General features: G+C 44.0%; 12 protein-coding genes across 20 annotated transcripts; 7 read left to right on the top strand and 5 right to left on the bottom strand.

The window, feature by feature from the left end:
- Window positions 1-18,373: 18,373 nt before the first annotated feature.
- On the top strand, window positions 18,374-19,006 carry LOC6612598. Its single transcript, XM_002037067.2, has 2 exons — window positions 18,374-18,501; window positions 18,560-19,006. The coding sequence occupies exons 1-2, from the start codon at window positions 18,444-18,446 to the stop codon at window positions 18,745-18,747; spliced, it is 246 nt and encodes an 81-aa protein (XP_002037103.1). The 5' UTR covers window positions 18,374-18,443; the 3' UTR covers window positions 18,748-19,006.
- A 6,909-nt stretch (window positions 19,007-25,915) lies between these two features.
- LOC6612597 lies at window positions 25,916-27,104 on the top strand. The gene is made up of 3 exons (XM_002037066.2): window positions 25,916-25,958; window positions 26,016-26,408; window positions 26,472-27,104. The coding sequence occupies exons 1-3, from the start codon at window positions 25,916-25,918 to the stop codon at window positions 27,074-27,076; spliced, it is 1,041 nt and encodes a 346-aa protein (XP_002037102.1). The 3' UTR covers window positions 27,077-27,104.
- A 1,627-nt stretch (window positions 27,105-28,731) lies between these two features.
- Window positions 28,732-30,062, top strand: LOC6612596. The gene is made up of 3 exons (XM_002037065.2): window positions 28,732-28,879; window positions 28,994-29,389; window positions 29,452-30,062. Exons 1-3 carry the CDS (start codon window positions 28,831-28,833, stop codon window positions 30,060-30,062), a joined length of 1,056 nt encoding a protein of 351 aa, XP_002037101.1. The 5' UTR covers window positions 28,732-28,830.
- Window positions 30,063-31,119: 1,057 nt separating this feature from the next.
- LOC6612594 lies at window positions 31,120-33,787 on the bottom strand. Its single transcript, XM_002037063.2, has 4 exons — window positions 33,739-33,787; window positions 32,788-33,662; window positions 32,433-32,727; window positions 31,120-32,373 (listed from the first exon to the last, which is right to left on the bottom strand). The coding sequence occupies exons 2-4, from the start codon at window positions 33,264-33,266 to the stop codon at window positions 31,120-31,122; spliced, it is 2,028 nt and encodes a 675-aa protein (XP_002037099.2). The 5' UTR covers window positions 33,267-33,662; window positions 33,739-33,787.
- A 268-nt stretch (window positions 33,788-34,055) lies between these two features.
- On the bottom strand, window positions 34,056-34,808 carry LOC6612593. Its single transcript, XM_002037062.2, has 2 exons — window positions 34,431-34,808; window positions 34,056-34,370 (listed from the first exon to the last, which is right to left on the bottom strand). The coding sequence occupies exons 1-2, from the start codon at window positions 34,806-34,808 to the stop codon at window positions 34,212-34,214; spliced, it is 537 nt and encodes a 178-aa protein (XP_002037098.2). The 3' UTR covers window positions 34,056-34,211.
- A 582-nt stretch (window positions 34,809-35,390) lies between these two features.
- On the top strand, window positions 35,391-78,714 carry LOC6618781 (ankyrin repeat domain-containing protein 50). Its single transcript, XM_032721360.1, has 6 exons — window positions 35,391-36,117; window positions 70,489-76,052; window positions 76,135-76,445; window positions 76,509-76,692; window positions 76,753-77,008; window positions 77,076-78,714. Exons 2-6 carry the CDS (start codon window positions 70,631-70,633, stop codon window positions 77,257-77,259), a joined length of 6,357 nt encoding a protein of 2,118 aa, XP_032577251.1. The 5' UTR covers window positions 35,391-36,117; window positions 70,489-70,630; the 3' UTR covers window positions 77,260-78,714.
- Window positions 39,727-54,081, top strand: LOC116801480. The gene is made up of 2 exons (XM_032721361.1): window positions 39,727-44,666; window positions 53,766-54,081. Exons 1-2 carry the CDS (start codon window positions 39,797-39,799, stop codon window positions 54,035-54,037), a joined length of 5,142 nt encoding a protein of 1,713 aa, XP_032577252.1. The 5' UTR covers window positions 39,727-39,796; the 3' UTR covers window positions 54,038-54,081.
- On the bottom strand, window positions 45,938-52,350 carry LOC116801481. Its single transcript, XM_032721362.1, has 2 exons — window positions 47,409-52,350; window positions 45,938-46,280 (listed from the first exon to the last, which is right to left on the bottom strand). Exons 1-2 carry the CDS (start codon window positions 52,276-52,278, stop codon window positions 46,039-46,041), a joined length of 5,112 nt encoding a protein of 1,703 aa, XP_032577253.1. The 5' UTR covers window positions 52,279-52,350; the 3' UTR covers window positions 45,938-46,038.
- LOC6618780 (protein C12orf4 homolog) lies at window positions 78,285-80,575 on the bottom strand. The gene is made up of 3 exons (XM_032721364.1): window positions 80,294-80,575; window positions 78,938-80,237; window positions 78,285-78,878 (listed from the first exon to the last, which is right to left on the bottom strand). The coding sequence occupies exons 1-3, from the start codon at window positions 80,478-80,480 to the stop codon at window positions 78,758-78,760; spliced, it is 1,608 nt and encodes a 535-aa protein (XP_032577255.1). The 5' UTR covers window positions 80,481-80,575; the 3' UTR covers window positions 78,285-78,757.
- A 430-nt stretch (window positions 80,576-81,005) lies between these two features.
- Window positions 81,006-86,569, bottom strand: LOC6618772 (heterogeneous nuclear ribonucleoprotein A1). 9 transcript variants are annotated; one of them, XM_032721369.1, is made up of 6 exons: window positions 86,398-86,567; window positions 85,453-85,942; window positions 83,700-83,875; window positions 83,329-83,635; window positions 82,955-83,045; window positions 81,006-81,191 (listed from the first exon to the last, which is right to left on the bottom strand). In XM_032721369.1, the coding sequence occupies exons 1-5, from the start codon at window positions 86,443-86,445 to the stop codon at window positions 82,972-82,974; spliced, it is 1,095 nt and encodes a 364-aa protein (XP_032577260.1). In that variant the 5' UTR covers window positions 86,446-86,567; the 3' UTR covers window positions 81,006-81,191; window positions 82,955-82,971. The 9 variants fall into 9 exon arrangements, with proteins under 9 accessions (XP_032577260.1, XP_032577256.1, XP_032577258.1 ...); XM_032721368.1 differs by lacking the exon at window positions 81,006-81,191 and adding an exon at window positions 82,558-82,593; XM_032721371.1 differs by lacking the exon at window positions 81,006-81,191 and adding an exon at window positions 82,558-82,593 and having other exon boundaries at window positions 85,453-85,930.
- Window positions 86,570-87,121: 552 nt separating this feature from the next.
- LOC6618771 (zinc finger protein 330 homolog) lies at window positions 87,122-88,349 on the top strand. Its single transcript, XM_002042993.2, has 2 exons — window positions 87,122-87,676; window positions 87,770-88,349. Exons 1-2 carry the CDS (start codon window positions 87,185-87,187, stop codon window positions 88,223-88,225), a joined length of 948 nt encoding a protein of 315 aa, XP_002043029.1. The 5' UTR covers window positions 87,122-87,184; the 3' UTR covers window positions 88,226-88,349.
- Window positions 88,350-101,037: 12,688 nt separating this feature from the next.
- On the top strand, window positions 101,038-105,284 carry LOC6618769 (protein fork head). Its single transcript, XM_002042991.2, is given in 1 exon segment — window positions 101,038-105,284. A coding segment is annotated over 1 exon segment (2,064 nt). The 5' UTR covers window positions 101,038-101,727; the 3' UTR covers window positions 103,792-105,284.
- Window positions 105,285-120,667: the final 15,383 nt, after the last annotated feature.

Raw genomic sequence — 120,667 nt, 5'->3', positions numbered from 1 at the left:
GTCACATTTATTTCGATACGATTTATATACATATTTCATCATACTGTACAAGTTTATTTTGTGCAATTACATTTTTCTGCATACTTTTTGGGTACATACCAAAGATATCAATGATTCAAGTTGATTTTTAAACGCCTGATTAGGCTCGCTGTGATAATAGTTAGAGTATGCATTAGAGTAATTTAATTACATAGTCATAACAAAAACCTCATAATAAGATGGCATACTGCTTCTTTATTAACTGACTGTTATTAGCTTTACATCATTAACTGAGACCCAGAGCTTTGTACATGTGTATATAGAGCACGGTTTCTGCAGCATCGCCAAGCAAACTGTTGGCCACTTTCCACTGCATGACTGCTCCGAGTCAGAGGATCGGGCAAACTCATCGCAGCACGCCCGCATAAACATGACCTGATTGATGTTGGTTTTAGTTGGCCATTTATTTGTTATTTGCACGCCACATGGCAGTCAGAGTCTCTCTGCTGGCAGGACGCAGGACGAAGGACCCGGGAGCCAGGACCAAGCCGATACCGATGGCAGTAGGGGCCTAATGGATGAGAAGCTGGCTGGCCTGGTACATCTTTAAAGTGCACTCTCGGCTTTAAGTGGAGTGGCTAAATGCTGCACATTCAATTTGTCACATGCCAGGGTGCCGCATATTTGGACGAAATATTTTCGAATGTGTCAGAAATTTTACAGGGAGCTGTGGGGGAATCCCTCCCCATTGCGAACATGAATTATGCTTATCCACGTGTTAGGCACAATGGCCAGCCGACCTTCCTGGCGGCATTGCCACAACCTAATATTAATTTGCTGATTTATGGGCGCCCAGGCCACAGCGGCGAGGCAACTATAAATTTTAATGAAAATTTAATAAATGCGTCGGACAGAGGGACTTTTTTGTTCGGCATTGTTAGCAGGGCGCATTAAAGCCATAATGTGTGTGATGGGTGATGGGGTTGCGGCTTTAAGTGGCGAAAATTTCAATATCTGACGCAGCAACAATAACAAGTCATTAAAAATACAAAACACATACACGCGATACTATGGATTAGAGCAGAATGTTGCGAAAAAACCCACCTAAAACCGACCCCCCAGAAAGGAAACCTCTTCAGAATAGCCGCAAAAACAAACTGGCAGGCCGGCGAACCGAACTCCGAGCTCCAAACTACGAATCCACTGGCAGAGAGAGGATCCTGGGACTCACAGACGGTCGATACAAAATAGTTAAATATTTTATGCCACTGCTATTTTACGCTTGTAAATCAGAGTCCAAGCCGCAGTCAGACATTCAGACATGCAGACACTCAGCCAGTTAGACAGACGGACCGTGTTTGGTTCAAGCTGGGCAAAACCAAAATGTTGCCATCGGAAGTAAGCTGAACTAGTTGGCCTCTGCCAACCTGGCAGACCGCTTTTGCATATGTCTCCGGGATTGGAATAGGGATTTGGATGTGGAGAGGGAGTGTGTCTGCCTTCCTGGCCTCCTGGAGCTCAGACCTGTTTAATATTAAAATCAAATTCCTCGAGATAAATCTCATTTTGGCAGGACCAAACAAATATTTGCCCGGCTGTGTGGCATGCAACATTAAGTTATTTACCGATCGAATGCAGCAGCCAGTAGTTGAAGTAAGATGCGCAGTAATAATGCGATAAACGCTTGTCCATGGAATGCAGCAAATTAACAGTCATAAATTATATTAATTGCATTGCCATCCGGTTAATAATTTAGCAAACATTTCAGCTTTAGCACATGCCAATGTGTCTCAGGTGTCGAAAGGCATACAATTCAATCTGCACTTGGTAGGTGGCCAGGAAAAACATGCCTCCGGCTGACTCAGAGCCTCGTCCTGGAACAAGCCAAACACCACTTGGTCCGTTCTCTTTTTTCGTGTACCTGTAAGGATAACCCCTCCACAGCTTCTTTGTTTTTAGGTAAAACGGCAAAACAATACTGGCTGACAGCAAGTTTGTAATGGATATCGATATTTTTCAGATAGTTCGGGGTGAGGATGCTACGCCTCCGGTTCCATCAAAGCAGCAGCTATCCGGACCGACAGTCGGTACAGTTGGTTCTTCGTGCTGGCTTGGAGCGATTTTAACAAACAAATCAATTTATTTGCCAGATTACAATTTACGTGACTCCGTTACAAATTGCTTTATTTATTTAGCACAACACAATGAATACAACAGGCGCAGGCGGAGTTGGTGGCTGGTGTAGTGAAAGTCTAGTCTGGACTGAAACAAAATGTTGCCGGGCAAATACATCAATTAGACACACAGAAGCCGACTAATGCAATGACTAATTGAGTACACGATATGCCCACATGCAACGCGGGCTAATCTGGAATTCGAGCGAAGCCCTAAGGTTCTTGTTTCGGCCTGAAATCGTGAACTAATCCTTTACACAACACGGTCCAATGAAAATCACTTTTCATGACTGCACCAAATCGCATTCCAAAGTATTAATTAATCTGTGACAAATAGAATCTTTCGCAAATGGATAACATTTTATGACAATTTCACAGCGGATCTGCTATTTTAAGTTGTCATTTACCCGTGGGCTAAAAACCCCAAAATCAATGAGCGTTGCGCCACAAACAAACGCCAACCATCTATGAATTCCAATTCATCAAGTCCAGCACAACAATTATGAAGTGGTCGGTGGACGATGGATGGTGGATAGGAACACAAAGGGATTGAGCGGAGGCGGGATAAATAATGGAAAATAAAGAGAATCGATCTCATTACTTAGCAACGGCCGGGAGCACAAAGCCGGTTGAAGTGGCTGCAAGTTTAATAACAGCAATGCTCAAAACATAAGCCACAAAGGCGGAAATCTCATAGAAATGTCCAGCGAAGGCAAACAGAACAAAAGTCTGCACAAAAACCCTTGACCGAACCCGAAAGCAGAACTCAATCAGGCATAAAACATTAAAAGCTCCCCAAGTAGCACGAAAGAAATGGCACAGCAATCGCTCGAAAGAAAAGGAAATCTGGCAAGCTGAAAGGTGGAGCTGGAGGTGGAGGTGGAGGTCCTGACCCCCATCTTGGCCAGAAAATAGCTGAGGAGGCGGAAAACTGTAGTAGAGGAAACGGAAACAGTGCAAGTTAAAGTTTGCAGCGAACGGACTCCATCTTTGAATTAGTGAATTTCCGGTGGCAGCAACTGTAGCATCTAAAAATGTTTTTAATTCTCTTTCTATTTGTCTTTTTCGTTTTTATTTTTGTTGTTTCTGTCCATCTGCAATCTCGGTTGCAACAATTGCAAAGGGAAAATGCTCTATCTATCTGCTGGTCATTTGTGTGCTTTCAGTTTTAGTTTTTGTTTCACTGGACAGCGGGATAGATGGATGAATTTTTTCCATTTTCACAAGCCACGCCTGGCTCAAAGGAATGCAGGACTTGGCTTTGACTGCCATAAGCCGCGTTCTCCAGCCGGCAAATATGGAATCCCGATGGCCGAGCCAAGTGAATGCCGTCAGCCACAGTTGGTTTTCACCCAGTTCCAAAAACCAACATGAAAGCCCTCGGCCACAGAGGCTATCAACATGCTGGCCCGCAAATCGATTAACTTTGGCTTCTTAATTAACATCTTTTGTGGTCCGTGGGTCCATGGGTGAGCTCCCGACATGTTGCTTGAATAATTACGTGCGACAAGCCGCAACATGTTAATCCCCACGTCAACACAGCCTCTCTGTCCGTGGTGATGGTCGATTCGATTCCATATGCATTATCATTTAACTGCTTATCAAGTATGGATGTCCATATATGTGTGTATAGGGAGGATTGGAGATTGCGGTCTCATGTCACTGGCCATAATAACAATAATAATAATACGCACTTCCACAACCTGGCGTGCAATCAGCGGATGCGCCTTAATGTATGCAATGATTGATATTACTGCCAAATTAGGGCATGTCGTTGGGCATTAGTTGATATGTATTGGTATTAGTATCGGCATTCGCATCGACACCGGGATTGCAGAGCCCAAATTGTTTGCGTTGAATAATGCATTAAATTAAATGGCCGAGACTGCAAAGCAAACAGCTGCCAGGTAAGAGCAACTTCTGTGGCACACAGATCCATTCCGATCCGAGAAAAATGCCGCACACACAAAGACACACAGATACAGAGCGTAAATGCAGTTGCAATGGCAAAAACCGACGACCAAAAACCAAACCGAAGCAACCCAAAAGCCGAAACGCACAGGCAAACCCGCAAATTGCATACAAATGAAGCAATTTGCACTTGAGGCTGCCTGCCTTCCAGGCGAAATCAATTTTCAATTAAGAATTGCATATTTTTGTACACATTTATATAGGTGTGCTGATTTTCCCCTATACAACATACACATATATATTTGTGGGGTGTGTTTGTAAACGCGATTGCACTTACACACACCTTAAAGCGTGACTGGTGAGGCTGCCGCGCTGGTTTAATTGGAAAATCAAATTAAATTTCGACACTTAAGCACATTACGTATACGCCACGTTGGCCGCACATAAAACTTCCCTCTCGCTGTCTGCGCAAGTTAAGGCATTTTTAACAGCTCCCGAGAAACTGAGCTCAGTTCGGGCTGGGCTCCCAAACCATTCGCATCGCCACTTTCGTACTCCCCACTTTTAGCCATCGGCTGTTGCTCCTCTAAAAGCTTTGCCCCATTTGCAACAACAACTAAAATGGCAAGAAGAACAACAGTTACAATAATGGCAAACCCAGGAGATAAAAAGATAATATCCATTTGTCTGTTTGTTCGTTGTTTGCAACAGCAGCAGCGGCAGCAGCAACAACAACAATCGGAAGAGCTACAAAAGTGGAAGCAGCAACATTTTAAGCGGATTTCGCTCTGCTGGCTGTCAACTTTCGGTCAGGATCGACCGCTTCTCGTCCATTTTAATTGATTTGCATGGAACATTTTGGCTGGGCAGATGGATTTTGGCGGTGGGTGTGGCCATGTGGCTATGTGGCTGTGCGGATCTGTGGCCATTGGTTTTTAGTTTGCGATAGCTGCACATTTTCGCTGATTCAAATTAGAAACAGAGCAGAAAGTTAGACTCCGCCCGGGACAATGTTTAAATCGAACCGCCCATCGATGCGTAACGCGAACAAACTCTAATTGGAATGGATCGGCCGGAAGGAATGCTAATGTGCCACATAACTAACAGTGGAAGGGGCATGTACAAACGTATCGCATATACTCGTATGTAAGCTGGGCAAACACATTTGTCATCCGATGTCATGGCTTTATTATAATGTCATCATGGCTGGCATTAAAATCGAACATCATCATCTATTTTGAACGTTTTTATTATTTCTGTTCAATCTGCTCATTCAGTGCGACAACGAGGACGAGAGCGGCGGCGAAATAAAAATCCACATCGTTAAAAATTTGCGCAACGCCACCGACATATTGGCTAAAGTATTTCATCAAATTGAATTCAATCACGTGCCAATGATCAATCGATACTGTCAACGCAAAATACAATGCCAACGGAGCCATGAATGAAGCATCGCCTAACTGGATTCGAGCCCTCAGTTCAGTTCAGTTCGGTTCGTTTCGACTTGCCTTTACTCTAGCAGCTAGAGCTGATTGAATGACTTTTGACATTAGTGCACAATGTCGTTAATCAAAATGCTTTCGACTCGAGCCCAATCCGAGTGCGAGTATCCAGCAGCCAGAGTCCTGAGTCCTCGCCCTGAATCCGGATTCCTAAATCCCGAATCCCGGGTCCCACATCCACCCGGCTGGCAGGCTAATGCCTGGCATGTGTCGAATGTCAATGGTTGGGTTGTTTCAGCCACAATGGCATGGAGCTATGCGACCTATGACCAAATCGGGCTACCTACAAACCAGCCCTACCCTAACAACAACACACCACCCACCCTAATTCAATGAGTTGGCTTACACAGACAGACAGCAGTGGTATTATGACATGCCAGGGAATTCCATTTAGCGACCTTGAAGTGATTTTTGGCCAGCCAAATGTTTTGGGCCACTTCATTGAAATCGCCTTCCCAAGCCCTCTGCCTGTCTGTCTGTCCTTTTGTCTGCCGGGCGTGCGTGCTACAAAGTTAATTCTGGCACAATAAAAATCTGTTTTATGACGCCGAGTGTGTGCCTGCTCATTAAGCATCTTCCGCTGGCAAACAGCTGTGAATGTGTGAGTGGGGCGCGAAAAGGGGGGTTTTTGGGGGGCCATAAGCGCACTCTTATGTAAATGTAGCCAGGCACGAACTGGCGGGGATCCTACTGCTGTTTATTTCCTGTGCACTCAAAGAAAACCATTCTATTTGCGAATATACTTTAACCATTTTCAATTAATATAAATTCTTAAAAGAAATATGTTTTGAAATATATACTAAAATAGTCTAATCATTGTGCAAGCATTTACTTACTATTAAGGGACCCCAAAGAGTATGCAATTCTTTTTGCAAACTCATATACAAAGGTCTGATAGTCAAACTCCAGACCATTATCATAATATATAACATGTCTCTCGGACTTTTATTTTCTTTTGGCCTTTTTATAACTCATTTTTCTGAGTGCATGTTGGTGCGCTTGTCTGCTGTCTGCACGTTCTGCGTGGTGCATGCATTTCGTAGTAATTGTGTAAACAACCTCGCACACACGCTTATACATTAGACTCTCCTCGGTTGCCATATGCCAGCCCCCCGCCCCAACAAAGCCCCTTTTGCCGCTCCTTTACCCCCCTTGTTGTTGCGACTCCTTAGTCAAACGCATAATTATGTCACGTAAGTTTAGAGCAGTTAACTGTGATGTTGCAATTTAGTAGCAATTCACGCTCAAGTTTGCAAAGAGAGTCTCGACTCGAGTCGAGTCGAGTAGAGTCGCATTGCCTCGCCTCGCCTTGCCACGCCAGCAGCAACGACCCGCAAGTGGCCTTTAGTGTTTTACGGTTGACAGGCTGTCAGCTTGTCCTGGCTCTGTGTCCTGCATCCTGGCCGGCTGGAGGTCGAGTTAATATGACAGAGCCTTGTTTGCCGGTCAGCGGGAAGAGCGCTCATACGCCCCATTGGCCGGTCGACTTTTCCAGCCATTTTAATTGAGCTGAAAATCACTTAACCTACTTACCGCTAAAACACCCAAGCCAAAGAACTAAGGCGAGATTCAGCACAAAAATAAAAGGAAAAACGGTCGAAAGTGTGCCAAGCATAAGTACACACCCAAAAGCCGGTTGAACGGAGTCCCAACATCCATTATTGCGGTCATTATGCAGCTGGAAAAGGTGAGTGGACTGGCAACATGTGTGCCCCGTCTGTGGCCGAGTTCATGAAGTCGCACTCATTTGGTTAGATAAGTGAGTAGAGTGAGTTCCTCCCAGCTGTTAATGGATTAGCGGGGTCGGAAAATCAGATTGGATGCGAGATTTAATAGGTTGCAGTCGAGGAACAATGGGAAAAATAAAACAGATTGGTAAAATAAAATAAGTCGAGCTTATTTTTGTTTGTTTAGCCTTTAAGATAAAATAAATAATATTTATGACTTTTAAATATTTCGTTAAGGAGTATATTTAAATTTATTCAAATTTTTGCATTGTGCTTTGCTCAAGAAATTACCCACTCACCCAGTTTAAGATGCATTTGTGCATGCACAAAGGAAAAAAAAATCCAAATGCTGAATGGACAGGAATGAGAGCTTTTCCTGCCGAATGTCTGCATGTCCCACGTTGTTTTCTATGCCATCTTTTTAGCCGGCTGCAATAAAACATGCTGAACTATTTTGCATTTATTGCTGCAGTAGCTGGCAAGTCCTTTTGTCGTGAATAATTTATGAAAACCTAGCGAAAATAGATGCACATTGTTTAGCCGGCCCAGCCCGGCATTGTCTCACTTAGCTCGCTAATAGCTCAAAAATTCAGCTGCGAGTGCTGCGCGGATCTCAAAGCTTTGTGCCAGAATGAAAAATTGAAAGTTTCTCCTGCCAAACTGCAGCTAATTTCATCTGCAAGTGGAACTGCAGCACGTCTGCAGATAGATGCAAATGCTTATCGCGAAAAAGTTGAGCCAAGTATTCCATTGTGTCTTTGTGATCCGAATTTGGAACAGGACTCCAAGCTGCTAAAGCATTTAAAACTACAGTTTGGGGGAGGGATGGAAAACCCACAGATGGGGCAAATTTTCGGAAAACTGCTCCAGGGCGACGACTTCTATGGCAAAGTTTGGTAACTGTTTGTCGGATTAAACAAGCTAGATTCCTTCTTTTTGGTAGAAGCTCGCAAGCGAGATAAAGGCCACTTATGAAGCATACATAACATAAACCCCGGGCCACAAGTTGATGTAAGCAAAAAGCCAACAAGAGTATTAGAAATGACTGGGATCGGGCGATTGACCAAATGTTTTACCACTCTTGCGGAGAGTGCCAATTAAATTCAAAACGATTGCCAGTCCCGTAATAATTCCGTCAATGAATTATGACAACAAATTGGTAGTTGGGAGCCCAAGAAAAACGACTCGTGGCACATGGCACATAAATTCGGGCCCAAATTATATGGCAAGTGTAAATAGAAGGGGCGTTCTCGGGGGCTGAACTCAAATTTATGAGCGCCACTCAAGCGGCTTTCAAAGGGTTTTCCTTTTCGGCCCAGAAGTTAAACAACTCGGCAGGAAGGCAAGTCGATCCAGGAAGAAGGATGTGTGCCACGCCTCTCTCAGGGCAGGGTGCGGGGAAGGGGGGAGGTGGCGGAAATCCGCAAATGTGCAAGTTAAATATTGAAAAGTATTTGTTGATTGTACGCAGTAAACGAACATTTTATTGTATTCAGGGCGCACTCAAAGCTGAAGCAAAAGGCAAAGCCCCAAAAAGTCGATTGGCATCCGGGAAAGGGGAGCTGGACTCGGAGCTCGAGTTCGAAAGCAGATTACCAAATCGTAGCAATGCCCCAGAGGCGCCGATGCTAAAAGGTAATGCACACACGTGTAGCTGCCACAGGAACAAAGAACACCCAGAAACAAGGACATCAGGGCTCGGACTACGGACTAAGGACATTCGACAATGATGTGAAGACCTGCCTGCCTGCCAGCCTGCCTTCTTCTAATCGAATTTAAATATTCAAATGCTCTGAGAACTGGACAGAGAATCCGAAATGGAATGGCAGAAATTTTTGTAATTTGGCTTGCTTAGTGCCGATGCAGAAGCCGAGATATGCATATGAAAAATACACAAACCGATTGCATTTCATTTGCATCCAGCATTCATTTGCATTCGCATTGTTTGCCGCAAGAAAGCTGCTACTGCAAATAAATGACAACGCTCCCGATCCGGAGTCCTGGAAACTGCACTCCGCTAGCACACAAGTCCTGTCAAATGTGAAATATAAATTTGTGCGTGCCATCCAGCTGCGCCTCGAGTAATTTGTCAGATTTGTTTGACATTTCTGGGGTTTCGTGTGATTACTTTGAATGCGCGCGTAACTTTGCCAAAAACCCATGTAAGTCTAATGAGAACAGCTGCACACATTTCGCTGCAATGAACTTCGGCCAAGTAGTTATTTGCAATTGCACACAAAGATAAATATGAAAATAGAATGTGTGCCATCAAACATATTTTAGACACACTGGGTAATTCAAAATCTCGAATAATTGCTCGTCAATTAAAATATTATTCTGCTAATAATGGCATCAAATATTTTATCCTATCAAATAACCTTAAGTGGCAAAATAAAAGCTCATCAATTCAAATGTCATTTTGGTAAAATATAGCCTCTAAGTAACGGCAATATTTTGATGAATTGGCATATTATGACCTTTAGTCAATTTAGAGAGCATATATATATATATATTTTTTTTTTACCATACACATTTCCTACTATTTTAAACGCAAGTGTATATTTGCAAAAATGATTCCGCTTCGATGAAATCAACCAGCAAATCTGCTGAATGCATTTTTAAAATACAGAATGTTTTATTCTGTGGGCGAAATAAATTGCAACAGCAACCGAAAGCCTTTTATAATTCTATCAAATTGAAATGCTGGCATTTTAATTGCTTACAAAAAATGTGCTTCGTTTTTATTAAAATTTTAAAACGGAATCTATAATTTGGAGCCCGGCCTGCCGAGTTTTTGGTTTATTTTCCTTTCGGCCAGCATAAAAGTGGGCTTTTAATTCAACCTTCAGCTGAATGACTGCCGCAAATCAGGAGATGACAGCATGTGGCATGTTGAGTGTCACACTTTTCCACTGACACATTGCACTGAAGGCAGGAGGCAGATCTCAACCGGATCCGCAGATTATCAATGCCAACCAGGAAGAGGCAACTCAAAACTCCAGCTGTTGACAGATCGGGAACGGGAAAACTTTGCAGAGATAAGCTGCCATTGCAGGGATAAACTTTCATGGCATAATTATCGCTATCTTCCGATTTTAGGGCCACTTAAAAGCGTCGTTTTGCCAATCAAAGTGAATTGAATTCGGCTGCCGGCGCGGGAACATTAAACTCAACTGAAAAGTGAAGCGCCGAATGAAGCCAAGGCAGCCAAGATAATCTGATGGCGGTCTTTTCTGCTTTTCAGCGACGATAGCAATTACCCAGTAGCCATTTCCATTGGCAGTTGGGACACGTGTTCGCCGATTAAACGATATCGCCGCGGAGCATAAAGTATGCTAAAGTTGTTACCCAACATCGATTGGCCTGCTACATTGTCTGTCTGCCGCGTAGATGCTGCGTTTTGTCGGCGCGTTTTTCGGTGAGTATTTTATGGGCACGTGGCGTATGCGCAATATTGCCCACTATATCAACTGGAAAAATATTTAGTGCATTCAACAGCAGGCAGCAGCAACAAATGGCAGGCCATATATACTGGGTTCTCTTTCGAGGAGAAAGAAATATCAGGAAAAAATATAGTGCACTGAGCAGTGTGCGGGTGCAAAATGGAAAAATGCCACCGACAATTTACCCCTCATTTTGCAATTCCCGGCGCCTTTAATGCAGTTTACAGCGCTCATGGCAGAAGTTTCATTAACTTGGCGCTGTACAGTTCCTGGGAAAATAAGCCAGACGAGCCAGAAACAGCCATCGAAGTTTGCTGGAACAAAGAGCCTTGTCTAACCAATCAACTGTGGCTAACTTTTGGCCACAGAACTTGAATTACAACGTGGCAGGGGAGACGCTGGCCCCGGGCAATGCGACACGAAGAGCCAAGAAATGGAGAGAAAAGTCGAGAAATCGGGGGGAAAATCGGGGGGTTGGCTGCAAAAAAAAAAGCAGAAGAAATAGTCAACTGGCAGACACAAATGAGAAATCAAATAAATACTCAATCGAGCGTAAAGCATTCAAAGCGACAGCGTGCCAAAGAGCAGCGGCAACAAATGGGCCATGCCATGTCGGGTTAAGCCCATTCGAATGGGAATGCCAGTGGGTTAAGTGGGGGCCACTATACACCAGACCGGGTGGGGTTAAGCATACGCCCTGTAGTGCGGTTCACCTTGGAAACGTGTGCATTCGCACAAACTGCTAAGCGCATCAATCGAGGAATCAAGGCCCCCTTTATACCGCCCACCTCCCACAAAACGCTTATGCAATTGTTTCCCATTTCCGTTTACGACACAATACAAAGCATCTCAAGTGTTTATAGGAAGTCGAAACTTTCTGCGCTGCAGAACGTGATCGGGGTTTGTAATTTTTAAACAGTCTGCAGCATTTCGCCGAGATTTACGAGCCCGCTAGAAATTAAGCCACTGAGCAGTTGCGAAGCAGCTTAACTAGCCCGGGGCAATGGGACACGCAGGACTCGTATCCTGGGGGTACTTTAACTAATTTCCAATAAACAGCTCGAAAGTTTTTTGCGATGCGCGTGCAAAACAGCGCAGAAAATTGGTCAGCATTCGTCCCTTATGTTTTTTGTTCGTGTATTTTTTTGTTTGGGGCACAACAAGAGTATCCACTTATACACATGCCTTCGTGTGGGTGAGTATCTGTGCTCGGTGGCGCGTGTGTTTGCGTGCTTGAAATTCATTTAGAGGATTTATATGAAAGCATTGTCTTGCATATTTAATATAATTTACAATACGAAATGGCAACTGCTCCTCAGCTCATCCAGATCCCGGTTCCCGGATCCCAGGATCTCCAGCAAGACATGCGGCATGGGGACATTGTGGGGCATGGCTTACAATTTATTATACTAAACGTCAATTTGGTATATATCGACAATCGACTTTGCGCCGACAAACAGCAAACAGCTCCTTCTGCTTTTCAACCGTTCCGCCATATCGTGTATGCAAATGATCCGAAGACCCATACGATACCCTGCGTTTTGAGGGGTAGTATGTACTTCATATGCGTTTTGGTGAGTCCACTGCAGTTCGTCATAATGGTATATACCCCAATAGAAAAGTATAGATTTTTCTATTACCTTATTATAGTTAATTATTTCTATCTCATGAATTGAATTGAATTGGAAGTCTATATGCCTTAGGCTCGATCCTAAATTGCCTGCTTGCCTTTACTAAGTATTCCCCTGTCGGCGCCCATCTCCTTATGCATTAACTTATATATACAGGCGGTATATGTGGGTTTTAAACCAACGGCTTATCTGCTTGTTTACAGCACAACAATTTTTTTCGCATGTTTATTTTGCAAACAAGGCGACGCCGAGCAAAATCGGCGGCAAATTTCATTTGGCACTTGTTGAACCTTGGCTTATGACATCGCACGCATATGGCTCCGGCTGGGCCAATTAACGATTCGCCTTTTATAAATTATTCAAGTGAAATTGAAACGCCACTTACACCAAACCAATTCGGGAGCTTGAGCTCGACAAATTAATTAGGGGCCAATGGTATTTATAGGTTGGCTAATGACACGTCACGCATACGACAGGGGGGCCCGAGACAAGTTACTTATCCGCCCCGTGCATATGATGCGGTTGTTAATTAAACGCGGCTAACGGGGACACAATTAAACCTCGTTAAGCAATGGTCGCCAATCGAGGAACTGTGACTGTGCCATTGATTACTTGTCAGCCAGCTAGCCAGCCAGCCAGGATGGCCATAATTGCCAGAAGCTACGTCAGAGTCCTGGCAAATCGACACAACTGACAGTGGCAGAAAGTTTTTCGGGGGAAATCATTAATTTATAAGTGCGACCAGAACTCTCTCTATCTAACTCCGATGCAAAACCAATGAAAAGTGGAAACTTTTGCAATTTGCCCAATGCATTTTTGCAGCCCACCCCAAATCCGGGAGCCGAAACTCGACGCTGTGGCGTTTTCGAACAATTGATCTCGATTCGCATCTTAATTCATTACTTAATAGAGTCAACGTCAGACTGACTTGCTGCCTGCCTGCCTGCCTGGTTGGCGGTTAGGGAGCAAAGTTTGCTTTGGTTTCGGCTTTCGTTGATTACATTTGAGATGCATGGCCAATGCAAATGGGGGAGCAGGAAACAGTAGGGGACCCAGGAACTTGGGATCCCAAAAACAGCGAAGCTGGAGAGCTGGAGAGCTACAGAGCTGAGAATCGGGAACAGGACGTGGATAACTTTGCATTGTGTCATTTGCATGCGGTTCTGTTGTATGCAAATTGCGAGTAATTGGTGTGAAACGTCTGCAATGAACGTGACCCCTGCTCAGCAGACACCCAGGCGTCCCGAGAGTCCTCGCAAAGGATTCCTCCTGCGAGGAGCCAAGCGATATGCATTCATTATTTATAAGCAAAATATCATAAAACTTAACAAGAGAACGAACAGCCAGCGGGTGGCCCAACTATTGGGGTTAGTGCCAGCATTTTGTCACGTGTCCTGAATGAAATCAGTTCATCCCGCCGGGGAACTTGTAAGTAAGTTGTATGTAATTGTAACTGCAGCTGGGAAGATGGATTGTTGCTCAACAACATCCGAAAGTGCAAGGGTGTTTCTAAATCTGAATCTGAATCTGCGCTTGGCCCACGGGCCACGCTGAACTAATAAACTACATAGTTTACGCATTAAGTCCTGGCATGATTTCCTGGTAAACGCTCGAGAGCAAACCGCTGAGTGGCAAAAGGCAACTGAACTGTCGTTGTCCTAGTAATCGGATTTCAAAGCCGCGAAACCCGAACCACAGAGAGGATGACCAGGGATGGAGAGAGAGCTTTCGCCTGTTCTAAACCAGCGAAGAGAACTTAAGTATCAACCCCTAAGAGCGATTCCTACGATATTCGCTTCTAAGGACACAAGGGAGAGTCCTTCCTTATGCATGCATGTAAAATGTAAAACCGAAATTGTTATTTGTGCAGGCCGCTTGTTTAGGCTACATGCAACTACTGAAACTGCAACAACAGCAATGACAGCCATGCTCAACACGACTGCGAATTGTTGAACAAGCCTTGCAATTTCCATTTACCCAGCCAAGTTTCGCATTAACCGAACGCTTGAGCTAATTGACTAGACAGCCAAACTGCAGTTGTTACAATTTACCCGTGTACCTGTTTTGGCGAGGCCCATTTTTTCCCCCGGCTAATTAGACGGGCAAACAGCACAGGGGCGTTCCGAGTGGGCATATAAATTACGCCATCAACCCAATAAGTTTACACCTATCGAGAGTTCGTAATAGATTGCATTGCAAATTTGAGGTGCACGGCTGCCAATTCAAAAATTATTTACGCACACACGCACTCACCCCAAAAAGCCAATGCTGCGTATACGCATTATATATATATTGGGAGCATTCAGTTTCAGCATCTGTAGGAAATATCTGTGTGCCACCCCAAGTTAATTAATGTGCGGTCAGCATAGGTTTTTGTGGCTTCCAGCTACTAGGAGCCAAGGATCCAAGGAGCAGGCATTCAGATCCTCCTGATATTTATGTAGCCTGATGTTTTGCATTATTGTGGCCAAACATTGGGCCGTTGTTGAGGCGTCCGGAGAAGGAAATGTATGCGGCCAGTGCATATCATTTAATAAGAATTTTAATGCAGAGGGAGAATGCACATTGCATATTGCGTATTGCATATTGCTGCAGGAAATTGAATTCCAGCCCCATTTCATGATGAATTTATGTTGTGTGGTTAAATTAAATAAGACATTAAGTGCTGCATTATGACCGAGCTGAGTGCATTCCGTTCCATCTGGCTGGGCCGGCAATCAGTTGGCTCGAGAATTAAGAGCCATGCGGCTTGGACTATGCCAAATAACTTGCCAAGAACTGTTGCCACACCATTCTGGGCCCTTCAATTTTAATTAGTATTCCGAGAAGCTAGCAGGCCGGAGGACTTCTTCTTCTTATCCCGGTCCCACTTACGTCCACCGCCAGGTAATTAACAATAACAACTACGACACTCCGGCGACACAAAGCCGCCAACCGAAAACATGACATAACAACAAGCCGCCGAGCTTATTTGCCTGGCAATGGTCAGCCGGTTGAATTAGCACTGGGCTCTTGGGCCCGGGTGGCTAATTAAAATGTATTGCTTTGTTGTTTTGTTTTGAATACAATCCGGTGGGATGAATTAAGTCCTGCTTTTAAAGACTCACCCTCAGAGGAGTGGGCGATATGATGTGGAGCAACATCAACAGCATCATTATTCAAGGAGTAGACGTTTGGCAAAAGTTCGCTGGAAGCGCTAACGATCTGCCAATGTCGAGCTGTAGCTTCAGCTTTAGCTTCAGCTGAAACTGATGCGAAATCGAGCCGAACCGAACCGAGTTGAGCTGAGTTGCGACCATGCACCATTAACGATAACATCATCAAAGAAAATCCTTTACAACCATGTGTCACGTCAGAACGTAACCACCCACCCACTCCCCCTTCGAAGGACACGTACTCACACACACACACATACATACACACGCTGGGAGAGGCGCAATAGAAGCCTACGCTTCCTGTCACAGGACAAAACGCACAGCAGCAAATTGGCAGCAACGACAGCAATTGCTACAAAAGGGACGACCATCCGAGTATGCCCGCATCCGAGTATCCCGATGAGTCCCTAGCATCCCCCAGCTTGCCCCACATTCCCCACATCCCGGCCTTCCAACATCCGAGCGTCCTTCGGCGCCGGAGACGCACGTCGCCAAAGCTCAACTGCACACACATCAAAAATAAACCATCAGGCGAAGGCTGGGAAAAACCGACAACAAAAAACGACGACATATCAACATTAGTCAATGTCGTGTAAGGGAGTACCCGTGTCTAGGCCACCCAATCCCCCAGTCGTTCCATCTCCACCCGCTGTACTCGGTAAGCATCGAGTAAAGGGTATACTGTATTCGGGTGCATTAAGAAATTTGCTTAAAAAGAATACAATTCATATTAGATTTTACCATTAACCTCTAGATATTGTATTTGATTATACCCATTATTGGTTTTTAAATTCCTATTTTTGGTTTTTCCATGTCAGATGCATATAACTGCCCAACTCCTAAGGGTATGTCACAGTCGTTCCATAAACTATATTATTTTTTCTTTGTTTTTTTTTTTCGGGTGGTTTGGGCTGTGCGGGTGTTTTGAATAATTGAGCTTCGCTCCGCTTGTGGATTTTGTAAAGTATGAAAAATATGCGTGTCTTCCTTAGAGTCGCGCCATGGGCCTAATGAAGTGCTCAGCCCCCAAAGGGCTGCACCGCCTGTCCCGCCCCTTTGGGCCAATAATTAAAACGTGTCGGGCGATTCCTCTCAGCTTACACGACTCTTCCGTTCCGTTTATCAATTTTTTGCCATTTTTTACCCCTTTGCTGCCACACGAGGCGGCATCGAGGTGTCATCGAGGTGGCATCGTTATGGCACTCCTGCTGTCTCCAATTCAAGCTGCCTGCTGGTGCGAATGGTTCGACTGGATCGAGTGGCCGAGATAGAGATGGAGATGGAGATGGAGATGGAGCTGCATTTGCACGAGCTTGTCATTTATCAGTGGCTCTGCTGCGTCTGCTCTTGAATTTCAATGCAGCTTATACAATTTGCCCGACTTTGCATAAAAGAAAACGCCTGCCTGATGCCATCATCGAAACATTTTTAGAGCCCTGCTTATGTGTGTTCCAAGTGGCGATGTTTGCTAAGTCGTGGATATTTTTGGAGCACGCACCGCACTCTCGATTGGCAGGCAATGGATTGAAAGCTGGAGGAGCTACTTCCCCAATCCGCTGGCTCTATATTGACTTGCACATTGTGGCGCTTTGCGGTATTGCGTGGTGCATGCGAAATGCCTGCAAGACAATTCGCCGAAAGAAGCGTCAGTGCCAGAAAAGCCAGGAAATGATGGAACAAAACACAAAAACAATTTTCACTTGCGGTTCGTCTTTGAGCGCATTTCAATTTTCAGTTGTGCTTCTTATTCGCACCACTTTTTGGGCTCCTTGAATCACTTGTGCATCGTCTTTGGCATACCATTCCACAAAATAAGGTATTTCTTTAAGAGTATTTCTTGAGATAGAAACTTAGACAATATATTTCTAGTTTTATTTTTTTGTGAAACACTTGTTCTTTTATTTCCAACGAATAACGCACCAAAAAAGTTTCATTGAAATTGGGCGTTTCTCTTGTTTTTACTTTTGTGCTCACCAATTTTTGTTGCAGCTTTGTTAGGACACCACCCGTTCATTTCAAGACATGCAATTGCTTATTAAGAGTCCTGCGGACCAAGCGGCGTATGCGTAACGTAGACAAGAGAATGTGACACGTAACAGGTGATTTGACCTAGCCAAGCAAAGGCAGACAATGGCAAAAAACTGATAACGATAACTTTATCCCAAGATCTTTTGACATGAGCAAACAAATAACGAAGAAAGCACGCAACAGCCAAAGGAGCAAGGAATGGCAGTGGAATGGAATGGAAATGCAGAGGAAAAAAACTTGGAAAAATACAAAGTGCTGTCATTCATTGTGTACAGCTATTTGCCAAGGCAAGGCAGTTCCACTGACATTCTCCTGTCCCCCACCTTCCCCCACGTTTTGTTTTCCTTGGCCGCCCCGCAAGGACATATGCGTATGTCTGCGTTTGTGGATGTGTCCAAGTCCAAGTCTTTGTGCGTGTGACGTTTTATCTCTGTCACTAAATTGACACTTTAGTTAATGGATTTTGTGTGTGTGAGTGTGCCACTTTTGTGGCGCTTACTTTTTATCTGCGCTTCTTGGATTTGGATTCCTGCCACTGTTGCTCCTTAACATATCAGACCCAGGAGCCAGCAAACACAAACAGGACACGCACTTGCCCGAAACGCTCGTTCGCAAGTGTAAGTGTAAGTACTTTGAATAATAAGAATGCTCACTTTGATGGATGCGCAACAAATCTCTTTAGATTTATCAGCGGAACGATGACAACGCTGCGGATGGGTAATATGTTGTGTACACCGCGTCGAAGGCGTCATGATCCCCATAACAATTGAGGGATTATTCACGTGCTCGTGAACGTTCAAAGCAAACGATTTACCAAGACTTTCGTGTCAAACAGTGTATAGAAGTGTATAAACGTTAGCAAAGGCTCTGTGTCTCGATTTCGGTCAAACAAAATGCCCCGTCGAGTACTGGAAACCTACGGATTTGAACCAGCCAAGCAGCCATGTCTTCGTGAGTCCTTTCACATACTTGCAAACTATGAAGAGTACAACTTATGTACCGCATACAGGCAAGTCAAAATTGGAACCCAAAAGTAAATGCTGCGCTGCCATCAAGAAACAGCCGAAGGAGCAACCTGTTGAGCAGAAGAACCCGCTGCACTTCCTCCACCAGAATACCGATGGGGAACTCGTCGTGCATTGGACTCGTATTAGTGGAAGTACTCAGTCTCCCATCAAGTTGTTGCCTCCTTGGTAGTTGTGTGTATCGCTCATAAGTATTCTGTTTACCATGCTCTCTCGGAATCATGGTCGTATTAACAAAAGTATTGATAATATTTGCAAGTCCAAAATTAAAAACAAAAGCATAGATTTTTAATTTTCACCTACCTGGTCAGTAATACACAACCATTTTGATATTTAGCTGATCAGCAGTCTTAGGTTAGCTAAGCTGTGGCTTGCTCTATGTTTAGCAAAAATAAATATGTTTGTTACCTTTCGGGAACACTTAAATATAAATATAATCAAAACTTTTCCAAAATTGTCATAAAGCTGCCCTTAAGTATTATTTTTGATTGCTAAGCTCCTTTGAAGGCTCTCGGCATGCAGCTTATTTTCAGGATTTTCCAGTTTTTCGAGTGGGAAAAACAAGGAAGAAGACTCCGCTTAAAGTTAAAAAAAGTGAAATACTTAATACCTTCGGCTTATGTGCGGAATTTCGATTCGACCTGGGCCGCGTGCGATAAATACACATGTGTATATCTGTCACACTGTGTCAAGTTTTAAATCGGCTTTCGGGTCGGCCAGCAGCTTCAATTTGACGCAATAATTTATATGTGATTTGGTCGCATTGCGGCGGGTTGTCAGGACGCAGTGCGTCCGGGGCGCAGTTCGGTGGGGGATTTGTAAGTTCTGTTGACAAAATAAGCAAAATAATATATTACAAAAGTTGTGGCACGCGCTTCCGCCGGGATTTGGTTAATCGAATATGCACACAGTGGGATAGGCTTCGAACCGCTCCAATCACTTTTCCCAACCGACCACGACGCATCATCATCATCATCACCAACGTGTGCTGGTCCTTGACAGATTAATTGGCCAAGTGCTCGGGAAAGTTGAGAAGCTCCTTTGGCCGCATTAAATAAATATATGGGCATGTGCTTTATGCAGCACCCAGGTGTTCTCCAAACTGGCCAAAGCCGAAGTGGTAAACTTTCCTCTGAATGTGCCAGCACATGCAAGTTGCCAGTTGCCAGTTGCCAGTGGTGCGCTGCTAGTTGCAACATGCCCATGCAACCGCCACCCACCACTTGGGCGCTGGGCGCGAACTTGGCCCAGCAAACTTTTCCTGTTCGCTTCCGGATTGCTTTAAAGCGACTCTATTTATGCAACTGCCAGACTAGCCACTCACACTTGAAAAAATATAGTTTAAACTTTGGAGGAAGCTGCTACCTTGTGGCCAATGTTATGGGAACTTGAAGGGAAGTCCTTGATTTGACGTAGAACTTTCTCTAATCAGAAGTAATTAGAATACTGATGATACATATTGTACATCGAAATGATATTTAAAATTGAAATAAATATTATTCAGATTTTTTTGGAGTGCAGATTGCTTCCCGAATACGGACCCTTGGTGACCGGGTGCTCATTATGCCCATTGCCGAGGGTATCGCGCTAAGTGGCTCCTGCATTGGGAATGGAAACTAAATGAATGGCCGCTTGAAATGCCTTGAAGCCCAAAGGATTAAATGCTCGCTGCACACACAAAGGCGACGGATTGTGCCACCGCATTGTAAAAACAACTCATTTATCATAAGCGTGCTGCAGTGGGGATGACGATGGTGGTGCTGATGAAGTAGTGGGCTCCTAGGGGCGGGGCAGCGGGATTTCGAGAGCGGACTGGAGCTTACGACAAAAGTAACTGACAACTGCAGATGAAATGTTGAAAGCGCGAACTGAACACACAGCGCAACAATTAATTGTCTCCGCATTCATTTGCCCTTCGCCAAGATGCCAGATGCTATTCTATGGAGGGGAGCTGGAGGGGCTGACGCGATGGGGTCAAGGGGCAGGTGGGCGGGGCGGTCACTTGGTCACGGGTGCGGCAGCAAGTTGGTCCGCGCGGCACGCAATAATCGGCCGGCATTTGCCCTTAATTAATGGTTGAGCGCAAAGTAATAAACGATATTTAAACAGAAATTGCTTTGTTTTTTCTGCTCTGCTTTTGTAATTGAAAGCAGACGGAATTCATATTTTATGTGGCTGTCATAAAACTTTAACAACTATTTTGCCAGCACAAATAAAAACAAACTGAAAACAACAACGTTCCTTTTAATTAACTCAAAACCTTGAGCATGCGATAAAGGCATTGGCCAATAATTACCCTCCCTTAATTAAAATATTTATTATTAAATTAGATAGGGGACAGCAAAAAACTTACCCGATCCAAGCGAAGATAATTCATTTTAATGATGACAGACGCCGACTCAGGGGTCCGTGCGTGTCAGGACAAAAGGCAAGAAAACTAGGACCAAGGATGGGTCCCAGGTGATCGGCTAAAATATAAGAAAAGTGTGGGAAAATGGTGCCTTACTAAGCTTTGAGGCCATAGTATTTTTATGGATTTTTAAATTAATTTCATTCCATTGAGAGATACCCCATTTGGACACCCATCAATCAGCAGACAAGTTAACCCATCGCATCATTTAATTCAGAAATCCAGCTCTTTTCGGCTTGCCACAACATGACCAATCACTTTTACCAGCCACCGCGATCTAATTAATTTGTTGCAAAATAATTTATTAATTAGCATGTCAGTGTCAGAGATTTTTGGACACGGCTTATCATTAAACAAAGGCGAAGCCGGCAGCAGATGGTGGGTGGCGGTGGGATTCCACCGAGAATAGGCACCGGTAAATAGGCAATTAATCTGGCTCAACTGCGGACAGGTGTGTGCGCGAAAAAGCTGCATAGGAAAGCCGGAAAAACGGGCCGGACCGGACCGGTCCGGCCATGTTTCTCTTTCGCCGGACATCGAGGAAGAAAGGACGAGCAAACTGGCGGAGCCAAGTGCGACACAGATGGAGGACAGCCAGCGGGAAATTGAACGAGCAATTATTTATTAATTTAACAGACACGCAATGCACATGGAGTTATCTCGATTCGATTCCTGACATCCGCACCGATTGCCGGCAATTCGAGTTTTCGCAGCGCAGTCGAATGTCAGGCGAGGATGCGGATTCAGATGCAGATTCACAAGCAGTTTCACATGCAATTGCAGTTGCAATCGCAGTCGCTGTCGCAGTGGAGTGCGTGTGTGGCCATTAAGCATTTATGATGTGCATGTCAGCGTCGGGATTCCAGATTCCTGATTCCAGCTCCTGGCAGGACTTGCAGAACTGATTTCCCATGGCGACCTTTCGTGCGCAGGACTTTCCGGCTGGTCGGCTTTAATTCGACCAGCCAGGCTGGCTTAAGAATCATGAGACAATTAATCAATTGCCTTGATAAGTTGCCCTTAATTGGGCAGCTCTCGACGTATCAAGTGATTGCTGACAGCCATTCTCGGGCACATCCTCTTAGAAATTGTATTTAAAAGTAGTCTGCTTTTGGGAATTTAATATAAAACCAACGCTGTATTTTCGGGGCTCAGCTTCTGGCTTTGGTCTCCTTTTCCACATCGCCTGAAGGGCTTGGCATTTTGGCTAGGTTTTAGCAAATTGCAGGGAGGCATTTGCCCCAAGCCGAATTCAACCGAAACCAAAATGAAAACTAAAACGTCGCATTTTCCACTCACATCTGCAGCACTGCATTCAAGTCTCTGGGTCAGCAATTTGCAAAGTTTCTGGCAAGTGAAAATGAAAGCCCTCAGTGTCTGTGCATTGGCGGTGAGTGTGAGTGGGGGGATTTTGCAACGGAAGTGGGTAAATAGTGCAAGGAGGAAATGTACAAATAAATATTTGCAAATGAAAATGAACAAGGAAATGCAAGCGCCATGTGGCAGCGACAAGCGCTAAAACGTTTTCTATATGTGGGCAAGTGTCCGCAACGATAATAAATGCGCCTCCTTGGCCACACAAAAATTTGCAGCAACCCTGATCCAGAAATAGCTCAAAGAAAATTCGTTGGAAAATTCGTGAATTGTTTTACTACAGAACAATGGGCAGGAAATGACGTTTGTGAAAATACACAAAATATTTTTCTCCCGTAGAGCGAAAATATCAAGGCTATGTGTGCTCGCCCGAGTTTGTGGAGTATTTGGATACCTTAAAATTCTATTGATCATTATATTAAAAAGCTTTTCTACCATAAAAGCATGAAAAGTAAAGTCCCATGGGACGCAATCATTCAGAAATGAATAAGCCTGGGCCCAAATCATGATTGAAAATTTAATGCGCAACTTTAAAGCCAAAGATTATCGCCAGTGAATCAAATTAATTCGAGTGCAGGAATTCCAGATAAAAGAGGAGCGAAATATGTAAAGGCAAAAATGCTAACCAACTGAATTATTTTCAAATCATTCTAGGCAAAAGCAATTTGCATCTCAATTGGTGCTCAAAAATCGAGGGGCGACGGCACGAAGGATCTGATGGGAATGGCAATCGAAATGGGTGTGTGCGGCATGGGCATGGGTATGGGTGAAAAAATGTTGCCACAAAGCGGCAATCAGTAACAGTTATAGCGGAAAATAGCTATAATATGAATAGGGCTGATATGAATATCTAGCCCAAAACAGGCAGAAAATTGCAAAAGTGCCTAAAAAGAATCCACAGAATAGGGGCTGCACACATGACTGAAATTAAAATAGCAACAGCAACAGCCGAGCTGATGAGCAGAAGGATATTTGCGGGGCGGCGGGAGCCGAGGTCCTCCGGCAAGTCCTTCGTCCCCGGCAACCGCACAAAAGCAATTTCGATCAGGCACAAAGATAAGGAGCGGATTTGAGCAGAGAGAGAGAGAATGAGAGCCAACGCAGCACATCAGTTACAAAAATGTAGGCTACCCCCTGAAAAACACCCTCGAACATCCTGAAAACCAGACCCACACCTCAACAAAGGACCCGTGGAAGCAAAGCAGATAAAGACGAGCCGAAAAAACGAACAAGCTTGAAGGGCCGGAGTATAAAGCACACAAGGAAGCGCTGCAGGATTCGTGGTTTAGGCCTCTTTTTTGCCCCTTCTTTGCGGCTGCTGTAGGTGCGCTAAAATTATGCAAATCATCGTAATACTTTCCCGGCGCAAAGCAAAGCGGAAGGAAATTGTGTAAAAGCGGCAAGAAGGCTATATGTGCTGCTGCCTTGTCTGTCTGCTGCTTTTGGCAGCCTTTTTGGCAGGCTACAAAGCAAATAATTGCCCCAGAAATTGGGGCCATGCAAACTGTAATGTAATGGAGCCGTTTCGCTTTGAACGTCGTCGCATGTGAAGCCCTAATGATGATATTTCCCGAAAAGAACTCTGAATCAAATAAAGCGCCTGTGTGTTCGGCTGGTGGAAAACAGTAAAATGAAGTGAAATACTTGGAAAGTGTTTGCTCAGGCGACCACAGTCAATGGTGGAAAGCTTAAAGACTCTTGGCCCATAAAAGAGTTTAAGCTGCCGCCCAGCCAAGCATAAAGTGCACACCCCTCTCGCCAGGACTCAGCCCAGCCGCCAGCATCCTTGGTTTCCGCTTCCTGTGGTTTGGTCGAAAAATTTAATAAACGTCAAGCTGAGTGGCAAAGAAGAACGAGGGTCCAAACATTGCACCTGCCGCTGACCGCATTCGGGAATGTTAGTGAAAAGGTGGCACGCCGAAATGCATACTTGTATGGCCGTACACCCGTACGTATACGTATTGTCCACACGAAGCAGCGGCGGCGAGTATGCAATATAGCGTATACGCCCCGTGACACTTTTGGGACAGCTAGCAGCCTTGATCCCCGTGATATCACGGAAACTTCATAAGTCTCTCGCACACGCACACGCCCAAGACCCATCTCTGATTTATGGTCTTTAACTTGGTTAACTTGCCATCGCTCATATGTCCTCGTGGTCTTATAATTGCACTTCTAAACATGAGCCATTTATAAATCTTAGACTTGCTAAACTTTTCCCATTTCCCCAATAATTTCGCGCAACATTAACGAGCTTATTAATCGTTGCCCCCTTATAGTCAGAAACATCAAGCACGTCGCTCGCTCGATTCGGGACACAGGACTCTGATCCTGGGCTGAAGGACGCGTGAAATTGTCACACACAACCACATTTATGTGGGGTTGGGGTTGAGGTCACGGAATTTTATTGCTCCCCCGGTTGGGTGGATGCCTTTTTTGAATAGCGCGACACATTAACTTAATAATTTAGTGGGTGTCGAGTGGGCTGTTATAAATATTTATAAGAGCCGCCCTGAGTGGGCCGTCGATGGCAGGACTAGATCTGCTGCTAAGAGCTACTCCAAACTATCCCATCCGTGCAGAGATTCCCTGGATTCTCAGGCTCAATTGCGCGTAAAAGTCAAATGTCTGTGCCTTTCGCCCAAAATGCTTTCTTGGCACTTGGCAGATTCCAATACACACATGTAAAGTTTGCACGTCCCGGCATACACACACGTATAGGTATCCCATATACATGGCTCTCTAAGTCGACGTTATATATGCGCATGTATTAGTTTTGGCCGCCATTTCTGCATGCCGTACAAACGGAAAAGCTTACAGTCGTTAAGGGATTTATCAGGCAAATATAAATTTATGAAATATTCGCAAGGATGTGCGAGATGCCCGTCTATGGTGGCTACTGCTATTGCACCTTTCCGCAAACAAACCAGAAAATCACACCGTTTTGGCCTGGTTATAGCTACAGCTATAGCTCCAGCCATGCAGCCATATAGATGAGGCAACAAACACAATCTCGGCCACAACACGAGTTGTTGTTGCCTACTGGAATCAATGCTAAACCAAACCAAACCGAACCAAACCGAACTAATGTTATTTGTGGAACAAACAACGATAATGAAATCATGGGGCGCTGGGTAAATGGATAGTGATTCGGTTGGTTCTGGTCAGGTTGTGGCATCGGGCCAATATCTAATTTCATTTACTCTGCCAGGCACATTTGCAATCGTCAAATGGCAGCATATGCACACAAAAGTTGACAATATCCGCATGAGGCCCCCGGCTTAAACATTACCTGGGGAGCCTGATCTGGAAGTAATTAAGCCACCCAGGTGATAATGTAGGCCACACTTTTTCACCTTTAATTTGTTACCCAGTTTAACCAATAATGATGTAATAATATAATTAATTCTGGATCGCTCGTGCAAGTCGATGCAAACAATAAAATTCGAGAATGAATTGCACATATTTTTGAAACAGTTGTGCACACACTTCTCCGATTTCCGAACAATATAAATAGACCTGCAAGCGATTAACTGCCGAGTTGAATCTTTCGGATATGTTGCGAATTCTACTTCTGCTGCTGGCATTCTGTGCCTTGGGTAATAAATAAAAATATGTTCTCGCCAATTGCTGGATGTAAAGTTTATATTCTTAAGCACATGGACAGTGCCGATTCACCAGGGCTCAAGTGGAAGGGACCAACCGCATCTTTATGGTGCGTGGTCGGAACCGCCAGCTGTCCCTGAAGCGAACTGCCAGTTCGGCGGTTGGAGAAACCCTGCAGATGTGGTGCAATCCCCGGGACATAGTGGCCACCACCTGCCAGGCGGGAAGGGTTCCAGCCTTCCGACCACCCCTGCCCATGACCTGCCGTGCTGCTCCGGCGGCCATCACCACACCGGTCCAGGATCGCAGCTGTCCGGCCACCATGTACCGGGTGGGCTACAACGTGGGCAACAACCAGTTCCTGGAGCTCTATCGCGCCTGCTTCGATACGAGAGCTGTGAGGGCTATCTTCGTGGAACACCGAGTGTATGGAAAGCCCTTCTGTAAGTATATATATGTAAGTGTAAGATACATCTCAATTTTTCATATTTGTATCAAATTTTTAGATATCACCCGACCCTGTGTCCAGTTCAGTTCTGATGGGGTGATCAGTGGTGCGGATGAGGCTAGCTATACGGTCCGAAATATCCACGGCACCTTTAGGAGGTTGTTTGGCAACAACCAGAACTATATACCGAACAACCGCGATGTGATCATCAATCGCGGACATCTGGCCGCCTCGGCTGACTTCTTCTTTGGTGACCAATTGTGCGCCACCTTCAAGTATGTGAATGCAGTGCCGCAGTTCAGGAGCATCAACGATGGCAACTGGGAGACCATCGAGCGATTCGTTCGCAATTCGGTGACCGGAAACAACTTTGTGAATGTGCGCACCGGGGCCAGGGGTGTACTCTCGCTGCCATCGGCCAGTGGACCCAAGAATGTCTTCCTAAGTGGCAACAGGAACCCGGTGCCCCAGTGGATGTACAAGATAGTGCGGAACGCCAACAACCAGCCCATCGTGGCCTTCCTCACCCTGAACAACATCTACGCCCGCCAACGTCCAGCTGCTCCCAACTTTTGTCAGCCCGTGAATTGCCCAGTGGCATTGGCCAACACGGCACAGGCTGGCTTTTCGTTCTGCTGCAACCCCGCCACTTTCAGGCCCTAATTGGGTGTCTTTCTCAATACAAAAAACCTTTGAGCCTTACAAATATGAGTCATTTTATTACTATGATCTTTATGCTGGCTGGGTTTTTAATATAACATAACATTCAAACATGGTAAACTTGCGATAATTTAAACTGAAATTAAAAGTATATTATTTCGGCTTCAGGTCGCAAATCAATTTTCATTTTCATAAATCGTAAATGCTTGCGTGGCAGTTTAAAACGCGTGCGAACACTTCGAATTCATGGCTCATTCGGAATGGACTCGAGACGTCAGTTTTAATGGTCATTCAGCGGCTTCTCATAAATTTATCCCCCCGGGCCGCCACTGCCACTGCCGCCCGCTTTTCTCCCATTTAAATTCAAGCTGCGATTGTGGCGAAGGGCAAACGCTTTTCAATGCGTGCGAGTGCAATAAAGGCAGGCGGCCATGGCAATTGCTTGGCCGGGGGTTGCGCCTAAAAGTAGACATTAAATAAATTATTCAGCAGGGCATGGCTGTTTGTGTCTGTGCGGCTTTTAAATACGCACGCCTGCGAAATTGTTTTGTGCGTGTGCTGCCGGAATGGAGCTGATGGATATCCTGGGTGGATAATGGAGCCGCGAGGCCGGGGGGCCGGGGACACTGGGAGCTCATAAAAGTGCAGAATAAATTTAGCAACCCGGACATGCGTTCAACTGGGCTCTCATAAAACCTAACGGTTGTAATTGTGCTGTAAACACGCAACTCAATGGCGTTGTGAATGGGCTGAGCACTTGCACCACCCAACATGCCGGGCACCCACATTCTGACCATTTCTATGCATCCTTTCTGCACTGCGGCACAATTTAATTTATGCCCCGTTTTGTGGCCGGCTTGTTGATTTTGCTGCCCCTTTTACTTTTATTTATATTTTTATTGACCATTACAATTCTACACAAGCATGGGGGCAGAGTTCCTCACACCAACCGCACGATTTGAGTCACAAATTTTATATGGCATAATTCGGTTCGCCCCTGTGAGCATGCATTAAAAGTGCCCAAATAGCGCCAAATTGCTCGTAAGCAGCGGAAATTGCGTTACGCCCACTTCAAATCCAGACGGACGGAAATCAGACAAAAGCCTAGCATACTTTACCCAGCATTAACCATTTCGCAACATGGCCATTAAAACACATAGCCACTTAGACAACTCCCAAACATTTGGGCACAGAAAGCATTTCAATGACCAGACAACAACTGACAGACGAATAAAACACGGCCATTATGCAGCCTCTGTCTGGCATGGATTTTGTAAAAGTTGAACCTTGCTTTCGGCCACAAAAATCTATGGAAATCACTGGCTAACTAACCACAACACCTCTTCCCAGGAAAGTGCCATCAAATTCCCAATAAAACACCTATCCATATGCACCACTAATGGCCAACTATGCTTAGCCATGCATAAACTCTATATATTTCCTTCTAAGCCAGTTCCTGTTACTGAATAGCTTTCGAAAATAAATTTCATCGGCAGTCAGGAAAAATATGCACCAATTACCACGCATTTTCCAAGTGGAAAATGTGCCTGAGTGCAGAGCCGTCCAGAATAGTGAAAAGTAATAAAATCGCTTTTTCATGTATGCCTATGGCCAAGTATGCCTATGGCCAAAAATAGTCTGTTGTCTGAATGCAGACACGTGCCCACGAGCCTGGCCAGAACAAAGGGCCAGGCCAGAAAAGCCGGCCTAAACGGTATATAAGCACCAGTGGCTCAACTCATTGATCAACAAGCACGATGGAAGTGAAACAACTGCTCCTAATCATAGCCATTGGACTGGGATTGGGTGAGAAAACATAGATATAAACCACTTATAACCTGGTGATCCTAAATGAAATTAACATTAATAAGGAATCCTACCCTAATGCAGCAAATAACTAACTTGCCTTTCCCATTCCAGCGCTCCTGTCCCATGCGGACTGCCCGCTCTCCAGAGCAATGATCGAGGGCACAAATAGGATCTTTACGAACCGCAATGCCGCCGGCCAGTACGAGCTGAAGCGTCTGCAGAGGGTCCGCACCAACGAGGTGCTCCACATGATCTGCCAGCCTAACGACATTGTGCAGACGACCTGTCAGCGGACGCACAACAACTTCAGCAGGCCATTCCCAATGCGCTGCCAAAGACCACTGGCTGCCTCGGCCACGGCAGTTACAGATACCTCCTGTCCAGCTACCATGTACTCCGTGGGCTATACCATCAACAATCGGCGTTTGGAGCTCTACCGCGCCTGCTACGATCGCAATGGAGTTCGGGCCAGGTTCACTACCCACTCCGTTTACCACAAGACCTTCTGTAAGTTCCTCCTTCTGATTGTTAGCATAGAATTCAATGGGTTTGTTTCCCCCACGTTGCAGTTCCTCAACGACCATGTGTGGATTTCTCCAGGGACGGCGTGCTCAGCGAGGCCGATACCCAAAGCTTCCTGCCTCGCAACATTTACCGTGCATTCCGCACCATCTTCGGCAATAACCAGAGGTATATTCCCAACGAACGCGATGTGATCATCAATCGGGGACATCTGACCCCATCGGGAGACTACCTCTATGGAGACCAGATGTGCGCCACCTTCAAGTACGTCAATGTGGCACCCATGTTTAAGAGCATCAACGATCGCAATTGGGAGACCATCGAGCGGTGGATTCGAACTCGCATAAGTGCTGGCGGATCCCTGAGGATCAAGACCGGGACTAATGGTGATCTGCTCCTTCCTGACAATCGGAGACGCCAGCGTCGCATTATCCTGGGCGCCGGCACCAAGAACATAATGCCCCTGTGGCTCTACAAGGTGGTCCGCACCTCCTCCAATGCACCGCACAGTGTTTTTATCACCCTGAACAACATCTTCGCCAGAACTCGACCTCCGGCTCCAGCTTTCTGCACCAGCATCACCTGCCCCATGGCCCTGGAGAGTGTGGCAGCTGCTGGATGGACTTACTGTTGCAATGCCACCACTTTCGCCCTTTAAATCCACGCGCCATAACAATAAATATATCTCATATCAGCAAAACAAAGCGGCGCTTTAATGTATTCCAGTGACTTTTTGTCACTTAAGAGAGACCTTTGCTTTCAATTTTGATTTTACCAGGTCCTTATCATTTTTCCACTGAGTCACGTAAGCTTAGCCCCATCACATGATGAAATCCTGCTTAAAGATTGCCCCGACGAACGGTTTCAAGTGCGGAATCTTATTTTATTATTCCCTGCTGCACCTAAGATTCAATTTTAGATAGGTTTTTATGAGTGCTGCTGACAAAATGCAAGCCACATAAAGTTCATTGGATGCAGCTGGAAAGCTCGCAGGAAAAGGAAGGGCGACTCCTTTGTTATTAAACGTGCGCTTGTAAACAACCCACGCGATGATAAGCGCAGATAAGTCCGACTGAAAGGAGCAGAAACAGAGGTGAGCTCGGATGGCTTCCACCTTTCCATCCGCCCTTTGAACCTAGAAAAAGCCCACGGCAAGGTACCCATGCCGCTTATCACCGATGACCCGTGAGGCGCCTTGATGAATGTCTGGATTCTTTAGAGCTAGATTTATAGGAAAAGCTCTAGCATGAGCACTTTGGATTGGTCAGGTCTAATCTCGATCTCCAGTTCCAGCTGAGAAGATGATCACGCTGAAGTATCTGTATCTGTGTTTCTGCGAGTAAATTTTGTAGATGCAATCACTAGTTACGATTACCTTCAGTTCTAGCTACTGCAAACAAAAGAAAAATAAACAATATTTCTGTTATTTCGATTCGAAACTAATAAGAAAAAACTACGCAATCCGATCATCGAACATTCTCAGAGTTAATTTACAATTAATTTATAATTTTAATTTTTAATATATAGAAAAATCTATAAATAAAATTGGAATACGTTGTCTGATCTATTGGGGAACTTACCAATTATCGTAAATCTTGTTTCACCGAGTAACATGATTAAAAAAAGATATCCCTAAAATGCAGTCAATGATGTAATCATTAAACCTATTATGCAAGTAAAGGAGGATAAATATAGATAAATATATATACAACATTTTAATCATCTTTGATATCACACGTGCAAATGCAATACATCTTGTCGGTTTTATCTTTTACACACGTGGAATCATCTTCATAGCTGTCCAACCGACTAATGCTAGGTACATCCACCTCCACGGAATCTGTAACATTATTGAAGATAACGGTGGCTCGAAAGTCGGCGGAGTTCTGCTTCACCTTGAACATGGTGCGATAGGTGCCCACCTCCACACGGTGCTCATCGTCGTGGAAGTTCTGGTCTAGCTCGACTTTCATCTCTGTCGAGTGAATATAGCTGAGCGTGAGTTCCGAGCAAATCTCACTAAGATTCCTGCCGGCCAGATACTCGTTGATCCGACCGATCACCTTGGGGGCAATGCTCTTCGCCCATTGCGTATCCAGTCTTTTATAAGGCACACAGGTGCAGAAGTGCTCTGGTATTCCGGCATCCTCACACGACCTCGTCTCATCTACGGGATAAAATAGGGATTGGCACTTGGGACAGTCGGCCGCCTTGGGCAATATTTGACCATCTGGAGTGCCGCCCAGTTCGATGATGTGTTTCAGGGTGTTGTGCAGATCGTAGTTGGATGTAAGCCGATTCCGATTCAGCTCAAGGACCCTGGCGTATTCCGGATACTGAGCCCGGAACCAAGGCGGCAAATAGATAAACATAGAGGGAAGACGCTCTTCTAGAAATCCACTGGGCAGGGACATGATTCTGCCATAGCGTGAGCCATGATCCGAGAGGAACACCATAATACTCTGGTCGAACACACCATCGGCCTCGAAGTCCAGAAGGTACTTAAGCACATAGTCCTCCATTTTCGAGGGCATCTGGAAGCTGTCGTGGCTGAAACTGTTTGACCAGAACAGACCCCAAATGGGTCGCTCATACACGAAACGGTTGGCAAAATTTCTGGCCATGTCGTAGACGTAACTGCTCGTGATCCGCCGGCCGATGCAGTACCTCATCGAGCAGTCACTGCATTTCCAGGTGTTCAGGCCCGATTCAACGGCCTTCTGAAAGGGCCTTAAGTAGAAGTCGGTAGGCTGCTCCAGGAAGCCCGGTTTCAGGTAGTTGAATGTATTCATGCCAGTCTCATCCTCAGCATAGGCTGTGAGGTAGCTGGCATTCCGGAAGTAGTGCCATATAAAAGGGGTCCTATCTAGACATCCATCTTCGTGCCAGTTGCACACCCTCTCAATGGCCGACTCAGGATTGTAGCCTGTCAAAATGGCCAACAGATTGGGGAAGGTGTTGTCGCCTATCTACACATGATATAATCCATATTTAGTCCTCGGCTATAAATCCCGCTTTCTTTACCCACCTTGTTGTATCCTTGCTGCTCGAACCACCCGTCCCTCGTTAGGAACTTATAGACCTTCGGCATAGTTCTACGCAAATTGATCCGCGAAAGGCTGTCTATGCCGAACATAAGGACACTTGGCTTCCTTTTGGACGGTTCCAGCGAGAGTCCTTCGGGTGGTGGCCTATATTGGATGAGGTTATAAGCATCGCTCTGCAAAATGTCCGACTCGTTGCCGAGACGATGGCAGGCCAAGATCAGGCCCTGAACATGGAGCGGCACCTCGTAGTTCTGAGTGAAGTATTTTCGCTCCACTCTGAAAAGTATGAAATTAATAGGGAGTTGGTCATAAGAAACATATCAAGCCAGATATTACTTATCATAACTGTCGTGCTCACGGATCCGCGTTATCTCCTGATAATAGCAATTGTACTCCCCCCGATGGGAGTTGAGAATAATGGAGGCCAACGACTCATTGATGAAGAGCATATATCGCTGCCGACTGATGTCAAAGATCGGAGTAACCAGTGCGGTTTCGTTGGAGCAGGTCTCAAAGTGCTCGGGCTGGAAAATGGCCATTGCATCTGAGGTGAAGGGATCAACATAGGGGATCTTGCACTTGACGGACTCCACAAAATATGCGGGTCGGACTTCGTCCTGCACTTTTCGATCTTCTTCAGCAGGAAGGAAGTCGGAATTGGAGTCATCCGATCCTGTGACTTCTAAAGCTTTGGGCTTTTCCGATAATTTCTTATATTTAGTGTTTGCATTTTGGGTTTTAATGCCGAGTATTACGATTATTGCAATTAGGCAGAAGCAGAGCCATTTATGAATTGGTCGCATTAGGGTTATCATGACTGTTTAGCCAGCGATAGTTACTCACAAACTGTTCAGACCAGCCGGAATGTCTTGCCATTTAGATAGCTTCCTCCATCACCACAGTGTAGATGCTCTTATCGCTTTACCGTTAAGCAAAGTAAGTTGTTTCATTGTTTTTAAAAATAAAACTTTTAATTTCCGGAAATATTCATTTAGTTAATGCTGTAGTCGAGTTCGCCGACTATTCCCGTTACTCTGCTAGGAAAAGTAAGAACGCAAAATTTCATTTTGCGGAGCCCATCGAAAAGACTGAAGCAACGACGGTATGTTGAGCTTTTTAGTCGCATTCGGAAACTCCGTCCCGATGCACCGATGATTCTCCTGCTAAGCAAGTTCCACGCCAATTTCGTATGGTAGTTAAACCGTGACCTTCTGTTAATAAGAGATATGTACAAAATAAGTGTGCCGACGTAATCCCTGCACCTATTTTCTATTTTTTCCTATTTACTTTTATCACTGGAGGATGTAGGCTCGACTGCACTTCTATGACGCCTGGATGTGACGCCGAGACACAACTGGCGGTAACCCCAAGTTGATCGAGTGTGGATCGTCAGATAAAGCTGACGAGAACCTATGGTGAGAATAATGCCCCCACATCTTCCACAACAAACTCACTCCTAGATGGCGACACCATGCCTACGACACTCGGCCAACTACAAGCGAATATATTTAATATTTTACACTATCTTAACTACGATCTCAGAACACAAGAACTTTGTAATTTAAACGATGTGGTTTTGTACAAATTTTTACATTCACTGCTTGAATTAAAGCGGCTTGAATTTAATTTTACACCTTGTTAGTCAAATGGATTGTGTCATTGCTAAAACGGGAAACATTGGGAAAATTTGGTTTGACTGTAAACACATATACAAAAAATTAATATTACGAATATAGCTAGCACTAAATTTAATACAAAATCTACAATTTGTCAACATTAATGTCCAAATAAGAAAAAACAGTCGCCCTCCAAGCGTTGTTAGCCATAATTTTTGTTACGAACATGTAGTTACCCCTGGGAATTGGAACAATTGAGAACATCTTGTCATCCAAAACGAAATCCTTGAGTATGATGTCGTGCTGTGAGATAGAAAAATTAGAAGAAAACCATTGAAGGAAAATTTTCGAAACGTAACTTACGTTGAACGGACAAGAGTGATTAGCATTGCTGAAGGGCCGTAGTGCCCCATAAAAGTAGAAGAATACATTTGACGGATTCGGATGCTTTATGATGTGGCAAAAATCCACGGTAGTATTAAATAGAAATGGATGGTAGCCGGACAATCTTTTCCACACACTGAAATTGACATGTACCGCCTTCACTGGTATCTTCTTTACTTTATAGTAAACGTTAGCTCCAATAATTCCCCGACCCAGGACCTTCAATCGACACTCTTTTATTTCACCAAAGGATTTATCCTGATTCTCGCACTTTATGTTTGTGTGTCGAGTTGTGGGTATTCCGTGTACCAGAGCACCGAAAACCCACATCATAGCAACTATAAGTGGGATGTTCATATCGTTGAAGTTCACAATGTACTAATTACAAAAATAGCTGTCGCGACTATTTAAATCTATAATCAAAAATCAATTAGTATTGCTAGCTTGGTTGTAAGCTTTGTACATCAGGCGATCTAAACGGTGTTTAATTTTTAAATTCCGTTTTAAATTAACCAAATATTTTGTCTTTGATAAGATCTTTAATGTTTTTTAACAAAGAGAAGCAAGATCTATAAGATTCAAAATAACATAACTTAACTTTTTCAAAAAACAGCGAATAAAACCACCTTAGCCGCGTTGCCCTTCGCCTAGCGGAGTTCGACCAACCATAAAGCACTGTTTGCTCAGGAGACTATTTATAATATTATCGCAACCCGGGCTAGTTATATTTTTCTTTTCATTTATCGAGTATATAGGAACATATATTAAATCCAAATAAAGAATTGTGACATCTTGCTTAGTGGCCCAGTGTAAACGGTTATCGATAGCTCGCGGTAGTGTGAATACGCTGCGAACGCGTTTGTGAGCTCGTGAGAATATCTGGATTTTTTAGGGCATTCAGTTGCGCATTTGGGGGATTTTCGTATTAACTGCAGCAAACACCCTGCGCGTTTCGATTCGATTGGTTCTTGAAATGGTAAAATGCGGCTGGGCCGTCGAAAAAATTGAGAAAAATAAATCGCGTCGAGTGTGGGACGCGAACGGAATAGCCGTGAAAATACCGAGTTAAATGTGTGTGATCGAAACTTTCCTCCGAAAAGGATCTACAATCGAAACGGAAGGGAAAACGCAGCGCAAGACATCCTTGCCCACGCAGGATAGCTGTGTGAAGAAGACGCGACGATTGGTCAAGAGGGAGGGGGGAGCACAAACAGGATAAGCAGTGGCAGAAGAAGAAGCAGAAGGCGGAGCCGCATCTGCCGCAGTCAAAACAAGAGAGGAAGTGCAACAAAAGCGAGATAAAAGTGCATTCAGCTGGGGGAAATGTGAAATGTGAACGATGTTGCAACGTCGCGCTGCTTGCATCGCCAAGTAAAAGCAGAGTCAGAAGCACAAGCAGAAGAAAAGCAAAACCAAAGCAAAGCCAGAACAAACAAAATACACAAAGTGAGAGAGGAGAGAAAGAGAGCGGGAGTGTTTGGTGTATCTGTGTGCAGTGCGTTCGCGTGTGCGCTTGTGTGTGCGTGTTACTTTGCTCACAACAAATTATCGTTTAATTTGCTTCGATTTTGGACCAACAACAAGCAGTGCGAAAGGGGATGTCCTTTCCACCACCACCACTATTACCACCCCCTGCTCCCTAAGGTCATAGGCCACCAGCCAGGAGGTGAGTAAATCAAGTTGTTTAAATTTTGTTACCCAAAACTGTTTCGGACCTAACGATAACAAACTGATGAGTTGACCTCGCTGCACGCCGCGTAGGAAACGAATGCCAAATTTAACCAAAATAATAAAACACGTTTGCCAACGCCAGCAGCGGCGACAACAACAGCAACAACCCATGTCCAATTAAAGTTGCAGTAGGGAAAAAAAGAATGAAAAAAAACCGGCATGCCGGCTGCTGGAATTCAGAACTACTCAAAGTTAAACGAGCCAAGTAACAGCAGAAACAACAAAAACCGCACACCAGCTACAGTGGAACCTCGCAAAGAAGGGCAAAAAACAGTCGTCTTAAAACTTAAGATTTTATCCAATAGATACACCTTCGCATTTGAAGATACATCCTGAGATTAGTATATATCTAGAAAAACAATTTGGTTTTCAAGAAACATTAGTAAAGAAAATTGTTTTAAAATATGTAATTGGGTAATCCATATTGGGAAATTATTTCTCAGTTCTCAACTTAGTTTAGTCAGATTATTTCTTACTTTATCTCAAAACAGCTCGGGTTACAAAGGTACCACTGTACAAAGGGTACACAAGTCGCGTGAGTGTTGGTGCTCCTTTGTGGGTGTGCGTGTGTTTTGGTTAGCAATACTACACCAACTCGCGGCGCACTTTAAATATTTTGCCCAACTACACAGAGAATTGTGCTTGGGCTGCGGTTTTTTCTGCGCCGCCAACTTTTTGAAATGAAAATAATCATAATCAAGGGCTGGGCGCAGAAGTGGGAGGCTTTCAACAATGCTACACCCACTCGAATCCTGCAGCACTACCCCCTCCCCATTCTCTACACACTTACTTGATTTTTTTTCTCTGGAAAGCCAGAATGTATGAATGAGTTAATCAGAGAGAGCAGAGGCAAAGCGCCAAAAGGCAACAGTCAGTAGACGCATCGTCTGCCCAGTTCACTGGCTGCCATCGCCATCATCAGCAAACAACCAAACAACACACAAAACGCAAAAAACAATTGCTCTAAAGTTTCACTAGAATCTGCAATGAATCAGAAGGGAAAACCAGGAAGAGGGGCCAGCTGAATGTGCTGGCTATAAACTGTAAAAGTAATACCCTATTTCAGTTCGGAGTTATACATTCATATAATTTATTACAGTATTCTAAAGATAAAACAGTATAACAGATGATTGTAATAAAAGCTAGAATAGAAAGTACCAAAGCCAACAAATTAGAAACAGGTAGTATTATATTGCATAAGCTCATGCCTAGAGTACGTTCCAGCTAAGTGACCCATTCGGTTCGGAGTGTATCAAATGCCATGACAAAGATCCCGACGATGAGTCTGCTGTAAATTGCGATGGCATTCTGCGCTTAACGGGTTTTTTGTTTGTTACATTTTTCGACATTTGCGCCATTGACGTAATTGTTAGACCCGGCCCAGACACACAACTCAACTGAACCGTCAGCAGTCCGTCTGACACCGCCACTCCAGAGATCCCGAGCTGCAGAATAACCATTCCCAGAGTTCCCAGCTCCATGGCCATTTGAATACCCACTCCCATTTCCATTTGGAACCGTCGCTCCCGTCTGCGCCTTTTTCAAGCTCAAGAGCAAAGTCGGCTTTGCCTTGGTCTTTTCATGAATTTGCATTTGCGGCGTCCGGGAAAATGCTCGTATTTTCAGCGGGTATTTTTCATAATTTTCTGCTCGCGCTCTCCGATTTTTCCAGCACATTTTCCCTTTTGGCTCGCCCGGGCCGGCACACGGTTCGTTGCACTTTTGTCAAGCTTTTGGCAACGTTTTCGGCTGTATTTTCGTGTTATTGTCGGAATCGCATAGAAGAAATGAATGGTCTGATAAATACTGGATGCCTAGTAAACCCAGCAGACCAAACAGCGCACCAAACCGCCGCTGACTGCCAATTTGGGCGGACCACGAGCAATTAAAATTTAATTTGCCCAAAAACTCGAGCACATAAACCGCAGTATTAAAATTTAACAACTCAGCAGGTCCTGCGGCCAAACTGCCTACTGACTGGGGCCCACTTTAGAGCCCAACACTTTGGATCCCAGATCCCAGCACAAATTAATTGAATTGAGACACATTTGCGAGTGGCCGCAGAAAAAAAAATTATTTCGGGAACGATTCTTGTGGGCGGCGTTGGCACATCAAATACATTTATAATTTTATTAGGCGACTTTTTCCCATTCAGCAGAATGACGGGGAAATGGAAGGTCCTTGGCAGTTAATGTTCCGAACTCACGCACTCCATGACAAGCGCAGAGGATACACTGAGAACAATATTGGAAATGGCTTTCCTTTACAATATTTATTTGTTATTGCAAGTTTCTTAAATGCCCCCTTATCTTGGGTCTTCAAGTTTCAATCACAAACAACTTTGTAAAGGATACTGTTCACACATGAACACGAATATATTTAAAGACTTACAATTTTGGGCTCCGTTCATATCTTATGTAAATGAATCGAGAGCGATAAATTATATTTAGGATTTTGTTATCTAAGGCGACATGGGTGCATTGCTCAAAAACATGTGCACACCACATGAGTCAGTCACTTGAGATCGTTCCCCGCCTCCTAAAATAGTCCCTTAGTGGGAGACCACAGATAAGGTCCTCGCCGCTCAAGATAGGCAGATGTGCCCGAGCGTGGGACCTCGATAAGGCAGGGACTATTTACTTAGGCCTCTGCGTAGGCCATTTACTTTAAGATGCGATTCTCATGTCACCTATTTAAACCGAAGATATTTCCAAATAAAAGCAGTTTCTTACAAAAACTCAACGAGTAAAGTCTTCTTATTTGGGATTTTACATTTGGTCAATCGAGCCTTTAATCGACTCTGCAGTTTCCCCCTACCAAAGGTAAGGAACTCAGAGAAAGGCCAGCTCCTTTAAGCATCTTACAGCTAAAGGTAGCAAAAATAAGTGACTCTTGTTTCCCCCTACCAAAGGTAAGGAACAGAGTATAAATATAAAAAGCAAAAAGATACAAAAGAATCTTTTATGTTTTAAAACAAGCACCTTATAGTCTATAGCTAAAGGTTGCTTTGTGTACCATTATAAATTGTGGTAAGGCGTGCTTGAGGCCATACATCAGCAATTGTGAAATTAAAAAGTGCATAACAAAAGTGCCTTATAAATGCTCTAATAGCATTAAATCAGCTCATAAATAGAGTGCAGTGTATATGCCATAAGAGCATAAATTAAATAAAAAGTGCCTGAAAACAGTGCCTTATAAATGCTCTAATAGCATTAAATCAGCTCATAAATAGAGTGCAGTGTATATGCCAAAAGAGCATAAATGCCGAAATAAATGGCTAAAAAACAAAAAAATCTGACTGGACTACAAAAATAATAAAACGTGCCAAAAAAAAAAAAAAAAAAAAAAAAAAAAAAAAAAAAAAAAAAAAATCATCTTTAAACATCAAAGGAGCCTCTACCAGCAGCAGAAGCAGCAACAACAGCAGCAGCAGAAGCAGCAACAGCAGTAGCAACAGCAGCAACAACAGCAGCAACAGCAGCAGCAACAACAACGACATCAGCTAAGTCAAAACAAGAATTTTCTGTTTATCCAAACACACATATATATATAAATACATATAAAATACATATACACGTACTATATATATTAAGAAATTACAAAAAATTTTCAAAATGATGTCAGAAAAGACTATTCAATTCCTTAAGAAGCAGTCCGAAATTATTTTGGAAATTAGAAAGTTGGAAGTAAAACCAACATTAACAGATGTAGAAATTCTAAAATTAAATGAGCTTCAAAAATGTTTCATTGCTAATCATAGCAATTTGTTAAAGATCGGCGTTGTCGATCATGAATATTTTAACGCGAAGCAGTATGATTTAATAATGATGGTGTTAGAAAAAATTAAAAATAAAAATGAAAAAATTAAGGGCGAGTCGGTAGAAAACACTTTCCCTAAATCAAACACTGTCCCTAAATCAAACCCTCCCCCTACATTAAACCTTGAAATGTGTGGTCACCCTGAAAAAGAGGGTATAGCACAAAACAACGCTTTAAAAGTAGAGCAGGCATTTCGAAATAATGTTGGCCAATTTCGAGTATATCTAGAAGATACGTCTAAACTAATAGACAGTAGTCCAGATTTCCTTAAAATAAGGAAAAATAAAATTGAATTTTTATGGCATAAAATAGATAACCTGATTGAACAGGTGAATAGTCATTTTGAGAGCTCGCTATTCGAAGAAGAAATTAGCGAACTTGAATTTGACAAACAAAATATTCTTACAGCCATTAATAGTCGACTCAGTGGCACAATAAATAAAGCTGAAATGTCGACGGTTGTTAAGGCGGAGGAGTTACCAACCCTGCCTAAAATACAGATTCCCACTTTCTTTGGTGATTCCAAAGAATGGGATCTTTTTAATGAACTCTTTACAGAGCTCATACATGTGAGAGAGGATCTCAGTCCTTCTCTCAAATTTAATTATCTAAAGTCAGCATTAAAAGGAGAAGCCAGAAATATGGTTACTCATTTACTGCTCGGCTCTGGAGAAAATTATGAAGCCACTTGGGAGTTTTTGACCAAGCGATATGAGAATAAAAGAAACATATTCTCAGATCATATGAATAGGCTTATGGATATGCCAAATTTAAATTTAGAATCCAATAAGCAAATAAAGACATTTATTGACACGATTAACGAGTCAATTTATATTATAAAATTAAAGGCACAATTACCAGAAGATGTGGATGCAATTTTCGCTCACATAATTCTTCGGAAATTCAATAAAGAATCACTCAATTTATATGAAAGCCATGTTAAAAAGACAAAAGAAATACAGGCACTTTCTGATGTCATGGACTTTTTAGAGCAAAGGCTCAATTCTATATCATCATTCTCACAGGAAGTAAAACCTGTAAAGAAAATGATTAATAATAACAAGAATAAAAATTATAGTGACAATTGTGCATATTGCAAACTACCAGGGCATTATTTAATTCAATGCCATAAATTTAAAATAATGAATCCAGCAGAACGGTCTGACTGGGTAAGAAAAAATGGGATTTGCCTAAGATGTCTGAGGCATCCGTTTGGTAAAAAATGTATAAGCGAGCAGCTTTGTTCGACTTGTCGTAAACCTCACCACACGTTACTTCACTTTGCAGGTCATAATCCAGAAAAAGTGAATACGTGTAGAACAACAGGTCAAGCCTTGTTGGCCACGGCCTTGATTCAAGTAAAGTCGAGGTATGGAGGCTTTGAACAATTAAGAGCATTGATTGATAGTGGCGCTCAAAGCACAATTATTTCAGAAGAGTCTGCACAGATTCTAAAATTGAAAAAATTTCGGTCTCATACTGAAATAAGTGGAGTATCTTCCACAGGAACGTGCATCTCCAAGCACAAAGCGGTTATTTCGATAAGAAATTCTCCGAAAAATTTAGAAATTGAAGCAATTATTCTCCCAAAACTTATGAAGGCACTTCCAGTCAACACGATTAATGTTGATCAGAAAAAATGGAAGAACTTTAGATTAGCCGACCCCGATTTTAATAAACCGGGTCGCATTGATCTAATCATTGGAGCAGACGTATATACTCACATTCTGCAAAATGGAGTTATAAAAATAGACGGTCTCCTTGGGCAAAAAACTGATTTCGGGTGGATAGTTTCTGGATGTAAAAAATCCAAAGGAAAAGAAACCATTGTAGCCACAACAATAGAAATAAAAGAGTTAGATCGCTACTGGGAAGTGGAAGAAGAAGAAAAAGATGATATCGAGTCTGAAATCTGTGAAAATAAATTTATCAAAACGACAAAAAAAGATTCAGATGGGCGATACATTGTGTCAATTCCATTCAAGGAGGATGTCACCTTAGGAGATTCAAAGAAACAAGCGATAGCTCGTTACATGAATCTGGAGAAAAAACTAAAAAGAAATGAAAAACTTAAGGTTGACTACACTAAATTCATGAATGAATACATGGATTTAGGACACATGATTGAAGTGAGTGATGAAGGCAAATATTTTTTACCGCACCAGGCAGTGATTAGAGATTCAAGCCTTACGACCAAATTGAGAGTAGTTTTTGATGCTTCAGCAAAAACTACGAATAACAAAAGTTTGAACGACATAATGTGGGTTGGGCCACGAGTTCAAAAAGATATTTTTGACATTATTATTAAATGGAGAAAATGGGAATTTGTTGTTTCGGCAGACATTGAAAAGATGTACCGACAAATTAAAATAGATAATGATGATCAAAAATATCAATATATTTTATGGAGAAATTCTCCAAAAGAAAAAATTAAAACATATAAATTAACCACAGTCACTTACGGAACTGCATCTGCACCATATTTGGCTACCAGGGTTCTGGTAGATATTGCAGATAAATGTAAAAACCAAGTTATTAGTGCAATAATTAGGAATGATTTCTATATGGATGACCTAATGACTGGAGCTGATTCGGTAGAAGAAGCTAATAAATTAATAACATTAATTCTCCATGAATTGCAGAAAGTTGGATTCAACTTAAGGAAATGGATTTCCAACAATTCCAAAATATTAACCACTGTGGAGGACACAGGGGACAATAAGGTTCTCAATATTATCGAAAATGAATGTGTTAAAACTTTAGGACTAAAATGGGAACCTCAAAATGATTTATTTAAGTTCAGCGTAAATTGTAATGATGAATCAAAAAATATAAATAAGCGCGTTGTGTTATCAACGCTAGCAAAAATATTTGATCCGTTAGGATGGTTGGCACCAGTCACGGTTTCAGGAAAACTTTTTATTCAAAAACTTTGGATAAATAAAAGTGAATGGGATCAGGAATTATCCATAGAAGATAAAAATTATTGGGAAAAATATAAAGAAAATTTATTATTGTTAGAGAATATTCGAATCCCAAGGTGGATTAATTCAAACAGTTCTTCAGTCATTCAGATTCACGGATTTGCGGACGCCTCCGAAAAAGCATATGCTGCAGTAGTCTATGCTAAAGTAGGACCTCATGTTAATATAATAGCTAGCAAAAGTAGAGTCAACCCTATAAAAAATAGGAAGACAATTCCCAAACTCGAGCTGTGTGCAGCTCACCTGCTTAGTGAATTAATCCAAAGACTAAAAGGATCAATTGACAATATAATGGAGATCTATGCTTGGAGTGATTCCACGATTACCTTAGCATGGATTAACAGTGGTCAAAGTAAGATCAAATTTATAAAAAGAAGAACGGATGACATTCGGAAATTAAAAAATACTGAATGGAATCATGTTAAGTCAGAGGATAATCCAGCAGATTTAGCATCCAGGGGAGTGGATTCTAACCAGTTGATCAACTGTGATTTTTGGTGGAAAGGTCCGAAATGGCTAGCAGACCCAAAAGAACTTTGGCCTCGGCAGCAGTCTGTAGAAGAACCTGTCTTAATAAATACGGTATTAAATGACAAAATAGATGATCCTATTTACGAATTAATAGAAAGGTATTCCAGTATAGAAAAACTTATACGTATAATAGCATACATAAATAGATTCGTGCAGATGAAAACAAGAAATAAAGCCTATTCATCAATTATTTCAGTAAAGGAGATAAGAATAGCGGAAACAGTTGTTATTAAGAAACAACAAGAATACCAGTTTAGGCAAGAGATAAAGTGCCTTAAAATCAAAAAGGAAATCAAGACAAATAATAAAATATTGTCATTGAATCCATTTTTGGACAAGGATGGGGTTCTAAGAGTTGGAGGAAGATTGCAAAATTCCAATGCAGAATTTAATGTTAAACATCCAATCATTTTAGAAAAATGCCACCTAACAAGCTTATTAATAAAAAATGCTCATAAGGAAACATTGCATGGAGGGATAAACCTAATGCGAAACTATATCCAAAGAAAGTATTGGATTTTCGGGTTGAAAAATTCGTTGAAAAAGTATTTAAGAGAATGTGTAACGTGTGCAAGGTATAAACAAAATACAGCTCAGCAAATAATGGGTAACTTGCCAAAATATAGAGTGACGATGACATTCCCGTTTCTTAATACTGGAATAGATTACGCAGGTCCTTATTATGTTAAATGTTCAAAAAATCGTGGCCAAAAAACATTTAAAGGATACGTTGCTGTATTCGTTTGCATGGCCACCAAAGCCATACACTTAGAAATGGTAAGCGATCTAACTTCAGACGCATTTTTAGCAGCACTCAGAAGATTTATTGCTAGACGGGGAAAATGTTCCAATATCTATTCAGACAACGGAACAAATTTTGTAGGAGCTGCAAGAAAATTAGATCAAGAGTTATTTAATGCAATACAAGAAAATATAACGATTGCAGCGCAGCTTGAAAAGGACAGGATTGATTGGCATTTTATTCCCCCGGCAGGACCTCACTTCGGAGGTATTTGGGAAGCTGGAGTTAAGTCAATGAAATACCATTTAAAGCGTATAATCGGCGACACTATTTTGACTTACGAAGAAATGTCAACTCTTTTATGTCAAATAGAAGCATGCTTAAATTCAAGGCCATTATACACTATAGTTAGTGAGAAGGACCAACAAGAAGTTTTAACACCAGGTCATTTTTTAATTGGAAGACCACCTTTAGAAATAGTCGAACCAATGGAAGATGAAAAAATCGGAAATTTGGATAGGTGGAGACTTATCCAAAAAATGAAGAAAGATTTCTGGGTTAAGTGGAAAAGTGAATATTTGCATACGCTCCAGCAAAGGAATAAATGGAAAAAGGAAATTCCTAATATAGAAGAAGGGCAAATAGTTTTATTGAAGGATGAGAATTGTCATCCTGCAAGATGGCCTTTAGGAAAGGTGGAAAAGGTGCATAAGGGGAATGATGATAAGGTCCGAGTGGCTAAAGTAAAGATGCAGGAAGGATATATCACTAGACCCATTACTAAAATTTGTCCCTTGGAAGGAATAAAGTCTGTTGACAAAAATGAGGCTGACCAAGAGCCAAAAAGACGAACTAGAGCGACATCGGGAATGTCCAAGATCGGAATCATTATGGCAATTAAATAAGAGAATATGCAAAGGAAGTTGGCCCTGGAATTCAGCGAATGATAATGCATGTGAGATTCAGCCTCTAAAGCCAGATAAAGCGGCGAACTGCATCTATAAAACAGTAGTTGTAAAATCCCAAATAAGAAGACTTTACTCGTTGAGTTTTTGTAAGAAACTGATTTTATTTGGAAATATCTTCGGTTTAAATAGGTGACATGAGAATCGCATCTTAAAGTAAATGGCCTACGCAGAAGCCTAAGTAAATAGTCCCCGCCTTATCGAGGTCCCACGCTCGGGCACATCTGCCTATCTTGAGCGGCGAGGACCTTATCTGTGGTCTCCCACTAAGGGACTATTTTAGGAGGCGGGGAACGATCTCAAGTGACTGACTCATGTGGTGTGCACATGTTTTTGAGCAATGCACCCATGTCGCCTTAGATAACAAAATCCTAAATATAATTTATCGCTCTCGATTCATTTACATAAGATATGAACGGAGCCCAAAATTGTAAGTCTTTAAATATATTCGTGTTCATGTGTGAACATTCTGCCAAAGGGCCAGCAAAGCTGAGATGTACATTAGTATATTAGTTGCATTTATAACAGTAGTGGACTGTATTTATTTGATATATGTTCATTTATTTTGCAACTAAGATTTCAATGGGCCTAGTTTTTCTGGCTTTTAATTTTATTGGATTACAATTATGGTTTATATTATTTTTAATTCAACAATTTGTACTCAATTAACTTATTTTAAACATTTTGCTTTTTCTATGTAGAAGTACATTTTCTATTAAACAACGATATAGTGGACTGTATATTTTTATTTGTTATATTATTTTATTGTTTATTTACTATTGATATTTATAGTACTGGCAACGGACCTGCAAAGGTTATTGCTTGCATTCTTTGTTGCACAGCACATTCCGTATGAAATATATTATTAATACTATCATTAGTATTAAAGCAATAATTAATCCAGCATGTCCGGAAATATGATGGAAATGTAAATCTTTCAATTTTTGATGGTTCTCTTTCATAAATTTAATTTCATTATTCAATCGTTCAAATTCCTCAGTATGATTTAATATTGATAGTTTCAGCGGATCCCAAATAATCTTCGGCACTTCACTAACTTCTCCTATATAAGGTGTTGATAATAATTCTTCACTTTCGGACTGAATGTTATGGTGGGCAACTAGAATTTTATCGTCGGTTCTTGCCGTACAATATGGCGCAATGCTTAAAACTCCTTGCTGAGGCAAATCAAACAATTCAATTTGAGAGCCAGTACATTGCAGACGGACTTTTGAATTCGCAGGAACCTTACCTGAGAATATTTGTATTTAGCCTACCGTGATTAATATCAATCAACAGGCTTATAATGCCTGCTTGAATTTTTTCGCCTTCTTCAATCAATGAGTGTAGCTGTTTCGTAATCATAAAGAATTTTTATTGATTCCTTATAAACATAATAATTTTCTTTAAGAACTTCTGTCATGTTCTCAATTCTTATTTGCATACTTCTAAAATTGGAGTTAACATCTTCTGTTGTTCTCTTTAATAGATTAGAAGTTGAATCAACCACAGATGTTTGTTTTTGAATTAGTTTATCAAGGTTGTTCTGGTTATCTAACAAATTCTTCATATTTTCTTCTAATTGCTCTCTATCATCTTCATCCATTATACCAAATAAAATATGATACAAGGAACCCATAAATTCGAAAGGAGCACGCTTGCTTCTAGATCTAGACTGCATCATAAACAATTTATTGTTTTCTTCAAGTTCCGATCTTGGACATTCCCGATGTCGCTCTAGTTCGTCTTTTTGGCTCTTGGTCAGCCTCATTTTTGTCAACAGACTTTATTCCTTCCAAGGGACAAATTTTAGTAATGGGTCTAGTGATATATCCTTCCTGCATCTTTACTTTAGCCACTCGGACCTTGTCATCATTCCCCTTATGCACCTTTTCCACCTTTCCTAAAGGCCATCTTGCAGGATGACAATTCTCATCCTTTAATAAAACTATTTGCCCTTCTTCTATATTAGGAATTTCCTTTTTCCATTTATTCCTTTGCTGGAGCGTATGCAAATATTCACTTTTCCACTTAACCCAGAAATCTTTCTTCATTTTTTGGATAAGTCTCCACCTATCCAAATTTCCGATTTTTTCATCTTCCATTGGTTCGACTATTTCTAAAGGTGGTCTTCCAATTAAAAAATGACCTGGTGTTAAAACTTCTTGTTGGTCCTTCTCACTAACTATAGTGTATAATGGCCTTGAATTTAAGCATGCTTCTATTTGACATAAAAGAGTTGACATTTCTTCGTAAGTCAAAATAGTGTCGCCGATTATACGCTTTAAATGGTATTTCATTGACTTAACTCCAGCTTCCCAAATACCTCCGAAGTGAGGTCCTGCCGGGGGAATAAAATGCCAATCAATCCTGTCCTTTTCAAGCTGCGCTGCAATCGTTATATTTTCTTGTATTGCATTAAATAACTCTTGATCTAATTTTCTTGCAGCTCCTACAAAATTTGTTCCGTTGTCTGAATAGATATTGGAACATTTTCCCCGTCTAGCAATAAATCTTCTGAGTGCTGCTAAAAATGCGTCTGAAGTTAGATCGCTTACCATTTCTAAGTGTATGGCTTTGGTGGCCATGCAAACGAATACAGCAACGTATCCTTTAAATGTTTTTTGGCCACGATTTTTTGAACATTTAACATAATAAGGACCTGCGTAATCTATTCCAGTATTAAGAAACGGGAATGTCATCGTCACTCTATATTTTGGCAAGTTACCCATTATTTGCTGAGCTGTATTTTGTTTATACCTTGCACACGTTACACATTCTCTTAAATACTTTTTCAACGAATTTTTCAACCCGAAAATCCAATACTTTCTTTGGATATAGTTTCGCATTAGGTTTATCCCTCCATGCAATGTTTCCTTATGAGCATTTTTTATTAATAAGCTTGTTAGGTGGCATTTTTCTAAAATGATTGGATGTTTAACATTAAATTCTGCATTGGAATTTTGCAATCTTCCTCCAACTCTTAGAACCCCATCCTTGTCCAAAAATGGATTCAATGACAATATTTTATTATTTGTCTTGATTTCCTTTTTGATTTTAAGGCACCTTATCTCTTGCCTAAACTGGTATTCTTGTTGTTTCTTAATAACAACTGTTTCCGCTATTCTTATCTCCTTTACTGAAATAATTGATGAATAGGCTTTATTTCTTGTTTTCATCTGCACGAATCTATTTATGTATGCTATTATACGTATAAGTTTTTCTATACTGGAATACCTTTCTATTAATTCGTAAATAGGATCATCTATTTTGTCATTTAATACCGTATTTATTAAGACAGGTTCTTCTACAGACTGCTGCCGAGGCCAAAGTTCTTTTGGGTCTGCTAGCCATTTCGGACCTTTCCACCAAAAATCACAGTTGATCAACTGGTTAGAATCCACTCCCCTGGATGCTAAATCTGCTGGATTATCCTCTGACTTAACATGATTCCATTCAGTATTTTTTAATTTCCGAATGTCATCCGTTCTTCTTCTTATAAATTTGATCTTACTTTGACCACTGTTAATCCATGCTAAGGTAATCGTGGAATCACTCCAAGCATAGATCTCCATTATATTGTCAATTGATCCTTTTAGTCTTTGGATTAATTCACTAAGCAGGTGAGCTGCACACAGCTCGAGTTTGGGAATTGTCTTCCTATTTTTTATAGGGTTGACTCTACTTTTGCTAGCTATTATATTAACATGAGGTCCTACTTTAGCATAGACTACTGCAGCATATGCTTTTTCGGAGGCGTCCGCAAATCCGTGAATCTGAATGACTGAAGAACTGTTTGAATTAATCCACCTTGGGATTCGAATATTCTCTAACAATAATAAATTTTCTTTATATTTTTCCCAATAATTTTTATCTTCTATGGATAATTCCTGATCCCATTCACTTTTATTTATCCAAAGTTTTTGAATAAAAAGTTTTCCTGAAACCGTGACTGGTGCCAACCATCCTAACGGATCAAATATTTTTGCTAGCGTTGATAACACAACGCGCTTATTTATATTTTTTGATTCATCATTACAATTTACGCTGAACTTAAATAAATCATTTTGAGGTTCCCATTTTAGTCCTAAAGTTTTAACACATTCATTTTCGATAATATTGAGAACCTTATTGTCCCCTGTGTCCTCCACAGTGGTTAATATTTTGGAATTGTTGGAAATCCATTTCCTTAAGTTGAATCCAACTTTCTGCAATTCATGGAGAATTAATGTTATTAATTTATTAGCTTCTTCTACCGAATCAGCTCCAGTCATTAGGTCATCCATATAGAAATCATTCCTAATTATTGCACTAATAACTTGGTTTTTACATTTATCTGCAATATCTACCAGAACCCTGGTAGCCAAATATGGTGCAGATGCAGTTCCGTAAGTGACTGTGGTTAATTTATATGTTTTAATTTTTTCTTTTGGAGAATTTCTCCATAAAATATATTGATATTTTTGATCATCATTATCTATTTTAATTTGTCGGTACATCTTTTCAATGTCTGCCGAAACAACAAATTCCCATTTTCTCCATTTAATAATAATGTCAAAAATATCTTTTTGAACTCGTGGCCCAACCCACATTATGTCGTTCAAACTTTTGTTATTCGTAGTTTTTGCTGAAGCATCAAAAACTACTCTCAATTTGGTCGTAAGGCTTGAATCTCTAATCACTGCCTGGTGCGGTAAAAAATATTTGCCTTCATCACTCACTTCAATCATGTGTCCTAAATCCATGTATTCATTCATGAATTTAGTGTAGTCAACCTTAAGTTTTTCATTTCTTTTTAGTTTTTTCTCCAGATTCATGTAACGAGCTATCGCTTGTTTCTTTGAATCTCCTAAGGTGACATCCTCCTTGAATGGAATTGACACAATGTATCGCCCATCTGAATCTTTTTTTGTCGTTTTGATAAATTTATTTTCACAGATTTCAGACTCGATATCATCTTTTTCTTCTTCTTCCACTTCCCAGTAGCGATCTAACTCTTTTATTTCTATTGTTGTGGCTACAATGGTTTCTTTTCCTTTGGATTTTTTACATCCAGAAACTATCCACCCGAAATCAGTTTTTTGCCCAAGGAGACCGTCTATTTTTATAACTCCATTTTGCAGAATGTGAGTATATACGTCTGCTCCAATGATTAGATCAATGCGACCCGGTTTATTAAAATCGGGGTCGGCTAATTTAAAGTTCTTCCATTTTTTCTGATCAACATTAATCGTGTTGACTGGAAGTGCCTTCATAAGTTTTGGGAGAATAATTGCTTCAATTTCTAAATTTTTCGGAGAATTTCTTATCGAAATAACCGCTTTGTGCTTGGAGATGCACGTTCCTGTGGAAGATACTCCACTTATTTCAGTATGAGACCGAAATTTTTTCAATTTTAGAATCTGTGCAGACTCTTCTGAAATAATTGTGCTTTGAGAGCCACTATCAATCAATGCTCTTAATTGTTCAAAGCCTCCATACCTCGACTTTACTTGAATCAAGGCCGTGGCCAACAAGGCTTGACCTGTTGTTCTACACGTATTCACTTTTTCTGGATTATGACCTGCAAAGTGAAGTAACGTGTGGTGAGGTTTACGACAAGTCGAACAAAGCTGCTCGCTTATACATTTTTTACCAAACGGATGCCTCAGACATCTTTGGCAAATCCCATTTTTTCTTACCCAGTCAGACCGTTCTGCTGGATTCATTATTTTAAATTTATGGCATTGAATTAAATAATGCCCTGGTAGTTTGCAATATGCACAATTGTCACTATAATTTTTATTCTTGTTATTATTAATCATTTTCTTTACAGGTTTTACTTCCTGTGAGAATGATGATATAGAATTGAGCCTTTGCTCTAAAAAGTCCATGACATCAGAAAGTGCCTGTATTTCTTTTGTCTTTTTAACATGGCTTTCATATAAATTGAGTGATTCTTTATTGAATTTCCGAAGAATTATGTGAGCGAAAATTGCATCCACATCTTCTGGTAATTGTGCCTTTAATTTTATAATATAAATTGACTCGTTAATCGTGTCAATAAATGTCTTTATTTGCTTATTGGATTCTAAATTTAAATTTGGCATATCCATAAGCCTATTCATATGATCTGAGAATATGTTTCTTTTATTCTCATATCGCTTGGTCAAAAACTCCCAAGTGGCTTCATAATTTTCTCCAGAGCCGAGCAGTAAATGAGTAACCACATTTCTGGCTTCTCCTTTTAATGCTGACTTTAGATAATTAAATTTGAGAGAAGGACTGAGATCCTCTCTCACATGTATGAGCTCTGTAAAGAGTTCATTAAAAAGATCCCATTCTTTGGAATCACCAAAGAAAGTGGGAATCTGTATTTTAGGCAGGGTTGGTAACTCCTCCGCCTTAACAACCGTCGACATTTCAGCTTTATTTATTGTGCCACTGAGTCGACTATTAATGGCTGTAAGAATATTTTGTTTGTCAAATTCAAGTTCGCTAATTTCTTCTTCGAATAGCGAGCTCTCAAAATGACTATTCACCTGTTCAATCAGGTTATTTATTTTATGCCATAAAAATTCAATTTTATTTTTCCTTATTTTAAGGAAATCTGGACTACTGTCTATTAGTTTAGACGTATCTTCTAGATATACTCGAAATTGGCCAACATTATTTCGAAATGCCTGCTCTACTTTTAAAGCGTTGTTTTGTGCTATACCCTCTTTTTCAGGGTGACCACACATTTCAAGGTTTAATGTAGGGGGAGGGTTTGATTTAGGGACAGTGTTTGATTTAGGGAAAGTGTTTTCTACCGACTCGCCCTTAATTTTTTCATTTTTATTTTTAATTTTTTCTAACACCATCATTATTAAATCATACTGCTTCGCGTTAAAATATTCATGATCGACAACGCCGATCTTTAACAAATTGCTATGATTAGCAATGAAACATTTTTGAAGCTCATTTAATTTTAGAATTTCTACATCTGTTAATGTTGGTTTTACTTCCAACTTTCTAATTTCCAAAATAATTTCGGACTGCTTCTTAAGGAATTGAATAGTCTTTTCTGACATCATTTTGAAAATTTTTTGTAATTTCTTAATATATATAGTACGTGTATATGTATTTTATATGTATTTATATATATATGTGTGTTTGGATAAACAGAAAATTCTTGTTTTGACTTAGCTGATGTCGTTGTTGTTGCTGCTGCTGTTGCTGCTGTTGTTGCTGCTGTTGCTACTGCTGTTGCTGCTTCTGCTGCTGCTGTTGTTGCTGCTTCTGCTGCTGGTAGAGGCTCCTTTGATGTTTAAAGATGATTTTTTTTTTATTTGGCACGTTTTATTATTTTTGTAGTCCAGTCAGATTTTTTGTTTTTTAGCCATTTATTTCGGCATTTATGCTCTTTTGGCATATACACTGCACTCTATTTATGAGCTGATTTAATGCTATTAGAGCATTTATAAGGCACTGTTTTCAGGCACTTTTTATTTAATTTATGCTCTTATGGCATATACACTGCACTCTATTTATGAGCTGATTTAATGCTATTAGAGCATTTATAAGGCACTTTTGTTATGCACTTTTTAATTTCACAATTGCTGATGTATGGCCTCAAGCACGCCTTACCACAATTTATAATGGTACACAAAGCAACCTTTAGCTATAGACTATAAGGTGCTTGTTTTAAAACATAAAAGATTCTTTTGTATCTTTTTGCTTTTTATATTTATACTCTGTTCCTTACCTTTGGTAGGGGGAAACAAGAGTCACTTATTTTTGCTACCTTTAGCTGTAAGATGCTTAAAGGAGCTGGCCTTTCTCTGAGTTCCTTACCTTTGGTAGGGGGAAACTGCAGAGTCGATTAAAGGCTCGATTGACCAAATGTAAAATCCCAAATAAGAAGACTTTACTCGTTGAGTTTTTGTAAGAAACTGCTTTTATTTGGAAATATCTTCGGTTTAAATAGGTGACATGAGAATCGCATCTTAAAGTAAATGGCCTACGCAGAGACCTAAGTAAATAGTCCCCGCCTTATCGAGGTCCCACGCTCGGGCACATCTGCCTATCTTGAGCGGCGAGGACCTTATCTGTGGTCTCCCACTAAGGGACTATTTTAGGAGGCGGGGAACGATCTCAAGTGACTGACTCATGTAGTGTGCACTTAAATTACATGTTTTTGAGCAATGCACCCATGTCGCCTTAGATAACAAAATCCTAAATATAATTTATCGCTCTCGATTCATTTACATAAGATATGAACGGAGCCCAAAATTGTAAGTCTTTAAATATATTCGTGTTCATGTGTGAACAGTAGTCGACTCTAAAAGTTACTGGGTAGAGTTAGAAAAGAAAAGTAGTTGGTTGTTTAAGGTTCCTGCGAATTCAAAAGTCCGTCTGCAATGTACTGGCTCTCAAATTGAATTGTTTGATTTGCCTCAGCAAGGAGTTTTAAGCATTGCGCCATATTGTACGGCAAGAACCGACGATAAAATTCTAGTTGCCCACCATAACATTCAGTCCGAAAGTGAAGAATTATTATCAACACCTTATATAGGAGAAGTTAGTGAAGTGCCGAAGATTATTTGGGATCCGCTGAAACTATCAATATTAAATCATACTGAGGAATTTGAACGATTGAATAATGAAATTAAATTTATGAAAGAGAACCATCAAAAATTGAAAGATTTACATTTCCATCATATTTCCGGACATGCTGGTTTAATTATTGCTTTAATACTAATGATAGTATTAATAATATATTTCATACGGAAATGTGCTGTGCAACAAAGAATGCAAGCAATAACCCTTGCAGGTCCGTTGCCAGTACTATAAATATCAATAGTAAATAAACAATAAAATAATATAACAAATAAAAATATACAGTCCACTATATCGTTATTTAATAGAAAATGTACTTCTACATAGAAAAAGCAAAATGTTTAAAATAAGTTAATTGAGTACAAATTGTTGAATTAAAAATAATATAAACCATAATTGTAATCCAATAAAATTAAAAGCCAGAAAAACTAGGCCCATTGAAATCTTAGTTGCAAAATAAATGAACATATATCAAATAAATACAGTCCACTACTGTTATAAATGCAACTAATATACTAATGTACATCTCAGCTTTGCTGGCCCTTTGGCAGAATGTTCACACATGAACACGAATATATTTAAAGACTTACAATTTTGGGCTCCGTTCATATCTTATGTAAATGAATCGAGAGCGATAAATTATATTTAGGATTTTGTTATCTAAGGCGACATGGGTGCATTGCTCAAAAACATGTGCACACCACATGAGTCAGTCACTTGAGATCGTTCCCCGCCTCCTAAAATAGTCCCTTAGTGGGAGACCACAGATAAGGTCCTCGCCGCTCAAGATAGGCAGATGTGCCCGAGCGTGGGACCTCGATAAGGCAGGGACTATTTACTTAGGCCTCTGCGTAGGCCATTTACTTTAAGATGCGATTCTCATGTCACCTATTTAAACCGAAGATATTTCCAAATAAAAGCAGTTTCTTACAAAAACTCAACGAGTAAAGTCTTCTTATTTGGGATTTTACAGATACAAAGACTTGTTTTTCTGAGTGTACGGTCAAGTCGAACTGAGTCATTCCCATTCAACGTGAGATGCGCTGAGGAGTGTGAAGCGCCTCCCACGCTCGGCCATAAAACTGTTTGTGTTTGACTGTCGCGCAACCTTGTAGCAGAGTGTATTGTTTATGTGCCGGCAACACGCTGAGGTTCCGGCAAATCCCGCTCTATCCTTGGCTCTTGTCCCACTGTGCGGGTGTGTGCTAATGACGCCGCACTTAACCCATGTTACCAGAAAACGGGCGTGTCCAATTCCGCCCGGCAGGTAGTCGGAGTAGGGTCGAATCGAGCACCTCGATTTTTATGAGCACTTGACAACTCTATAAACAAAGAACGCTTATCACCCCAAGAACAGCTCCTCGACCCTTTAATCTAGCATATATCTTGTTACAAAAAGTCTCGCACTTGAGCTGCAATTTTCACACGGCTTTAATGCTCGGTTTTATGGCTGATATGCCAGCTAGAGCCAGCTTTAAGCCCGTTCCAAGTCGCGTTGCTCTCTGGATTCCCTCCAGACAGTTGCCCCTAACCCAAACCAAACAGGGCCACCAGAAATATGGCGAAATGAAAGCAGCATTGCGAAAAGAAAAACTTGCAAAAGATGAAAACATTACGAAGTAACTTTTCGCTTTGCGCAGAGGAGGAGCATTCACAGGCTGTTCCAACTCAAACCGAAGATTTGTGTGGGTTTTTGTGTGTTTCTGGGCCTCGTGCCTCCTCGAGATCTCCAAGTTGCATGTTGTCAAAATTGCTTTGACGTTTTATTAGTTTCCAACTGGCCCCCGAGCAGCCGCACTCTAACAAACCGACAACATCATCATCGCCATCTCCATCGTCATCTGCTGGCATGGCAAACAAAAAACAGAAAACAAAAAGCAAAAAATAACACAAAATCGACGGGAAATTTACATAAGAAACGTTGAAGGATGCTCCACGGACCGGGCACACTTCACTCTAGCCGGCGCTAAAAATAACAAAAAAAAAAAGCAAACTCCCAATGCGCTGACCAAAGCGAAATGAATACTCTGTAGGAAATAGCAATGCGACTCCGTCGACGAGCACATTTGAAAATAGTTTGCGGCATGTCAAAAAGCCAGTGACCGCATTAAATTTTCTCCTCTCCAATAAACGAATTTTTTCCGATTTTTTTGGAAGGCATCCAGGGGCCCAGCGAGAAAAGCAGCAGCCGCTTGCATTTGATCGGGCAGCCAGCTGGGACCCCTGAGATTTACGGGATTTCTCATCCAGCAACTCTTACACTTTTTCATTTTTTGGGGTAGAACGATGCTCGCGTGGAGTTTGTTTTCCCAGGGCAGCAGATTTGGTCATTGATTAATCACACGGAATGGGAATTTATTGGGGAAATCAAACGATCAAACGCGTCTGAGAATCAAGCGGATTGCGAAGAGCTGCTAAAATTAGTCATTACAATAATATTGTATTAATTATCTGACTTTTAAGGATCTGGGGTTGAAGCTAAAAATGATTTGGCAGCCAAATAAATTTGTAGAAAATAAATTATAGCTCATACTAATCCTCAGAGTTTCGTTTTGTTTCTATTTTAGTGAGGTCCCAACGAATATCACGAATCTTAAGATTAAATGCAGAGAACCCTTTGATTAAGAGGGGGATTTTTTTGTCGTGAAATAGATCCACATTTATGCCGTGCTCTATACAAAATCAAAAGGGCATCTAAGCTTCGGCCTTTTCCCTTCAGTTCTGTGCAGCAAATGGAGCACACGGCGCAACTCCCAAAAATTAGATTTGTGCACACGGCTATTTTTGTGGCCAATGCAGCCGGGCAGGAAAATAAATCGAAAAAAAACCCATGACAAATAGTTCAAAGGCCCAACTCGTTGAGAGATATTTTTTCCGGCGTCAAGTGTGTGTAGCTTGTTATTTTTGGCCCAAAACGCTGGACTGGACTCGACGCACCCAAGGGGGAAAGAGAAACTGCACATGACAGTGGGAATAATTAATTCATTGCATTGGCCAAACGGTTTTCCGTCGGCTCGGCTCGGTTCGGCTTGGATCACCCCAGCTCACCTCTGAAATGGGTCAGCAATTGTAATTGTAAGCAGGCAGGCGGTTGGTTGGTTTCCTGCCTTTTGTTTGACATGACGATCATGAGATTATGACGACGACGACGTCGACGACGCCCATGTTGCGTCACAATGCCACGCCCATGGCGTCATTTGCCCTTTTGGCCTTTGCTCCAGAATCAGATAAATTTGGTTATTGCGTTTTATTGGCGTGTTAAATTGTTGCAACTTGCAGGCCATGTGTCTATCGATTGTCTGCCCCACAGGCCCGACTCATTAAGTGAAATTGCCATAAAGACAAGCGGTTCGTTTCCCCCCAGTATTTGCTGGCTTTGCCTTTTGTAATTCAACTGATTATGAGATTGTTGACTTGTGTGCGCCTTCCCTTCCTGTGCGTCGTGATTCGAGGAAAGGGGGTGAAAGTGCCGGGCCTGGGGCTATATATATCAACACAATGAGCGCCAAAATAATAGCACTGTAAAGTTAGCACTTCTTCGCTTTAAAAACTCTCAAAAAGTTCTGGTTTCCAGGAGGTCAGATAATGTAATGTAAAGGGTACAGAGTTCCAAAGAACTTTCGTTACTTCGACAAAAGTTTGGTACAGCTGTAAGGGAATCCTTTAATCTTTCTTCAGAACTCGAATTGTAATATACTTTTCTAACATATTAAGGTTTTTAATAATGTACGTTTGACTGAACTGAACTTGAAATATTTATATATTGATTATCCGACAGCCTTTTAAGACTTTATAAACGTATTTTGAGGTAGTATTGTCAAAGCTAATGAAAATATTACTATATATATATGGTGTCCTATTGTTTTGTCGGCAATTGTTGGTACTTGGTATGAGCACTTTTATGCGGCTCCTCTTGTTTTTGTGCTTTATTTACGTTCTGCTTTGGAGCAGCACTTCGCCATGGTCAATGGCCGATCCGCAGCATAAAGTGGGTTCTGAATCCGTGGCTATGGGATATGGGATATGGGGGGACCATGGGGCATGTGTTATGATATAATCTGCGGTCGCCAGCGAGTGGAATAACATTTCTTCTAAGACTTCCGTGCTGCTGCGCGTGGTGGCAACTCGCTCCATCACTCGTTCGCAGCTCCCCAGTGCCCCAAACCACGCGCCACATGCATACATCCACACACATCGCCGCTTTGTCAGATGCCAACAGCGATGGCTAAATTAAAAAAAGGGGCAAAAAAGTGAGGAAGTATAGAAGTCTAGAAGTATAGAGAGGGCCGCCAGCAAGTGCCGTTCAGTTTAACTAACGGCCTGACAAATGGGAGTGGTGTTAGCATTTCAATTCTCAGTTAGTTTTCCATTTGCTCACAAGATGAATGCAAACAAACACACAACACGGCAGCGCAATACTCCTCAAAATTAAACTGGGACGACGGACAGACGGATGGCATGGGCGGACCTTGCAGGTCCTTTTAAGCAGCGCACCATAATTTACATAACACTCACTTGCACTTAGTGCCTGACCTAAATTTGACAGCCACCTGCTAACGAAGCCCGTGCTGCCAGAAAGAAAATTCCATGGGTCCTTTTGTGAGCTGCCAAAGGGTGGGTGGGTGTCTCGCGGCAGGGGGGCCCGGAAAATACAGAGATCGCGGGCTGTAATTAACTCGGGGTGGTGTGAGGGGCGGTGGGCGCAGGATGAGAGGAGCCAGCGGCAGCCGCAAAGGTCAGGGATTTCGTGTCTGCCGCAGAAGGCGTGAGGTGAAAGCGAAAATGCTCGTAATGCGGGTCTATTTAGAGCTTTGGCTAAATATTCATAAATTCAGCTATTTGCTTAATTCGTTTGGCGCCCAAGCAATCACGGGAATAGAGAAAAGCCATTAGGGAGCTCCAACTGCCTTATGAATGATGATTCATATTGTTGCTGTGTTTTGTGCAGTACAACTTTTACCAACTTCATTTATTACGATCAGCAATTTACCCTTTCACCCGAAGAAATTCGAATGCTTTCGAATTTAAGTTGAATTAAATTGTTAAATTAAACGGCAAGCTAACAACATAAACTTTGCTATAGCAAGTTAAACTTAAGTCGGCTTATATTTATTACTTATTTTTAGAGGAAAGCTAAAGTTGTAATGAAATATGACATCAATTTTAGATGTTGCACGATATGTAAGTCAGTTTTATGGTTCTCTTTCGAGCATGGAAGTTAAGAACCAAATGCTTTTGGCTTTAAAGGGTGTTGGCTTTTAATGGGTTGCTTTGTAGCAAGGGGCATCCCCCTTCACATATCCCAGAGTCCATCGTTGATAGCCGATTGCAAAGACTTGTGCAACATGCAGCGAACATTTATCATCGATGGCAGAGCTCAAATGGCACGTTTCGATGGGCGCCCAGGCAATTTACGCAATGGAAAGTGTTTGCCATCTGTGCGTGTGTGTGTGGGTGGTCTCGCCCACTCAGCCTCCACCCACCTCCCCAGCCATCCTCCATCCAGGCAAAGTGTCCAACTTGCTATCTCTTGGATTTCCATTTAGCTTTATTGTGTAGCAGCGACAATTTCAATTTCTATAGACAGGGTAAGGCCTGATTAATGAATGAATACCCAAGTCAAGTGACAGAAATGTTGTTTAATTTACTGCTCCAGTCGGCGGATGAATGAGAGTACTAAACAACAGAAACGAGGAAGGGAAAGATGTTGACAGTAAACCGTAGAAATCCTTACGTAAACGGAGCTGCGCTGACTCATTCTGCTGAAATCTTCCGCCTGTTTACTGCATATTAACAATATAATTTGCAGTGTGCCATTTCGAACCGGGCAAGTGGGAAAAAGAGCCTGTCAGCCAGCCCTGTGCAGTTTGTGTTTTTACACAACCCCATTGTGTGGACTAAGCCAGAAGTTTAGAGTGCTGGAGCACACACTTCCCATCCCCGGCTGCATTAGCCGAGCTGCCACTTCAGTTTGCCGATTGGCATTGTATTGGCCTTTCACTGCTCGAGTTGGCCGACAAGTGGCCGAAACTTTTGCCAGCCTGACCCATATACGTCTGCCAGTTCCGGGAGGCCATTTTAATTGCTTTGTTTTATTGCCACTGCCATTTCCCCAATAAAGTTGTTCTCTGCTTGCTTGGAAAATTTGTGTTCATTACCTAGAAGCCGTGTCCTGACCCCTGGATAGAATCACCATTAAAATCTGGCCGCAATTTTGGTAAAATATCCAAACGCTTTAACTGAGCATTGTGCAATCGGTGGCAACAAAAAAATTTGCACCTCGCTAATTCCAAAGCAAACACAATGCTCGAATTGTTTACTCATTACTTTTCGCTGGGGCCAGTTTTATTTATATTTTTCTTTTCGAAGTGAGGCAATCGAGGCTCATAGTCAAATGCACATAATCTATATATAAGTAAGGCCAGGCACCGCACAATTATGGCAATAAATATATCAGCGTTAATGTATGCGATTTGGGACCAACTGTTAATTAGCACTCCGTGCCCCAAAAGGCCAAAAGCGGCACAGACAAATCGGCAAATGAAGCGTGGTAAAAAATAATAGCCAAATGAAGCGTGAACAACGAGAGCGGCACAATCTGGCCAAAAAAGAAAAGTTCCATGAATGAATTGCTCTGTGCGTGTGTTTTTATTCCGGTGCTACGGTTGTCTGGCCACGCCCCCATTGGCGCCATTCAGTTGTTTACCAGGGTTTTACGGGTATTACCCATATGCACATATACGTACGAGCAGCCGTTCGTGGGGCTCTGGACTTTAGCCTCCTCCGTATCGGAAAATGCCAATGACTGCGACTTTGTCTTGCTACTCAGCTAATTGTTTTGTGGCAAGTGACTTCTGTTCTGCTCTCTTTTCTCCCTTTCTTGGCCAAAACCGAAACCGATAAGCCGAATTCTTTGAATAAGTTTGTTGAGAACTTACTTGAGAATTGAACAAGAACAATGGCCAATCAGGAAGGAATCTTTGTGGGCGAAACTTTTCATTGTGCGCATCATAATCGCATTTGTCATTCCTCTGTTTTTGTTTTTTTTGTTGACTCAACGTAAAGCATTCTTGTGCGCTTACTCCACTTCTATTCCCGCTTATCAATTCTGCTGGTTTTCGTCATTATTCGAAGAGGTTTTCATTTCCGCTGCGAGCGCACTTAACTGGAAGTTTAATGATGAGAATATTACCACTGCATTTTGGCTCTAACCAAGCCCCACTTGCCCCCAAATAGGCTTCAATTAAATGCGGCGCTTTTGGCATCGCACTACCAAATCGGCAAATTACTGCATCGCCAATTGAAAAGCATTTAATTGGAGAGGGTTTTGGTTATTTGCGGTGTTGTCTATGGTCATGTCTGCCCGGTTCTTGGCGCGGATTTTGCGTTAATGCTGTTTGCCAACGCATTAACATGCAGCCAGCACCGATCGCATTACGCATACGCCACGTGTGCAGCAAACCATGTTCGGATTTGCCAATTACCCATGCAGCAAACCCAGCCGCACAAAGTGTCAGCGTAAATAATTGACTGAAAGGCGAGACGTCGACTACGAAGACGTGGAGGAGGAGGAGGAGGAGAGTCAGTCTCCTCCGGCTCAGTCTCTTTGTGATGGAAATGCAAATCTTATCGGGTTGACATAGTTAAGCCAACTAACTGGCCAACTCGCTGGTAGGCGGAAATTCTATTGTAATTACTAGCAGTTTTTAGCACCAAACAAGTTTATTTACAAGCATAACATCCCGCGGGCTTTTCATTCTTCAGCAAACCAAAGAGAGCAGCAAACTCGTTTGCGGCCATAACCATTCAGTTTGCAATTAGCCAGTTATCGCCCACTTAGCTGCAAAAAAGGAGTTCGTTTTGCGGTCGAATTGAAATGACAAATAAATAGATAGAAATCGAATAGCCGCGCATTTGCAGCCAAAATTATGACGCACTACAGGGCGTATGGGCAATGCATTTCCTTTGTTTATTCGGTGGAATATGAATGTATAGCCGCCAGAGTTTACAGCAATTAATAATAAAGTGGCAGTATTCTGATATCTCTGTGGTTTCTTTTTGTACTGCGCGTAGATAAGGTTCGTCGGTTATTCAACGCGAACAACAGAGATTAATTACGGCACTTTAAATAAGCCCAGTTTTTTATTTCAAGCATTTTTCTCAAAGCTTATTAGCCTTGCCAATTGAACCCAACGAAACCACCCACGCGGGTGCCACTCGCAATCTCAATAGCATTTGGTGCCACCGCAGAGAGTCAACTGCTCTTAATTGCGTAATAATTGACTTTATTTTTAGTTTATTACCCGGACCACCGCAATTTTCTTTCATTTTCCGTAGTGCATTTGCAATTTGTTGAGTGTGTTTCAATGAAATTAAATGAAAAACTTTTGCGGCAAATGAAAATTTTCAGCGGGCAAACAAAGACAGAAAACACTCTCAACTGGCGCTCCGAGCTGCGGTCACCAGCCGCAAAAAGCATTTAACCCACATTCGCCGGCGACACGGAAAACAACTGAAAGCCATCGTTGAGACTTGGTTTTTCGCATTATGCTAAGTGCTGGCCAGCAACTTCGGGATTCCGGGCCAACTGCCTATGGCCGAGAAGACAGCGTAGGCCTAAGGAAAAAAAGTAGTTTTGAGGATGCCCGTGATGGGTTTTAAGAGACAGCTGCAAGTGGCAGTGGCTAAACAGCATTTTCATTTGCTCCTTACTCGCATTAATTAGCCAAAAGCCATGAATAACATCTGCCGTCCAAGTGCGGAAAAAAAACAAGAGTCGGGCTGAAAATGCAATTGTGCTGGCAAACAAACGAGTATGACTGGCAGTCGAAATGTGTATCAAGTGACCAACGGCTTTCGTTTCTTTGAAATATGTGGCCGGCGAAAGAAACCATAAAAAATAAACTAAAACTCGGAGGCCGAACAGTGGCAAAACATTGTATATATGTCGCCTAATTTGTACTCGTCTGTTCAGGGATGACAGAAATGTACACTCAACTAAATTAGCGATTTTTAGTGATTGAATTCGTGTATAAATAAACATATTATCAGTTGTAAGCCTTCAAGAAGAACATTCTTAGGTGTAACCATTTTGAAACTATTGTTTCTAATAACAATTAAATTTTACTTACATTTTCCTTGCTATATTTTTCTTTTCGCCGCTCTGTAATTTTCTTGAATTGCATAATTTTTCGCTCTGTAATTTATTTTACCCCTGTGTTTACCCACAGTTTGGCTTGCGTTTCTTGCCCCGCTCGAAATGTATCTCAAGTGCGACAACAACACGCGCCGGACATGCGATTCCCGCCATGACCATGCCCAACTGTTCAACTGACACAATTCGTATATTCCTATGTAGCGCAATCTAAGCTTTCCCGGGTTTTGACGAGGCTCCAGACCCCAAAGCTCAAACACGTGCCCCGTCCACATGCATTGCCATCAAAATATGTGCGGCAATAAATTAAATAAAATATGCAATGTGAGGAGTTCATTACGAGCATTGTCACTGTCGACGCATCCACTTTTTGCGTGGGGCACGGTACCACCGAGTGGTTGGGGGCGTGGCTGCTGGTTCGGTGGTGCGGTGGTGGCGCTGTCGGCTGCATTTACATGCTAATGGAGGAGCATTGTAATTTATGCGATCCGCTTTTGTTGTTATCGCATATCGCGCTGGTACCGCGAACTGAGCCGTGCACAAGGTCATAACTGTGGCAACTTCCGGGAAAACAGAATTCCAAAATGGCATACGGCAAATATTTATTCAATAAACTTCTGAACTTAACAGCTTTATTACCAGCCTGTCCGAAATCCTTATTCCATCACTTAGTCAGGGCTGATAAATATTTAAACATCACTTAAGTACAGAAACCTCACGCTATTGGCAAATGACTTTAAACTAATAGCAAACAGGATAGACATTTTGCTGTCGGAAAAACAGCACAAAATCCGAACTTCATAGCCAGAGCATGTCAGAAACCTCAATCCGTTTAAGCCTATTCCTCCGCTTTGTGCATTCTGGAAAATCTCCAGTTCTGATTCAATTTACGCTTGCCAGAGGAAGCAACAAAATATAATCTAAACTTGCCCGGAAAATTGAAAACTGTAACAGAAGAGTTGGGGCGTGGACTTCAGAGTTCCTCGGCGTGCGTTGTTCATTTGGGTGTTGTTGATTTTGATTAGCAACCCGTGCACCTGATGATGCTGCTGCCACCTGCCCCAGCGGAATTAGCGTCATCCATCACGAAAGTTCACTTAGCCCATAAGTTGGGAAGATAGCCAAAGAGGCGGAGATGGATTAGGCTGGTTAACACATCGCTGGTCCAAATTGATGTCACTCCATGATTACATGCCTCATTAGGGCAATCCGCCGTGGATGATCATTAATAGGCACCCGTTGATGGGGGCACGAGTTTTGGTTTATTGATTTTTCCCTAATTAGGGCAGATATTTGTATCACTTTTCCATAATCGAGTGGTAAATGTTTTGTGTATACAATCTGAGCCAATCAATTATTTAATTGAATTACTTATTTGTATACAGGTAGTTTTGTGGGCCATTCCAAATGCTATTTAATCGACTAATTGGACTAACTATCTCTAAATACGCATTTAAATCTAATTCTATCTCCTTTTTGGCTCAATTAACTTAAAGTTGAACGTTTAAACTTAATATTCGTGTTATCTGCCTAATAAATGTAAACAACGAGTGGCAGAACATATTGTGGCAATAACTGTTATCACATTGATTCCACTTCATGTTCATAAGTGCTCTTTAGTTGTCACTTAGTGACTTTGGTCTAGGTTGAGGTTATTCGCATATAATCCAGACGGGCAGCTCACTTAATGTCAAGTTTGTTTGCGCTGATGTGCGTTCTTGCACTTGACCGGCGGAAATGCCGCAATTAAGCGACATTAAGCTGACCCAAACTGCACACGCACCGCCCACATATTTCCCATTTTCTGCGCGCTTTTCTGATTTTCCTTTTGCCTTTGGAGAAAAGCCAGCGAGCGACAAGGGCGACAACGTGGGTGAATCAATGCCAAAACGAGGGACATTTGTTACTGCATACTTAGGAGCGACTTCGACCTTCTGCTCCCTACTTTTTGTCCCTTTGTAATCAGCAGCAACATTAATTAAACCCGAGCTTAGGATGCCAGACAACGACGACGTGCTCCAGGTTTTCACTTTAATTGAACCGAACTTCTGTCTGGGCAATGGAGAAAGAGTCCTCGGACATGGATATGCACTGCTGCTCCTCCGATCGAATTAATTCCATTTTCTTTGGCCAGAACCGAAAAAGCTACTTGCCAATGGCCTTTCATCCTTTCAGACAATCTGTCAGCTTTCCGTATTCAGTTCAATTAGATTGCAAGTCAGAGTAATGAAAGGCAACTCGAATGGGGAGCACAAGTTCCCTTAAAGTTTACACAAAAAGAGGCCATGAATTAAATTTTGTATTCATGCCCTCCAGCACCACCACTACTTCATTTTCTTCGTTTCCCTTTAATTTCGCTGCCAGCCCACAGCCACTCCTGCTCATTCATCAATAAACGGCGGAAAGGACAAGGTTGTAAAATGTCAGGCAGCTGTCAGGACATTCGGGTCCTTCTGTCCCAGTTGCGTCTGCCTGTGTGTGTATTAATTTGATTAAATGCTACTCAGCACACACATGGAACATAACCCAAATCCAACAACTTTTTTCGTCTTCTTTGGCAGGTTTTGGCATTACACTGAAAAAAACCCAAAATTTATTCTTTTGGATATTCTGTTCGGGTTGTAATTTCTAGACTTGGTCATTAGTTTTCACAGTGTGGCTGATGACCCATTGATTACATTGGGAGCTTACTATTAAACTTTTTATTACACCAAGCTCATAGCTCAAACAAATATTTCAAATTTAAATGCTACCAAATGAATAAATTGTTTAAATCGAAAGGATATTGTTAGAAAAAAACTGTATAGAATCTGATTCTCCCAGTGCTTCTGATGACATTTACACAAGACTACCCAGCTCGCAGTTATTGAAAGACAAACAGAGAAACATGGCCGAAACCAGGGAGCGGAAACTGGGAAACTGGGGAGCAAAGGGCAGAGTGGAGGCGGCGGAAATGCCAAGAGGCAAGTGCGTGTGCCTGCATTTTCCGGGCGGAGAACAGGCGTCAAGGAGGCGGGGTGTCAGGATGGGTGTAGGGGTGTGGCCGGGATGAAAAGGTGATATCGGGGGCATATAGCATATAGTGTTTGTCAAAAAACGATGTCAATATGCTTGCTCTGGGCAAAACAGACAGCGAACAAGGCAGTTGACACAGATAAACCAGAGGAGCGATGCCAGGGGCCAGCTTTTCAATGTGCAGATACAATGCAGCTGCCTGATAACAGAAAGCGAATAGAAAACAAATGCGATTTCAGTCGTTAGAAATGCATGACTCGAATAATTCATATTGCTTGAGAATATAATTGCTACGCACTTTGTCTTAAAAACAATTGCCTGACTTTGCCTTGGCCAACTGCCAATTTGGAGCCTTAAAACAGCCCTTTCATAGAGAAGAAAGCTGTTGGAATAAAAGAAAAGTGGGAGTTTTCAGTTCATCTTACAGTGCTCAGCAGAATTACTTTTTCAACTTAAATAAATGCATTAAAACTTTGCAAATCGTGCAAAAAGCGGCACGCCCTGTTCTTTTTTCGGCACTTAAGATGAACTCTTGCGTTTTCCACGAAATTGTGTTTCCCCGGAGAGTGTTGAAAAATGCATGGCAGGAAGTTGGATTGGCGTGCCAAGGAGGAGCAAAAGGGATAAGGATGCGAGTTTGAAAATTACACAAAAATCCCTGCCAAGAACGATGATCATGATGATGATGGGGACGGCAGGCTGTCAGGCTTAATGTTTGCTCTTATGCAGAATACAGGATACCGGACACAGGATATGCGCGCGCTGTTCCCTCTCATTTTCATATAGCCATAATGTCCTGTGAATGCATAAAGTGCATTTACAGAGGCATGAAAAATTTAAGTTTAATTAAGCGTTCACCCAAGGGCCCACGGACATCGCATCCTGCCAGCTCTGTGACATCCTGTTCCCATTTGTGATGCTGCTCCGTGCCACCGGCACACACCATTGTCCTTTCCGATGCCCGCATTGAATCCGCTTCCGGTGCAGCCACAAATGCGGCAGGAGGAGCGGCATGGGAGGGGGCACGAAAGCCAGCACACAATGCCATTGGTTTTGGACACGTTCCAAGCTGCAAACGCCCAACCCACTGGGAGTCCTTAGGAGGTTTAGAAAGCGGGAAGCTGCTCAGCCTCCAGCGGCATTGTATTACGAAATTAAGCGCATCTGTAAGCGGAGCCCAGAGCATTCGTTTTGATTTCAAACGATTTATTCCCTACCGTTGAAGGTGTCATTCCAATTCCTCAAGGATTTGCCACCTGGAAAAGCGGAAAAGGATTGAATGACCTAGAGCTTTAAGCAATCTCCTTGCTATACCGAATTTAATATATATTGGACATAAATAACTATTGATTGGGAAACGCCCGGATAAAGTTTCACTTCGTACGGCATTATTCGCCCATAGTATATCATCATTTAAGATATTTATTTATCTGGCTAAACTTTTTGCAGAGTATGCAGACTTTGAGTTCGGTTGGCCCCTTTTTCGCCATCGTTTTTCATGGTTTCGCTGCCGGGGGAGCCTGGAAATGTGAAAATCGATACGGAAGTGCTCCTGAGTTTGCAAACTCTGGTTGGCTCTAAGCTGCTTTTGCCGCTGTTTTTCACATGATTCTGCACGTACAGCGAATTTCGCTTGATTTTTTACCTTTTGCCTGCTCGCAAACAATTTGATGCAATATTTGATTTAGTATTTGCGCTCGCAATTGTCGCACTGATGAATCGCTGCAGCCACCTAGGCATGCCATAAATATACCTACTGTATTGTATCTAACTTTGTTTGCATGCATTTATCTGGGCTCGCAAACTGTTTGGCCATGCATGGAATATATTTTGTTTGCGAAAAGTTATTGCCTGAATAATTGAGCAAGTCAACGAGTCACAGAGTTATTATTTAAACATGAGCCCAGCGCCTCCATCAAGCGGGAAATGCAAAAAGAGTAAAAATGCGAGCCAAAATATGTAAATACAAATTAATAGAGTACTTCCTGTCTGCATCCTTTTGAATGCCAGCCAGGCGGTAAATGCAAATGTAAATGCGAAGTGCATTAAACGCCCTTTCTGTGGGTGCAACATTTCAATTACATCCCAAACCGACCACTGGCTTCCTTTTCTTCTTGGGTTTTGGTCTTTTATTTGCGCCTCATTTTTGGGCGGGTCTGTTTTTCCAGGCGAAAATATTCCATTTGCATTTTGTTTGTGGGCACACGGCAGCAGGCGAAATATTCCCACGCCGGCATGGCTCAAGTTCACCCAGCTGCCAGCCGCAGATATGTTACATATATATATATGTATATGCCACATTCAAGCTCCAGATCCAGATGTCTGCAGAAAACCATGCCCCATGTGGCTTGCCGACTTGTCTGATTGCTACCCAATGTGTTTGGCAGCGGCGAATATATTTGCCCATTTAATTAAATCGCTTCTCCGCTATTTGTTTAACATTTCCCTCCTGTTTATAGACACATTTACAATGTGCGAGGGATGTGGAAAATTCCTAGCGGTGAATCACATGCGAAATTACAATTACAATGCGTGATTGGCTCTCTGCGTTTAATTAGCATAATTGCCGGAGGAGCATCAATTAAACTTTGGAAACTACGAAAAATCAAAGGGGGAGCTGTGTAATGGCCAAAGGAAACTTTATCGAGAGTTACACGGTCTGCCAGTTTGTCAAGTTTGGAAGGGAAAACTTATGCCGAGCCGGGAAAATTGCAATTAGCTGTGGGGTGCACCCCCTATTTCCCTACTGCATTTGCCTGCAACACGCACCACTCGCCTCGGAAAAGCCATTAAACTTGCATAATTAGCACTCTTTCAGCACTGTTGGTAATCTTTAAAATCCGATCGTATCGTACGGCTGAAATCACAGACTTTTGCCATTTCCATTTCGTTTACAATGGCGAATCAATTTGGTGCCCAAAAAAAATGAGAGTCGTGAAAAACGTGCAATACTCCAATGTGGCAAAGTCAAATGCAACTTGGTACGTGCCGTATTGTTGTGGATGCCTTTGCTGGGCGGATGGTGGGAGGTGCCCTGTGGGTGGTTGGGTGGAAAACCGCGGTGGCAATCGCTGGCAAACCGGGTTGAACAATGCGGGCATCCATCCAATAATTACGCTTAAACGGCCGCAGTGCCAAAAGCAGAGGAAAAGGAAAAGCAAAAGCACTCACGTGCCATCGCGGTCAGGAAGTTGATGTGTCGCCAGTCCGGAGCATTTCCATTTGACTTTACTGCTTGTGCTCCCCGTTAGCTGTTATCGTGTCTGTCTACCTGGGCCACCCCGTCATCCCGTCACCCGTTCAATCAATGGATTTTACAGCTGACTTGCCAATATTATGGTAATCCATTGTCGTCGCTCCTTTCGTCGCTGTCATTTTGGAAATGGCTCTCCCTCGTTCTCCAGCAGGCGTAAATCATTCATTTCACTTGGCCCGGATTTTTTTACGGCAAGGGGTTTTGTGGCCTCGCCATCAGCGGACCAAGAGAACGTGCTGAATTTGCTCCATTTCTGGTGGAAAGTTGCACAACAAGCGTGCTGGGACGTATCATTAGTTACATTGCAAAATCCCCATCCCCATCCCCATTCCCAACAGACGTGGACACACGGAGACTCAACGAGTAAATTGAAGTTTAAAATAAAAACTTTGTGGCATCAAGAACATTATTTACACAGAGCTGTGGGCTGGTCCACCCGTTCCACTACCAGGAGCTCCTCCTCAACGACGCACATAAACGGCATATAAGCTTAGATATGGCAACAGCAACAAAAAAGCAGAAGCAGAAGCAAAAGCCCCAAGAACAAAAGACACTGCGCGTAAAGACAAGCGCAGGAAAAATGATGACAAGTATATGTATTTTTGTGTGCACAGCCAGTGGGCGTGGATGATGTGGATGTGGACGGGGGCGTGGGTGTGGATGAGGTGAATGGCTGGAAGCGGGATGGGACCAGAGCTGCCAAAGGGTTAGAAATGTATAGGAATCAGGTCAATTGTTTGCAGGATGTTAAAAAAGTGAAGCTAGTGGAAAGCATGGCAGAAGAAAGTGCTAGTTAAGTTCAAGTAATGACACATAAAAGCTAAAATGTGGAAGGATAGGAAAGGGTAATTTCTGTTATCTTAAGGATATAATAAAGCTAACGAGGAAGGAGATTAAGAGGATGAAGAAGTCTTAATAACTTTAATGATCCGTTCAAATTATGCATTGAAGATAATCAAATCTCAAAAAACTTTTACATTAGTTTGACTAAGTCTACGGGATTCATTAAAATTACGAGGTAAATCAATGCTTTTGTTACCCAAGAGTATAAAAGTCCATGAAATAAATTACCAATCGGAAATCAAATCAAAATGCAATGCAAAACTGATCTACCCAACGGGTTACCCAACAGCGACTGATCTCCCCATAAAATGCAATTAAACCATTTGGCATTCGCTTGCAACGATTAGTTTTGAGAGTTGCCTGCATATTAAAGTGATAAAACTAAACCCATTTCCATGTCTCACTCTCCTTTTGCAGTCAACCGAGGAGCGGCTTAAGTGAAAGGCAGACAGACATACAGAGCCAGCAGAAGCCAACGAACCCGCTTCTGGGAGCAGACAGTCGACAAACGGATTACGCACATCCTGCAGAGCAACCAACAGCAAGCAGACAAGCCACAATGTCTAAGCACACGGACAACGATAATCTGCGCAATGACATCTACGAAAATCTGCCCTGTCAGGCGATGTACAACGATTCGGTGCGCAAGATGCAGCAGCAGAAATCATCGACGCAGACAGCCAGCAGCAACCACAACCCCAATGCCAACTCCATTGGGAACTGCGACTCCACGCCGGCAATCAACAAGAATCATCCGCCGCCAGTCAACAACATGCCCAAGGAGATGCTGTATGCCACACCGCTGCGAAAGTCCGATCGCTACAAGAGCGGCGATAGGACTCGCCACGTAGCCACTGGGAATGCGGAGACGAAGCTGTCCAACTTCCGGGACTCAAATCGATTGGCCAGTGCTCGCAACGGTAATCCCGTTCAGGTCACCGATCTAGATGCGGACGAGGACGATGCCCAGGGTGACGGTGTAGATGGCTGCGCCTCCACCAGTGCACTAGTCGGTGGGTCCAAGTACAGCAGTCAGCCATCAGCTGGCACTGCCAACCAGCATCTAGAGGATCGGCGCATCCTCAACTTTCTCAAGGACACCACTCAGTTGCAGAAGAAGTTGGAGATCACCGGACGCGACTGTCCCAACGCCAGTTTTTCGAATCTGGCACGTGAGGAGCACTTCGCCAATCTGGTGCAGCAAAACTTTTCCCAGGATGTGGCCCACCACGCAAATGGTGAAACCAATGGATCAGCGCCAGAGGAAGATGGCCAAGAAGCAGCTGGTGGATTGAAGACCCAGCCAACTGAGGATACCGATGGCAACCTGGAGGCTCTTATGCAACGTAAGGTGTCCCCGGACAAGGAGGTCAATGGACTGGTTAGCAGTGCAGGCGTGGAGCCAAACAATCGCATCGTGAGCACCGTTTACATCCACCGTGAGTGGGTGTTAAAAAAGATTGCCCTTTGCCTGGAGCAACGAACGGCGGGAAAGAAGTCAGGACCCGTGGCTCTGGGAGGAGCAGCTTCCTCCAGTTACGTATCCGCCCGCGCGAAGGCGGCGGCTATATCGAGCTCCAGCTACAATGGCTGCCTAGTGCTAGGTTCAAATGGCTCCGGCAAGACCTCCATTTGCCAGGCAATCATGAAGGGCAACTCTGGAACCAAGGGCATACTGAACCGGAAGCTGCTGGCCTGCTACCTCATCGAGTCCCAGAATCCAGAGTGCCACAGCCTTTCGCTTTTTATGCGAAAGATCGTGCTGCAGCTGCTCAGCCATGCCTCGCTGATCAGTCGGGATGAGAGCCAGCGGATCATCGACGAGGGATTCTCCTTTCTGCGCGATGAAGCTCAGCAGCAAGAATTCAAGCTGGATGAGGCCATGAACAACATCAGTCTGAGTGAGAATGCCGAGGAACTGCTGATCGAGGAGCTGAAGAGGGGAGCCAGCGAGTGCGACACCAAGGAGCTGGACAACTTCCAGTCGCAGCGCACCTCCACAGTCAACAAGGCAGCCAGGACGACGCTCACGCGGCAGCAGTCGGAGCCGGCTCCGTTGCAGGCCGCGGATGCAGTGAATCCGGACGAGAAGACTGGCAGTAACTACGGCACACATCCACCGAAAAGGGGCTCCCGGGAACGTGGTGATGCCGAACAAGATAAGGACATGGGCAGCGAAAAGGAGCAGAAGCAATCTCAGGAACCCAAGGAGACGCCCAAGTCGAGTCCTGCGAAGAGCAAGTCAAAGATTCCCGTCAAGCGGGGTCGTTCTGGCAGCGGTGTGCTATCGCCCTCTAAGCTAGCCACCATCAGCAATGGTGGCCAGTCTATTCAGCAAGGTGGTGGCGAGGATATAGCCGATCTGAACACTGACCAAGAGAAGCACGAAATCGAAGCGGCCATCAAGGATGACAAGGTGGAGGAACCACAAACCAACAACGAAGACAAGAAGGAAGATAAGCCCGAAGCAGATAAGGAACTGAATGACCTACTTAAAGAGGAGTTGGATAAATCCAGCCAGGAGCCCAAGGAAGAGGTGACCAAGGAAGAAGCTACAGCGGATTCCAGTGTGGAACCCCTCATTGATTTCACAGAAACTAAAGTTAATGGCAAGCAGGAGGAACCGCAGCTGAAACCACCAGTTCCAGGAGAGAAGCCCCGGATAAGCACCAACACCCTGCCCCCACCACTGCCTAAAACGAAAAGCTGTCGTACCATTATAGCGGATGGCTACTATGAACTGCTGCTATCCAATCCGGAGATCCTTGAGTGCCTGAGTGTGGACAACATCGAAAAGAATCCGGATGAGTGCTTCAAAAAGGCCTTCTTGTTTCCCCTTCTGGAACTCACGCCTCCAAAGACGGCATTACTCCTGTTGATTGATTCAATCGATGAGAACTACATCAACGAGGGGAACCTCATCTCTACTTTAAAGGGAGGAAGAGGCACTGTCACCAACCACAAGAGTCGTAATGTGGCCGAGCTGCTGTCAAATCACATCCACCTGTTTCCCAAATGGCTATTCCTTGTGTGCACCACCAAGAAGCAGACCAAGCAGATCACCAAGATGTTCACCGGCTTTAAGAAAATCACGCTGGATGATTTGCGCAAGTCCCACGTCGTCAAGGACGTTCAGGAGTACATAATCAACCGGCTGAATTCTGACTTCAAGGATAGCATCATGCTGACCAAGGAGATAATCGAGTCGCTTCATCAGCTGTACATCAAGTCGAATGGCTGCATTCTTTACCTCGAGAAGGTCCTACACGGCATCAAGGATAACTTCTTCAGTTTCCGGGAGATCAAGCTGATCCCCTGCACTCTGAACGGTCTCTACTTGTACATCTGCCAGAAGTCCTTCAACAAAAAGCAGTATATGAAGATCCGACCTCTGCTAAATGTCCTGCTAGCTTCTTCCGGCTACGTGGACAAGCTCTTCCTGTTCAACTGTCTCCGCACCCACAACTACACGATCGATTGCCAGGAGTTCGAGAAGCGGTTGCAACTGATGCGCAACATTCTGGCCTACGATTCCAATGCCCAGCGCCTGAAGATCTTCCACAACTCCTTTGCCGATTGGTTGGTGGACGTCAAGTTCGCCACCAAGAAATTCATCTGCGATGTAAACGAGGGTCATGTGATGATCTCCATGTACTACCTACTAGTTGCGGATACCCTCTGTGCGAACACAGTTCGAAGATTTGCCTACCATCTCATAAGGTCGGGGGAGTATCTCACCAGTCGGCACGTGGACTTGGATCTTATTCTGATGTTGCTGGAATCGAGGCTCAATTTAAGCGACTGCTTCTACACGAACCAGATGAACTGCTGTGCCCAGTGCGAGCACGATTTCAAGTACGACGTCAATTTTCTGCCCAAGACGCGGGCCATGTTGGAGCGCTTCTTGGCCAGCGAGCTGAGCGAACCCTTCGCCCAGTTCCTGTGCGATTTCTTTAAGCCCAGCCTGCCCACAGACGCCAAGATGCTGAAGTTGCTTATTGAGACGGGCATCAACAATGCCGAATCCCAGAACTCCTGCGAGTCGTCGCTCATGTCGCCGGAACTCTCTGAGAAGTCGCAAAACATTGACTTCGAGCTGGCGGATCTCCTGTTGTCCAGCGAGAAGAGTTGCCTGATGGAGACCCAGCGGGCTGGTAGTCCCTCGGAGCACAGTGAGCCACCAGCTGAGAGTCAGGATGAGAATGCCTCGAGCACGCTGCACCAACTCTCCGATTCCCATCACATTGAACTGCACAAGGGCAAGGCTCTGATCCACATCCTGGCCAACGATGGCAATCATCAGCTGCTGGAGAGGGCCCTCAATGCCTGCAAGAGTCCAATTGATCTGGAGATTGAGGATTACAATGGTCAGACAGCCCTGAACATAGCCGCGAGGAACGGTCACCTCGAGGTGGTGAAACTGCTTCTAAGCTTCTCCCAGCCTTGCAACGATGGAACTGGACGGATGAAGAGGGTGGATGTCAACCATGCTGATCGCGATGGTTGGACTCCACTGAGATCCGCCTCCTGGGGTGGTCACAGTGAGGTTGTGCGTCTACTCATAGCTCAACCAGCCTGTAAGATTGATCTCGCGGACAAGGAGGGACGCACCGCTTTAAGAGCTGCCGCCTGGAGTGGACACGAGGATATCCTCAAGCTGCTGATTGAGTCGGGGGCTGATGTGAATTCAGTGGACCGGCAAGGACGCACTTCTTTGATTGCTGCCTCCTATATGGGTCACTACGACATCGTGGAAATTCTACTGGAGAACGGTGCTAATGTCAATCACTTGGACCTTGATGGACGCAGTGCTCTGTGCGTAGCCGCCCTGTGTGGATCCTCAGGATATAGTAAGGTTATATCCACGCTGCTGGATCATGGCGCTAATACGGATCAGTTGGACAACGATGGCATGTCGCCACTTCTGGTCAGCTCCTTCGAGGGCAACGCCGAAGTGTGCGAGTTGCTTCTGGAAAACGCTGCAGATCCGGATCTCGCCGATTTTATGGGTCGCACGCCACTGTGGGCAGCCTGCACTGCAGGACACGCCACCGTAGTGAAGTTGCTTCTCTTCTGGGGCTGCGGAATTGATTGTATGGACTCCGAGGGACGAACGGTGCTAAGCATTGGTGCCGCCCAGGGAAATGTGGAGACGGTAAGGCAACTGCTCGATCGGGGACTGGATGAAACGCATCGAGATAATGCTGGTTGGACCCCACTGCACTATGCCGCCTTTGAGGGATTCCACGAGGTGTGCCTGCAACTGCTTGAGTCGGGAGCCAAAATTGACGAGTGCGACAACGAGGGAAAGACCGCCTTGCACTTGGCCGCTCAGGAGGGACGCCTCCATTGCGTGCAGGCTCTACTGGACATCCACTCAAGTTTCGTCGACCAAAAGGCCCACGATGGAAAGACTGCCTTCCGACTGGCTTGCCTGGAGGGTCACATGGACACTGTGGAGTTTTTGCTGAAGTTCTGCTGCGATGTGAACTCCAAGGACGCGGACTCGCGCACCACCCTCTACATTCTAGCGCTGGAAAACAAACTGGAGATTGTGAAATACCTGCTGGACATGACCAACGTGGACGTCAACATTCCGGACAGCGAAGGACGGACGGCTCTGCATGTGGCTGCCTGGCAAGGACATGCTGACATGGTCAAGACCCTGATCGAGGCTGGAGCGGATGTGAACTCCATGGACCTGGAGGCTCGAACCCCACTGCACTCGTGCGCCTGGCAGGGCAACCACGACGTAATGAACATCCTACTGTACTACGGAGCTCTGGCTGATCATGCTTGCAAGCAGGGAGCCACTGCCTTGGGTATATCGGCCCAGGAGGGACACGAGAAGTGTGTAATTGCCCTTCTGCAGTTCGGAGCTAATCCCTACAAGTCAGACCACTGCGGACGAACGCCCATTAAGCTGGCAGCCAAGTCCAGTCGCACCAGCATCCTGAAGATCTTCGAAAGCTACACCAAAAGTAAGAGTTCATCGCGCAGGAGAAGCCTCTTGCTCTGTTACTAATGCTTTCCCTTTTATCCTTTTCCCATTTCCAAACGTAGATGAAGCTAGCAATCCCAACGAACCCAAGTTCCATGCCAATGCCAGCATGCTGAGATCTCCGGATCAGCCACCGGCTCTGCCGCTTCACCAGAACCTGGCTCCGTATCCGGCACATGCCTCCGCCTCGTCGGTCTGCTCAGCAGCCACCACGGCCACCGTGCACAATGGCAGCCACCTGCACGTCCTCAATGCCTCCAGTTCCACGCACAGCTCTAACAACTTTTACCAGAACACCATGCAGTCGGACACCAGCAGTTTGCATAAGCGCAAGAGCGTCATCTCTAGTCAATCCACGGGCAGCAGCAATGATGTGAGTATCCTTTAAGATTAATGTCATGTTATCCCATCGCTAATCCCTTGGAATCCCCCACAGCAAGCGCCGCTTACCTTCACACAGCAATTGCAGCGACAAAGCAAACTCAGCTCACGCAATAATCTGATGGTTAACTCGAAGCACGCTTCCGGTTCAGGAGGAGCAGGACACAAGTCCAGTGGTGGAGGCGGAGGGGCTCAGCGCCACTCTCAAGTTCTGCCCGATCTCAGCGAGCATCAGCTTGGTATGTCCACCAGTGCTTCTATAGCCCATCTTTGAGCTAACATTATTGTTCTCCATATAGCATCCAACATGACCAACGAGGCGGACATGTACGACATGGAATGCATGTCGCCCCTGTACGCTACGCCCCCTCACTCGCCCAGCAGCGAATTGAGTTCACCCGGGCAACTTCCGGGTCTAAATGCCTTCGTGGACGATGAGAAGGCCGGAACCAGCAGTGGCGGAGGTGCCAAGCTGCCGGATAATCATTTCGCGCGAGACACGCACATGCGTATTATTTTGGGCAACCTCAAGGAAAACCAGCCCAGCTCCTCGGGGTAAAAAAAGCTAAAACTGAATTATTTAACATCAAAGAACTTATGGATTTTTATGTTTCTCCAACAGCAAAAGCAAGCGCAGCGGAGTATCCAGCAATCCGGCAATGCGGCTCATCCGCAGTCGCTTTGATGCCGCATCCCAGTTGATCCGGCGCACCAACAACATACTCTCTTCCAGCAGCAATCAGGGCTCCTCCAGCATTGGCGTCAAGTCGGGCACCTTCCAGTGGCGCAAGGAGAGTCAAATGTAAACGCACCGGATTACATATTATTGTGCTCCCCGAAAACTCACTCCTTAAGGCACCAAAACACCCACTTGCATACTCAACCCTTAAATCGTAACTTATTTGAGTTTATAGACCTTAGTACTTTTCAGAAAGTATTTGTTTTTTGTGATAGTTTCAATTTTAGTACACTTTTGAATATGTTCTGATTTAACTAAATATATTTAGGCATACTACCCATACGACGTAGTTTAAGGCATGCGCCAGGTATTAGGCTAAAATCCCATATATAGAATACTTCATTACATTTTTGGCATGCGAACAGTAGCAGATTCTTCTTCAACGTAGCAAAAACTAACGAAATTTGAATAGATCACGACACGAATGTATACTTAAAAGAGCTCAGACCACAGCACTGTTCTCAGAATTAATTTTAAAGTATTTATTAAATCACATTGCGTAAGACAGAGCATCGGCTTATAATTTAACTATCAAATATAATTTATGCTGGAACAGGCTTCCCAAAGACAAGGGATCGTGCTCTGAAGGCCATACTACTCCAATGTGCATTTATTGGCAATCGGCTATAGAAACGTAATTTATTTATACGAGCTACTTTACCAATTAATTACGCTGTTTATGTCAATTCTTTAAATCCAGTTCCCGAAAGTACCAAAAAGCGATTATCCACTCCCACTATGTGCTTTTAAAGGCACAAGAAAGATCCCAGAGATACGATATATGTGTATTATATTGCTCGCACCTAAAAACTCAAAGCGGTCCGTTCCTGTACCTTAACACTTGTCACTAATTTTATGTAACCCTTAAGCCGGACAAACCAATCAAATACACATACACAACTGAAGCATTAATTAAATATTTTCTGAAACTCTACTCCCACTGCAAAGCAGCAAATCACAGACACAACAAACAACGCACTGGGCTAAATCCAAAAAGAATAAAACGAAGCATAGTTGAACACCGAAATGTTAATGAACAGAAAAAACCTAATTATTGTTAACAAACCTATAACATACCGCAGAATACAATTGTTTAGATATACATAAATATATATTTCAAAAGCATATTTACAAGTTAATGATCAGAGTTATTCAAAGTATCATTATTATAATCGTAATAGATAACCGAACAGACTAAAATACAATCCACAGAGATACACACACAACACGAAATGCATGGGGGTTCGAAACCAAAGATAAACATTTACATTTCGAAGTAATATACACATGATACCTATGCCTAACATATAACTATATATATGAGAATATGTACTTATACATTGTAGTGTTGTAGTTTTGAAAAGGTTGCGATGAATTGACAAAAACTGATACAGGAACATTTACAGAAAATTCTGAGTGTGTTGAAGTTAAAACAACTTTTTGAGCGAAGCGACGAATAACGAAGCATATACATACATATATAACTCTGAATCTGAATAAAATTGTATATTCATACAAATAATTTAGTCTTTTTGCAAGTGAAGTTTGAGGAATGTGTTCGCAGTTTAGTTGCTGGTGTCCACAAGTATCTTGGGATTGGCCACGTGGAAAACGCTGGGAACCATTCCCGCCAGAGTGGTGAACAAACTTTCCGATATGTCATCAGGCAGTAGCAGTTGCAAGGTGCTGAAATCGGCAAAACAATTAGCAGAAACATTCACACGTTCGAAAAGCTCAATAGCCACCTTAACTCAGCTCCGCCCCAAGAGGCTGATTCTATCATAAATCCCTTGGCGCACTTAAACACCAGCTCTGCTCTTCTGATGCACCACTGGACGGTCATGTCCTCGCTCATCTCGTGGCGCAGCAGAGCCGGGATGGTCAGCGTGGTGATGTCGTGCCTGCTGGCTGTCTTTAGGATGTTTCGCAAACCCAAGATCACCGGATGCCGCGAGTTGATCTCACTGGGACTGTTGATGGGTTCGTCCGAAATCAGGTGAAAAATAACATGCGTTTGCGAGAGATTCGAGTGCTTGGTGATGAAGAAGTCTCCCGTTTTCAGTCTAGTCACGCTCTTCTTGGTCGGCGAGGGTGTGGCACTGCCCTCGGCACTGCTGTTGCTAGTACTACTGCCACTGGAATCTTCAGTGGTCAAATTCTTGATCTGCTTCTCGATCTTTTCCATCTGAACGTCGATTTGTTCAAAGTGGAACTCGGTGGACTTGTTGGCATTCTTAATGATATTCTTGTTTGCCTGCGCCTGAATCGAAGGGCACAGGACGACGACGCCGCAGAGGGAGCTGGAGTACAATCCCAGAGCCATGTTAAGGCCATTAAGACTCTCCTCGGCGTGCAGCGGACTGCAGAGCTCCGTGACATTGGCACTCAGGATGCGTATGTTGTGCATGTGCTTCAGCTGGGAGCCCAGGTGAATGGTGAAGCTCTCCTCCATGGAGGGCTGTTGCGAGACGAACATGGAGGAGCGGTTGCCCAGCGGCGTGGTCACCGGCGACACTTGAAACATCTGACTGACCTGACTGGTGATCCAATTTCGATACTCATTCTTCTGATGACCCACCATTGCCTCTAGTTCGGATTCGTATCGCTTCCGCACATAATTCTGCGTGGTATATTGCTGCGCCAGCAAATTGTTGATATCCTCCGAGGTGGTGGTGATGTCCAACTGGTTTATCTGGCTATCCATCTCCTGCTGCTGAGAGTTGTTTAGCGTCTCCACCTCGCTGTCCATGAGCTCGGTCATGTCGGACACCACCTTGGCATATGCACGCTCTCGCTTGAGTATGTCCTCCAGGGACGAAGAGTGCACCAGGCGATGGAAGCTCTGGGCGAATATGTCCTCATCGCTGGGACCCACACGATCGGCAAACTGCAGTAGTTCCTCCTTGTACAGCCTCTCTGTGTCCCGCACAATGGCCTCGATATCCAGCTCCTCGTTTGCCGTCTGTTTGAGTAGCTTTTCGGCATGGTCGTCCAGGAAATTTTGCTGCTCCGTATCCACGAATTTCTGCAACTCCCGTTCAAGGTCTAATTGGAATAGCACGACTTAAGCTCGTACTTTATCCACAAATGCTGATACTCACTGATATTCTCATCCAGGTACCGCATCATGGGGTCCATCTGGTTGAGAGCCATCAGCTGGGTGATACACTCCTCCAGATTCTCCTGGTCAAAGGGGAAAGTGATGTCCAGCCGGGATTCGCAGTCTTGGCCTTCATGATTTTTGTACTTGTACACAAAGGGCAGCGTTCGAGTGGCAGTAGAGTCCATTTCAGAGGCCTTTAGTCGGTGTTTTAGTTAGTTACAGTCATTAATTCGCAAGTTAACGCCCCCTGCCCAAAAGAAATGCAATTAGTATGACCGCACTGCGACCGCTTAAATATACCGCGGAAAACATTCACCACTTAGAGAAGACTCAAACCAACCACAATGTGTAAAAAAAGGTTCCCATATATGTAGTAATTATGATTTTTAGTGGCCTGATATTAAATGCAACAAAATTAATGTTTTCAAAACTATTCAAATATATTTAACAGAATGTGTGGTTTCATGCTAATCAGGTTACATTCGCACAGCAATTATTGTCCAAATACCGTTATTTTCCCCCATATGCGCACTGGTGAAATTTAAATTCAAAATGAAACAAAAATCATTTTCTTTGGTTTTCTGAAATTTCTTTATTCAAAGATTGTAAAAATTAAAATAAAAGAAAATAAAATGAAATAATAAATAAAAGTCGTATATTTACGATGCTGCAGAGGGGAAACCGTTCAACATCCATTCCATTCTCAAGTGCGACGAGCCGATTCAGACCACCTGAAAGTTACAACTTTTTCCGGATTTGGGATCTGCGGTGGATTACTTACCCAGAGGGAACCGAATCCCAGCGACGGAGTTGCTGGCAAACGCGGGCACTTTTCGTGGCTGCATTCAGTAGCGCGGCGGCAGTCTTTCAGCGCTTCGCATACTTTTCGCAGCCAACTGGCAACAGAAATTACAATAATATACATGGTTGTAAATGACATGGTACAGCAGGCGGGGGTCAAATCAAATAAAGGGGAAAAATGATTCCTGTTAAGCGAGTGAAAGGAGAACTCTCGAACGACGTTAATGGCCCGCCCACAACAAATGCTATAGTAAAGTACATAGTATACAAGATGGCTGGCTTTTGGACCTGGTCAGACTTGCTTCTTGCTCCTTGTTACCTCTGCAATACACTCTCATTCTGATCGAGATCCTTTTGCTGATGGTGCTACAGAAATATAGAAAACTACGAGGCTTTGGCTTAGCTGCTATATACTTTTTGTTCTTTCGTCAGAGTTTACATCAATTGCGGGACATTTGCGTATTTTTTTTTGCATCTTGTATTTTTTAGCTACATTAAAATGTAAATTTTGTTAAGTATAATTGCGCTGACTCCTCAGACTGCTTGCTAAAAGGTATAAATTACAATAAAGTTTGTTTGTTGATCGGTTACATCTAAGCAGCGGAAGAGGTTATATCCATGTCGACACTTATTCAAAAATCTAAGTATCTAGGTTCCTCCACACACGGTCAGGTTCGCTTAGAACTTGAATAGTAAAATTATTTAGTCTAGGGTAGCGTGCGGATGTATGCAGAAGTCGCTCCGCACGCTCTACTCGATTTAATTCTATGAGAACTTAGCCTAGTAAAGTTGTAAAATGTAATACATGTTTTTATATATTTTGTGTTGTCTGCTCTGATTATCAAAAGTTGCTGGCAGCCGATGGACTAGAGAGCTGTCTGCAACCAAAGAAACATATCTCTCGGCTGCCGCCTTGAAGATTTACATAGCTGATTCGTTTATGACTGGTTGTTTTAAGTTGGTTGATTGGTTGCTTGTGTGGTGGAAATACAAATGTTTGGCCTGCCGTCGGCTTTGTGGATCTAATTACAATGTTACTTATGTGGATTGCTACATGTGGGTTGCAAATTATAGATTACAATTCTGTGGGTATTGGATAGTTTTCGATGCGCCTCTTGACATTCAATTTATCACCGCTTGCGAAGACAAATTGAATGGAATCCTGGTCACCTTCTGTGTACGTGTATTGCCACTTGCTGTGTTTCTTCTGTTTAGCTCACACACTGCTCTGCACTGCACTGCACTCTGTATTGGTCTGGTATGCTTGGTACTGATCTCTCTTTCTGTTCTAATCCAAGACTGAACCAAACTTCTTACGACTTCACTGCACTGCACTGATCCTGATCAATCAATCTGTAATGTTTGGTTTGTGGTGCTCGGAAAACTTCTTAGGACTATGAACGTGCGTTCATACTTCTTCATATTGATCATTGAATTGCGTATCGTTTACTTGACTTTGAATTTTGGGATTATACTGAGCGATTTTTACTTTATCACCTATAAAATGTCGATAAATGAGAAACGTTATTTAAAACAATTGGTATGCAAAAGGAGTTCTTAATTGGTTGATGGGTTTTTGTTCTCTAAATACTTAAAAGTGTAAATACGTATAAGTTTGTTGAGTAAGGTGGGTCGGACTGTCTCAGCCGTTTTGCTTTTTAGTCTCAATATGCTTTATAAAACTACCGAAAATGCCGATAAGGGCGCTATTAAAAAAAAAAAAACTTATGTTTGTCAAATCAAGCTAAAGATTAATGGTCATACGGGATAGATAAGCGGTTGGTGGTTGGTTAATGGTCTGAATTCGCCTTGGACTATGTATATTTTGGTGTTAGTAGTGGTTATGTGGATGTCTCACCTCGTCCGGAATCTCTCTCAATATCTGCGGTTGTTGCCACCGTTATTGAAGCCCTGATTGTTGCCGCCATAGTTGCCTTGATTGCCACCGCCTAAAAGAAAACCCAGGATCGTTAGGAACATATCCAATCGTCTTTCTAGTCTAGTTTCTATACTGACTGTTCATAAAAAAAAACTGTAACGTGGCTGCGTGTTACGTCGTACTGGGATTATCTTACATACGCATAACATAGCGAAGGCCATCGTCAGTTGATCTTACAGCGTTTAATAAGCTAACTGCCAAACTCTATCGACGCTCTAACAGTTAGGTGTCAGGGTACTGTGTTTAGCCATCTAGTTGTTATCAATACATCAACAGATGTGCTGTTTGCTCACCTGCTTTGAATCCACCACCTCCTTGGTAGGGCTGCATGCGATTGTTGTTGAAGTTGCCGCCACCGCGCTGAGGACCGCCGCCATAGTTCTGCTGGTAGCCTCCAAAATCATTGCCACCATTGTTCCAGTTATTGCCGCCGCCTCCAAAGTTGCCGCCTCCATTGCCATTGTCCCACGGATTGTTATTGCCCCAGCTGTTGTTGCCACCGCCATAACCACCACCACCGCCGCCGCCGCCACCGAAGTTGTTGTTGCCCCAGTTGTCGTTACCCCCGCGGTTGTTGCCCCAGTTGTTGCCACCGTTGTTCTGCAATGCCAATTAACCAGTAATAAGTCTCAAATCGAATTGTTGGCGATCAATAAGTCCTTACCCAGTTCCCGCCACCATTCTGGTTGCCGTAGTTTCCACCGCCCATGTTTCCGCGGTTTCCACCGGCACGACCTCCCGGACCACCGCGTCCTCCGCCACCTCCCTGTTGGTCATTCTGCTTGGGCAGGGCCTTCTTCACGTCCACCATTTTGCCATTCAGCTGATGCTGCTTTTGCACTGCAAAAAGAAAGAGGGAAAGCATGCTATTAGTGGGATTCGAAAATAAATTTCCCCATATGGTGCATCCGGAGCATAGTGTGCCATATACTCTTTCATCATTGGTGCACAAACACCACCAACAACAACAATATAATACTGGCTGGGATTTCATCTTACAGTCACAAACGCCGCACGAGCACATCAAACATTGCTATGCGGAGCTGGGACTGTGGAATTTTATCTAAAATTAGGATAGATATCCGATAGTACACATTCACCATTCGGTGCCTTTCATTTGCAGTTGTAACGAGGCTGCGTGTTACACAGAATTGATTTATAACATACATTCGCATAACATAGCTTAGCCGACGCTTAAATTAATCTCACAGCGTTTGAATAAAAACTATACAGGCGACTGTTTCAAGCCCGTCAATTTGTCAGAACTGTGACGTCCACGAAGGGTGTGATCTAGAAACTTTCAGATTAATCGGTTCGATAATCAAGGTGTGCCATATACTCTTTCATCGTTGATGCACGAAGAGCACCAACAACAATGATATAATACTGGCTGGAATTTAATCTTACAGTCACAAACGCCGCACGAGCACATCAAACATTGCTATGCGGAGCTGGGACTGTGGAATCGTAGCTAATTTTACGATATATATATTCACGCTAAAAAATATTCACCATTCTGTGCATTAGTCAGTAGACTAATTTTATACTCTTTCTGTTCATATAGTTGGTAAGTCACTGATACTGTGCCTTATACTCATTCATCGTTGATGCACGAACAGCGTCAACAACACGATATAATATGGGCTGGGTCTTTTATCTTACAGTCACAAACGCCGCATAAGCACATCGAACATTGCTATGCGGAGCTGGGACTGTGTATCGATTTCCATAATAACAATTAATTGAACTATTGTAACGAGGCTGCGTGTTACACTGAATAGGCGCAATGTTTACATTCGCATAACATAGCTTAGCCGACGCTTTGATTTATCTCACAGCGTTTAAAAAAAAAAACTACCCTGGCGATGGTTTCAAACCAGTTAATTTGTCAGTACTGTGATTTTAGGAAACAATTTTAGATTCAAGCTATAGTGTGCCATATACTCTTTCATCGTTGATGCACGAAGAGCACCAACAACAATGATATAATACTGGCTGGGATTTCATCTTACAGTCACAAACGCCGCATGAGCACATCGAACATTGCTATGCGGAGCTGGGACTGTGGATATATGGTAATAAATGCCATTTCATCGAATTTCTTGCTTATAGTTTACATTCGTTTATCCGACGCTGATGGACATTTGTGAGAAGCCTTACAATTTTCCAGAGCTGATTGAGCATATAGATTAGGGGTTGTTGCAGCCGCATGTTGTTCAACGCCGCATACACAAATGGGGTTAATATTTACAATGTATACCATAAGATACGTATTCGTTTCCTGTGCAGATAATTCAATCTGTATTGTATAAAACTAACAAGGCAATGTGATTTTCCTAACAAGCTATTCTCAAAGAAAAAAATAACTTCTAAACGATGTGCGATATTGTCTAGATTAGGAAAATCGTTCTACTTACACACAACTTTGTCCACGGGATCGTAGTCGTCGAACTCGACGAAGGCGAATCCTCGCTTCTTGCCAGTCTCCTTGTCGATGACGATGTTGATGTCGACGATGTTGCCGAAGTTCTGGAAGTAGTCGCGGATGCTCTGCTCATCATGGTCGTCCTTGAGAGCGCCAACAAAGAGCTTCTTTACGGTGGCTCCGGCGTTCGGGGAATCGATATCCTGGCGGGGAACAGCGCGCTTGGGCTCCACCACTCGACCGTCGATCTTGTGGGGACGCGACTTTTGCGCCTCATCAATCATGCTCGAGTGGGAATAGGTGATGAACCCGAATCCGCGGGATCGCTTTGTGCGCGGATCCTTCATGACCACCACGTCCACGATGTTGCCCCATTTCTCGAAGTGAGCCTTCAGGTTCTCGTCGGTGGTGCGGTAGTCCAAGCCACCGATGAACAGCTTGCGCATATGCTCTGGCTCGGTGATGGAGTCCTGAGCAAAATCCTAAATTATTGATTTTATCAATGGCTGTACATAACCTCACTTTCCGCCCTTGAGACACATGCGTAATTTTCAAAATGGCGACCGGCAAGCCGAGACACCAGTTTGCACGAAATTTCTAGACCCTTAATAACCAATACTTACATCATCATGGCCATTGGAGTTGCCGTTCTGGTTCGAGTTCACCATTTTACTATTGAAAGAGTCGAGTAACTTCTATACTAACTATTTTCTGCCTTTGCAAATGGAGAAAGTCCCCTGACACACGAGACGAATGAAAAATCTGAATACTGTGTGACCATTTCTAAAAACCGATTAAACACAGCAGCTATTCGATAACGATAATTTGACAGATAGATACCCTTGTTAATACAATACTTTTACAATATCTGTCCTCTTTTTTTTCACCATGCCTTAAAAATGTATGTAATATGTGTATTCTTTTGTATGCAACTTACATCTTGCTCCTCATTTTGACCGTTGTTCCAGTTGTCGTGACCACCCATTTCGAAGGACTTATAAATATCTAACTAAACTGCAATAATTTTATATTTCTTAACCAAACTACCGAAATTACGACACTGAGAAAGACAGACTCTCACTATAGAAGTCTTTCCCTTAGACTGAAAAAAAATTTTGATGTGACCACACAAGCCGTAGACAGACCTTAGCACAGCTCTTACAAAATACAAGCAAAGGCATTTGGTTACACTAAACGGTACTACCGCAGACATTATGACTTGCTTCCACTGAAAATCTGTGTCCGTCAAATAAGCAACGAGAGCGGAACGGTGGAAAAAGGAACTTGCGGACGTGATTTATTTCTTCGCTATTTATAGACGAATTCGAAAAAATTATAATGCAAAAATGTAAACAAATCGAACTTTTCAATAGATCTTACTATCTATGTAAGTCGTACATAGAGTTCATTGGACTCATAGAGTAAATAAAATATGCAATTGATTAAGGAATATCTCCACTCGCAGAGCATGTTCCAAAGTGCACGCAGGGCCACCTTAAAGGACATTTCAGGAAAAAAAAATTATCCACAGTGTTGAGAGGAGTTCAAAAGTATTTTGAATTATTAAAAATCAATTTGTATCAACGTTTACATTATTCTAGCTATTTTGAAGATTTAGCTACATATTTATTCGAAAGCTTTTTGTGGTATTTTTCGCCGCACCCGCAGTAGCCACACTGCCGCACACGTAAGGAAATAAGTTTTCTAGTTAGTTGATTTCCAAAATGCCGAAAAAGAAAACTGGGCAGCGTAAGAAGGCCGAGAAGCAGAAGCTTCGCCTCAAGGAGATCCGCAGCAGGGAGGTTCCTCTGGCAGATTTGCCCTGCAATGCGCCAATGGAGTGCGACAAGTGCGAGAAGAAGCAGAAGTCGAGAGCCTTCTGCTATTTCTGCCAGAGCATTCAGAGATTACCAATTTGCGCCCAGTGCGGGAAGATCAAATGCATGCTAAAGACCGGCGATTGCGTGGTCAAGCATCCGGGCGTCTACACCACGGGCCTCGGAATGGTGGGCGCCATCTGCGACTTTTGCGAGGCGTGGGTCTGCCACGGACGCAAGTGTCTCCAAAACCACGCCTGCACGTGTCCGCTGCAGAATGCGACCTGCCTGGAGTGCGAACGCGGTGTCTGGGAGCACGGCGGCCGCATTTTCAAGTGTTCCTTCTGCAACGGATTCCTGTGCGAGGACGATCAGTTCGAGCACCAGGCCAGCTGTCAGGTGGGTAACCAAAAATACTCATTAAGCTTTGTTTCGAACTTCTTTTCGAGATTTATGTAACGGCTTTTGGTAATGCAATCCATTCGATTCCAGGTGCTTGAGTCGGAGAACTACAAGTGTCAATCGTGCAACAAGCTGGGTCAGTACTCCTGCCTGCGCTGCAAGACCTGCTACTGCGAGGATCACGTTCGTCGCAAGGGCTTTAAGTACGACAAGAACAAGCCAATTCCGTGCCCCAAATGCAACTACGATACCTCGGTGACCAAGGACCTCAGCATGTCCACTCGGTCGCACAAATTCGGGCGACAGCAACAAGGAGGCAACAGCGACGACGAGGAGGGATACGGTGGATACTATGGAGCGGGTGGCAGTGGCTACTATGGTGGCGCCGCCAGTGGTGGCTACTCCTACGGCGGTGATGATGATGAAGATGAGTCCGATGGAGACTACGAGGATGAAAGCGATGAAGACGATGATGATGATGAGGAAGAGGACGAGACCACAGAAAGTGAACCGGAGAAGGAAACCGACAAAAAGGCCACCAAATAAGGCTGATTTGTTTATATACTCGTAAATGGCCTTTTGTTAGTCCCTCTAAGTGTGCGAATGAATTCTCGGCTGTGCACTCGTTTCTCTCGATGTAATAGGGAAATAAATTCTTTGTCAAATTGTAGAGCTTCCAAGTAGAAATTCTCTAAAATGCAACAAGCTGCAAGTGGGCTGTGGGCCAAAGTCGAAAGGTAAATGCGCAAGCAAAGGCGAACCCAAATTCCACGAGGGATGATAACTGGGGAACTGGGGGTGCGGATTCGAAATGGGTCTGGGCAGGGAGGAGCAGCAGGGCCAACCCATACGCATATGATGATGGCGATGCCAACGGCTCTGCCAGCGCCAACTTCTCTGCTGATAGACTCATCCATCTCCAATCCACTTACGAGCGCAAATATTTACACAATTTACTCGAAAACGGAGGTATGAGCATATAATATTTCCAAAAACGATGGCAAACACACCACACACACCAAGCGAAAGACACGCACTTCGGCATTTGGGAATGTTTGGCAGTTAGGCAGAGCGGAACAGCAACAGCAATGGGTATATGGGTGATGGTGGCTGGGCCATGTGGGGCACGGGATGTGGACAGGGACGGACCCATCATCAGGCTGAAACATTTTAGGAATTGCAAATCAATGAGCGGCCTGATGGAAGGGAGGAGCATAGTTCTTCTGCATATGAATGAAATCATATGTGGCGTTACTTATGTAGGCGAGGATGTGGACGCATGGGGTCGGGGACTGGGTGGGTGAGTGGCAGGCAAATCAACTGTGTACATAATACAGATTAGTGTGAGAGGATATGGGATGCACATACAGTCGCGGTCGGAACAATAGTCCTTAGATTTAGTTCTTTAGTAGCTAATATTAAACATTTGCCATACGAACTTTAAAGTTGGATTGATACTAATTATGTCCTTGGTGTAATATGTAATTACCCTTGCTAAGATACCCCCTGCTGTGGTTACTTACACGACCATACTTATCTATAGATCGGAGCAGCTTAATGGCCGCCTGCCAGCATTTCTGTCTGCATTTCAATCAAAATGGCCTGTCTATTCCGGCCGAGGCGATGTCCAAGCCATTGGAGTTAGGGCTACTCAACAAAATTAGAAACGGGGTGGCTTATGGGGGCCAGATGGAGGGGGTGTGCCATTTATGGACTGTGGGCTGTGGTGGTCAGTGCCAAACATCAATAATAATTTCATAAATGTAATCAGAGAGAGGCAAACAAGACCCGAGTCGAGTCACAGTGATTGAGCTCTTAATTGCACTGCGATATTAATCCTTGAGCCCACTCTGTCCAGCCAATTTGGTCACTTCCCATCACGATGACCGCCTTCATTAGCCGGAGTGCATTCTCAATTACCAGATGGATGGGTCTCGGGTTTAAAGTCTCGCTGGGATCAGGATTCCCAAGAAAAGCCAAACGCAAACTCTAATCACTTCCGATCAGCATTATCTACTGCTTATTTATGCAATGCCAATATTTTTGTCGGCCAAAGTCAAGCCATAACAAAAACACATCCATGGCCAAGGATTAAGGTGGGAAAATCCTGTGGACAATCCGAGGAACACGTGGAGAAGTCAAAAAGTACGGCTTATGGCCAAACGCAATTAGCGTTAATTACGATAGAAAACAGCCGGAGCGGCACAGCTTCCCATGGCTACGGGTTAAGGACTCTAGGATTTCAGGATTCAGCAGGTCCTTGCGGCCACTTGAAGTTTAATTTAATTTCATCTTGCGTCTGCCGCAGCGTTGCTCGCTTCAAGTGATTGCGCCATGGGATTGGATTGGATTGGACAGGATTGGTTGGGATGGTCTAGGTAGTTTGGATTCGGTGGGGGTGGTATCTAACGTCATCATCAACATCAGCCATATCCACATCCACTTCGCCATCGACGTTCGTCAAAGCTGGCGATGATTGATGGTGCGTAATTTGGAAAATTAGAACCAGGATACGCAGCGAAAAAGGGGTGGCTCTCGTTTTCAGCGCACTTTTTTATTTCGGCCCCTGCTAATGTTGTTGGCACAACAAGGTGTGTCCTGGTATCGGTCCGAATGCCGCGTGTCCTGCCGCCGCTCGCCGCTTGCGGACGCGTGTTTTGCGTCCAGCAAAGTAGCGCGTGGTTATTAGAAAACAATTTAATTAAATATTCACTTGAACCGGCAACACCAACACAACGTGGTCCGGTGGAAAAGCGTAGGCAGTGCCACGGAGATGGCCTCACTTTCCCATCATAAAGCGCTCAAACAATGGCCATCAATATTAAACGATGTTGTTCGGTGTCCATTTAGAGCGCTCCAGTTGCTCGTCCTTGTTGTTTTAGCCGTCCTCACTGGTCCGTGATGTAATGTGAGAAAGTTTTTTCTCGTTTTTTGTTGTTCGGTCCGCGGTCGAGTTTCTGGGCAGCGGATGGAATGGGAACCCAAGTTTCTGGTCTGCGCTTTTCGGCGCAGGGGTACGCCTTTGTTCTACTTCGTCCTGTGGGCGAGTCCCTGAGAATAAGTTCTCAAAATAACGACGGGTTAATTGACCCTTGCTTTCCCCAGAGAAAAGTGCCGCCGACTGATTTATAGGCTAGCTATGTTATTTTATTATATGGAGTGGTATTATTAATATCCAACTATAGATTCTTTATAAAACCCGCCAAGGACTTAATTCGAATTAGCACACTTCCGCAGACAACAGCATCTATGATCCTTGCCGAAAGCTGTTAGAAAGTCATCGCCATCGAGTCGGAAAAGAGCTCCGTCCAGGTGTGCCGCAGTGCACCCGCACAGCAGGACTGGGCGAAGGCAGAAGCTACTGAGCCGGGAAAGCGACACCAGGAGGCCCGCCCGCACACAGGCGATTCAATGGAGAAGTCACGGCAGGACAATGGGAAAGTCGTTGGCTGTCTAATTGCATCAGCGGCGCTTCCCTGGGCACGCGACCCGCTGCGCCTCACCTGCAATTAAACTGTCGCATTAGGAGCAACATGCACGGCTCTTCGCCAGAAATTCAAAGTGATGACGCAGCCAGAAAAGCGATTCCGGAACACAATCGAATGGCCTGGTTGGGTGGGTGTTGGTTTACGGCATGTAACAATTGAGGGTCACGTGTCGGCGGCGGGGGATGGAGGCGAAAACTTGGACCTGAAACGACCTTCCACCAGCCAAAAGTTTGGCTTAGGGATTAGCCGCACGCCGTGTTGGTGGTTTCTCCTTTTGCCATTGTGTTTGCCAACGCAGCTACATACTTTGCACCCGGCAAGCCGCCTGATGAAAGCAAATCTCCGAATTAATTTCAAACGAATTTGTTTTGATGCCACGATAAGCCGTCGTCTCAAAAAAAGGGGCAGTCGCAGGAAGCAAAAAATCTCGCCAGCGCTTGCCATTTAGCCCACTGAGCACACTGAATCCGCCCATTCTGGACCGTTTTGATTTCTGTCAATAGCCCGGCGGGCTGGCACTTGAGCGGCGAGACGCTCCGCTCTGCCATCGAGCGAAGCTGAATTTTGCAATACGCCCGAGGGTCCTGGTTCGAACCCCACCTCCCCTCACTCCAATCCATTCCACTCACCCACACACGCCCGCGCGCTTTGCATTACAATTGGTAAGCGGGCACGCCCACCTACGCGTCCCACGCCCACGGCGTGCTACAGTTATTAACCTCAGCTTACACTGGACTGCAAGGAAATCATAGCTTAGGTTTTTGCTCACTTGGGTGACTAGGATATACACTAATCATTATTCACCACAATTCGCTACTACTATACTAAGCTACTAAATGATATCTTTATTTTATTTATATTTCCAAAACTAGATACATATATTATCCATCATATAATTTTGCAGTTTTATATTATATTTCCATTATTATGCTCATCATTGATCATAATAAGTAAAATGTTGAATGTACACTGACACATTATAAAAATCTGATCACCAAACCCAAAGTAGTAATACTGTCCAGATTCACTGCCCTAAGTTTGTGTTGGCCAGTGTAGTTTGCCTGCGGCTAACAGTGTAATTAAAGTAGTTGCGGTCGATTGTAATAATGTCGATGATGATGCCGATGATGATGCCGATGATTATGATGACCCGCACTTGTCGTGAAGCACCAGTTCAAACGGCCTGGGAATCTATTTGCTCGCACATCCATCCCATTACATGTCCTGGATTTCGAGTCCTGCCACTTGTCCTTCCTTCAGCGGCCGCGTGCTCTGCACGTGAACTGCCATGATTATGATCGCAATCTCGCACGCAATCGCCGATGTGAAAAGTGTGGGAGCGTCTCCTCCTGCTCGCAGGCCAAACAGCACTCATCAGCGTGCCATTATAGATGGCTAAATTATTTATTGTTAACAGTGTGTATGGTCGAGAAATCGCATTTATATATCATATGCAAGTGGGCCATTGTCTTTGCATCTGTCTCTGCGGCAGCAACAGCAACTCAATGTCAAGATTAATCGCCAGCTGTGGGACGAGGCTGGCGGACAGGTAACACATCGAGCGAATCAAGCCAGACCAGGAGTAGACTTCTATATGTTGGGTATATGCCGTGTATTGGCCGGGGGTAACAATGAAATATTGAAATGAAAAAAATTTCAAGTTCGGCAGCTTGTCAAGTGCCACTTGTCGTCAGTTGAACGTCACGGAGTTCGGGCACTTTGTCAATTCAAGTGAAATTTTTATTAATTTCGTTTTTTAAACCGTACTATATGTATGTATGTATGCTCTGTGACAGATACGATAGTGTGCATTCACACTGATATGTGTGTTATTGAAAGGTTCTCGATGCACGTCCTCATCAATGGCAGCCATTAGTTGTTGTTTAATGCTAACTAATTGCCGGCAATTCGTCAGCGTCCAGTTCCCGAAAAACCATTTCATCGTGATCCTAAAATCGGCGGTGCCTTTGTGCCGCGTCGGGTGACCTGTATCCTTAATTTCTGGCCGATCTCCTCTTTGGCCACCACATGCACCCTTCGCTGGCCGGCTTTGTTGCCAATTGACAGTTGTAAATGTTTGTTGTAAATTGTGCTTTAGAGGTGCTAATAGAGTGCCACCGCCGTGCGCGTTTTCCCAAGTTCTTCGTTTGGTTTTATGCTTCCAGATTCCTGTTTTCTTCTTCAGCTTCGTCTTGGATTTTTGATTGAGTTGCCCCCAAACAGAAAATCAATGAACTCTGCTGGTGGACACAAGGTACCACCTTTTTATGATGCTTTTGACCGCCGCCTGGCGGAGATCTCTTTGATTTCGCACCGACCGAGTGAATCACAAGAACTTCACACCACAACTTCAGTTCTGGAATATTGGGGAGCGGGGTTTGGGGACTTGGGGATCGGGGCAGGAATCAAATCAACGGCTTCTGCTGCAGTAGCTGTCAAGTGCAAACTATTTATGAAGTGGCGGATCTTTGTTTGTCCAGCAAATTATTGTGGCCGGCCATAAAAGGCATTGTGTTTTAGTGCCACTTGATTTTTAGCGAAAGGGAAATTTGCGTTCTATACTTTTCTATTTTTAATTTTTAGACATCTTTATAAGTGCATTTCATATGCATATTTGTATTCAACTATTTATATTCATAGATTTTAGGTTTAGTTTTAGTGTTTTCCGTGAGTTTTCCCTACTTTCACTTATCGATTGATTCAGACTTTCAGTTTTGCCGAGCACTTCTGGGCTGTTTGCTCAGGATGTCATTGACTTTGTAGCTTTGACTTTGGTGCAGCCGAGTGTAACAATTATGGGCAGCAGCGACTTGGAAAACAAACACACCTCCCGTGCCGAAAAGGTGCCACACATTTCCCAAATTATAGTAACCGACTTTTAGTCACAAATTTGGCCATTATTAAATTAACGCTTTCGCCGATTGCTGCGTCATCGGGTGGAGGGGTGGGGGTTGGATTTTTATCCTGTGCTGCCCGTTATGCGTCGAAGGATGTTCAGTCACTGCCAGATATGAGCATATGTATGCCCTGCAGAGTCCCAGTCAGAGAGTTGGAACCAAAGAGGCAGAGACAGCTCGGGCTAACAAGGGTGCCGCATGTCCAGTTGAAATGCCAATGACTTGCCATTTTCGATGGCACTTGGCACGTCAGCCGCCCGTCACGTCATGGGTAGACCGGGCCAAAACCAAAACTAAAAACCGGGAGAACCGTCGCTCGCAGGCCGTGTTAAGTCGGTACGACCCATGGATCGGATGCATCCAAAATTCTCTTATCAATCGCCATCGATGGACCACACACGACGCAGCGGTGCTGCATTTAACAACTCCATGGTACACCTAACACGTTCTTATCAGCCGGGCCAAGTCGCAACCAGATGGCGACGAGCAAAATGATGAGATGACTCTTACAAAACGATGAAGACAAGCTACGGAGCTCCGGACTGACTTTTGGCTGCTCGTTGGATGCGCACGCATCATCGGGTAAGCGCCACTTATGTCACTTGAGCCGTTGATGTAGAGATGGAGCCTCCAGTGGAGCACATGAGCACTCACCACATGCAGCTCCAACTCCAACTCCCAGCTTCGCGTTCCACACGGAAAAGAATTGGGGTCTATCTGGTGTGGCCAACATATGTGATGTATTTATGACCTTAAATTTAAACTATTTTTAAAAGGCATTTAACTTTTTAAAATCCTTTTATTTTATATATTTCTTAGTAATATTTTCATCTCTAAAATATGGGTCTTACTTGGCTGTAAGTTAATGGGTAAAATACTGTATATAGATATATTGAGTATTAGTATTAAGTGGTTCTAATGAACTACATTTCTTTCAGTGCAGCTCCAGTTTGTGCTGTTTCCATGTTGGTGGTGGTGCTGGTGCTATTGTTGCTGGTGTTGCTACTTCATAATGTGCTGGGTCTTGATGGGATTAACACAAACGGGCAACACATCTCAAGCATCCGAAGCTGTGTGCCAGTTTGGTGTTTTTACTTTTCGTTTTTACGCAGTCATCACCGTGATCAACAGCCATGCTCTGCAGGTCTCCATCTCCATCGCCAACTCGAACTCCGGAGTCTGGAGCTCTTCAGCGATCGGAGTTCCAGCTTTGGACGACTCCGATCTGCGATCTCCGATCTACGAGATCTCGGAGATCGCTGTGCTGTCTGCCTTGGCTGAAGAGCTAATTTTCATATCAGGCCGCACAAAAGTTTATGAATGATAGCCAGAAAATGGCAAACCGGTATTCAAATTGTATTTATTTTATTATTTACCGATGCCATTGCTTAAATCTCGTTGTAAATTGATTAATGCTCGTATCGCCACTGGTCATCGGTTGTCATTGTTTTCGGAAGTAATTAAGACCCAATCGGACTGGCCAGAGTAAATAAAACTCCAATCATATTTGCTTTGGCGTTTCGACACTCAAAAAATCACAACGCCACTGCGATAAGTCGGTTCCAGTTCCAGTTCCAGCTGTAGTGATAGCTGTGGTTATGGTTGTACTACTGGAACCCCAAGTGGACGCCACCCATAAACCTGCATCTATCTGCGATACGGGGGCCCCAGCTTGTAAATCAATAAACTACCGAAGAGTTTGGGCTTACAGCCCCTCGAAAAAAAACTATACGCCCAGTCCAAAGCTAGCCATCCATATCCCTCCGATGTGACATATTCCGCTCTACAACAATTAATTGAATTGTTTGTACGGACATGTGTAGATACAAATGTATCTTTGTAGCTGTATCTGTATCTGTCTTCGTATCTGTATCTTGAGCTGGAGCTGCGTGTGAACACGGCCACTCAATAACGCGCAGCACGATAACAATAATTTTTTCGACAATTTGACAGCTTTTTCGGCTGCCGCAACGCAACGCTCGTCATTGAAATGGGCGGCTTCTGGGCCCAGGCTCAGTTCATAACATATTGTTAGATAGTTAGATAGGTAAATAAAAAATACATACATAGTTTTTTTAGGGGGGACTTTATAAAACTGGCAGCAGTCTCGTTGTCGCCACGCTACAATGCTCGCCGCTGGAAAGTTAATTTTTCAGGCAACGAATATGTAATTAGCAGCCTGGTGCTAAGTTGCATGGGTATTTTGAGAGTAGTGGATAGAAGAAATCTGTATCTTCGGACGCGAGCTGAACAAAACATTCTTTCGCATGATCAATATGGGGGGCGGTGGTGGTGGTCACTCTCGAAATCCCAGCTAAAGTTTGGGGTTGCATAAACTGGTTTGGTGGGAGAAAACCGGCTCTCGGGGTTCTAATCAACTAAATCGATTGGAGCGATTCCAGCCAAAATATAATTTGTTTGGAAAATTACTTAAGATCGAATAAACATGGATTAAAAATATGCTGTGAAATTAAGATAAACAAATTAGGAACAATCGGTCAAAGTGTTACCTATTTTAACTACAATGTGTGCTTATGTTAAATGTTATATAAGATTACTTGAATTCAGAAATAAATAATTGGGAATGCCTAGTAAATAGTAAAATTAATTAAAGACAAACAGTGGCACTTATTAGCTACTATTATATTAGCTATTTTAGTTTAGAAAAAATTCTTACATAATCTGAAATATGGCGTATATTTTCTATTTACCCCACAAATTAAAATGGAATTCCGCTGTTTGGATTGCATGTGAGGGGTTCACCTCTTCTGCGGATTCTTAATTAAAAGAATAGAATTCGCTGTTTTCTTGGGGGCCGGTGGAAATAAGGTCGCCAGGGCCTTAATAGCACTGCTTTCCCGTGTTTGCACAAAGATAAAAACCAGAAACTTTATAGCCACCCGCAGCCAAATAGATAAAATGGAAATAATCAAGAAAAAGCGCGACTAGGCTCTGATTTATGCGATATCTAGAGTCGTAGCCCCATGGGCTCCCCAGCGATAAGGCACGCACCCCAAAATGCGCCAAATTCCCTCGATTCCCAAACTGCATCGCCCGATTCGAACCCCGAGTACTGGGGCCCTTGGAAAAGTGCAGTTTTCGGTTTCCGTCACTGTTTCGAGTGCAAACAGCGGCGGGCAGAGAGGGAAAAATGTGAATCACGATGACGACGGCTGACGCGCCAAAAACTGATAAGGCCGCGAGGGAAAATCACATGTGAAAGTAGGGAAAGAGGAAAATCTTGAGGCGGCTAAAGGTGCGCTGCGCGGCTGAGTGTGCCGGCAAACACACTCGCCAGATAAATTGTGAAACGGAAATGAAACACCTACGCAAATAGTGAAAACGGCTATGTTGTGCAGACACAGCCGCAAACAAGCAACATCCTAATTTAGATAAGAGCCGCTTTATGGCCCCGAAGAAAGTAATTTCGATCCTGAAACCCATACATATATCCGCAGCGTTCTAATTAATGCAGCGTTCCGCTCGCCAGCACCCTTTCGACCCATTTGCTCTAGTTTCGCCGTCACCTTTGGCACCAGGTACATAAGGAACTATATACCCAACATACTCGCTGGATGCTGGACTGTCGGGATGCGGTTCTTTGGGCCATTGTCTGCGTGGCCGGGGCAGCCATAAAATTGGCATTGTTTTCTATGGTAAACACGCGCGCAATGCGGTCGTAAAACAAAAGACGCTTTTATGGTTACGCTCATTACGGCACACGCAGTACAAAGAACAAGATACACACGCAGCCGCAGATACAGATACGGATACGCATACCGATTCACAGAGCCATGGCAAAATACCTAGCAGATACACCACACACCCAAAATGCCCCATAAAAAGCGGCAATTCTAAATTGAATATTGACTTCTAAAATAAAACTTTGTATCTAATCTTAGCTGTTCAAACAATTGGCTGTTTGGTCTATTTAGAGCAAAAGCAACAAGAGTAAAAAACAAGAGTATATCTACCAAAACAAAACACATTAAAACCGTTCAATAATGCAAGCTAACACTTTTCTAATGAATTTCATGGAAAAGTTAATGCAAATTAGTTGAAAAGAGCCGAAACAAGATTTAAATGCCAGCGTAAACCGGATAATCTGCAGTTTTTTTAGTAGTTGTTTGACATAAACAAAATATATATGCTTTTAATTGGCAGGAAACCTTTTCTTTAATTTGCATACACTCCCAAGATTCTCTATACAGTATATCCATTTAATTATCCCAAGCAGAACCGTTAAGTAAACTTCATGAAACACTGCAAGATCTCGAATTGTTTGCGCTGCATATTAGAACTTTGCGATCATCTGTTGCTGCTGTTGCAAACGGTTAAATAATCACTAATGAGCCCCGATAATTGGGTTAAGCCAAAAAATACAAAGCAAATAAGACAACGAAAACCGTTTAAACGACATTGATATGGATGTCCATCGTCCGATGTCCGATGGTGGCCGGGTATTTTAATTTGTGTGAAAATATTGTTCAAACAAATAAATCAACAATAACCAATAATAACAATAAAAATAAATATTATTCGTATTATGCCACCACGCCGATATAGATATAGCAACAGATACAGCTGCGGACGTCATCTATCTGAGAAATGTTGGTCAAATGCTCCGGTGGATATATGTATATGATTTTGTAAAGTCATTGCCACACGGCGCATGCGTCACATAAATGCTTAAAACCAACAGAAAGCGCAGCATTTTAAAGCCATATCAACAAAAATCAAAACAAAGCGGCGAAAAAGTAGTAAAGCAAATATTTTCCATAAATATACATTTATACATTGTTGGGGCGCCAACAATTGAAACTAATTAAAAAGTTTGGGCATGGCTTAGAGCCGAATATAGCCGACTGTATCAAAAAGGCAGCCAATCTGAATCCGAATCGCAATGTGATTCCGACCTACAGTGGCGCGCTTTTAAAGCAAATAAATAAATAGATAAATGACTAAAGGTAAATAAGTACACATTTTTGGACTGCCTGGCATTACTATTTGCAGAGAGTCTACGCCAAAAAAGCACACATTTGATGCGCTCTGAACAACCAAAGTACCTACCAACCCAACGCCCACACGGCAAACATTAATGAGCCAAAGCCACTTGAATTGCCTGTGAAATACAATAAAAATATTAAATATTTAAGCACATTACGGTTATTAGAAGTGCACATAAGGATTTGAGTACATATGTGCTCAGTCACCGAAAGTGTTTGATGTTTAATGATCATCACGATGGGATATAGATATCCGAGTGGCACGCCAAACAATGTTAAAAAGGTTAAATATTATGAATACCTTTGTGGAGCGAAAGATTTTTTCCTGATTCAGTTTTATCTCTCAATCTTATCTAGCCCATGGTTATTGTAAACAATTATTCAAACAATTTGAAGATAATCTTGAATATGATAAAAATATTACTCAGTAGTGCTTTTGTGAAGGCAAACGGCTCTATATAACATGATCATTAGTCATTTTAATTACTCGGAAATGGGGCGATCATAAACTGTGATTTCAACCACAAGTGATGTGTTTCATTATATTTCATTGATAATTTGAAATATTCTAGGCCTATGCGCCTAGATGTAGGCTACAAAAAAGTGAGAGGAAAAGAAACTGCTGCATTGACAAATGGAAAAGTAATGCGGAAATTCCCCGCTTTTCCTCCAGCTCAGGTAGATCTTAATTGAGCAAAACATTCATTGAGAAACGAGACAATCGTCCTTTTATGACTCGCAATAATGAGCCTGGCTCACACACACACATACTCTCACGGATTGGCACACACTCGCACACAGACACACACACATGCACAGGCACTCGCAGATACACTTGGCCAAACGAAAGGGTTAAGCGGAATAGGAAAGGCGTCTATGGTTTATGGCCCGAAATTAGAATGCGTTTTAACCGGGACCATAAACGTGGATAGATGGCCGGGATACCAGGAAGTAGCCGCCAGCACGCGCTATCAATGAACTGTGGATGCTCGTGTTTCGGGTATCTCAGGTAGGATGCAGTGGGATGCTCAGATGAGATGCGGATGATGCTGGCCAGATGCAGATCTGGGTCACTTTCGCAATGACTTGCCAAAAAGGTGAACTGCGCCGCTGTTCTGATGATTTGCTGCTGCCGCTCGCGATGCCTCGCCACGAATGCGAATGGGAATGAATGAGAGTGACATTGGCATACCTTAACCTCAAAAGGGAAAAAGCGGTGCGGATACGGAAAAAACTGGCTGAAAAAACACACACAGATATTATTAAATGTCTTGTTTGGGAGCCAAACCCAGCCAAGCCAGGCCAGACCAAAGCACTCGGTCTTTTTGTTTCTCTCGAAAAACAGAGCGTCGTCGCATTCTCAGTCTCCCCAGAGATTCGGTCTCCAGAACCCGTCTTAATGGTTTTTTTCCACATTTTTCTTTTTATTTTCTGATAGCACGCTACGGCGAGAAGGAGAGCGAGCGATTATTGATCGCATTAGGGAAAATCGTTAACTGTAACATGGCGTCGCTCAGCATTAGGCTAGGCCACTGCGGGTGTATCTGCAGCTGTATGCGTATCCGGCATCTCTGCCCGTGTATCTGTGTCCGCACGGCTGCGGGTGTGTGAGTGGAGGGCGTTGCTGACTGCGGCCTGGCCACGCCCCCCCAATGGCCAGTTGCCTGGCAACCGGCCCTGCTCTGTTGATACAAGAGGCCAGCCGACCAATGCGCTTGCGCCGCAGCACCACTGTGTACGTAAGAGAACCGCCGCCTGTCATTGGTAACTCCGCCAGGGTGGTGGTGAGACGCACTATACCGCCGGGCCATTGGCGAGAACGAGTCGGAGCTGGTGCTGCCCGGGTGCGTCGCTGCTGCCGCCGCCGCCGCTGTTGTCGACGCCGACGTCGGCCGAGGCACTTGAGCGCGGCTCGAACAATATTTGTTGGCAGCAAGCGCAAGCCAAATAGTAGACAAGCGTTCCCCTCTGCAAACAGTCACATTCAAGAGCTCAAGCCAAAGAGACACTCGAGCGGACCAGCAGCTAAAGCGGCAACGGCAACAGCAGCATCAGCCAAAGCAGCAAAAGCAAAAGCAGCAGCAGCAAAAGCAGCAGCACAGCACAGCACAACTCCCAGCTTCAGACTTCAGTGGCCAACAGCCAGCTAGATATTCACGTTCGTGCGTCGGTGTTTTGTGGCCGCTCGGTGCGGCAGACAACAAAAATCACATACAAAAATACAAAGAAAATACAAAAAGAATCGAATCATAATAGAAAATAAATATATATTTTATATGATTATCCCGCACAAATAATTAAACCACGGTGTGTTTACAAACAAAGCTTAGAATCAGAATCAGAAACGGAATCGGAATCAGAACCTTCCAGCCAACAAGTGACAAGTGCCGAAGTGCTTTCGATAAAATGCCAGATATATGCAAACCGATTGAAGCAGTGATAGTGCACTGAATCCACAGTTGATATACAATATATCACAGTAAAGCCACGTTTTAAAGACCTCCTTTTTGATTTTCGTTTTGACTAACGCGTTGCAGAACGCGTTGCCTTTTCCATCGATCCACCAGAGGGCAGCGCCTCCGAAAGCCGGCAACATAACGGCGCAACTATTGAACAGCTTTCTGAAGGGTAGCCCCCACCAGACCACCATTGACATCATGCAGAAGCTCTACGCGGAGCCGCCTCCGAGCAGTGCTCCGGTGAGCATGGCCAGCTCGGGTGGCGGTGGTCCTCCGTCGGGCGGCGGAGGAGGAGGCGGTGGGCCCCCACCGCCCAGCAACAACAACCCGAATCCGACGAGCAACGGTGGCAGCATGAGTCCCCTGGCCCGATCCGCCTACACAATGAACAGCATGGGCCTGCCGGTGGGCGGCATGTCATCGGTTTCCCCTCAGGCGGCGGCCACATTCAGCTCCAGCGTCCTGGACTCGGCGGCGGCGGTGGCCAGCATGAGCGCCAGCATGAGTGCCAGTATGAGCGCCAGCATGAATGCCAGCATGAACGGCAGCATGGGTGCGGCGGCCATGAACTCGATGGGCGGCAACTGCATGACCCCCAGCTCGATGAGCTACGCCAGCATGGGATCACCGCTCGGGAACATGGGTGGCTGCATGGCCATGTCGGCAGCCAGTATGTCGGCGGCAGGATTGAGCGGTACCTATGGTGCCATGCCGCCGGGATCGCGGGAAATGGAGACGGGATCGCCGAATTCCCTAGGCAGATCGCGGGTGGACAAACCAACTACGTACAGAAGGAGCTACACGCATGCCAAGCCGCCATACAGCTACATCTCACTGATCACCATGGCCATCCAGAATAACCCCACCAGAATGCTGACGCTCTCGGAGATCTATCAGTTCATCATGGATCTGTTTCCGTTCTACAGGCAAAATCAGCAGCGCTGGCAGAACTCCATTCGGCATTCGCTGAGCTTCAACGATTGCTTCGTGAAGATTCCCAGGACGCCGGACAAGCCAGGAAAGGGATCGTTTTGGACTCTGCATCCGGATTCGGGGAATATGTTCGAGAACGGGTGCTATTTGCGGAGACAGAAGCGTTTTAAGGACGAGAAGAAGGAGGCCATTAGGCAGCTACACAAGAGTCCGTCGCACAGCAGCCTGGAGGCCACCAGTCCGGGCAAGAAGGATCACGAGGACTCGCACCACATGCACCACCACCACCACAGCCGGCTGGACCACCATCAGCACCACAAGGAGGCGGGCGGAGCATCGATCGCCGGCGTGAATGTCCTGAGTGCGGCACACAGCAAGGACGCGGAAGCCCTGGCCATGTTGCATGCCAATGCCGAACTGTGCCTCAGCCAGCAGCCGCAGCACGTGCCCACCCATCACCACCACCAACATCACCAGCTGCAGCAGGAGGAGCTGTCGGCGATGATGGCCAATCGGTGCCACCCGTCGCTCATTAGCGACTACCACTCGTCGATGCATCCGCTGAAGCAGGAGCCCTCTGGCTACACGCCCTCCAGCCACCCGTTCTCCATCAACCGCCTGCTGCCCACGGAGTCCAAGGCGGACATCAAGATGTACGACATGAGCCAGTACGCCGGCTACAACGCCCTCAGTCCGCTGACCAACTCACACGCTGCCTTAGGCCAGGACTCCTACTACCAGAGTCTTGGCTACCATGCGCCCGCCGGAACCACGAGCTTGTGACATCACCAATACCCGCTGGCTTAAGGACGCGCGGAGCAGATGCTGCGCTCGCAGCAGCAACAGCACTTGCAGCAGCAGCACCAGCAACACCAGCAGCAACAGCAGCAGCACCAGCTGCATCAGCAACAGCAGCAGATGCAGCAGTCGGCGCAGCAACTGACATCCGCTTCCAATACACCAGCAACATCAGCAAAGGCCAGCGGCAAGGCGGGATCGGCTTCGGCCTCGGGATCTGGGTCAGGATCGGGTTCAGGATCGGGCTCTAACTACTCACAGAAGCTGCAACAGCAGCACCAGCAGCAGCAACAACAGCAGGCGGCGGCGCAGCAGCAACACCACCAGCAGCAGCAACAACTGCTGCAGGAACTGCAGGAGGACTCATCGAACATCACCAGCGATCTGAGCGAGGAGCAACTGCAGCAGCATCAGGCCGCCCAGCAGCAGTTGTACAACAACTATCAGCAGTATGCCGCGGCGGCAGGCTATAGAAATTGGAATCACGGCCTGGCTTTCAATGGAGCCGCCGCCCTGCAGAATCTTCTGTAGCTATAGCTACAGATCCCGATCTCCACAGGCAGCGGCTTTGTTGCGGGCCTGCCAATTAGCGAGTGCAGTGGCGGTGGCTTTTAGCACCTGGCCGCATCCGCATCCGCACTCGCATTCTCATCCTTTGAGCACGTGAGTCTTGGGCCGCAACTCGCAGTTGTACATATAGAGATAGCTATGAAGAGCGCTGCCTTTTGAGTTGTTCAGTTCCAGTACTATATAGATTATATAGACTCTGTTCCGGGGGGTTATTAAATCGAGACGGAGGAGGAGGAGGAGGAGCGAAAGAAACCGTGATGTAGTTGTAAGTGCAGCAGAACTTTTGTTAACATTTTTACGTTTTGCTAATACAAATACAAAATAATAATTCCGTGCCATTTGTTTTCGTTGTTTCGAAACAAGCAATAACAATCAAAGCGGTTATAACTGAAAATTTGAAATCACATTTTAAATGTATCCGAGTAAGGAGAAGATTGAGGAGAGGAGATGTAGAGAAGGGATCGTGTGTAATGTTCTTTCAGAAAACAAAGCCCCAAATGAAACAGTCCCAAAAAGAGAGATACAAATACTAAACCCTTTATCCAAAGGCAATCGCAATCGCAATCGAATTCGAATCGCAAAAGATCAAAACCAAAAAGAAATCTAAAACCGAAATCATCATATTGAGCAGTCCAGCAAAAACCCTAAGAATCTTCAACTATCTAAGCAACAAAATCTGGCCATGCATAAGAAAACGACACGTTTTAACTGAATAATTTAACAAATTCCTATTTATATATACGCGCATCGATATACGACCATGTATCGCAAAATCCCGCATTTCATTTACATTATGTGTCTTCTGTTGTTGTACGAATTCGTTAGGTTAAGGCATTTTGTAAATAATCTATAAATAGATACATTTAAGCAACCCCCTCCCCGAAATACCCAATTTAACTAAGGACCCATTGCAAGCAACCAACTTTTAACTAACTCGAGAATTAATCAAATTGTATGAAATTATGCCACACCACTTGAAAGTAAACATAATATAAATATAAATACTGTATAGCATTTAACGTTTAATTAGCATAAATAATGAAAGCAAAAAAACAAAAAGGAAAAAAAATCACATAAAAAGCGAAACTGCAATTATTATTCAATAATTTTTAATATTAGTTATATTGTGCGTAATGAAAAATAAAAACCAATTGCAAACACAAAACAAAGACCCATTTTTACATTGAGCTAAGCTAATTAATTAAACTTGATAAAAAATAGTCTAAATATAAACACACCCACACATACTGACACTGACAGACACAGAAACAAATGAAAATTACTGTAAAATACACAATATAAAATTCAATAAATGTCAATGCAAGAATTAAAATCCAACTCTAAAGCTAGTAAAATTAATATTATTATAAATCATGCAAAACAAACACAACGTCAACGACAACCAAAATCGACTATTTTAATGTTTGAAATACAAGAAAAAGGAAAAAAAAGTACCATAAATTAGTTTTCATTTCCCAACCTTTGTTGACTCAAGCAACTGACCTCCAACAATCATTTATATATTGATTGGGCCGCCCGGATGGCTGACTATCTCCATCGACGCTATCAATGCAGCGAATTCGAATTGAACGACCGATAGCTGAGCTGAGTAGTTCCAAGAGTCGCTATCTTATCGCCGTCACTCAGATTCAGAGTGCAGTTTTCCACCACTACCATGCCACGATAAACCCTTATCGCCGTGCACTCATAAATTGCAACGGAACAAGAAGGTAAACAACCAGGATGGGACCCATCCCAACCCATCCCATCCCGTCCCAAACCGTCCCATTCCCGCCCGGACTTGACACACTGACTAACCCATCTCAGTCCAGGCACAACCCAGCCCGATCCCTCTGGCCAAAAAGAGCGCGTAGGGTAGTGGATATCTTCTGCCCGACTCGACTCCCCTCTGTTTGCTTTCTAGTAATATTCATGGAGCACTACGAGTCGAGTTCGAGCACCTTCCCTATCGCTGCAATGGACCTTATCGCTGCAATATAACCCAACAGAGCCTGATCCGACGCAGTTCCCCCTGGCGAACTACAACCACCTTTTGATTAACATCGGTGTGATTCATTTGGAAGAATCTACGATCCAGGTCCTACGATTCTCGGACATTCCGAAGACATTAAAATTATTGCTTATCTAGAGCTCGGGCATGAGCGTGTTTGACGAGCAGTTGTCGCTTTTAATTAAGCGGGAAGGTCACCATTTTCTATATGTCCATACGACACATTTTATTTATACGTACATGTACTTGTGCCTGTGGGGGCGACTGGACTGGCTTTAATACATTTTTTATAGCCTCCAAGCCGACTGGAGCTGTTCCATAAAGAGTTCGCTTTGTTGTTCAGCTGGGGTCGTGCCGTCGACGGTATTGGATTGTATTGGACTGGAAATGGGTACGGCGGTTAGGGGATAGGGGATAGGGGATTGTGGGATCGGGGGACCTGGGAAGGGGTGACTTGGTCTGGGTCTCGGTCTCCAGCAAAAGCGACAACAAACGAAGCGCCATTTTGTTGTCGCTTCAATTTCGATTTTTCCTTGACATTGTGACTGCCAGCGTTCTGGCGGAGTTTCTTCATTTTACCCCGGCTGGCAAACAACCCCATCTGGGCTGGCTTAGGAAATCTGTGTTTTGGGGTTGGTTCGGCTAAACTGACAACCACCCAATGGTCCCACCACCCAACCACCCACTCGAACCCCCACCGAGCCCGTCCACAATTTATATATCGATGCCTCAATGCCAGACATGCGCGCTAAAGACGCTCCAGAGTTTGTTGAGCTCTCTAGACAAGGCGGCACGGCTATATTCCATATCTATATCTACATATACATCTATATCTATATCTATTCATAAATGCCACACCACAGACTGCCACCGCTGTTGCCATCATTTTGCAATTATTTTTGCCGGAGACCGATTTAAAATTCTATTTCCACCAACAAGTTCAGCTGCACTCTCTCTTTCACAAAACTGGCAAAACAAAGGCATTTCGAAATCGGCAAATAGGAAAATTTTGTCATGACATTTGTCAGGTCATTAAAAATGTATGATTGCCACAGTTCCGTGGAAGTCATCGAATAATGTCTGGGAACCCCCTCTTTTCATATAATGTGCATTCCTCTATTTGATAAAATGTATTATTTACACAAGCAAAATTCCCCAAAAAATGCCAAGTTAAATTGAATTCAAAGTGAAAAGTTTCAGACACTTTTCCAAAAGCAACCGAATTTCAGTTCGGTTTTCCCGCAGCACAGATTGTGGCAACAAAGTTGAATTCAGTCGAGTTTCTGGCCAAAAGCCCCGGCTGCTTTTGCTGCTAATAAAGAACCACAATCTTGTAGTAATATTCTAATGGAATATTTAATTTTAAAACGAGACACTGCCAACTCGGGGCGTACAAAGCGAGGAGAATCCCTGCGAAGCGTTGAAAAAGTGGTCGGGCAACCCTTTTTTCCTCAGCTTATGCCGGATGGATACACAGGAAGTAGTGCCTTTGCCATCCTCCCAGCTCCGTCCTCCCCCTCCTCCTGCTCCTTGATCTCCAAACAGCAAGGCACTCAAAGACAGCGCAAGTACACTGGATTAAAAAGTGGTTAAGCATTAGGATTGCCTCAATACATATTAGTTAACGAAATCGTTTGCATTTATTATTTTCTATAGTCAGTAGCTCACAATGATGGCAAATCTTTTCTATTCAAAAAGCATTAATTATGTTGGTAAGATCAAATTTCTCGCCGCTAATGCTCATGTGCTAGTATGTGCCATTAAGCATGGCATGATTAATGCGATTGTGGCACTCAAAGTTTTGCAATCTAGTCGGCTTACTTAATATTAAGAACATAGTATGGGTATAGTATAAATTCCATAGTGGCAGTGCTGACTTGAATACTCAAGCGCCATTATTAAGAATTATTAATGGTATTTCGAATCACTTGTTTAATAGTGAATGTAGTCCATGGGAACATATGTTTCTTTTTGCCAGTGTATCCATCTCCTGGTTGGAGGTGGTGGAAACGGAGGATGTAGTCGTGGATGTCGCTGCAGGGGCAGCACTCGCTTGCTTGGTTGACTGGTTGGCTGGATGGTTCCATCTCTCCACGTGGACCCCCATGGACCCGGACCCGCCTCTGCGATCTCCACTCGCTTTGTGCACTGCTTTTTCATTATAATAATACTTTGTAATTAGGTTTTCGAAAGTTAATTAAAATTCGGTTATGAAAGCGGAAACTTTCTCATGAACGCTTCCGGTTATAAAAACGCATGATGGCGGATGGGTTGAGAGTTTTGCCGTTCCGGGTGGTGGGGTTTTTTGGAGGGTTCAGTCCCTGTGGGTGGGGCTACCCGGTTAGGCAAATGGAAAACGCCTGGGTAGAAAAAAAGGGTAGAAGAATGAGAGGGAAAAAGGATTTTCGGTCTACAGTTGAGACAGGCAGGGAATAAAAGATGGAAACGTACAAGGAACCGAAAATGTGGGGGGGGTGGTCTCTTTTTGGGCAAAGGGAAAAAGCACACGGTGTGGATACAGCGGGCATGGCGGCTGTACAGCAGACAACGGACTGGCTCTCTCAACTTTGTTTCGAGAAAATTTTTGTGCAAACATTTCTGTGAAATTAAAAAATACATATTATATTTTAATGAGCAAAATGGCTGCCTGCCATCGTGTTGTCACGTTTTAATGCCAGCCGCGCCCAGAAACGCAAGGTTGCCATTGCCAGGCATTGCGAACGGGATAATTAAAATGATGACTTGAAAATAAATTGCCGTTATCTCTGACCAACAGGCTGGCTCTTTTCGCTCTGCCTCTGCTGCGCTTGGCTGTTGTGTTCTGGGACCCCACCCAAAACCGTTGCCGGTTGTCGATGACACGTCGATGTCGACAGCGCCCCATCATTATGAAGTGGGTAAGTGGGCACTGCTGGCCCAGGTCCTCGTCCTGGCGAGTGTCCTCGGTGTCCTTTTGGCGGGTCCGTTGCTGTGTGTGTGTGCTCTATCAGCGCCTGCCGCTGCTGCGTGCTTGAGAACGACACTTACGGATTAGGCCAGCACCAGCGCCATCACCACGAAGCATCACCATCAGCATCAGCAGCTACAGCAAGCGAAGCACCCAACAGCAACATCTGATGTCCTTTTGGCCGCTGCAGCCGGTTCCTTGCTGCATTGTTCGCTCTTCTTGTTTATCTAAAACATTCCACACATAATTAGCAGCAAAGCTCTGCAGTGCCACACCCTCATTTCCTGGCTGGCAAATTGAAATTAATCCGCGAAACCTTACGCTCGAAAATGCGGGCACGTGTCCTTCGGCGCAAAGGAGTTCCGAAAGTCCTGCCACGCGTCATCCTCTGCCCTCGACAATCAAAACATTACAAATCTGTATGGGCTGAGTGTGAAATCTGCTGGGCATTATCTGAAAACAAAGTGCCATACGTTTTGGCCGATATCTTGGACTATATCTGCTGCCGATGATGGCCGGCAACAGCGGGCTTAGCTGCAACGTCAACGCATTAATCACGTTTCGGCATGGGTATGGATGGTATGGAACGGTATAGGAATTGGTATAGTAGGAATCGCTGGGGAGTGGGTGGTTGCCCATTTGTGGTTGGTGGGTGGCTCGGCTCGGCTCGGCTCGGTGGGTTGACAGTGACTGATGTGCTGGGAAAGAGGAGGTCGGACGGGCGGTTAGGAAGGCGGCTTATCGATTGGCAGTTCGAACACACCTTTATCGTGGAGCAGCAGCCCATTCGATTGGATGAAATTTCAGACGACCACATGGCTGGCATCTAATAATCAAATTGCATTTTGACAGGCCAACAGTAGGGGAGTATGGTGGCATTGGAGTGTGGGATGGAACTCATTAGGAGCTGAGTATGATGAATGAACACAGCACGCAGTGTTTGGCCAGCGGCAGAAAGTATTATTGGAAATGTTTAAAGCCAGCAGGAAAATGAAAAAAGTATCCGGATAGCATTCAGCATTCAGGGCGAATGAGTGCTCCGCATCGCAGGTTGATTATTTATTTTTGTTTTAATTAAAACTCGCACGAAATGCACTCGCAATGTTTTTCATTTAAATGCAATTAAGTTAATGCCCGGCACAAACGGCGGAAAGTATACAGATACATTTAGCATTTGGCAAAAATCAAATCAAAATCTCGTATTAAATTAATTCGATTTGTTTGAAAATGTGTTTGCATACGCAGGCGAAATTAATGCGAAAGTGGGGAGTGGGCGTTGAAGTAGGCGTGGTAGCTGGCCCATCCGGTTCCGGTTGCGAATGCCGAACAGCGGAAAGCGGAAACGGACATGGTCATGGTCCGATCTGCTCGGTTGTTTGCGGAAAACGCCTCACTGCATAAATGGACGAGTGAGTGATTGAATGGGTTCCACAGCCACATTCACTCTCACACTCACATTCACATCCATACTCACATTCACACAACGAACAACAAGGATAAACAAATTTGGCAGAGGCAACAGTTTCATGCAATCTAATTCACAATTAATGACAAATTCCCTGCCACTTACGAGTCTACGTGGGCATATGTGTGTGCATGTGTATGTGCGTACGAGTATCTGTGTGTTGCAAGCGAAAATATTTGCACAATAATTAATTGAATAATGTCAATAAATTTTCAACACATTTCCTCACTGACACACACACACACACAATGTGAGCCAAACTTTCCCAGACTCACACATGTCCGTGCACAGGACAAACACATTTGCGTACGAAGGAGCAAGGGAGTCGAGTCCTGGCCCGCTTCCAACTTGGGACAATGTGCTCGCCAACTGGACAAGTTTGTCTGCCATTCCTCGACCATCCAACGGACTCGTTCCAGCAACGAATCCGCCTCTCCGCCGCTCCTGCCCTCCAGTTCCCCAGCTCTCCAGCTCTCCGGCTCTCCGTGGTGGTGATGGTGCGATTAGGCGAAACGAATCAACAAATCAACACACTCAGCAAATTCGTCAGCAGGATGCGGATGCCGTTCGCCACTGCTGGTGCACATTGTGTCTCATTTCCATTTTCAGCAAGACCAAGAGCAAAAGCAAAAGCAGCACGACCAGCAGCAGCCGACGTCGACTGTTCAAAAGTTTGTCTTTCAATTTCGAAAATGGTATTTGTCAAGTGGGTGCCCCAACCCAATGCTTCCCCCCAACCCCCTTTCCCAGTCCACATACTATGCCACCCCCACATGCTTCACCCTTCTGTTGGGCTTTTGGATTTGCATAGCTCAGCAGGAGCAGCTCGCCCGGACCGAACCGCTTGAATCGTAGGGTCCATGTGTGTCCTTCAAATGGCTCAAGTGGCGTTGAGCAACAGCCCCGGGAAAAGGCGACTCCGGCTGACACACAGACCGGCTGCCCCAATTCCGGGCTTTTTCCTGGCCTTTCGCATGTGAGCGCCGCTTGTTTTACTCCGAAAAAACATCCGAGTTGGTCAACTTGGAAGAAGGATAATAAGGCTTGGTATTATCCGTGATCGGTATTTAAATGTTCGTGGTTTTTAGTTGAAGAACTGCACAGCATAGATTCAAAAAGAAATCTTTCATTGATTAACTTTTCCTATGAAAGTAAACCAAAAGTATGTAAATGATTCTAAATGCGAATTGTTGTGGATGTTTGCCAGTTGATGAGATACATTCAATCGATGGCTCATAGGTGAATGCGCTGTCATCCTTTTGCCCGGCAGGCTTGATCCTTGATTCCATTCATGAATCGCTATCTAGGGAAATAGGGAATGGGATGAGCAGGACGGACAGGACAACAGAACCGATCTGGCATGAGAGCGACCGAGGTAGGATCCCAGAGCAATTGTTAAGCCAGCTAAGCCATCAAAACAAGGACCATTCAAAGCAGCGACGACTCACGGCATCTTAAGCCAATAAAGAAAACAGGATAAGCCATCATTTCCGAATTGCAAGTCAAAAGGATGTAAGCAGGCGGAATTCCCCGCAAAACATCAAATGAGCAAATGCGCAAATGAGCGCAGAGTCGGGGGAAATGCACTTTTCCCTGTCATGTGTTCGAGAGTGCTCAAACAGTTTTTACGGCCAATTGAGCAGGGGCCACAACAACTACCAGAAGTTACCCGGAAAGTTACGTGGAGTGGGCGGAGGAAGCCCCGGTGGCAAAGCTCACCGCATAGCACATGTAAATGTCAGAGCTGGCAAATCCTCCGTAATTGATCGAGCCCATGGAGCGAAGCTTACCGACTGTCGCCGCGGGTGCAATCCCAATAAAATTCGAAATCCGTAATGCTGCAGCTCTCCGGCGGCTAAGTACCTGCTCCGCACTCGGGCACAATGGGCGCCCATTCATAAGGCGACTGTCAATCATGTCTAACCCGTCGACAAAACGTCGCCGCGCCGAAGAATTTCGAGCCACCCCGGGGAAAATTCGTGCAGATGTTCTAGGGTCACGAAATAAAAAAAAAAAAACAAAACATAAAAAGAAAATTCTTAAACCTGACTGACATGCAAATAAATGTCAGGTGCAAGTCCCGGGGTCAGATCAAAGTCTTGAAAAGTCTGCGGCCCAAATGCTAACAGCAGGTCAACTAGCCAGCTCAAAATATTTTCCACATTATATATCTACTAGCTGTTATCTATGCGTAATGTGCCAATATTTTTACATGTTAAACAATTGTCGCTGCCCCTTTATGGCCCTCTGGCCCGAGGACTGACAACTAAATTAAGCCATTTGTCACAGCTTATTTTCACATATGCTGGCATTTAGCACGCAGGTTACTCGGAAAGTGCACCCCAATCCGGGGGAGTATGCCCCGGAATCAGCCTCCGTCCGGCGGTGGTGACAGACGCCTTTTGATTGGAAATATTCCTGCGTGGTCGGGCATTAGAATAACAGCAACGGAAATCCAATGAAAACAAAACCGCCCATCAACACCCTCGAAATAAATTGCCATGACATGGAAGTGCCAGTGGGTGGGTGGGTTATGTCGATTTCATTGTGGGTTATCCTGCCTAGCAGGACACAAAGGAGCTGTGTTGTTTTTGTTATTGTTGCTGATGCTGATGCTGTTGTTGCTCTTGTTCCGCGTGCCTTTGTGCCCAGGAAGACCCTTGGACCCCGGGACTCGTGTAGCATTTAATTGAAATGGGCGCGAGCGTTTGTTTCTACATTTTATGCTCACTAGCCGCATTAAAGTGCTAATGCACTGTTGTTGTTCTTGGCCGGGACAACCCCTAAACCGCCCAACAACAAAACGGCCGTCTGCCCTCACACCCGATTCACGAACAATCAACCCCAAATAATAGCAAGGATTATGCCATACATCAGGACGAAGGCTTGGGTTCTTGCTCGAAGGTCCTGGCTACACTGGGCTCGGCGCACCGAGTCCTGGCGACAGAGCGCAGGAGCGATAGAGACAGAGTGCATTGTCCTGACAGCAGAGAGGAAAGTAGAAATGTTATTGTGAAACTTGTAATACTCTTCCAACATACATATAAACTTTATGCTTTCTATGTTTAACTAAAGGCAAAAATAAATAAGATAGTTTATTTTTTTTTATTTTACAACTTTTACATGTTCTGTAACTATCCCAATATGTTAAACATTACACATATTTTTTACAAAAGTGTATGGAAGTGATGTAAGAGTATTTAAATAGTTTTCTATAGTTTCTATGATTTTTTCCAAAGGGGACGCTTTGGCTGGCGGATTGCTCTTCATCATCGTCATTTCCATCGACGTCGACATCCCGACATCCCCTTCCAATTCACTTGGTCTCGTATTCTCGTTTTTGGTGTATGTTTTGAGGCTACAGATATCAGGGCAATAAAATAATTGCGACAATAAGCGTTTCATTATTCATTTGTGTGACTGCAAGGGGCGAGCAATTTGTGAGCAGGTCGACCCACCGGGTGGTGCTGGCTGATGGCTGCTGGTGGGTGGGAGGCGGGAAAAGTCGACCGGGATGGAGTAAAATGCGGTGACGGATACGGATCGGCACTGATTGCAGGGGTGGTGACTGGTCTGAGCTGATGTTAATCCAACTGTGCTCGGCTTTCCTGGCTCTCATGCCCATTGCCGTTTTAGCAGTTAATAGTTTGGTACTCCGGCACTGAACTTTGATTTTCCCATTTCGGAATGGGTAAGGTTGTCATAAAAGGCGGAGGAGGGTGGCTGGCTGGCTGATGATCTTGATTTGATTAGGCCGGCGTTAATACAATTGATATTCCAGCAATGGGCTAATATAAAACTGCGTTTAGCCTTTTTTGTTTGAGTTGATGTTGCTGTTGTTGTGCTCTAAGCCGCACAAAGTCGTTGCAGTTGTTTGATTGCTTTTTTATTCCGACATTTGTTTGCCTGCCGGAGGATAAGCCAATTGCTATCTGGACTCTTCACATTGCTTGCAGACACTTCAAGCTAATTGCAGGCATTCCAGCATTAATCTGGGAAAAAGTGTGAAAAAAAGCGTGGAAAAAGCTTGGCTCAAGCCAACTTCAATTGATTGGCCTGGCCAATTGCAGTTTAATCTTTCGTCTGCCATTCGATTCCGCTTAATTGCACGGCTGGGTCAACTGTCTGTCTTGGCCAAAAAGGAAAATCGCTGGAAATAATTATAATTGAGGGCTCAGAAGTTGCTTGAATTTACATTCTTTTTCTACTTGCAGAAACTCAATGGAAATTTCTTAATTGAGTTTGCATAATTAGCGCGCTTAATCATCATTGAATCTGCATATTAATTGGGTCTCTCCATTTTTTTGTTTTCTGAACAAAAGTTGAAAAGGGTCCTAACTTTGGCGTTAATCGATGTGCCAGTGTCAATGACTTCTCCTTCGGCATTTGCTGTGCGATTTTAATTTTGTGTATATATTTGTGTGTTTGCATTGACAAATGCACAGTCAAAGCTGAAAATAAACAAAAGGCGAATAGCCACCCAGAATATCTCCTTCCGAATCGCAGTTGTGTGCCCAAGCCCAACTATATAGTACACAATACAGTTTTCAAATGCGCTGCTACCTTGCGCTTGTTATTACAGCAAACAAATGAAAGTGAAAGCATAAATTTTGCAATGCTTTCGCTTTGCTTTTTTTCGGAATACTACTATGGAGTACTACTGCTTTTTCCCGCTTTCATGGTTGTGGACTTGGCGAGACGGAAGACGAGGAAAGCGCGTTCGTTCACTTTGGTGCCAAAATTGCTTCCGAAATCAACCAGAATGTGTGTGTGTGTTGGCCATGTTGTGTTGGCCATCCCAAACATACCAACACATCCACGACGAAGCCCGGCTAGAACCCAAAGAGCCATGGAAGAGAGCTGGAGCTCGGCTGTCGAGTTTGAGTTTGCTGCTCAAATATTATGCGAACGCAAATATTTTTATTTAGTAAATGTCATTTATTATTTATGTTTATTCGAGCACTTATCTAGCGCTGCTTAACAACTTTGGCTCTAATGCAGCCAGGGGAGCGGAATGTGGCAAGTTGCCGATTGCGTGGCAGGGGGGCAAGGTCGATCCAATTGGATCGAATCGAGCCGCATCGCAAAGCGGAATCAACAAGAAATCCAACCGGCATCCAGGAGGCGGAGGACACGCCCACGCATGGTATTTCAGGCCAGGACGATTTCGCAGGATTCAGGACGATTCCGGATGGCGGCGGGAATAAATTTAAACTCAAACTAAACTTGCAAGTAAATAGAAATACAAAAAGGCAAACAAAAACAATGCCGCTGTGCCAGTAAGGATGTCGGTGGCAGTCCCGCTCCCCTACCATCAGTACACTTAAAAAAAGTAAATAGTTTTTATAAAATTTGTGTGTATTAAAAACTATTAAGGTATAGGAATCTCTAATTGTCCATTGTATTAAATGTTTGCTGAAGATAATAAACTATTTTAAACCTATACAAGATCTACATCTGAATCCTGAAATAGTGGTGGTACTGGTTGGGCTTTTCGGAATATTTTTTCCAGTGCACCCGGAGTCGCAGGCAAATGGCGGACAGAGTGTACACAAGCCGCCGTCTAGCGCATGTCTGCCAAGTGCGAAATGGGGGCGACCTGCTGCTCCTCCCGCTCCGGCTGCCCCCCAGCTCCTCCGCATCCCCGCCTGCAGTCGCTGGCTGCCAATATTTGTGATTGTTTCGTATTCGATTTTCATAGCGGTGCAGTGTCCTTGGCGGCGAGGATGGGAGTGCGGGAATAGGGAGCTGGCATCGAAGTGAGTACACATCGTTGGTGGGGCTATGTGCATTGGGGTAGCTCTGGAGCCCTGGAACTGGAGCTCTCTATGAATGACTTTTTTTTTTGTTGCGGCTTCTCTGTGCGCCCGCTCTTGTTGTTGTTGTTCTTGTGCTGCTACGATTATTATTATTAGTCGAGCAAACAAATTGGTAAATAATAAATATTTTTCAGTTAAATATTGTTAGTAGAACGCCTCTTGCAGACTTGGAGGGCCAACTAGCTGCGGCACGAGCCTTCTTTTTTCCCGATTTTTATTGCCACAAAGTGTGAGTGTGAGTGGTGGATATGTAGATCTCTGGAACAGGCCAAGCCACATTGCCAATGACTTGCGCTTTCGTCCATGTGTACACACGGAGTGGAGTTTATGTGTGTGCCGAGGGAAATTGGTAGCCCACATTTACAAAATCAGAAAAGCGCTTGATTTGTAAAATATTTGCTTTGCGCAAACGAACGCAGCACAGCAATTGTTCAATTCATACAGGCATTGGAGCTCCCCACCTACTCCTCCTCCTCCTCCTTCAGCTACAGCTCCTCCTCCGTTTCCGTCTTCGATTCCAACCTGGGCCGCACAGCTCCCTGGCTTGAAGCTGGTGTGCCGGTGATGTTGTCGTCATGTTTGAAAATGTTTATGGAACGACACCTGTAGGTGATAATAATAAACAATCGAAGCACGACGCCCACGACTGCCAATCGATGTGTTTTTGGGAGCCACAATGGAGCAGGCACACATTTGTATGCATAGGTAAATATGAGGATTACAATTAGCTGGAGCTCTAGGGAGTCAGTACTCTTGCGGGGGAGATTTCCTCCGAGTTGATAGTGGGAAAGTGGCTGATGCGACAAGGGGATGCACTGGATTTAGCCAATCTTCTAGCGTCACAGATAAGATACGAGAGAAATAGTTGAGGATAGTAGTAGATCGAACTTATAAGTTTTACTAATACTCTGCAAGTCGTGAAAATATAATTAGCATATACAGAATTTTTAATATCTTTCGGTTTTACTAAGTGGGACTGCTTCTTTACGTTTCCTGAGAACTTTTCTGACTTCCTCCCGCCCTGTGGAATACTCATCATGCCTTTTGCCAGTGGAATCCCCTTTAATGGCCAGCCCATGTAAGAGTGCAGGAATTTCTTGGAATTCCATTGGGGCTTTTGCTTTTCACACCGGGCTCGAGCTTCCAACGCACTCAGTCGGTCAAGCATATTTTTTGTTTTAGCCCTGGCTTTGTTTGTCCATTTGAGTGGTTTTGGTTACTTTGACGCACTGTGATCTTAATTTTTCGCTACAAAAGCCGCAGCAGGGCAAACAATAATTTGGATATTCAAATGCGGCTGGGGATGTTGAAAATTTGAAAATGTGTCCGAGATCGACGATCACCGGATGTTTGTGGACTATTTGCGAAAGCATTAAGCATTAAGAGGGGATTGTCCCGGCATGCGGGATCGCAGTGCTTTACTTTCCCATGTGGGTTGGGTGGATTTTTACGGCGTTTTAATAAACCCCAATGCGGCGGCATGCTTTTTTTGTACACTTCTCGGAAAAGTTGTAAATTGCACTTTGTAAACAAGAAAAGGCTGGGCAAGGAATGGCGGAGAATCAACGACGCTAAGACCCCGTCGTCGTTTATCTCTGGCGTGGCTATGTGATAAAGTCGCGGTCCGCGTGGAAGCCACCTCATTATCTGGATCAGGTACCGACCTGGGACCGACCAGAGAACAGGAAGACGCACAAGGCACTCGCGTATCTGTATCTTGAACTGGCGTTGGATGTGGAGGTGGAGGTTCCTTATCTAATCTCGGGCTGCATAAATGCAAATAACGAAAGATCGCTACGATCGCCGTACCCCGTACCGCTGTACTTCAGTACCGCTGTACCGCCGTATAATGAGGCAGTTGTCGAGGCTATGGCGATAAGCCCTCCGGTGAAATCATCCGGAGAGAAGACAAGACGACGACAGCGCCAACACACCGAGCAAACAGTGCCCAGAACAGAGCAGATTCTTTCTTCTGCCAGCCGAGTAGATAACAAAAAAATAACGCGAAAAGGTCGTGCCTGTGTGCACGGCTATATATAGAGCGTTGGCTCAGACCCGGGACTTATTTCTTCTTCTTTCTCTCCGGGAGACTCAATCTGCGCCAGCTCTTATCGGCTCCACATATATGGCTGCTGATTAAGGCAAGAAATACAAAATGGTGGCTGCTTTGGCTTTGGCTCTGGTTCTGGGGCGAAATGTGAACAGCTTGTTGACCCAACTGAAAGCAGGGGTTGGGGTGCACATACATATGTAGGTGTACCTGGCTCTCCAGCCTGGCTTAATTAAGAACAAGTTGGCAAACATGACAGACAATGAAAATAGTTGGCCTTGCTTATCGCGCCCTATAAGGGGCGGAGTAGGTGGGCAGCAATACGATTACTTTCCCGCAGGACAACGACCATCGTGAGTGCCACCCACCGAATGACAAGCCGAAGTTGAACTACATAAATGATTTTCTAATCAGCGGGAATCCTGGTAATAGCTGAAAATTCAAAATATATACAAAATGTTGGTATGCCCTACAATTCACCACTCCGAATCCATAAAGTTTCTCGAGATGTACTTTTACAATCATGGAAGATGATCCCACGCTATTAACTTCATAAGTTGTAATATATTTAGTAATCTTTACACCCTGGAATGCAGTATTCCCATCTAGGATAGGGTATTTGATTATTGGGCCTCGTCTGCTTAGCGTGTCTGGTTGCCATTGCTGTCCACATGCATAATGCTCCTGAATCCCTGCTTTATGTGTGTGTTGCAATGGTGGCTATGTGTTGGCGAGTCCTTATGACAATTTGATGAGGACGTTATTTACACTAGTTAAAAGCTACGACTACGCCACTCCGACCCGCCCCGTCTATCGCGGGGTTGTCAATAAAAAGGAAATAAGCAGTTGGATCCATTCCGAATCCGGATCCGGACACCCGACCCCAACTCGCTGCCCCAGTGGAGCTGACACTCGCATGACAAGCAGCCATTTCCATGGTCAGTCCCGTCAAATATCCCGCCAAAGTTCCTCTAGACCCATTTTCCATTCCCATTTCCATGTCCATTTCCATTTCGATTTTGATGGCCGTTGGCTCGACCGCTGCCTGGCATTTTTCCGTATAGCGCGTATCCAATCAAGCATATATCGTTTGTAGCTAGGCTATATGCTATATCCGCCCAAATGTGGGCGTGTGCGTGGTGGACGTGGTCAACATTCCGTTGATTACGTATACGACTGGGGCGCCAATCAACCAAATGTCAACGTCAGCGACGCGACGTTTGTCATGTTGACTGTTTTATTGTCGCTGTTGCTGTTTCAGTGCTGTTTCTGTGCCGCTTGCGCTGCTCCTGCATAGCAAAATGCCTGAAATGTCGCCGAACAACAATGCGTTTACATTTTTTCTCGTGGCCCGAATCAATATTAGTAATTTGAATTATTCAGAAGTCAAATATGAAGCTTTAATGGCCAAACAGCGTGCCCGCACACGAGGCCGAAAAACCCCGAGTCGCCATCCCCCTGGAAAACTGACCACCCCCATACCCCAATAAACCATCCCAATCTCGACTCCCATTCCCTCCATTTGCGCTCTCACTGCCCATTGGATGTGCATGTCCTCCTGCCGGCGACAACTCAATAATTTGGCGAATCGCCCAATTTAATGCGGGGGATCAAAGGGGGAGTGGGTGTTGGCCAAGTCGGAACTGCAACTCCGGAACCTGCTGCCATTGTCTACGGCTCTACGGGTCTCCGGCTCTACGGGCTGCCCGAGCACAGTCGTTGCGCAGGTAAATACGTCAATTTAAATCCGTGGATTGGATTGTAAGTCAATGTTTGACTTTTGCTCGCTGATTGATTGCTCAAAAGCAACAGCAGCAGTAGCAGCAGCAGCAGCAGCATCGCCAGTTGCTGCAGCACTCACTGGCAGCAGTAGCCAGTAGCATGGAGCTGCTGCAGCAATATCGAGGCAACTGCATATGCATACGGCCCTGGGCTGATGACTTGGCCAGTTCCCGTGGGGTGGCAACTGAATTGCCGGATGGGGCATGGGCATGGGCACGGGCACTGACTGCCACATGCATCAACAGTTTACCCGATTTACAGCCAGTGGAGTTTGCATAGCGGAGTCAACCGTATGAATCAACGATTTCTGCTGCGCCGCCATAATTTCCAAAAAATGTGCACACACACACCTGCGCAAGTGGTATATCCCGGAATGTGGCTCTTCAAGGAGCTGAACATGCACATGTGTTTAAGGACTTGCAGTGGAGCAGTGCACCTCCTGCTGCCTCTGAGTTTAAGTGGCAAAATCAACAAATTATAGTGTGTGTGGGTGGCCATTGTGCGTTGTGTCTGCCGCCCGCACAACTTCCGCAAAGTTTGGCCCGCTGCAACACGAAATATTAAACTTCAGATTTTGGTTGTCATCCTGCCAGCATCTACAGGCGATAAATATCTATCTATCTAACAAGGGGATGGACCAAAGTCTAAAAATACAACTATGGATTTTTCAAAAAAATTTTTTTTTGTAATCAATAGTATAATCAGTTTGTATACAGACAAGCATTATTATCAGGCACGTGTTATGATTAGGTTCTAACAACAC

This window comes from Drosophila sechellia, chromosome 3R (assembly GCF_004382195.2).
Source record: "Drosophila sechellia strain sech25 chromosome 3R, ASM438219v1, whole genome shotgun sequence".
Taxonomy (NCBI): Eukaryota; Metazoa; Arthropoda; class Insecta; order Diptera; family Drosophilidae; genus Drosophila; species Drosophila sechellia.
This window is presented reverse-complemented; position numbering and strand designations above follow the sequence as displayed.

Excerpts from the sequence above, each read along its gene's own strand:
- LOC6618771 (XM_002042993.2), top strand. The coding sequence starts at position 87,185 with ATGCCGAAAAAGAAAACTGGGCAGCGTAAGAAGGCCGAGAAGCAGAAG. Across the intron at positions 87,677-87,769 it reads AGCACCAGGCCAGCTGTCAG|GTGCTTGAGTCGGAGAACTA; the intron begins GTGGGTAACCAA and ends ATTCGATTCCAG.
- LOC6618772 (XM_032721365.1), bottom strand. The coding sequence starts at position 86,445 with ATGGGTGGTCACGACAACTGGAACAACGGTCAAAATGAGGAGCAAGAT. Across the intron at positions 83,636-83,699 it reads AGAATGGTGGCGGGAACTGG|AACAACGGTGGCAACAACTG; the intron begins GTAAGGACTTAT and ends TTGGCATTGCAG. Across the intron at positions 82,594-83,328 it reads AGGTGGTGGATTCAAAGCAG|GTGATAAAGTAAAAATCGCT; the intron begins GTGAGCAAACAG and ends GACATTTTATAG.
- LOC6612597 (XM_002037066.2), top strand. The coding sequence starts at position 25,916 with ATGTTGCGAATTCTACTTCTGCTGCTGGCATTCTGTGCCTTGG. Across the intron at positions 25,959-26,015 it reads GCTGGCATTCTGTGCCTTGG|CACATGGACAGTGCCGATTC; the intron begins GTAATAAATAAA and ends TATATTCTTAAG. Across the intron at positions 26,409-26,471 it reads AGTGTATGGAAAGCCCTTCT|ATATCACCCGACCCTGTGTC; the intron begins GTAAGTATATAT and ends TCAAATTTTTAG.
- LOC6618780 (XM_032721364.1), bottom strand. The coding sequence starts at position 80,480 with ATGGACTCTACTGCCACTCGAACGCTGCCCTTTGTGTACAAGTACAAA. Across the intron at positions 80,238-80,293 it reads GTACCTGGATGAGAATATCA|ACCTTGAACGGGAGTTGCAG; the intron begins GTGAGTATCAGC and ends TATTCCAATTAG. Across the intron at positions 78,879-78,937 it reads TGGGGCGGAGCTGAGTTAAG|CACCTTGCAACTGCTACTGC; the intron begins GTGGCTATTGAG and ends TGCCGATTTCAG.
- LOC6612596 (XM_002037065.2), top strand. The coding sequence starts at position 28,831 with ATGGAAGTGAAACAACTGCTCCTAATCATAGCCATTGGACTGGGATTG. Across the intron at positions 28,880-28,993 it reads AGCCATTGGACTGGGATTGG|CGCTCCTGTCCCATGCGGAC; the intron begins GTGAGAAAACAT and ends TTCCCATTCCAG. Across the intron at positions 29,390-29,451 it reads CGTTTACCACAAGACCTTCT|TTCCTCAACGACCATGTGTG; the intron begins GTAAGTTCCTCC and ends CCCACGTTGCAG.
- LOC6612593 (XM_002037062.2), bottom strand. The coding sequence starts at position 34,808 with ATGAACATCCCACTTATAGTTGCTATGATGTGGGTTTTCGGTGCTCTG. Across the intron at positions 34,371-34,430 it reads ATCACTCTTGTCCGTTCAAC|CACGACATCATACTCAAGGA; the intron begins GTAAGTTACGTT and ends TCTATCTCACAG.
- LOC6612594 (XM_002037063.2), bottom strand. The coding sequence starts at position 33,266 with ATGATAACCCTAATGCGACCAATTCATAAATGGCTCTGCTTCTGCCTA. Across the intron at positions 32,728-32,787 it reads GAGCACGACAGTTATGATAA|AGTGGAGCGAAAATACTTCA; the intron begins GTAATATCTGGC and ends CATACTTTTCAG. Across the intron at positions 32,374-32,432 it reads AGCAGCAAGGATACAACAAG|ATAGGCGACAACACCTTCCC; the intron begins GTGGGTAAAGAA and ends TATCATGTGTAG.
- LOC116801481 (XM_032721362.1), bottom strand. The coding sequence starts at position 52,278 with ATGATGTCAGAAAAGACTATTCAATTCCTTAAGAAGCAGTCCGAAATT. Across the intron at positions 46,281-47,408 it reads AAGGCCATTATACACTATAG|TTAGTGAAGTGCCGAAGATT; the intron begins TTAGTGAGAAGG and ends ATATAGGAGAAG.
- LOC116801480 (XM_032721361.1), top strand. The coding sequence starts at position 39,797 with ATGATGTCAGAAAAGACTATTCAATTCCTTAAGAAGCAGTCCGAAATT. Across the intron at positions 44,667-53,765 it reads AAGGCCATTATACACTATAG|TTAGTGAAGTGCCGAAGATT; the intron begins TTAGTGAGAAGG and ends ATATAGGAGAAG.
- LOC6618781 (XM_032721360.1), top strand. The coding sequence starts at position 70,631 with ATGTCTAAGCACACGGACAACGATAATCTGCGCAATGACATCTACGAA. Across the intron at positions 76,446-76,508 it reads CCACGGGCAGCAGCAATGAT|CAAGCGCCGCTTACCTTCAC; the intron begins GTGAGTATCCTT and ends AATCCCCCACAG. Across the intron at positions 77,009-77,075 it reads AACCAGCCCAGCTCCTCGGG|CAAAAGCAAGCGCAGCGGAG; the intron begins GTAAAAAAAGCT and ends TTTCTCCAACAG.
- LOC6612598 (XM_002037067.2), top strand. The coding sequence starts at position 18,444 with ATGCCCCGTCGAGTACTGGAAACCTACGGATTTGAACCAGCCAAGCAG. Across the intron at positions 18,502-18,559 it reads AGCCAAGCAGCCATGTCTTC|GCAAGTCAAAATTGGAACCC; the intron begins GTGAGTCCTTTC and ends TACCGCATACAG.